This window comes from Crassostrea angulata, chromosome 7 (genome assembly GCF_025612915.1).
Source record: "Crassostrea angulata isolate pt1a10 chromosome 7, ASM2561291v2, whole genome shotgun sequence".
NCBI lineage: Eukaryota > Metazoa > Mollusca > Bivalvia > Ostreida > Ostreidae > Magallana > Magallana angulata.
The window spans coordinates 33,532,039-33,676,217 of NC_069117.1; the positions used below are offsets into that span (position 1 = coordinate 33,532,039).

A 144,179-nucleotide genomic window follows, 5' to 3' on the forward strand; every position below is an offset into this window, starting at 1 on the left:
TTAGGTGATGTTAGCTGTTTAACAAAGAATAGGTAATCCTAGCATTGTAACAAAAAAGGTAATACTAGCTGTGTAACATCTAATAGGTAACGCTGGCAGTGTATCGAATAATAGGTAACGCCTAGCAGTATTTTAATAATAGGTAATGCTATCAGTGTAACAATAATAGGTAATACTTGCAGTGTAACAAATAATAGGTAGTGCTAGCAGTATAATAAAAAAATAGATAATACTAGCAGTGTAACACATAATTGGTACAGCTAGCAGTGTTATAAATAATAGTTTAAATTAGCAGTGTAACAATAATAGGTAATACTAGCAATGTAACAATAATAGGTAATACTTGCATTTTAACAAATAATAGGTAGTGCTAGCAGTATTATAAATAATAGATATACTAGCAGTGTAACAAATAATTGGTACCTGCTAGCAGTGTTATAAACAAAAGTTTAAATTAGCAGTGTAACAATAATAGGTAATACTAGCAATGTAGCAAATAATAGGTAAATAATGCGGTGTAACAAATTATTCGGACAACTGTAGCGTTTGTGTTGTAAGATATCCTTTAGAAGACAACAGATAATAATGCTCTTCAATAGTGACTTCATTTCTGATAATACTGGATTGTGTACCAGTTGGAGACTAGTATGAAACAATACTTAGAGATATCACCCTTTTAAGACAATCGTACAACAGAGTGACTACCTTTGATGATTAGTGGGCGTTATTTGTGATAAAAGTACAGCAACTCTGTATCCTGACCTCACAAAGAAATATCTAATAACTAAAAAAAAAAATGGGTTTTTTATTGCAGTTGCTGAAAAATACCTCTACTCTTATGAACCGACATGACAGAAAATAACGACATGCACACATCACTGTAATCAAAAGTCCCTGGATAAAAAACACAGGTACACAAGTGTCAGTATTAGTGTCAGACAAAAAATCATTTGTGTTAAGACAATTCCCCGATGTCTCATTTATAATAATATGCATGTGTGGTTTTCAAAAAAAAAAAAGCAGGTGCATTGTCGGAAACCCACGGCAAGTCTCGTATGTATACCCTAACAGACCGTTTGCCAACTTACTAAATTTATCTCGTTTTCATGAATATTTCCTATTCTCTATTCACCAATGAAATAGCGAAGCTCTTCGATTCTGAATTTGAAAACGAAGATCATGTTATAAACATGCCATTCTTAAAAGACGCATGGGTAAGCATTAAAATTTACGGAACTGATGAGATGTTCTTCACAATAGACAATGACGAGAAGGAGCCATGCAATCTGAATAGAGCATAAATTATTCAGGAGAACAAGAAAATATCAGCGAATTGACCCACGATCATTTTAAAAGTTTATACTAGTATATGCAAGACCGTCTGCGGGATTTCGATGATGTTGAAAAAGATATCGACGCAAACTGCACGAGAAATAACATCGCTCTTTACAGACTATGGTAAACTCAAGGAACGCAATATAGACAAGTATGTAGTTCTCTCTGTGAGTGAAAGCTAGATTGATCTTTTTGTGATCTACCTGCCTATATTCAAATTAACAAATTTACGCCAACCTTAATTTGATTGCAATTGCAATTAATAAAGTTGTACGTACGATATAAAATGTATAGTTTGTACTAATCGCAAAAGTTTGTACATCTGTTTTAATAAAATCGTTTGTACGCTTAAAATACAGTCAATAAAGTTTCAGTCACAACTGATCGTACGTGCTAATGAAAATCTTGCGAGACACGCTTGCAAGTGCATCTTACGATTTTGGTTACGAAACACTGGATGAATACTCTAATAAGCCTAAAGAAAAAAGTGGTATTATGTATGAGAATACTAATGTGAAACAAGTTGAAAACAATAGCAAAAAAAAAAAAAAAAAAAAAAAAAATAGAAAAACATATCAACAGATACAGAAAAAATGAAAACTGTCCTGTCCTTATTTCTCATTCTTGTCTTGATTTTTGTGGTGAAGTGGAGATGGACACGGCGAGCGCTTCGGAGACAACACTGCAACTGTATTATGTGGAGAAAACCAATCGCCAGAGTTCGTTAGTTTCCAACATCACACTGGAACTTGAACAAGATAAGAGGATGTCCTCGTACTGCGAAGTGAGTCTCCCTCCCCACAGGCTGACGTGCTCTTGACCCCGACAGCCCCGCCTTTAATGCCAGGTCAGAAACAGCAGACGGCATACCGTTACTCGGCAGATGACAATCGACATGACTATCTGGAACTGTTTTAGAGTTTGTTTTAATGTCATCATGCAATTTCTTGTTTATTTTATAATTTACCAATGAAAAAATTATTGTATACAAAACATTTAAAAAAGTTGTGAAAATCCTGATCCCCGGGGGAAGAGTGGGGCCACAATGGAGGTTGAATTTTTACATAGGAATATACATGTGTAGAGTAAATCTTGAAAAATCTTCTTAGAAACTCATCAGCCAGGAAAGTTGAAACTTGAAAGCTATTATTTATACCTGAAGGTACACCAACACACGTTTATACAACCCACACAGTCTTACCAAACTCTTAGATTCAGTGGGTTTCACGTGGTGAACGTTTGTTTTAGATTGAGTCATCCGTTGGCACTACTGTTGGTGTTAGGGACCCTATAGGTACTGTACTAATGGTACCAGTACTACCGGTACATTTACTTCCTCCTTATACGAGAACACTATTCTCAGTCTGTTTCCCTGGTCTACCCATAATGCTCCGCAAAAGTAGCATTATGGGGAGGCGAGGTAAACATGCTATATTCACGCATCAGGGGAAGCAATCGGGTCTTCTTCCAAATCCTGGATTTGGCCAATGGTAACTGGTATCGTACAAGCACTGACCTCGGGACTATCGGGATAAACCTGTCATCAAATAAGTAGCTTATGGAAGTACATGTATTACACCATTATTATGACTCACTATATTCTTATCATTTTATATATTATACAACTTTTTATATCAACAACCAAGAAAATTTTGTTACTAAGTGAGTAATAGCATTATAGAAGTTACATATATATCTTCTGCCCCCAACCAAATTATCAATGCCTTAATTTGTTCAACGTTTTATCAATGAATAATTATTTTTACAGGTGTTGTGTACTACCTTAAATCAAGTTGTAGATTGAAAAATATATTTTTATTATTAAGAAACATATTGTTAACAATTAATTAGTGTTACTGATTATAACAAAATCTGTACTCGGATAAAGATTGAATAAGTTTTTTATTATCAAATAATCTACGCCAGGTATCAAAATATTTATACAATATATAGTCACTAACATGCTCAGATGTTTTTATCAATTGATTATAATGTACATTTCATTTTCTATCATGTTAATAATAACATCAGTACTTGACAATGCACTTGACAGCAGCTAATTTAGCACACAGCAATACACATAAAATAATAAAGCATCAGCAGCAATTAGCAATACACTAACCAGCAGCAACTTTGGCACCCAGCGATTAATACACATAAATAATACAGCATCAGCAGCAACTTTGGCACCCAGCGATATGCACAGAGTAAAATAACAACAGTAGTATCAGCAAAACACTTAATTAACAGCCGCAACTTTAGCATTCAGAGTTAGCAGAAAGGTTGCAGACAATAATACAAAATTAGAGAAGTGTAGGAGTGTCCAATGTCCTCTTCCTCTGCTCTGTACATGGTTGTAGGAGGTGAGAGCTTTTGTCCCCAGTCACACAGGAAATCATTTTATGGATCATTGGCACTATTATTGGTGTTGGAGAGAGGTCTTCTTCCTCCAAATCCTCGATAAGGTCAGCAATGACAGAACTGATGGGCTGTCAGGATAAGCCTGTCAATAAAGAGGTAGCTTTGTATGGAAGTACATGTACATATTATGAAACATTATTTTCACAAAGTTAAATATTTATACAACCTTTTTTCACAATTTTGCATATCTCGCGTGAGCAGGAATATCAGAAATTTCAGTACCAATATTTCTTGCGGCAAACCAGATTATCAATGCCTTTAAATTTGTTCAGTGTTCTTAGTATACAATGATTTGGTAGATGTTGCAAATGTCAGTCTGTTATCTTAGTTCATGGATGCACTGTCACTATTTTTAACAATCTTACAGACCTCTATCCCACTTTAGAGAGCAATGTCTTGAAGGACGGTAACTGGACAAATTGACACACACTCCACCACAGACGGCCCTATATGCCGCTAGAGAGAGCACATCTGACAGACACCACATCCACCACAATCACCACCACCAATGCTGCCACAAGAGGACTGCAGTTCACCCATTTACTCGAGGGTGATTTAAGCTGTTAATTGTACAAGTCATATTGCTAAAAACAAGTCAAAACATAACATAGTTACATTATGAAAATAACATTTTATATCTGTCTATTTCAATCTACATGTATAAAGAGGGAAAAAATTACATGTTAGATTGGTTAAGCTTTTATGTAATCTTACCTTTCCAAGGTGGTACAAGTATGACCATACACAGCCCTCTCATTGTTCAGTGGTGATGTCTTTGGGAATGTCTGCCTTTCATTCTGTAGAGTGGAGTACTGCATCTGACGTCTTGCTGACATGAAGGTACCTGTACTTGTATTGATCTCATACTGGCATAATATAGCAATGGTCTCCGTTTCTTCTCCATTTCCACTGTGAATGTGAAACAGTTTCCTACAGAGAGATCAACAGTCAAAGAAGCCTCCTTAAAACACAGGTATTATACAAATACAATTGTACATATACTACCTTTGTTGGTTCGTGCAGTGGAAATAACTTAAATGATGCATACCTGTACAGGTAACCTTCTTTTCCTATAATGTCACCATGTACAGATGATGCCAGTTACCGTCCTTCAAGAGGGACATTCTGGTAATCCCTCTTTCTTTTTTCTCCATATTCTCCTCATACTGATTCCAATGAAAGGTAGAGAACACATCCTCTTGAGGCAGGAAAGGAGACATATTCCCCATTTGGAAGGGTAGAGGGCATATCCTCTTGTTGGAGGGTAGAGGGCATACCATCCCAATTGAAGGTAGATGGTATATCCTCTTAAGGGTGGATAGAGGGTATATCCTGCTGAGGGAGGACAGAGGGCATATCCTTTTCAGGGAGGGTAGAGTACACATTTTCTTGAGGGAGGGAAGGGGCATATCCTCTCATAGGAGAATAAACCACATATCCACTTGTTGGAGGACTAATGAGGTTGTGAGGTCATTTCCTCCTGAGAAACCTTGTGTTGTCAGCCGGCAATGGGACCCATCAAATATCAAAAGATACTTGCACCTATAAAAAATTGAGAAACTAATTGACACACTACATGTTTACACATTTGACATGTACCCTTTACTTTTTATCTTTACAAAAGCAGATCTGACTTGTAATAATAGAGCCATTTTAACAAGACCTTTGACTTTTGTTAGGATGTAACTATCTACCAGTATTCCTTGACAGACTTACATCACATTGCTGTTGGACACAACAACTCAAAGTCCAAACTCTTCTTAAAATTGCTGTAAATGCTATACTTTCTTACCATATTCCCATTTGTCTTTGACACATGTCCCATTAAAACAAAAGTCAGGGACCCTTTACAGGGTCTTGCAGAATCTCTAATGATTTACAACAACCTGCAGCCACAATCTTGGTGTCTATCCCCCGACTTTCTTTTGGTGTTGACAACACTTGGTTCCCTCTCATCCACATGGAGGACATTGGAGCAACCCCCACTATCACATATCAATGATTGGGATTCAGCAGTGTTGATCCTGACAATACATTGCCCTCGGCCAGCTATTGCAGCAAAGTACAAAAGAAGTTGATAAAAATAACTTGACAATGTTTCGATCTGCACTTCAATCATTGAAAATAGTATAAAAGTTTCTCAGTTTCACTACTTTGTTATTTGCTTGACATCTTGAATACAAGTGAATCAATATTTTGAATACTGTACATTCCTTATTTTATGTGAGTAATTAATTAAGCAATTTCACTGTTTTGTACCAAATCGCGAGAATACATGTAAAAAGTTGTGATCACCAACTTTTTGTTATAATTTCCTATAGATCAAAACTGTCTGAAAAATAAAAGCAAGATTTTAAAATATGTGCGGGTTGTTTCTTGTGATTTTATACGGAAATTAATTTCTCACGTTTCATTAGGAATCTACCGTATGATGATGATTACCTCAGTATCTCTGTTCAGTGCCATCCAGTTTGCTGGCTACCAAGGGGATATGTGAGCTGTAAGCCTAATATAAATGTATCGGTAAAAGGGGGGGGGGGTGTCATCTCTCTAAAATTATCCCCATAGGACTTATGCACCTCTACCCTCAACCTCTCAGCTAGGAGTCTGCATGGAATTTGTCATCCATGACTTTTGGGTAATTGGAGGTCTCTACAATTCTTTTGCTATTATTCCTGTAAAAACATTAGGGCCAAATTTGTAATAGAATATAAAAAACCTAACTACTGAATCATTTTAGAGTTTTCTATTAAGACTGATTATAGAAAATCAATTGAATTTCATTCTTCATCAATAATCGATCCCACTTTCTATTGAGCTTCATCAGAAATTTTGTTCAGAGAATCATTGTGACTCTAATAGTGGCAGGGTCATTTTTCGCAGTAAACACTGAAATGACTTGAACAGTTCCACTTAAAATTGAAAAAATTAATACAAATGGTACTTCTCTCTTTATGGTGAAGGTGCCATTAATTTTACCTACACTGTCAATGGTAAAGAGCCAATGATAAGCATTTAACATATATGCAAATTCGTACAGAAAATTTCAAGAAATTTGCTACAACTCTTTTTGGATGTGTTATCTTACTTGATAAATGGATCCTCCCATTTGGATTGCAGTCATTGTGTAGGCTATTCATCAGTGGCAGCTTCTAAAACAGTCAAGATATACAAGATAGACATACAGTTCATGTTGCATGCTTGGAGTGAGTGCTAGCTGCCAAGTTTGGCTTCCTGCAGTAACCTCTGTTCATCATTTTGTAAAACAACATATGTGTCTCTCATCATCTCTTCTTGGACTCATAAACTGGCATCATTTCTGTTTTAGAGTCTCTCATAAATAAGGGTTGGGCCATTTTCCAATTGGACATTTCCCCTTTTATCCCCTTGAAAGGCCTCAGTACAGCCATATACAGAGACTATATAACAAAGTTCAGGTCTTGGCGGTGGTGGTTTGACAGCAATACTATAAATAACTCCTCCTTGGTTGTTTGGAGGCAATGCTAGGTACAACCGCTCCTGGATTGTTTGGAGGCAATATTAAAAACAACTCTTCCTTGGTTGTTTGGTGGAAATACTATAAAAACAACTCTTTTTGGGTTGTTTGGAGGCAACACTAAAAACAACTCTTCCTGGGTTGTTTGGAGGCAATACTATAAACAACTCTTCCTGGGTTGTTTGGAAGCAATACTAGATACAACTCTTCTTAGGTTGTTCAGAGGCTACACTAAAAACAACTCTTTTTGGGGTTTTTGGAGGCAATACTATAAAGAACTCCTTCATGGTTGTTTTGAGGCAATACTAAAACAACTCTTTCTGGGTTGTTTGGAGGCAATACTAAATGCAACCATTTCTGGGTTGTTTTGAAGACAACCTCAAAGACAACAAATCTTTGGTTGTTTAGAAGCAATATTTAAAACAAAATTTCCTGAGTCATTTAGAGGCAATACTAAAAACAACTCTCCCTGAGTTGTTTTGAGGCAATACTGTAAACAACTCTTCCTGGGTCATTTCGAGGCAATACTAAAAACAACTCTTTCTTGGCTGTTTGAAGGCAATACTAAAAACAACTCTTTCTGGGTTGTTTGGAGGCAATACTATAAGCAACTCTTCCTGGGTAGTTTAGGGGCAATACTAAAAACAACTCTTCCTGGGTTGTTTGGAGGCAATACTATAAACAACTCTTCCTGGGTTGTTTGGAGGCAATACTAGATACAACTGTTCCTGGAATGTTTGGAGGCAATACTAAAAACAACTCTTCCTTGGTTGTTTGGAGGCAATACTGAATACAATCGTTCGTTGGTTGTTTAGGGGCAGTACTTTAAACAACTGTCCTTTGTTGTTTGACTCTCAAGAACTACATAAGGTTGTTTTAGTCATAATAATCTTGAGTATGCTAGGGAGGACATAACTCACATGAATTAAAACAAACGCTGAACAATGATATCCAAGGGTGTCTGTTGGAAAAATATAAATTCATGGAATTCTGGATGTATTTCCATTTAGAGAACTCAAGTCCAAAATTGTAATAGATGTAAATTCTTGAGTATCATCAAAGACATCCAAACTGTGAATTTTCTTTATCCTTAAATGCTTCAGAAATTTAAAAAATAATTTTACCAGGTGCATGTGTGATATCTCAGTGAACAACAGTGTTGCAATCCTTGAATTATTGAATTAATCTTCTTTAGACTCAGAGTGAAATGTCTTTCATCATTTGAAGTTGTTCTTGTTGGTTGCAAACTTTCCATCCTTGTAAGTTATGTGACAGTGAGTTGGCTAGCTTGTCATTTGGGCTGAATTCGATCTACATTGCTGGTTGAAGTTTTGTTGTCAATAATAATAGGAATCACTGTTGATATTCATTGGTTTCTTCGACACAACAAAAAATAAAAAAATTATTGTCAGATAATTCTATATCACACATGCACCCGGTCTGTTCCATCCCATTGTTTTTATGATTTTTCTTTTTAATCCTCCCTACACCTGAAATGAAAAAATTGCAAAAACATGTAAACAACTGTACGTTATTCAAATAATCTTACATATGCCATTTTACCATAGATGGCCTACTTTAATTATTTAAACAAAATCAAATCATTAACAATATCATCAAGAAAACCATATACATGTGTTAATGTCATCCTCTATACCACTGAATCTAGAAACCATTATTACCCACACAAAAATTCATATTTTGGAATCCAATTCTGTTCATAATACATGCACTCACAAATCACTTCAACAAATCCATTTTATTCGAGGTACTAGTATCAGTGTTGAAGATATCGAAGTTCAACTACATATAAATATCTACTTACCCAGTGCAGCAAAACAGGCGTTTGAAAAAGCGTCTGATTCGCTTCATCCTCTGAAACAAAAAATTTAGTGTTTATAGGTGTGAATTTCAAAATCATTTCACCTAACTGTTCACCGTGTATTAATTATCATCATTATAAAATGATTCTAAACTGATCGATATACAGAAATTGGAATTATCATGTTTTTCTTAGAATTGATGAAAAGCATCGTAATGATTTACCCCAAAACGTTTTGGTTTTGTCTTTTCCTTAGGGGCATTGTCATTTAATGCAATATTCTCAATTGTTTGCTCTGCTGCAGATTCAATTCCTCCATTTTCTCTCACATCTTCATGCTGAGTTGCCTCCCTTATTTCAGCCTCAACCTGCTGAAAAAGAACAAAGAAAATGCAATCTAGTCCCTAACAGTTGATGTTTAATAAAGTGTGTACCAGGTCTTAAATAACATATTTGTTGCATTCAAATATATAAATAAAATAAAAATATATATATACCTCTCTGCGACAGGTAGAAGGTGTGCAGCAACAGCAGAAGCAATCCATCATGTTTGTCTTAAATATGGTCCAGCAGCTCTAAATACAAAAAGCAAAAATAATGACTGTATAAGTGGGAAACATCAGCAAGAGGCTGGTGGTCCTCGTCTGATATACTGTAGATTCCTTATTTTACGCAAGTACCTAATTCCGCAATTCAACAATATTCCATCAAATCGTGAGATTATAAAATCGTGAATGTTGAATTTTTATCATAGTTTCATGTAGTTTACATCTGTCCAAAAAATAAAAGCGAGATTTTAAACTTCGCGAGATGTGCTTTTCACGATTTTGCAGATATTAATTCCTCGCATTTAATTAGGAATCTACAGTACCAAAGTTTAAATTCTGACTACTCTTTTAATTCAATTAAAAACACAGCATGTTCAAAAGTTTACAGAGATATGAGATTAGTATTGATTAGTAAGTGACCTGCAAATCTTCTGAGAAACCTGAAAAAGTTTATAATCACATACAAACCAAGTCTATTTCCTTGCATTGTAAACTTTATAGCATTACTGTTTAATTATCACTTACATCGGGGATGTTTACTCAAACTTAGTGTATACGTCCCTGCTTACATTTACATTTGAGAGCAGCAAATCCTTCGGAATTACATGTACATGTATTAATACTTTTAAGTTTACAATAATGCAACCATCAAACAGTATAAGCTATTCTTTTCTATGGGTTCATCTAAGGAAACATTATAATTTGCATTTATCAGCATTCTTCAATGAGTTTTTTAAATATAATTATAATACTTTGTAAAAAGAATAACATGTGTCATTCAATGTCTTGAGAACCTTTTATTGGACAATCATAAATCTAAGTATTAACACTTTTCAAAATTGCCTCATTTGGAGGGGGGGGAGGTGGTGTTGTGGGGGGGGGGGGGTGTTAAAGAATAAAAACATTTCTGAGTAGGACAAACTCATACCTCCTGTGGGAGTGGATCAGAATAGGTCCTGTGGACACCATATCTAAGATCATCTGTACTCAAATTCCACTCTATGGTTTCCTGTTAAAAGAATTTTTGATAAATGCAATATGTTTAGGGTTCTTTTTTCTAGATATTTGCAAATTTTGTTTCATTCAGCAGATATCTAAAAAGATTATAAATTGTGGTTTTAATTAAGATGGCTCACTTCACCCTGAAATACTTAGTTTCTCAAACCTACAGAAAATTACTTAATTATGATATAACATGGTGCATAAGAAGTATATAAGTCAAATAGACAAAAATATGCAAATTTGGATAAAAATTATGATGTTCAAAAATGCAACTCAGTAAATGTGAACAAAAGCCACTAGCTTCATATCTGTATATAGCTCTCTGGTTGAAAAAAAATTGGATAGACAACTCTGCATGGTTTGTCTATCCGAATTTTTTCAACCAGTGAGCTACAGAACTGCAGCTAAAAACCCACATGCAGTTTTGAATCACGGTCTGTAGTTCACAAGCCTGATACTTTAAACACTTTAAACAAAATTGAAAGATTAAAACAATTCAATCAAATATTTAAATTGCCCTGTTTTGAGTGTTTTAAAAAGTAAAATTCTCGATGTAGTGAGGTACCGTACCTTAACAATATTTGTAAGCATCAATTTATGAATTTAAAAATTAAAATGTTGACATCAAAATTTCAAAGATACCGGTACTCATGAATTCATGGAAACAACAGTTAATACGCCAACACAAAATTTTGTCAGTGATCAAAATTCAATGAACATTGGATTTTAGTTTAACATTAGAAGCATTGATAAAAATATATAAGAACTGGAGCTTAGGAAACTAAGATGAAACCAGACAGTATAGATGAAAATAAAAAAAAAATGTTCCGGTACCGAAATCCTTCCAACATTTTGTTGGTGTCTAAAGGAAGATCTATACTGGTCCCCTCTTTGAGGAGTGAACGTCTGTAAAAAAAAATATCTTCAGTTATAAAACTCGTCTATTCAGCAGCCTAATCAAAATATTACATATGTAATACAATAATGTATTACATATGTTTATTCATTTAGAATATGGGAAATTTAGATAACTATAGTACATTGTATATTAAAATGCTAGAATACCTTTAAATTTCCTTATTATTCACCATAATTAATCAAAATCATTAATTCATTCTCCTTTTAAAAGGCAAACTTTTTTCAAATCTATATGTGTCTTTTAAATATGTCATTATTATAATCCCTTGTAACCCCCTTTTAGAACTTAGCAAGTTAATCATAAAAGTAATATAATTGATTTAAATATCAACCTTTTTAAGACAGTTGAAATAAAATGATTATTGACTGTTGTAACAGAGTACTTACGATGTCCTCCTGAAGCCTGCACTCGATGTCCTCTATAAACTCCCTCCCAGGGGAGATAACTTCTGGCTCCTCATTCTCACTCTCTTCGTCTCTTGAGTCATAGCAGAATCGTACCGTCATTACAGGATCGAAGTCAATGCGGAACTTTTTGGGGACTTCGTCAGTTTGATAGTCTTCCTCTGAGTCCTATTTATAGTTCAACAAATGTATACAAGGAAAGTAAAGACAAGTACTAAAGAAAGTAATAAAGAAAGTCTTCTTAATATATACTGTGTCTGTGTAGTATTTGATAATTTTGGAAGAGAAATGGTCTTCCTGACCTGCCCTGGCTTTTAAGCATGCATGTTTGATAAAAAGAATCAGTTTAAAAATTTAAGATGCTTTATATTCACAATAATTAAGAATTTGATGTCACTAAACTGTTACTACATTTTCAACACAATGGCTGATTTTATAGGATTCTTACCTCCTCACTGAAATCGAAGATAATGTTTTTCTTCTTTGGCGGCACCCCTGGGTGGATTTCCGGGATGGCACTTTGTATGTTCTTTTTTTTGGTCTTAAGCTTTACTGCCAAAATACCCTTTAACTCCTTGGGTCTAGCCCCGCCAAAATTTGCTGCCATTTCATTAGCTGTTCCACATTTTCCACTGCTTGGAGGGATTTCATTGCCTGTTGCTAAATATACATGATAATTATTTTATTTAAAAGATATTGTTTTTAGAAGATTTTTTTTTATAAAGAAAATAAACCTATTGATTAGCAACCTTTTTATAAAAGCATACCTCTTGGGCTTTCATCACCGCTATGCACTCCTCCTTCATCGCATGTGATGAAACTTTCATCACCTGATGTGAGTTCATCGCCTGTTGCATGATATAAAATGAAGAATTGACAGAACCAGCATACATGTATTTATTTATTATGAATTTCTTTATAAGGAAATTGATATTTGAAAAGGTGATATCACCCATTTGAATAGGTGATACTACTTTGAGTGGCTAGATGAGAACTACTTTATATCACCTTAATTTTCATTTTTGATTTAAGTGATAAATGTAATAAATGACGATTAACACAAGAAAAGGCTCCATAAATTACTTACCATCACTCAATGGAGAGCCTAAGTTTGAATCAACATCCTCTGTGTCACTGTTTTTTAATACCTCCTCAATCTTCTCACTGCCTTCCTTATATTCCTCCCCTATATCCTTGGTTGTGGCTGCCCTGTTGTTGTCCTCATTCTCCTCATTGCCTTCCTTATATCTCTCCCCTATATCCTTGGTTGGTGCTGGCTTGTTGCTGTCCTCATCCACTTCGTTGCCTTTGTCATTGCCTTCCTGATATTCCTCCACTGTATCCTTGGTTGCTGCTGCCTTGCTTTTGTCCTTATTCTCCTCATTGCCTTCATTGTATGCTGCCTCGTTGCTGTCTTGACTCTCTTCATTGCTGCCTTTGACATTGCCTTTCTTCTCATCTTCAATTAGCTCCTTGCTAATTGCCGCTCTATTAATATCCTCCACAATGACTTTGTCATCCTAACAATTAGAATCATATCATGAACTATGTTCATAATTGATGCATCATTTAGCATTGTACAATTAAGTTTACATAATCAAGCACTCAACTGTTTTCTTTATGATTGTAGATGTCAAGATCCATTATAAGCTAATAAGGAAAAATAGGTTAGTGCCATTATTATATCAATTTTTATGTAATGTTATATTCATACATGTAACTATTTCCTTTGATTACACTAAGGCCTTATATTCTACAAAGAAAACCAAACTTCTAATTTGCCAAAAATTGATCATATATAGAAACTGCTACCCCCCCCCCCCGGTGGCCTCTACCTTCGATTATGGTTTGACTTAATTTTAAAAATTCTTTATACTACATATACTTTCAGGGTTTGTATCTCTATGAGAATTAATTACACAAATTATATCCTTATTACCAAAAGACCGTTTCTTTAAATATTCTAAGGTAATATTGGAATACAATCAACATCCCCCTCCCTTCTTCACACCAGGGACTTGGATATGATGGAATTTGTTCTGTGTACGATTCATGTAGTTTGCTTCAATATTGTTATTCACAAATCATACCATATACATGCATATTCTCTGTAAGGATTTACCCCTTTAGTTTTTACATAAAATTGGATCCCCACTGTACAAAATTGGAATTTAGATATTTTTTCGGTAAGACAAGTCAATAAGTAGAGAATTACACCCCTAAAATGTCTTCAAAAATATCTAAACAATACATATGAAAAAGGTTCTTACCATTCTTGCTTCTTTTGAATATACTTTGATCGAATATTGATAAAAACTGTCGTTGCTGCTTGCAAATACAAAAGCTACGCATCTATAAACAAAGCTATTGTGACGTCAAACAATGAATTACGTCACACAAAGAATAACGTCATTATGTCAAAGTTCAACTTTCATGTTGCTCGTTCTTATAAGATAATGCAATCTATGCATATTTCACTTAAAAACTGCGCCATTTTTAACTTAATTGTTTTGATGCATGAAATAAATAGTTACGTCTTACTGAAAGTCTAACGTCTTGTTAAAATGGTTCTAAAAGTATTGCTTCATCACCGTTTCATACTTTTTTAATGACTTTTTTTTTGGCATTTTTTAAAAAAGGGGCATGATCACGATTTTGTTCAAATTCAATTTTACTTTTTTTTTTATTATTTACAATAGAACAGGAATGTATTTCTAATGATCAAGTGAAATGTGAGTGTCAGTCTTAGAGTTATAAGCAAGATACAGGGCTCACAATTCTTTGTCATGTAAACAAGGCTCATGCCCTGTTTTTGTTTACATATATAGGTTCAATATACCAGTAAAAATCTTTTTTCAAGCTGATTTGTCCATCTTCTTATTCATTTTAAGCATAAAGAAAGAGAGAGAATTCCTAACGTTTAACACATTCATTATACGTCTACAACTGGAATTTTAACTTCAATATTAAAATGTAAACAAAAGCTTTGCTTACTAAGCAAAGAATTGTAAGCTATGTAACTCGCTTATAACTCAACAAATGATTTTCAAACTTTGGTTGCCTATTAAAAATGCTTTACTGAAGCATTGTAAATATTAAAAATCGGAAAAAATAATTTTTGAACATAATCGCGACCATGCTCCTTAACAAATTGTACACATATTGTTGAAATCAGCATACCCGGTTATTTCATGAAAAGGAAAAAAAATCAACTTTCTACATTTGTACATACATGTGTTTGTTATGTTTAAAACTCAAGTTTATAACGGGGAATTCACATAGTAAGTAATGTTAACAGAAATTAAGCACGCATGCAAAATATTATATTAAAGAGCGTTTAGATAACTTTATTCTGGCATTCTTAAATTATCTTATAAACATTACCTTTTCATGCGATTAAAAGAAATATGTAAAAAAAAATTCCAACTGTTTTGGGATTCGAATTAAAAAAGTCAGAGATATTTACAATCTATTCTAACTGCGTTACCATTCGACTAATCTATACATAACACATTTCATATTTTTCCGGTAGAACCATGCAAAATTTTATGTCAACATCGCTATCATACAACCACGTTGTGTCACGTTTGAAACAACGTTGCCTTCATCCTGCTAAATTTTATAGGTACATAGACATCAGTATAGTATGGTTTACATGTACAATGTATTGGCTGAAATTAACGTATACAGACGCTCCTCATAGCAATTCATAAAACAGCAGCTCTTCACAAGTTAGAAGCATTCACATGTAAACAAAGCAAAGACTTTATTAATTTAAGATTAATTAATCAGATTTACACCAAACAATTCAAACATCGTTGATCTACAATATAACGGCCATCAGCCATATGGCTTGCATTCATAGTGCTAGTATTTTAATATGATATCACTATGCACATGTATGATGCATTTAGTTGTCAAAATTGTCCATGTGTGTCTGACAAAATACAATGTACGCGCCGTAGTGACGGAGCATGTCCTCTGTCTTCTTGTCCGGTGGGACAAATCGATCAAGGGCGGTCTGAGCATCTGTGGAATTTCCCCCCCCCCTCTCTCTCTCTCATTGATTTTAAGAAAAATAAAAGATGCGGTAATGCAAAAAATAAAAACAAAACTGATCGCACAGATTCTTGTTTATGTTCATTTTATTTTCATTTTTTATAGGCCGGGGCTGTATACTTCCTTAAGAAAGCTGGATAATCAACAAATTATTTATCAAATCTGCCTTAAATTTTAAATACATTTTTGGTATAAACTGTCTTTTAGTAAAAAAATAATCCAAATATCTTATTTTAAAACTTGAACATTTTCCTTCATCTTCGCTAGCCAAGGGTTTTCGGTCCACTTTGCTCCCCATAAACCCTTGGCGGATTTCATTGCCAAAACTCGGTGACGAGCTCCGTTTTATGATTGGCTGCAGCTGCGAGTAGCTGATCCAATCGCAGTGCTTGTAAATATAAACTTTAAAAGAAAACACATGTGTGATCTTTGGTAAATCATTCGGTGCTTTTAACAAATTGAGACACAAGTTGCTGTCCTTTAAAAAAGGACTGCAATACGTGGACCATTTGCATGTGTTTCCAACGTAAACGTGAAAGCCTTAAAATTATCACAGATTCCACCGACTCTAGCCCCCTGCTTTCACTAAATTTGTATGTTGTATTAGAACCATTTTAAGAAAGCCTTGGACTTTCAGTAGGACGTAACAATCTATTTCTTGCGTCAAAACAAGTTAAAAATGACACTGGATTAAGGAGAAATATACACCGAATGCGTAGCCTAAGCTCAAAAGCCAAGACAGATCTTGTTGATTTCAAAGAGCCATAGCTGAGTGGCCAACAATGAAATAGACAGGCCTACGTCACATTGCTGTTTGACACAACTAACCAAAGTCCAAGCTCTTGTTAAAATAGTTCTACGTATATATATATACATGTATGTATATTTGACTTTTAATCTCAGAATTTAAATGGTTCATACTTCTAAAATAATTATGATCTATATTAATGAAGATTGCATATAAAGTATCAGGCATTCAGTGAATTCTACTTTTTGCGCACACATTGAGCTTCGCACTACTTTGTGACATGTAACTACGTTATGCAGTGACAACTATACTATAAATGTGTAAATCAATTTCATATTTTGATGCATCTTTCTTGAGATTTAAACTTTTATACAGTGACATAATTATTCAATCATCTATTATATACAGTCACATAATTATTTAAGCAAACTTAAATGCGTAAATAATTTTAATCGGGGAGTACTCATTTCTTTAAAAGGAATACTTTGTTTCTGTAATGTTTACCGACAACTTTACAATTACAGCGCCTTTGAACTTGTATGTGCATATGGCAAGGAATCCCGATCCCGATTCAGATAAAACCTGTGCTTGCCTGGTTCCCTGAGCAACCCATTACGTATAGGAACCAGGCTAGCTCATGCGCAGGCTGAATTTTCCCCATAGCATCCGGTTTAACCTCGCTTATATATTTTCTGCGTGGACCCCAGGGTCCACGCAACAAGTTCTCGAGTACAGTGCCTCACCAACGATGGTCTAACCAGATCGCTTAAAAAAACTATATATTTTACTGGGATTGAACATAGTTCTACAAACTCCTCAAGGCTCGCGTGATAGCATGGGAAGTAAACATGCCGAGTGTAGAAGCTGCCCATCCCGTTAGTATATACGTTCCTGCTTATGGTTATTGCTTTTAAATGTTCAATGAGATTTATTTTATTTAATTTCTTTGGTTCACAATATTTACGACAACGATACCTGGTTTTATGACATGAAAGCTTTCATATAAATCGGCGACTTTTTCACTCCTGGTACAGGTCCTTACAAAACACTATGAATAAAACATTCCATGCTTTCCCTAGTTTATAACTTATGTCGTATTTAATAGCATCGTTAATTATGTTCCGATATTCGGTAGTCAACATGTTTTCAAGTTGTATTAATGCCGTAGTGTGTATATAACCCGTTGTTTAATTCGATTAAAATGTAAATATGCAAGGGGCGCAACTCAAGTTGCTCGCTAGATAGCGCCACCACATCACCGAGTTTTGGCAATGAAATCCGCCAAGGGTTTATGGGGAGCAAAGTGGACCGAAAACCCTTGGCTAGCGAAGATGATTTTCCTTATTCTTTATACAAAGCTGTAAAATTCGTCTATAGAAGGTAAAAATGGTCACGACCATTTAGTTAAAACTGAGTTATCTCTCTTTCCATAGTTTTAACTAGCGAAGTACAATGTAGGTTGATGCGGTTACTGTCCAAAGTCATCATTTAACAGCATTGTGCTCTTATCGGACGGTGGTCCATGCAGAATACACCGGTAGTGGCCATTGTAGACAAAATATGTTAGCACATTATATATTTGCCATCTTCATTAACTATGTACATGTAAATGCGATAAAGTAGTCAACAAAGATCAGATAAACACAGTTACACAGACGGAACAGTCAGAAGGTTTGTCGTCAGTCCGTGCAGTCCGTTATTTCCGTTGTTTTCGATGTTGCTAAAAATGCATCGATTAATATATTGTTTTCAAAATACATGTAGTCTACGTAAAATAGTAAAACGTATTTAGAGAAAAAACGTTACTAAATAATACGAACATTTTTTTCTATACCAATTGCTGAGGGTTTTTTTTAATAAGTAGAGGAGAAAATTCTACGTCAATTTTATCTTTCCTTTTAATAGAAAGAAAAAGAAAAGAAAAAAAGCACATCTTTAGATTCAGATACAAAAAGTTCCAGAATGGAAGCTTTACAAACTGTGTTTAAGGACTTTGGCGCGCATTTTAGTAATTAAGGGTGTTATTTACTCAGGGTTTGAGTTCTCAAATTCCGATTGTTAAAAAGTTCAATGTAATGAATAAAATTTGTTCTAAACACAAAAAGTGTTTATGAAATGAATTATTATTGACAAAACATTCAATAGTTTTACTTCATTTTGGAATTATGCTCAAACAAAAATTGAGTTTTAGCCAAACAGAGGAAATTCGGACTAAATTTTGCAGATTTTGTTTTCTGCTAAAAGTTTTTTGGCAGTAGTCTAATATTAAAAGTTATGATTTTATATTTAAGTCTACGTAATTTTGCATATTTTCCGTTGGTTTTACCTCACTTATTCATTAAAATAATCTTATGGCACGAATAATAATAATATTGAAAAATGCTTAAAAACGATAAAATACATCATATCTCAAGATTTTGATCATTGACCTCATATAAATTTTATGCCAACAGAATAAGGTCAATATAAGTAGTTCAATATCATAAATGTTTTTGTATTATCATCATTCAATTTTTTGTAAAATTGAATAAAAAATGGGTAGGGCTTTCAAAACTGATAGAGGAAATTCGGATTGAATTATTTTTAAAAATTGATGCTGAAATCTTAATGTTGTGTACTTATTTAGTGCCACTACCATTCGTAAACTGTATCTTTTTTTTAAAGTGTTTAATTATTTGTAATACTTTTATAGTTAAGAAAATTTCAATCGTAGTATAAAATTTTATGGGATTTTTCTTGAATTTTCAATAAATATTCAAAGGCCATTAACTCAAAAAGTAGGTCATTGACCTACTTTTCTGAAAGTGAAAAATAACAATACAAGCAAAGGTCTATAACACACAATAGATGGTTTTTCATTATCATCAGTGGATTTTTTTTTCATTCTGAGTAAACGTCGTCCTTAATGTTTAACTTTATAACATATTCGGTGCAAGCTTTATATCAACGTAACAGACAAACAAACTGACATGCATGCATACATGTATAAGGGATTGGGAAGCAGGTAAAGCCTTTCTAAGCCCGCTCAAGCTCAGCGGACAAATAGAATTGTACAACGATTTCCTGTTTAGAAAGCATGCAAACAATACAAAATCAAATAAACAGAAAAGTAAACCCATATATCGTCATATGAAGGGGAAGTAGCTTTTGTCACTTTTCAATAAGGAAAATGTTCATTTATTGAAAGTGATTCTATAGATTCAATAGTATACAATCATCCTGTTCCATCCAGAGAATACGATTTTATTCAATCGGTTTGTCTTGTACGGAAGCCCGTCCTTTTGGTGTTAAAAATCTGGCGGCTCCCAGATACATGTTTGGCAGCCGGCAGAACAAAATTGGCATATATATACATGTACAATGTATCTGATGGCTGCAGGATACTTATCTTGCAATTTTCAGATAATTGTATGGTGGCCTTCAGATACAAATGGATTAATAGATTAGTACATGTACATGTATGCGCTTGATGTTGGAATTGGTTTGGAGAACTTCTACAAAGACAGAAATCTGGTATTTATTGTCTAAACACAAATGTTTTGTGTAGGGTCTTTTGGTTTAACTTTTAAATTCCTGATATTATTCGATCCTGTAAAAAATAATATTTTTTGCTCAAAACTAAAATGATTTACAAGACGACCAAAATGAAGAAAGTTGAAAATAAAATTTCGGGAATATTTGATTCTGTTAAAATTATGACCGACGACGCTCTATCCTGTGTATTTTTTTTTTCGGAATGGACCATGGAAAAAAAATAATCGTATCATAAATAATTAGGGACCTGAAAAGTAAAAAATAATATTGCAGCGACGAAATGGTAAAAGGGAAGGGTAGGTAATGCGCATTGTACTTGTATGAAGTTTTTGTTGGTCTGCGTTGTTTGTATTACAACAACGCATCAAGTGAACTGTAATGTTTCATATGTACATGTAGTATACAACTGGTCCTATATACTAGTACTCACATTAAACAGAAAAGCCAAAGCCTTCTTCTGGTGGCCGATAGATAAAATATTAGTCTCACCGAGCACCAACGGGTTTCCGTAGTTTATAATCTAATTAGTTTCAATCTTTTGGTAAACTGAGTATTTGTGCTTGGAAATTCATGCACACTCATGATTGAGTTGTTAACATTTATTTAATCTCGCAAATTCTTCACCTATATATGATATCTTCAATTGATTTATCATTTTTAAATATATTATGTATGATAACATGATTCATTTCATTCATTCATTTCTTTCTTCCCTCTTTTTTATTCGTCCATTCAAGCTTTCATTTGTTCGTTTATTCATTCATTATCTACAATTACAGTGTAAACATGATGTATATCTCCTCTCCATACTCGTCTCCCCCGTTTGACAAAAAAATCCAACAAACAAAAAAACCCACCAAAAACCAGGGCAGTGACACAGTCCTGTTCACGTGGAACCCCGTCCCGTGTACCGTACCTGTCAGGTGATGGATTCCCCCCACCGGTCAGGGTAACACCGTCATCACCCAGGGGTCAGTCACCGTACCACTGGGCGGGAAACGCGCTAGATCTGTCATGTACCTCACAGTGATCATATAGCGAGGGAGAGACAGTGCAATACATCACTGCAAACAAAGCTAAGTACTAGTATGTCAACACAATACTTATATATACTTTGTGTGTGTGTGTGTGTATATATATATATATATATATATATATATATATATATATATATATATATATATATATATATATATATATATATATATATATATATATATATATATATATATATATATATATATATATATATATATATATATATATATATATATATATATATATATATATTACTTGGTGGGTGTACTCTTCACTTCACTACACATACTTACTGCATGAAACAGACAACACAACAGGTATTGCATGAAACAGAAGCATTCACTAAATGGAGAAATTTATAAAATAATTAAGCTATATGATGCATGCTTTTAAAAAAAATCATCATCCCAATCCCACTCCTTATAAAGATACCAAGATAACACTTCTACACGCCTAATCAATGTGTATCAAATTCATCATCATGGGCAGTAATAGTAGCAGATGCAAATTAATTGTTGTCACGTGATATGGGTTCTCACAACTCATAAGTCGAGTGCTGAACTTTTAATATTCTCTATGTACTTCTATTTAAAAAGAAAAAGTTGGTGTGCAATATGGCATGAATGAACTTGGGCGCATTTAAAGTAAGAAAATTCCACGGTTTTCTGTGTTGATATTCTGTGGATGCCAGATCTATTAAAAGACAAGAAAGTGAAATATCAAAACATTGCATTTTGTTTGAAATGCAATGCAGAATATCTCTTAGAAAAATAGAGAAAGGGCCCGGTAACTAAACACCTGTAAAAGAAGAATAAAAATAGATTTTCTGAAATGATATAACGTTCATTGTAAAAAATAAAATCAATTTCTTGGTTTAAAAATGTATCTTTGAAATATAATTCGAATTTCTTGAATTAATATAACGTGCCTCCGAAAAATAATTCGGTTTCTTGGATTAACATAACGTGCCTCTGAAAAATAATTCGGTTTCTTGGATTACTATAACGTGCCTCTGAAAAATAATTCGGTTTCTTGGATTACTATAACGTGCCTCTGAAAATAATTCGATTTCTTGGATTGATATATAGTATACCTCTGGAAAAAAAAGATTTCTAGGATTAATATAAAGTACTTCTGCAGAATAATTTGATTTCGTTTTTGAAAAAAAAAAATCGATTGTTGGACTTTTATAATGTACCTCTAAAAATGATTCGATTTCTTCGATTAACATAACGTGCCTCTGAAAAATAATTCGATTTCTTGGATTAATTTAAACACTGATAAAGTGTCTCTGAAAAAATAATTTGATTTTTGGACTAATATAATGTACCTCTGAAAAATCATTTGATTTCTTGGAATAATGTAACGTACCTAAAATAGTTCGATTTCTTGGATCGATATAAAGTATACCTCTGGAAAAAAAGATTTCTAGGATTAATATAATATACCTCCGCAAAATAGTTTGATTTTATGCATTGTCTTTAAAAAATAGTTCGATTTTTGAACAAATATCTGTACCTCTGAAAAATCATTTGATTTCTTGGATTTATATAATGTACCTCTGAAAAATGAATCGATTTCTAGGATTAATTTGAAGTGTCTCTCAAAAATAATTCGATTTTTGGACTAATATAACGTACCTCTGAAAAAAATAATTCGATTTCTTGGATCAACATAACGTAATCCTGAGTCCTGGTAGCTCACCCAAAATTAAATTGTCTTTCATGGTTCCAGAAATTCAACTTGCCATGATAAAAATTTTCATTTACTGATGAATTGGTGAAATACAAATTTTCCAATATGATCATCCTCATCTGAATTGTTTAAGTGTGTTAATATTTTCAAGCTATCGCCTACAGTTAAACTATTTGTTGATGAAATTTTATTCAATTATTGGGCCATTTAGGGGTTTGTTTTTTTTTTTTATCAAAATTTAGAAATAAAATGGTTTTCGTAATATAAGACATAATATCTGTGCATTTTGCATTTATAGGCCTATCGGGTGTTAATGTTAACTAGCCATGCGTCACTAATCATGTTATAGGTAAGTTGTAATAGTACACGTTTCGTCCCTTCATCCCTATTATATCTTACATCTTTTAATGTGGATAAATTGTAAAACCACCATGGTTGCAGAGGATTAAAAACCCGTCGTTTTACACTATATATTCATAAGTAAATCTTTTGATCGTAATAAAAGAATACTGAGTATATGGGATGAAGAAGATGACTAACTGTATGTATATGCCATGTTTTCAAACAACAATTTGAAGATTATATCATCTACAAGATGATGTTGAACAGTGAATGTCAAAAACTTAATGTACAGTTAAGTTTACAGAACGGAATAAAAGCTAAAAAAACAAAATGCCATCTGAAAATATGTTTTAACCATTATATGAATTTTTAAAGTACCTTTCTCCTTTTTAAAAAAAAAAAATCTTAATGCATGTGTAATGGCACGAACGTGTTGTTTCAAAAGAGATCTCTACATTCTTTTATAAACCCCTTGTGGTCAATCGTCATTTCAAGTGATTTTTTATTAAAAAGAAAATAAATATACGTTTGACGACCAGACCTGTGGAAACTACAACCTAGAACTTTTAAAATGGCTGTAATCCTCTCTTGTAGATGTCAGGACACGGGCTTGTTTACACACTCCATTGTGAACAATATTTCCTGAACGGACAGAGCTGTTTTCTTGGCTCATTAGACAGCCCCGTCGATAACCTATGAACACTCGATATTCCTCAAACATTGGTGGGGCTAATCTCTGTAAAATCACCTATTGTACACATGGAATCATTGAAATTTCGATTGGTAAACACAAAAGTTAAACATTATGCGGACAAGTGGACGGTTTAGGATGCGGTTCGGCTAGTACTCAAACAGAATGAGAGCAAACCCTGACCGTTTATTAATATAGAGTTACCAGTTCATTTCAAGGGATAATGCTTGTAAAAAAAAAATTAATGGTTCGCTTTTTGCAATCATTGAATGTCATATTTACATTTCATTTTTTGATGATTTGAAAAAAATGGAGTCTATAAAAAATCATTGAACGCAACCATCAGAATAAGTATGACGTATTTTCGCGTTTGTTAATTTTCGAGACCATGCATGCGGATTGAATGATAGCTAAATTATTACATTGTAGGCGTTTTCTGCTCCAAAATCTTTAATGTAATTTAAATTAAACTTTTAAGTTAGCGTTGATCGTTTCATGTAATCTTAATTTTTGGCACTGGCATAAAATTTTCTTTCCTTCTCTTTATTTCAGAAGAATCTTTTTGAAGAGACATTTTTTTTCTTTAAAAAGGTGTATATCTCCATCTATAATGGAACTATAGCGAGACAACTCGTTTAATTTGAATCGGAGTATATAGCTCTATGAACACAATTGGATTTGAATTAGAGGAGAATACCGGTGTATTCGGTACACACACATTACTATAAACTGATATGTGTCAGAGTTAGCACCGTAAAATTTGCCGACATTTGTTCGAATGATGTATAAGAACAAGCAAAGGAATTTTCTTCTTCATTAAAAACTTGAGTTGGCAGGGATAACGTTTTTAAACGACTAGAAATTTCTCGATGGGACATTAACCACAAGAAAACAAAACAATGAAACATTTGTCAATTTTTTTCCTTCAGGTTTCGACACATGTAGTTAGAAAATGGCTGTAAAAGTTGATGACATGCGTTTCAATGTTGGATTTTGGGAGATAAGTTATATGAAAATAATAAATTCCAGCGTTTATAAAGTAAAAAAAGATAGACGATTCTGATATAATGCATGAGTGCTGACAATATGTTCGTGGACCGTTGTAATGAAAAATATTTAGCTCAAAAGTTAGAACGGTCGCTCCATCAGTGTCATGGTGGATTCGTGACATGCGCAGGGTGGAAATGTTTATCCAGTTGCCAAACCTAAAAAAAAAAAATCAGATGCAGTGACGAAATACAAAGATATGAAATGCACTTTTTTATTCTCATTTTAAGTGGCTTATTTATAATTTTTTCTTGTTTCGTGAGGCAGTTGTAAAGATTAAAATGAAATAAAAATGTTGATCAGATAGTAAGAAATTGGCATGCTTGATTAAGTAAATATAGAATGTTATTCAATTTTAAATCAAGATTTCCACTGCACATTTCTTTTAACAGGAAAAAAAACAACCCCAAAAGAAAAATAACCATAATTCAAACGTAAATATTTAATGAAATTAGCTGATAAGTCAAGGTAAACTTTGCATAAAGTTTGTATAGAACTCGGACTATGACTGAAAGACCCCAAAGCCAGGGGCAAGGTTTAATGGTGGACCGTGCAAAAAGTCAGTAATGGTCTCAGTATTCGCAATACAAACCAGAGCTCAGATTTTCAACGCAGGACCCAAAAAGTGCGATTAATGTCCTCTGGATATTTTTCCAGAATTTAGACTACTTAAGTTTTCTACATAATGGATATCAATGTATATTAGTCCAATACTTGCGCTTAAACCGCTTAACGATTCGAATGCTTAAGTATAATAAAGACCCCCCTCTTGTTCCTGGCCCCTATTGTGTTGCGGGAAGGACTTGGCGTAATTGGACGGCTTTAAGTAGGGGTGGCAGAACTTGTCAAGATGTCATACAAAGTTGTTTATATTCAGAATATACATTGTTCCTAATTCAGTTTTACTTAGCCTTGGCAATATTTAAATCAATTGAACAGAGAAACATTTAACACAGGTGATCACTGGGCACTTAGCGAGAATTTTGTTTAAAACATACATTCAGAGTTAACTTTCTCTTTCAGAAAAGTTTTATGAAACGTGGATCTGTATTCAATCTTTATTATTTTAGGAAGAGGGTTTAATAATTTGAAAAAAGTAAAAAAAAAAATAACGAAATTTGCAAATTTTGAACAAAGTTAAAAATACATGAAATTGCATTTTTTTTTTCGGGGTAAACCTGCGTTGTTAATGAAGGAATTCAACAAAAACTCTTGAAACAAATCTAGATATAAACACGCAGTTGAAATAGGAATTTAATGACAAATAGCATCAGATTAAATTGCAATTAGGATTTCTCAGGAATGAAGAACTATGAACTCGTCAAAGAACAGTTTTTGGTTGTTGTTTTGTAAAATACGTGAATTCTAAAATAGCTAACTGGCAAATGAACTATCTAATTGCGCACATGTACTAACTGATAATTCGGTTGTAAACGGAATAATATCTACTACATTTAATCGGCAGCGGTAATTTCAGTATATAGCAATAGAATATAGACAAACGAATGTAAAATAAGTCTCATGCAAGTTTTCACCATCCAGTTGCCTACGTATCTGAGATTCTCTCTACAATTATGACCCTACCAAACTGCATATTTTCCTTTTTTTCGTGGGCACAGAATGGCTATGATAAACTCAAACGCAAGCCATTTTGATAAAATTATTCCCACTTCATGATATTGTGTCGTTCAAAATTAAGAAACAAAAATGATTACAAATATCATTTTGTACTTCCCATTTGGTTGTAAATAATATAATGATTGGAGACTAAACTTTACAAAGAATTTGCATCTGCAATGTTGCATAAATAGATCTTGACACTAATATATGTATATTTCATATTGGAAGAAAAAAAATCAACATTTTTGAAGATAGACCATCCGCAAAGACGAGATGTGTGCATGGCAGACTCGGTTTGGATGGTAATTACGTTCGACTGTAGCGCGTTAAGACAACACGGTCGTAATTTGTTCCATGGCTCCTGCTTGGCAGATTCGTAACACATCGTTAATAAGCAAAGACACAGCAGACGACATATCTTTGCCCCTGCGCAGTCCTGATAAATGCTTATGCCATCATTTCTTGGCGATCCTTATGTTTCATAGGATGTGTTAATAAATGACATTACAATGTATAACTGTGCAAAAATATCTGGTCCCTGTCGATTGCACATGCGCACTCGCTCAAAACGATTCTAAATTACGCTATGAATTACTGCGCATGGCCGTTCCATTACATGTGGTTAATAGTTGTAGCTTGTTTAACAATGAGGCATGGCCTTTTAACATTATTTAGTGTTGTTATGTCTCGTTAATAATAGAAAACATGCAAGGAATTATATATATGGTTGTTTGGACATTTCTAAACTACGGTGTACTTAATAGAACGTGTAATGTATATAATGTGCAAGTCCAAGTGGCTCTTTGCTAAACCCTCAAGCAGCAGCCAAAATAAAAACACGGCTTATTATTAATATTCCAACAAAAATGCTGCTCATGTTAAATTTGTTTTTTTGAACAAAATATTCAGTTTATAAATATAAAGGGGGCTTTTTCTCTACCCAACTTTTTCATAAACTCGTATGAAATAAACTAGTGGTGCAGTATTAAAATGTTTTCAAAGTGATTAAATAAAATCACATACAAAAAGGTAAAAGACAACTACAGTAAATAGATATTACAATCATGACTGTGACATTACGCGATATGATGAACGATGTTGCAAAATGGCAATACATTTGATATCGTCCGATCGAATAGTGTCGCTCAGTTTTGATTTACATTTATGTGATGGTACGTGCATTTAGTATATTTCAATTCACATCATTCATACACAGAAATTTTATTTTAAACAAGGTTTAAGTGCTATTTTTTTCCGAACAAGTATCGCTCAAGTTTACTTTTTAAAACGACAAATTTAAGGGTTTTATTAGGTTCCAAAGGATCTAATATGAAATTGAAATTTGCTGCGAAAATTTCATAAGCTTCATCAACCAAGGTTAGATCATTCATGTACGTGTATATGGGATAATACTTCGCTCCAATTTCCGAGATGCATTACTTAAAGATATGAAAAGAATTATTATTTCATGAATGCTGTCCACATAATACCTGAGCAAATTCAATGTTAAATATAATTTGCCGTGTTGTCTAAAACACCGGATCAAAATAAAACAGAACTATATCAACCGAGCCCAGCGTGTCAAATGTCTTTAATCATTACCACCCAGGTATCCAAAAAAGGTATGATGATGTTAATTGACATGCATCTGCGAATTACGCTGCAATTTGTTCAAGAAAATTTTAATTAGTTAATCCGAGTACTACACCTATTGGTGATTGCGTCTGGAGATTGACATAAGCCATTATTTCACTCATATTACACCTCAGCACCCCTAAAAACGTCCGCTAATACAGCTGCATGTGTGGCACGTCCTCAGGGGAGCGTTCATTATTTTAGTTTCGGGTTGCTTTTGTGAATTAGAGATATAAAGTTACGTTATCTTGTGCACCAGTTCAGGAAACCTCAGCAGTGCTCCGCACTCTTCCGCATAGATTGTACACGGTGTGTATTCCGGGATTGTGTGTCATTTTTTTTTTCTTTCAAACTTTGTGGGATTTTTCTTTTCATGGTTCGAATAGCAATTACGGCACAAACGAACACCCTGCAAAAAAAAAAAAAATCAAAAAAAAATCGTAGAGTACAAACTTACCAGAGTGTGTACATGCTCAAGTTCGACTTATTGAAATATGGCTCTATATTCTTTTTTTCTCAAGATGTCGCGGTATTCGCTATATGGATTTGCCTCTGCTGGTATTCTTCCCTTGACATATGGCATTTCTTCTTTTCTTCACTGTGTGTATTTAGGATATATCGATGGTTTAATTCATGCTTGCATTACAATTTTAAAGCCGAGATTTATTATCTTACATCATGTTTTGTGCAACTCGTTTGTTTTCTTTCTGCATTGTGTTCAGTGTTGATACTCATCGTAATATTTGCTTAATGATAAATTTTGATATTTGAGATATTTTAACGTATCACCCCTGTATTTGTTCTCACACAAAGCTAGCAGTTTAGAAACTTTAAAAATGGGTTGGAAAGGCATAACTCGGAGTAAAGGGAAATATTCATTATATTTAAAGTTAACATTTTCTTTCTTTTTTTTAATTCTATATCGAAGAAAATCAAATATCACGTTTCTCATTTATAGTAAATGTCCCATTTTATAACAATAAGGTTCTACTCTTCAATTTTTTCGCTTTCTAACACATTGTAAACCTTTTATAACATGTGTGTTGTCGTAAGCCAGATTTCTACCTACCCACAAAAATATCACTATATCATTTCAGTTGTTATGGATATTCATGGAATTTTTTTTTCATTATGTAACTTTCACCATATATGATTACATAAAAACACTATTAATATTAACAATTTTGGCATAACCCGATATTATGACATAAGCGGATTTTAACCCAAAAAAACCCAAACACCTTAATAATAAATTCAATCTCGATTGCACAAAGCTATTTTCAAACAAGAAAATACCGACGAGAAAGTCTTTATCAGTTGCGTAGCTTTTTAATTTCATTTTTCATACAGATGATCCTGCAGTCGAGAAAAAATTTCATATCGAGTCGCTTCACAATTCAATACATTGAAAACTTCCTCACCGCACTGCTCAACATGTTGACATACATTTCATATTGAAATCAAACATGGATTTGGAAGGATAAGCCCTTCTGCCAATATTAAACACAGGCTGTTTGTCCGCGGATTTTCTTTGTGCACCATTTGATTTTCACGTCCAAATTAAACTCCCCGGACCTTCATATTAGCATAGACAACAGGACTATGTTAACTCGGAATCTTTTAACTTATTGACAGTTTCATAATAAAATATCAAGTATTTAATAAATCATTATACAGCGCTTAGACAAAAAGGCTATATGCGTTTAAAACACAAGTTTGTGGTGCTTCATCCACATAGTGACAATCCTGCATATTACTTTCTCTAAAAATCAATGTATCGTAAAATTTCAATAATGTGTTAATATTTCATATTTTCCCATGCAAATCTATACCCCTGTCAATGTCACTGTTTATTGCGAATATTTCTGCTTTTAATGAACAGCTAGGGCCATATCATACTTTTTTTCGGCCTCATTCATGGATAAAATTACTATTGAACATGAACATTTTGCAGGGTTTTTATCTTTCTATCATTAAAAAAAAGCATAAACATATAAATCAGTGTTTCAAATCTTTATTTCTTGCACAAAGTTGAAATATATAGCACCTTTGTGAAAATTATGGCAAAACTTTGATTCTCGATTCATTTGGTTACATACTTTTTTTAACAAGTCTGATTGTCTCTTAATTTACATCTGTACATGTAAACTTTTATCTTTTTGCCTATACATGTAACATGAAACATTCGTCTTGTATAAAAATCGAGAACAACAATGATGTATGAGTATTTTACAACATATTTACAAAATATAAATAATATTACGTAAAAAGCACTGGGAAGTGAAGAAATTAAATGCGAGCGGGGCATTCATGAAACATACATAATTCACATCTGCAAGCAACTTACATGTTTTTGACAAGCAATAGAGAAAGACATCTGAAGAGTTTAACTTTTATAATTGTAATAATAGTTTCACTTAACAAGGTGGAAAAATGACCTTAGGGTGAACATTTATCATCGTTTGACAGTCAATCATTTGTAAACATATTAATGAAAATTAGAGATCAATTAGACGATATTGGCCAACATGCCATAAAATGAGAGTTAAGATTATACCAAATATTTAGCTAGAGGATTTACTTATTTCAAAGATAATCATCAGAATTATAACTTCCAGCCGAAAATGATATGATAAATCTGACACATACATGTATGGACGCCCGCAGAATGTCGCATCTAAGTTCCCTATAAACACATTTACACAATTAAAAAAAAAAAAGAAAGAAAATATCACATCACATTTCACGAGTTACATAATAAAAGGAATACCATTTTCTTCATTTTCTTTCTTGTTAAAAAGTTTTGATAATGTCTCACATTTTTTTACCCTATGTTTTTAATCGGAGTATAGTCACCACCTTAAATAGTTCACACTTGACTTAGCGGAAGCGGTTTGACACCTGGGTATGTGGAATTGGTTGTCTTTGAAAAACGTGAATGAAAGCTAGAATCGTCGCGTCGACAACACGGTCCATTAAAGAGTTTTTTCCAGGAGTCTACAGTTTTTCCCGTCCAGATCCAAAATCCGGACGTTATTCCGACCACTAAACACATAAAGTATTTCAGCATAAACACTGAGTAGTCCGGTTTTGATTCGTCCCCTTCGCAGGGACAATTTCTACTTCTCTCCCATTTCGGTTTGAGAGTCAATTCGTAGATATAACATCCGATCACAATTGTGGCCGGCACAGTATAAAGAACGGAGAAAACTCCAATCCGTATCATGAGTTTCTCCAGCTTGTCTGTGGTGGTTCTGCCTTGTTGTTTGATCACATTTCGGATTCGGAATAACGACACAAATCCGGCTACTAAGAAGGAAGTTCCGATTATCAAATACACGAATAAGGGTGCTACAACGAACCACCTCAAGTTTTCGGAATTCTGATTCCCAACGGAACATATTCCGGAAATGGCATCTCCGTCCACGGAGGATTTGGCGAGTACTATAATACTTTTGACAGAGGGAATGAGCCAGGCGGCAAGATGAAAATATTGGGAGTAGCTAGCAATGGCCTCCTGGCCCCATTTGAGTCCGGCTGATAGGAACCAAGTGAAGGAAAGGATGACCCACCAAATAGAGGAGGCCATTCCGAAAAAGTAAACCAAAAGGAAAACAACTGTGCAGAGAGCTGGCCCGGTCGTTTCGTACCGAATCACATTCTTATGACAAGCCACAGCATCATGCCCTGCGATCAGACGGATAATATAACCAACGCTGACCATGAAATAGCACACACTCAGGAAAACGATAGGTCTCTCCGGGTACTTAAACCTCTCCGTGTCCACTAGGAAAGTCAGGATTGTCATCGAAGTTGATATGCAACACAAAATCGACCACAATCCCACCCAGAATGTAGCGAAAGTCATTTCGTCCGGAGTGAAATAAGGACTGGTGCAATTGACGGCACAGTTCTCAAATCCCCCAGTCGATATTTTATTGTAGAACACGTTGGTTTCGTCTAGGTTTATCATTCTGCACTTGCAGTCACAGTGCCTATTCTGGACTGGGTGAATGACATGGATTTGGTCCGTGGGGTCGTAGGGCCGGGGCAGGGGTATGGGCTCTTTTTGGTTTTGGTTGGTCTTCGGTTTGTGGATATTTGGATTGTTGGGTTCCTTTGGTTTGACGTGGTGGTCCTTTTTCGTTGGACTGGCCGTAGTCTCCGTCTGGTTATGGTCCATACACAATTGTCCACTGCCAAACACCGGCAGATTCTCGCACTTCATCCTCTCCGGCCACTCAAAGCCGTACAGTGCCATCAGAGGGGCACAGCCGGACTTGGCCCTCTCGCAAACGGACCGACAGGCGGGTAGAGGGTACTTATAATCCGGAATACAAATTGGGGTATACATACTGCACAGGAATAGTTTGAGATCCGGTGAGCAATGGATTTCCACGAGAGGCCAGAATTGGTGGACCTCTAATCCAGCTTCCTCCTGGGTCTCGTGATGAAACTGATTGGGCATGTGGGTTAGGTTATATCCAATGCCCTTACACATCGGGATCGTGATTTCCTGACATCTCCGTTCTTCTTCTGCTCCCACCGAACAGATGTTTACATACAGAAAAACGGTGAATGTTAATACCAAAAACAAACAGTCAACACACGTCTTGTGCACCGCCATCGTATCCTCTCTACTTTATGAAAAAAGGGTTTACGACATACACTAATAGCTAGCGGCGATACACGGCATTATACCTTAAATCCCAACTTCTTGCTTTCTCATCAACTTGTGCGTAATTAATGAATATCGCGTGTCATTGATTAGTTTCTGAAGTATTTCCACCACGCTGACAAAATAATCGACGATTATTGCACACAGTTCAGAGGTGTATTCATTTGTCGATGGTTTTTAAAACAGAAAGCACACGGTATTCGTCCCTCCCCTCTCTTGTCACTAGAAGAATGCTTAACTCAATATTAAATGTCTTGTTTTCACATGCGACGTGCTAAAAATCTTCTTATGACACACTAACGGATTAGTCCTGTATTTCAATAAGGTACCCGCAATGGTTTCTAAGTCTCGTTTGACACACAGAATTTGGCTTTATCCTCTTAATCACTGCAGTGTTCCGCAAAAAACACAGGATAATGAAATTTAAATCTTTTTTCTCTCTCCAGCAGAACCACTGTTTCTTAACCTCACTTGGTCGAGTCACTGGCGAATTTCCGTGATAACAAAAAACTTATTGCATGTACACATATCAGATATGATCAAATTTTTCAGTTTACTTTGGATAAACGTGTTTTATTCATTGCCGTATGACATGACGCACGTCCATCAAATTTCTGCCGACCAATCACAAGCCGAGTTAGCGAGATGTCATAATTATCGTAGCTCCGCCCTCTTCATTAAGTTGAAATTTTACGCTTTCTGGCTCTTCAAGATTAGAGGTAAATGGACCTGAAAATACAAAATATTAAATATCAATTTTGCAAGCAAAGAGAACCAGGCAATAAAACGCCGTCTGTATATGAATTATGAAGAAAAAAATATACAAGTATCTCAAGTCAATTTCACGAAATAAAAATAGCCTTATTATTGTTTAAAGTTCATACGGAGCAAATATATTCGATCATGTCACTTGAAATATTTACCAAAAGACTCAGCTGGCTATGGGAACTCTATTCATCAAATTTGTTTACATTAGACAAAATTTGTATGTTTGGAAAAAGTTTTGAAGAGGAAAATTTGCTGTCATATTTCAAGCGTCATATGCCGAACGAAACAAAGGAATTGTGTGGCTTTAAATTTGTTTAACCCCTTCGTCTTAGCTAGTATTGTGCAAGTGCTGTATACATCTCATAGAATTGCACACAGCATTCGGATCACCATTTTAATGAGTTAATGAGATTTTTTCCACTTGAAGTTCAAATGGGTGCGCAGTACCCCCCTCCTACTTAAAATCAAAAATCCAAGTTTTCTGTGTCTTACTAGTTTCTACTGACATTTACACTTAAAAATAATATCGTCTTGTTTTTAAGCCTTGGCAAACATGAAATACTGAGGTATAATCGCCTAGCTCTGAGAAGAGGTCTCATCCGAACTTCAAGTGGAATGACCACATAATTTAAAACCCTCATGTCCCTAGCCGGACAGCCATTTATATATTACAATTCAGTTTCACTTGAAAAATTTGTCATGATTTTCCGTTAAAAACCAAAGTTCTCATTCTCAACTGTTAACATTATCGACAAAACTTTAAGCAGATTTTGTTCTATGTTACTTTCTCCATCATTTGAGTACCTACAGACATGAATGGCTCTTGCAATTTATAGTTTCTAAAAAGGTCGTCTTTATACCAGAGATATCTTATGAATGGAAAAGGTGTTTACAAAACCCCAATGGATTTATCGGTAACCTTTGACGCAAACCAAGGCTAAAGACCCAGCTTTTCTTGCCAAACGAGATGTACTATACTTCAGCCAGACCTGTCTACCTTAGACGAAGTTTCTGGACAACAACTCGATGGGGATCCTGCCGGTAATTAGTCTAATTGGGACGCACCCTTTGTCAAGGCACACTAACTAGTGCATTGTTGGATTGTGTACAAAACATCGTTCCATCCTTACAGAACATCAGGCACAGGGTCAGGAAAGGGTTTTCTACCCACAGAAAAATTCTCTCTCATTCTCTCTCTCTCTCTTAAAAGGTTTTACATATGATATGTTGAGATATGAAAACCCGACTCCTCCAAACGATTTTAATTGCAAGAGAAGGGGTTGATTTACTTTCTATAGTTATATCATTGATTTAATGTTTTATGACATATTTTACTACTCATAGTCAAAATACATATTGGTAACAATAAAATCTTAATAGGCAATAAACGTTTTAAAGTCTTCAAGTCAACTTGATTTGCTGTAAGCCTCGACAAAAGGACCCTTCATACTTGAGCAGAAATCGAAACTAAACCCCTTAATCTCTATTTATATTCAACATTTTTTCCCATTTTTTTTTAAAAGAATTACTTTGCTCTAGACATTTTAGAATTTTTTTACCAGTTGACATTTATTGCTCAGTGAGACCAGTGTTTGCCCGCGTATGAACATGGCCTTCGTTGAAACATACATTGCTCACTGTAATAAACAACGTTCATTACCGAAAAAGTACATGCTTATGACACTCAAACAAAATATCTTTCAGAGAAAAATTATGGGTGAAAGGGTACAAGAATTTAATCGAAGCTTTAGAAAAATTAAGTTTTTCACAATTTTTAGGTGACTGTTATCACAAATGAAGCCAATTTTTGACACCCCGCGCCGAATGTTCACGTTCGTAACACGTAGAATTCGCTACCCCGTGGAGCTGAACAGAATTCACAGTTCGTGTCATTAAGAACAATCTAATTAACCTTTATTCTACTAACAAGATAGGTAATTAACAAGACGTGTTGGTTTTAAGCTGATAAACAGACCCTTTTCTTTTAAATGACATAAAAAAATGTGTATATTTTTTAGAACATCGGTTTATAAGATGAATTTTATTTTTAAAAATCAATTATTGTGTAGCATTACGTCATCAATCTGTTTGCCAACAGGGCTTTATGACCCGATTTAGTGGATTCCTCTCTACCAGATTAAGATAAATCTTTATTTACTTTATGCCGATTATCAAAGTGCCACAACTCTACCCGTTAGGGAACCTTGTCTTAATTTAGTCCAAACCAGTCCATCAATATTACATAAGGAAGCACACAACAGTTGATGATAACAATTCTAGATCACCGCCTTGTTCTTTCTTCAAGTTAATTTCAAAGGTCAACAAAATTATACAAATAAAAGAGAAAGAAATGGCAATATTCAATATTATGATGGATATGTCATTAAAGCATAAGAGTTCTAAATTGGATAAGAAAAAAAATCTGGAAAATTCATGTGGCATATCATATTCAATGTACACACAGAAACATGTTTGTTTCTAATTCTTTACTTTGGTCAGTAATTGAAATCAAATGAAATTTTCAAGATTATCAAAATTGGAAACTTTTATCAAATATATTAATTACCATGTAACTCGGCCTTCTTATACGAGGAGAGGATATATATATGTTGTGTCTGTTTTGAAATACTCATTGATATTATAAAATAAAAATATTTAAATTAAAATTAAAAGCTCGATATGTTTTAAACATAACATTACAGACAGAGGATATTTTTCAATTAACTTAAAAAAGAACAAAATCCAAAAATTCTCAAGACTTCCAAAAACTTTGACGCAAGACAATATAAATGTTCTGTCTGCCTATATAGAAATCATTTCAAGCCATTTATCATCTCCACATAAACAAAAGGATGGACAAACAAGCTTTAAAATGTTTCATAATGGGGCTTACGGAATGTTCAGATAAAGTGGTAAGAAGGTCGAGGGATGAGCCACGTTATCAGGGTTTGATAAATCTACCGAAGATAAGACAGCAGGCCAAAATGAGTTTGTTTAGAATTTAACACCAAACTCGATCTCGTTCCAAATATCGTTTATAAAGCGTCGAACTTAATGGTTCCATGATGTCCGATGTTGCGGTGGAAATCTGGCAACCAACCCCTCCCTCCCTTCCAAACCAAAATCATGATCAAAAATTGTCCCTCAATGAAAATTTAATACCGAATCTTTTTTTTTTTTTTAAATAAAGATAAACTTACTTTCCTGATTTGTTAAATTTGATAATTTTTCAAAATCATTTAAAATTTTAGTTTAGAAGAATTAAAGAAAATAGTTAAACCATGTTTAGGTTTTAGCAACTTACTAGGAAAATATAATCCTTAATAAATGATCTATACTATTAACAAGTTCATGCTAACAATGTCTCAAATGCTTCTTTTTGGATTTGCGAGATGACACATTTTTGATCTTGAGTAAGTTAACTCACAAGTGCAAGTGTATCATTAAAAATACTAACAGTACTAGTTTCTTTGTCTTTTTTTTTTTTTTACGGAGGAATCAAACAGAGATTTGATGCCTTATCTTTTGTTCCGTAAAATCATGCTTTGATAGAAATAAACGACACTGTTAATACGATAGGGGCAAAATAATCAGGAAATAGCATTTTCTTAAACACACATTAATAAGTATGTATTAAGATTAAAAATTCTAAAGAAAAACATGTTTTCATTAAAATTAACAGCTTTGAGATCGCCCTGTTTTTATTGTAATAAGGATAATTTTAACCATTCTGAGAAGCCCAAGTTTTCTCTTTAAAAAACGAATGCTAGACTGAATAATTTTCATTGACCCAATCGCCTAATGAATTGAACACACAACTCGCAGACTGACACGTCGTTTTTTTTCTTTCTTGTAATTATTTCAAAAATTTGATTTTCATGTCAATTTATTGACATCTGTAAAAATTGATGACTACTTCAACATGTTTTGGTCTAAAGTCATCATGACTCACGTTTTTTCATTAAAAGAAAAATGAATAAAAAAAACCCCTGTGGCAAGTGAAAATGAAGTGACCAAAATGAAGTCACATTGCCAGAAAATTTGGTATGACACACCATCATCTGTAGAAGTGGCAGAGACTCTGATTGTAATTACGAACATTGCCTCAAAGAGTCACGGCTACTGACTGCCATGCGGAAAGAAGCAAACCAGTTTCTTTAGGGGGAGACATGTTTTACCCTCAAACCAAAATTATTTCTCGTCTTTTTTTTTTCGTTTTTGAGCGAATCCGCATTGGACGGATTGCGGCCATCTATATACATGACATGCTTTCAGACAAACAACTTTTTGTCTTGGAGCTAGACGAGTGCAGTTTTAATTAGATTCGCAATTTTACGCACACACAAAAATATACCAGAATACCATGTTATGTAATTAACTAATTAGCAACTTCATTAACTCATAACTCTTACAGACGCGACTAGCAGAATTTTTTTTTCTTGTTAAAAAAAAATCATGTGCAACACCAAATGATTTCATATTTTTTTTTCTTTAAATAAAAAATATAAAAATTAAAATGAATACTACTGAGGTAATTCATCATGTCGTGAAAATCATCACATTGGTCTATTTCCATTCAGGGGCCCGGCTCCTGCAACAAGATTACTTTGTACTCGGGAAATGCAGGCGCAGGATGAAGATGATATCTATCTTTGCGTGTCAGTTTCTCGTTCTTAGAATTCCATCCAAAGAAAGCTGACTAGAGTGGACTTGACATCTATCATTTACTTTCCCAACATTTGTATACAAGCTTTGCAATACGGTGCAAAACTGGAGGATAATGATGAAGAAAAATCCCCACGATTCTTTCAGCAAGAGGGGGAAAAAAATCTGCCACATGCATGCAATGAGTCGTGATTTGTATTAATACGTGTGTATAGGAAATTGTAACAAAAAATATTGATATTTACTCCAATAATGCATTCCTGCCATATTTCAATTAAAGTGTTAAAAAAAGCGTCTAACCAATATCCAATCAAGCCATGCATGCATAGTCTGATAATCACACAAAAAACTCCGAAAAATATCAACAGTGCATTAACATCGATATCCGCTGGAAGGCGACATACAGAAAGAGAAAAAACGAGAAATAAAGAGAGAGACAGAAAATCGTCTGACCCTAAAATAATTCATAACCATTTAAAACATACAGAAATGGAGAACAAATTCACCACTTTGTCGCAGGAGGACTATTTAATAAGCCTATCAATTAAAATGTCATTAATTTTTACCTTTTTCTACTGTATAAGCTAGCTAGTCCCTGCTGCCACAGAGTTTGAGTAGCCGTTCCTTAGGACAGCGCCGGTTAATAGAAAAAAATCACTCCGGATGCTCAGCGTTAATAGACAGATAAAGGTTGATCAGGTGTTTCAATGGGAAACACTCGTCTGCTGTCAGAGCGAGCAGGCAGGCCCGCCTTCCCCATTAGCTGACATTGTTACTTACAATTAACAGCATTCATAAGCAACGAGTAATTAATCTACTACTTGTAATACTATATATAAACGACTAATGAGAGATGGAGAGAGAGAGATGGAGAGAGATGAGAGAAAGAGAGAAAAGGAGAGTCCAGAGAACAGCGAACTTCCATTTCGCCCGTGCAATGATAAATTGAGATTCGATAAAGAAACGATTACAAGAAATCGCCCTGATATCAATACAAGCGCTAAATCGCTCCCAATCCGATTGTTTCTGGCATTGTTGACCGAATGTTGAACTTGATAACCAAGAATTCTTTCCATGCCTTTTTTTCCTCTTTTCCCGTGTCTATGCTTTATCTATGGAATTAAAAGACAGTGCCATTCAAATATCCATAAGTATACACACTAACCCCCAAGTGCTTCCCAAAGTTCCCAACATCTGTCAAAAAATCGTATTAAAACAAACTCGTGCCAAAGAACATTTCGTGCGATTTGTTTTTATTTACTGGGGAATACTTTTCGTATCAACTATCATAACAATTTATAAAGTTGTACGAAATATCGCAAAAACCGGAAACGTGGGGCTCTGATTGATAATTTCAACGGCCTGACACGTCATCCGGGTTCTTCCGATCGTTGATGCCATCGCAGGATAAGGTCTCGGGGATCTGTCTCACTGCGAGTGCTAGCAATGTGTGGGCAGATTATGCTCAAATAACCTTATTTTTCACCAATATAGACGCTTTTAATAAAAACATTAATTCTACATACGCATACGGCGTTAAGAATATTTTCTCTTTTAAATTATAAACTTTAAAAAAAAAGTTATAAGAACGTGAATATATAGGTCCGGAAGTTAGAAACCGGAAACTGTTGAAATTCAGATGTTTAAGTCGTCATTGGCGATTGAAGTTTTTTTCTAAAGAGAAATGAAGCGTTAGATGCAGAAGAAAGTCTTAAGTACAATGTAGACGGGAATTTTGAAGTGCACAAGAAAGATTTGCTGAGAAATTAGTTTGGTACCGTTCAGTAATTTGAATTTCCCACACTTCATTACCTGCACTCCGAATTTTCATTTAAGAATTAAGTTTCCGGCAATTTAAGCACGATTCAAAAAATCAATAGCATTGGAATCTGCAAGCAAATACAGTTTTTCAATCGAATCTCATTTTGCACTTAGTGTCATGTTGAATTTGTATGGAACACTCATTACATCATTACAATTTGTACCAACAAAAGATGTCGGTAACCAATTCCTACTGAGAAGTTAGAAAAGGGCATCCAGATATTCTTTAGAAATATCTCGGGGATATTCAGTGTCAGAAACAATATGGATATTTGTAGAAAGTGTATTTAACTTGCACCCAACAGCAAAGGGCGCTTAAATTTCAATTAAAATATGTTTAAGTTGCTATTGACTTCTCATATAGTTCACAGCAAGGGTCTCTCCGCAGATAAAAAATATGCCATTACGAATGCACCCACTTTTTTTAACGTGTCAAATTTCGAATCTACTAATAACAGGTTTAAGAAAACATTAATCCATTCTGTATTACATACAAAGTTTACACATGCCATACGCATAATTTTCAATGAGGAAACGGTTTTACTAGAGATAAATAGAAATATAATGTGTACAAAATGAAACAATATGGCGAAACACGCAAATGTCACGTGTCAATCAATAGACATTGAATGATTTCGCTCAGCAGGTGCAGTTTAGGGATTTTCATTAAGAGTTTAATAATAAGTACAAAAAAGTATATTAAACTGAATAAATAATCAATGTAGCTATGGGCTGTTCGCGTGTTTGGTTTGATGTAATTCCCCAGTACCTACAAATGAAATAACCTCGCATTTGATTCCTCTTCAAAACAGCATAAAAGAGAGTTAAATTTCGTCAATTAGCCTTTCCAGTTTCCAGCCAATCCAATTTCAGTCGATTATATCTTATTCAGTTAGTCAGAATTGCATTCTAACTCTGGAGTGCAAGCGTCTTGCTCTATGATGCGTCGGTGAAGGAAAAATCTGGATCAAAACCTTGAAAGGTTTTTTTTTCATTTTTGGTAGCTTCTTTTCGGAGAAAAATGACCAGAATTGTAAATTTGCTATTGTCCACTCAAATAAGCCTTAATCGGCGTGACCCGTCCGGTTGTGGTGGTAACAAAGCACCCAGAGGAAACCACCCGCCGACTCCCTCACATGGAGTAAGTCGCAATCCCTTTAATGATGCTTGAAATATGAACGAAGGGCAAAAGAGTGTTGAGAATTATTCAAATTTTCTTCAATTGGCCAAGTCATGCAATGGCGAGAAATATTGACAGCCAAATCGCTCTGACAACTTAAGTACCCCCTTGTTTTGGGAAACGCGACTGGGTACTGAATTTTTGCGGGACATTGGGAATTCTTCTAATTTGGCCCCCTGTCCGTCTACCAGCTAGAAGAGGCTTTCCTTTTAGTGATCTACCATTATAATTTTCTTTTTGTTATCACAATGTGTGTGCAAATCCATGATTCCGTCGGCCCATCTTTCCCTAAAATGTTTAAACTCTACTGCTGTGCGACTAAGACTTAAAAAAACAACACGTGTTTCGCTCAAGAAGGTTTGTTCTGGAATGAATAAACAGCTGCCATTTCGATGTACCTTATCACTTAAAACAAACAGACTCACTAAAAAAATCCCCAAAGAGTGACACCGCTCTGTTTCTATCTGACTCCAAGACACGTTAATCCCAATTATAAAAAAGGCGAGGAAGCGACGTTGCCATATTTGAGGAAGTTAAGTTAGAATGTGGTTAAAATGCATAGCTTCACTTTGAATGACCGTTAAATCATCATAAAATATATATAATATTTTATCATTTGAAAGCTTTTATAAGAGCAGTTTTTTCCTAGATCCAAAATTGCTTGTATAGTTAACGTTAAGGCTGATTCCACAATTTATGTCTTGTTGTGTTGAAATGTACTCATCAATTTTGTGAAGAAAAAGAAAAAAAAATGAAATAAAAAATGGAAAAAATGTTTGGCAAGACGAAATTGATTCATTCAGAATTCCTACAACTTGAAAATAAGCAGGTGGGGATGTGCCAGGTAGATAAACCATCAAGTGCTTAACAGGCAATATATTCACCCAAAGTTTTGGGTTGATTTTTAACCACAGATTTTTCTTCGTTTTTTTTCTGCCTTTTGCGTTAAATAATCCTAAATTTTAAAGTACAGTTTATTAAACGATTCACAAATATTAAATTTTTGATAAAGTTTGGTTTTTATTATAAGAATGAGCATACAGACGGTCGATTTAGTAAGACCATATGAACGAGACTTCTTTGCAATACAAGACCAATTTTTGGCATGCCTTTTCCTAACAAAAGGTCTCCAGTGGGCTTTATTTGAAATTTTACGCCTACGTCTTAATAAATGCATTAAATTCACAGATGTCAACGACGCTGTGTTTGATGAAAACTAAGAGAAAATTGATTCTGACATCGCTCTTCATCTCATTAAGGCCAGTCTCTTATAAATGACAGAGTCGTTGACGGGTGCGGAGTTTTTTCTTCCGAACAGCATGAGATGGAGGAATTTTTCTGAACTATATGCTGTCCAAACCTTCAAACGCCCATCACATAGAAAAAAAATCTTAATTACAGATGTGATTACAGCTCATTAGTGCTCTCAATTATACGTCCAAGTCGTCAAAGGAAGATGGCGGTGAAAAGGCCAATGATTTATCTCCACTCTTGGCCATCCCTACCACGACTTTTAATGAAAGTACAATTGTCGATGTATTGACATGAGAAAAATATTTTGTACTCATTAAAACATGACATTAAAAGCTATGTTTTTTACTTTTCTACAAGCGTCCCGAAAATATCTTTTTTGGGAGACAAGAACATGCACAGTATAAAAGTAAAAAGTTCATATCATGGGAAGAATAGAAAATGTTCTGCTGTAATGATGTTCAAAAAGTATCAAGTTTTCTCTTTACTATTATTCCATATTTGAAATGTTAAGAAAACAAATAACAATTTCATGGATCTTTCCTCCAAAAAGAGCATCACCTTAATTAGAAATCGGTCATTACGGTTTCTGTCTCGAGCTCCAAAAAACACATCCTGTAAAAGTGACATTTATGAAGCAAGGTTCTAGCCTTTATGGCATGTTAAAAGAAGTCTTAAATCTTAAAAAGTAATTTGCCGTCAAATAATGCCATGTAGCATATCCATAACCCGTTCTTCCTCTTCAAAGTTAATTTGACATTCTACGCACTCCATTCTGAAAATTAAGACCGTTTTCATGGTTTTCTTAACTATTGACTCAAGAAGAGAACACGTTATTTGGACTTTCAAACAAACCTAATATTTAGTTTTTATGATAGTTTCTTCGACCTTTTGTTCCAAGAAAGAAGGGGCGATAAGATCGTCATTTAACTTAAATCTTCAGACTGTATAATATTAGGTCTAGGAATGTAATGGTTAAACCAGCTCTCCTCAACACCTGTATTAGAGTATACTGTGAAAAGTCTTGAAGGTGAAATAAAAAGACTATTTCTATAAGACCAACCCATTAAACAGCACGCACCACTTTGTCAGAATTATTCATATTTAGTCATATGAAGCCCAGCAGTTGCCCTTTAGATGTCGGCTAGTGCTCGCCTGCCACTATTATGCAGTAGGTACACAAAACCTGTTCAACAAACCTGAGATGCTAAAAACAAAAATACCACAATCTGTAAGGCGACGCCATGCAATTGCTAATTTTTCTTTCGTATTAAGAAAAAAATTCGAACTGAAGTCCCAAGCCCTCATCCACTATCTTTTGAAAGAGAAAAAAAGGCTTCTTTTGCTAATTGAGAAGAATGGTTTTATATGTAGGTTAAGCTTTAGGTGTATCAGTTTAAAAAAATTAACTTTAACTTGAAAACATGTATAAATGTAGCAGTATATGAAACGACACCAACATGCATTAATCATGACCGGATACAATTCTATGACACGTCGAATCCGAGTTTATTTATCCCGCTCATTTGGTGTGATTTATCACATATTTCTTCATTTTAAATTACACATTTCTCACAATTTATTGCAACAATTAGGCTACATCGCCTGAGAGTCTACAAACTGCATGTCTTAAACAATGTGCATATGTTGTGTGCTTGGGGGTTTATTGTTGTAGAATTAAAGGCTATGTGTGTGTCCTGCATTGTATCGGGATCGCGATTCCGAGTATTTCCTACATTTTTTTTTGTAGCACTTATAAAATTCTTCCTGTACACTATGATTAAGACACTGGCAAATAATTTCGACGTTCCTATATTTTTCGTTGTATACACATTTAGTCTAGGTAAAAAAAAGAAAAGAAATCTCATCTGAGAATCCCTGTTTGAAATACAATATGGCAGATGTCTGGGTATAGAGCTATTGATTGCGACTCGTTGATTTCCTTAATTAGTTATAAAGAGCAAAGGATGACAAAAATGAGTAGCCGGCGGAGGTGCTTAGACCCAATCCCAGAATCCCATGTGGTCATATAACAAAGATCCATTTGGTCTTAAATAAAATTCTAATATTCAATTAGGTTTTCATCATAGTAGGCAAACGAAAAAAGCCAGTAAATGGATATCATATCAGATTTACAGGGGGCAGAAAAAGGCTAAGAGTAGAAGACTGTTTTAAAGATCAAATGTAATTTTTTTTACAAAAGATTTGAGGCCTAAACCATAATTCATTATAATTTTTTTTAATGTGAATTTTTCACCAAAGAGCTTCGGCTTATCTTCCGCTAAGTAAGGCTAAGGTGGGTTAGTGACCGAGGATCAAATATAGCGGCACAATTTATCAAGAGTCGGCGAATGTATTGAATCAATAATTAATTGTCTTCAACAGAAGCTTCAAACACCATCGTTGGAGTGATCGTAGATTTAAATAAAAATACTTTACCTCAATGGTTTTAAAACATGTGTTCGATGCATTATATTCATGCGGTTTCAACTGACCGAAAGACGTTGGATTATTTGTACATTTGTATTGCATAAAAAAAATTAGAAACTTGCAAATAACTGTAAGAAAAAAAGGACTCTCTCTCTCTCTCTCTCTCTCTCTCTCTCTCTCTGTCTGTCTATCTGAAGACAGCGGTCAAGAGCCTAAAAGAACGGGGTACAAAAGTTCAAGGAGTTCTTAATCATCGCGACCAACCACAACCACCAGCCACCCGTCGGATACCAGATAAAAAAAAATTGAAGAAAAAAAATCGCGTCACTAAACCAATTACGAAGAGAACAAGTAGCGCAATGGAGACAGAGAAAACTCACGAGTAAACAGTTCTTGGTGGAGTAAAGAAGGACCAAATCTTTGAAGAATTTCTCTACTTTCCAGGAACTCAATTTTTTATTCAATTTTTGTGCATTAAACAAATGCTGTAATTGCACCTTTGTTTAAATTTCTCTTTAATTTTCTTCTTCTTTTATGCATAATGCTTTTTGAATATTTAATGCGACAAATTAGCTAATAAAGGCTAATTATAAAGTTTCATTTATAACACAATTCACAAAGAAACAAAGAAGTAAACACCAATAGCAAAATTGAGTAAAAAAAAAAACCCCAAAGAATTTCCAATCGAACACTTGAGAATAATTTTGCTTGCATCAAGTTCTTCCATCCTCCCCTCCGCTCCCTTAAACCGTATTACGATCGCCAGGAACCCATATGTACAAGTCGACTCTGTTTGATCAGACCCAGATGTACAAATTGTGCGCAACGATATATCACATGTATCATGCAATTCCATGATTTTCTTTGACCGATGCCAAAGATAAAACAATACAGCAAATACAGCTTGTTCTTATATACCCGCCGATTGCTGGTAGTATTACAACCGAAAGACCACCCCCTCTCTCTCTCTCTCTCTCTCTCTCTCTCTCTCTCTCTCTCTCTCTCTCTCTAACTAACTAAAAGATATACAGATGGAATGAGAAATGGAGAAAAAGGAAGAATTGATGAGTATACACGATACTTACGTCGTTTAAACTCCTTTAATTAATTAAATTTCTTTTAATGAAGCTATTTTTTCACAATCTCCCACATTGTTTTTGTTTATTGAAGGAAATATAAATAATAACAAAAACAAACATTAATGAATAACAGTATCTGACTCATTAGAGGAGTACTGCTTTCGAATGACAAAATCACAATTATACACTTTTTGCTGAAAAAATGAAACTGAACCAATTGTTCAAATGTAATTTTTGGCTATTTTGTTAACCAAAACAAATGCGCCTTTGTTCAGTGTAACCGTATTTATGCTTACTCATTGTATCAACATTTTAATTTGTTAAAAAAAAATTAAATTGTACAGTGTAATGTATGTTTTGAACCAGGATTAATCGGAAATGAGTAAGGGGTTCAACAATTTTTCGTACTGTCACTGACATTCTGTTGCCTCTATTATTTTTTTTTTAAGAAAAAAAATTAAATTGTTGCATTACAGAGGGGGAAAAAAGGAAATCCACCCCATACAGACCTTGGGTCGTGAAATTCAATTGATTAGATGGACCGATTAGTTTACCTGAATGAGTGTCAAAACGGCATCGACATAGTGTCATCTGGGGTATTGATAAACGGAACAAACCTTAAATTAGACCTGCCAAAATCGTACCTTTAAATCCTAGGATATGACTTAAGCTTTTTTTGCGGCCCAAGAAACAATGGACCCACCTTACATGTTGGGGGTTTAACAATCACTGCACATTACGGCAAGAACAAAACATTCTAGTCAAGAGGTATTGCAGCGTGTGAAATGTTTAAAAGATATGTACACGGAGGATCCGCAATTGACATGCAACGGATATATGGAAACTGTTGCATGAAAATTACACGGTATAATATAGGGATAATTTGACATTTATATTTAACGAAAAGAATCGATGAATTACTCAAACTGTGACGTTTGTATATTTTGTATCTGAATTGACTCAAGGCCATGAGATAAATACAGTATCACCTGCCTTGATATGCGTTCGATTCCCAGTTGACAAAGTTTCAATTTTTGTTCAAAGTTATGTCTTGACGTACACCCACAATAACATTATATAACCACCCTGCTATTTGTCAATTTTCTTACTTTGGTGTTCAAAGTGATACAAAAATGATCTCGGTAAATACATGTAGTGGGAAAATCGGTATGTATGAATCGATACATATAGCGATATTTTTTTTTTTCCTTTTTTCGATCCATATCGAATCATACAGACAAAAAGGTTTTGATATTGAATAAAATATTTATATTCGGTAATCATTGTGTAAAATTTGGTCACAAAAAAAAGAAGCTGCACCTTAAATAGCAACTGCTGTTAGTTGAACAAACAAATTATTACACGGGTTGCCTCAATATCTATATATTTCCCCCTCTTTCAATAATATTCTTTGTAAGTTTTCGATGCAATCTCTTTTGCAAGACTTTCCATTCTAAACTTAACTTCGGAAAACACGACATATTGAAGTTTCTCTGAATGCATTTTTTATGGTATTTTTCGTTTTTGTTTGCTTAAGCAGAACTCTGATTTTGACTTCAATTCGCGTGTAGCAATTAGAAAAGCCCGGCTTTCCTTTCACTCAAGTTTCTAAGCCTTATTTTTGTCCTAAAAGACTTTGCCCACGACATGAATAGGAGGAAAAAAATTTCAAGAGCGGAGCGACCCCGATACATACATCGGAAAACCACGGGTTAATTTTCTTCTCCAAATATTTGCTAATTGATTTTTTTCTCCCCAAAATTGTATTTTATTATATCATTTTTTTTTTTAATTTTAAAAAGCAAGGTGATTGACACGTGCTGCAGTGTGCAGGTACCGAGTTAAATTTGTCAGAAAAATCGAACAAGGTCAATCAAAAAGGAATGGAAACAATTCGGAGCGCATTTCGACCATTACATTATTATCAATTTTCTCCTTATTCCGATACAGGTTGAAAACACCCATAAGATGCAGAAATCGGATGATTGGTTATCGATCTTTTCAGATAACGCTGCAGGAAGATAGCTATCTATAATTACATGGTAGTAACCGGGGTGTGTTTACCCCAGAACAATGTCCTATTTTGTAGAATTGTATAACGAAATCGGAATTTGCTTGTCTTCGCTGCGCTGTGAAATTAATGATTACACAGAATTGCTCTTCCGATAAAATTTTAAATTCCTTTGTTTACCGCCGAGTCAGACAGTAAAAATAGGGAAACTGAAATACAAATCTTGAGAGGTGCTATCTCGCCATTCGTCTTGGCGATATAGAAGTCGCGATATCACAGGAGCATAAGTGATATTCAGGCGTGAAATCTCTAATTTACACGCTATTTATGGACAGCCTGTTACGTATGCCTTATATCATTTTTTTTTTAAATTTACTCTCCATATCCAAATAAGACCGTATTTAGTAATGCAAGCGTTTTCTTCTTGTTCTAAAATAAAATAGTTTATATATAATAACTTTTTAAAATATCCGGATTCAGCATTTTATTCTGAGCCCAAGAACGGATTAGAAGCCATGCTCGTCAAAATGGTCCTTTATATGTATCTCGCAGGATGTAAGCATTTTGGGAGGGAAGTGGCTGTGTTGGGAAGGTTTGGTGCCAAAGTGTGGCAAGAAACGGTACCAAACGATCTACATACCGGTATTACAATCACAATGAAATGTGGACCTCCTTAAAGAGCATGGATTAAAAACTCACCTTTCTAATAGGTATAATATCTCGGTTTCTAAATAAAGCCACAATCCATTGAAAATGATGTTTACACGCAAAATAGCCCATGAATACATGTACGTCCCAAAAAAGAAGTAAAAAAGAATCAACCTGCTGTCGTACAATTAAATGGGGAAAAAAATTTATTGTTAAAAACCTTTGCGTGTTACGCAGTTTGGCGCCAAAGCTTTAGATGACACTGAGACAACCCCCACCTAGAATCCATAAGGTAAGAGGAATGAAATGTTTTTATTTTTTGTAAAGACCTATTTTGGCTAAGTTCATATATCACTTTGTAAGCAAGAAAACACGCTCCCCGTTTCAAATTCTCATTGTTTAGACATGTCGGTATCACTTTCTTTGCTCTTATTGTCACAAAGAAGTTTCGCATTTCGTTGATGTATCAAACTACGTTGAAATATGTTCATTTAATATGCATATGATAAAGCTGTGGATCATTTGAATTTTTGTACACAATTACATATATTAAATATATCTTTTAAAAATGTATAAAATTCAGGGTTGGTTTCGGTGCTTCAATTCTATAATATTGATACATTTCTTCAGAGTTTGATGAAATCGTGACAATATTCATACACCACTCGGACACGAAATCTATTATAATTACTCGAATCAAGGCAAGAGAAGGTATTCAATACCATCATTTGGCCTGGACTTACAATGATCTTTGGGATCACGACAGAATTCAATTAAGATTTAGTCCCAGCGCACATTGTCTCCAGGTTAAAGGCTATAACTTTTCTACGTACATCAGTTACGTTACGTAATGATTACGCTTTTACAAAAAAGCTCTTCATGTTTGAAAGTGGGTTTTTATTTTCAAAACTAATATCATATGTACTGAGTAAATGAAATCGTCCACAACATAATGAAGGGGGGAAGAATAGTTTCAACCACTGAAGAAATTGACTCGTTAATTTCGACACAATGTTTTCATTTATGAAGGTTCATTATGGGGTCTAGATGGCCATTACTAGGGAATTACGATGAAAGAGAGTATCATTGACAAACAGGCAGGAGGAATTTAGGAACGGTCGACAAAGAGTAGAAAATAAGAAGGGAATAATGGAATAAATATCTTACCGTGCAGATCGATGGTCTCTCAATTATCTGTGAGCATGTATTTCGGAGTCCGAGTCATCAATCTTCGGGTTCTTTACACCTGTAAAAAAAAAAGAAGAAAATCCATTACAATCAGGTGAACGCCATGTTGACGAGAAACAAACGCTCAAATAGAGTCCACTGCAGTGACAATACGAGCCTCTTGTTTACGTCTAACTGCTTGTCCAACGTCGATATATATAATTATATATTTATAGATTGTCAAATCCTTTTGCACGAAAATATCAGTAAAATCTCCAAGTTTATGTGCATGTGCTGTGCATCTGGGCATCCTTCTCGAGTCTCAAAAGCATTTATTACCTAATCAAAGGGATTTTGTTGTTTTATTACAAATTAAATATTTGCGTCTATTTTGAACTGCCGGTCAATAGACTGCGATCTATTAGACCGCCGGTCAATAGACTGCGATCTATTGGACCGCCGGTCAATAGACTGCGATCTATTGGACCGGCAACGTATTTCAGAACGCGGTTATGTTAATGTTACATTCTTTCGATAGTTCTCAGGGAATGAATATTCCTTTACATAGACGCTGTTTTTAGTACTTGGTGAAACCAAATTCAATATTATCAAAATAGAGTATCAAATAATCAACAGTTTTAAAGCCTCATATAAGGTAAAAGACTATTTAAAATCTAATGGGTTGAAGACTCCCCCTTCTTTGTGTAAACTAATATTAAATTGAGATGTTGTAATGCATGCAACAGGTTTTGTGCATGTAAAAGATGAAAAAAAATCTTAGTACATGTATATTACATAATGGCATGAAAACCATCTGCAATATGCAAATTGTAAACCCCGAAAACTAAAAAAGGAATTAGGTAATAAAACAATTATTTAATGCTTGAACAGTCAATAGACCAGAATTTTTCCCCTTGGTACAGGGAACAGCTCAGTATGATCTATTGCCCTCGGCCGTTGGCCTCGGGCAATAGATCATACTGAGCTGTTCCCTGCACCTCGGGAAAAATATTCTGGTCTATTGACTGCTCAAGCATTAAATAATTGTATAATATAAACCAATTGTAAGCTTATGTACTACCATTGTTTAGTTTTTGGGTTTTTTTTATCATTATTAAAATGTTGATTGTGGAAATTGATAAATAAATCTTCATCCCAGACTTAACTACACTAACGTGTATCCACTTAGTTGTACTTGCATGGTACATACATGACGCTATAAAGTTTATTCTTATAGCACTGATATACCAAAAAAAAAAGAAGTTGTTTGAACAATATAAAATAACTTTTAATGCCATGGATTTTAGAAACATTACAGCACAAACTGTTTTTCATTCGTCTTTGTTCGAACGAAACGTTCTGTCGTTCTCTCGAAGACATACAACAATTAAACTCGATCAATCAATCAATGAATGCCCAGATCATTTCAGCACAGTTGTAAAGTGAATTAAAGTGCATGTGCATTCATGTATACATCTACATATACTGACATATCTACCTTAACATTAACATCGTAATAAGATAAGATTAACGTGTAAGGCAAAGGAATTTCGTCAAGTTTTCACTAAAAGCAAATGTGAGTAGATTTCAAAACTCAATTTGGACACCCCTAACCCTTGCATCAACTTTTATTCAAGTTTTACTTCGAAGCAAGCCATGGCACTGGTGTTGAGTATCTGGAATTACGGGACCTCGTGTCAAGGAATGAAGTAAAGACTTCATGACAAATATTGCGGGAGATGAGTGGAGGAAAGTATTCTGGAATGCAACTCTCCATACTCAGAGCGTATTGCAAGTTACATTCATCGGGCTAAGCGGGGCAAAAAACTGACGGCGGAAAACTTCTGGAGCAGTCATCGAAATCTTGGCGTTCAGATTAGTGCTAATGGTGATTACGTTGCACTCCTTTACATGACATATGCAACTGTTTCGAATTACATACATGTCATTGATGCATATTCTTGCAGAGTTTTTTTTCCCTTAATATATTACGATCGACGAAAAACTGAATGGCAAATATTTGAATTTAGATAATTAAAATTGATTTAAACTCCGTGAGTTGACACTTTTACAAGACATGTTCCCGTTGCGTATTGATATTTTTATGACAACTTTATTGTCTCTACAAGTGTCGTACTGACGTGTTCGATTTGTTTTTCCGAGACCTCCGTGATTGTAACAAGAGAATCCGGGCTTTTTGGAGAGTCGGCGTTTTAAAGTGTGTTCACCGTGCACTTTTGTATACTACACAATGCATGCATATTTACTTTCTTTCCTGTTCTTGTTTAACGATAGTGAATGTGATTTGCAACAGAACTCATAATGTAATGCCGACAATTAAACCATATAAAAAGATAGGGAAAAAATGAAATTACACCTAACGACACCAATCACATATTAAACTCGGGAAATAAAAATAAAATACGAAGTCAAATCGTGAAGTGTGTCCCGGATTTGGTTTTTACAAGCCATCAAGAATGTTCCCAAGAGTTGACTTTAGGTCAAATTTGACAAGAGCAACATTGTACCGAGTCTGACCTTAAATATTTGTCCAACAAGGTCACAAACGGACAACCTAAGGAATAATCAACCGTCTATATAGACTTAATTTGGGGAAAAAAACTTTTATTTTTTAAAAATGAAAAATGCCAAAATTGTTGAGGGTTTTTTTTAAACAGATTATAAAAAATCTGTTAAATTTTCGTTAAAAATTTTTCTGCCCACTTTTCTCACCTAATCGATTCATAAATCTGCCAGAGTTTACGCAGAGTTCCTTTATAGCAAGTAAACAGTTTGACATGGTTTATAAGCTGGTTCTTAAAGCAGCACTTGTTCTGAAGTGCAGCCTTCTAAACATGCCATTTCAGCGTTAGATATATTACCCTCTGTAATATGCACGACATGCTAAATTTACAATTTGTTTGCCTAATCATAAACATTTCATGTTAATAATTTCCAATGAGGAATATAGACCAAAATGAACCGTCTTTTTGACTGGCTGGTGAGATTTAAACAGGAATTTTCACCTTTTGATGCACACAGAAGGAAACACACGGGAATCGAAATGTCTTTTCTATTTACATATAGGTAATTTATTGGTTGAGGACAAATTGCAATGTCAACACAATTTTTTTCAAGTATTATTATTATTCATTTTATGTTTTGCTTTTTAAATTTTAAAATAAATGGAATTTATTTTTTAACTATAGCTATCGCAGAAGAAAATCACGTGATGCCAGCTGTGTTCGTTGCACTATGCCATCATTTCTTTTCAACATCGTATAACTTTAAATTTGACAACATTGCTAGGGGAAAAGACACAAGAGGACCGGATGTAAAAAAAAAAAATGATTGCTCTCAAGGTCGATTAAATAATGCGTCTTAAATAATGAGTATTTTCTTGATTAACTATAAACATATATACCCGAAATTAGTCAGGATATTAGTTTCAGCTTCGTTTGATCCAATATTTAGGTGATTTGATAAGAATTGTACACAAAATTACTCGCACATGAAAAAAAAAATCTTAAATCAGAGAAGAAGGAAGGTATTTTGGGGAACTTTTGTGTATCTTGGTTTCATCGTTTTTCCATTTCCGTGTCAATACTGAAGGGTCCTAAATGAGGGTAATTTTACAAATTCTGTGGAAAAATATGATTTTGTCCGCTGTAAAAAAAAAACCCATAAGTTCTTAGTGGGAAAATGCTAAGTTTCGATTTGTCGAAGGAAAATTCAATCTATTTTTGCTGAACATAATTAAAAGTTTCTTAAATTCTAATTTCTTAATTATTTTAGTTGACGTTTTATTAATGAACAAGAAAAATGATAAAGCAAATTTTATTTGACGCAAGAAAACAGTTTATAATTAAAGGTAATGGCAATAACAATGAAAATCTAACTTATTTAAGCCTCTTATTTTTCTAATTAATGATGTTTTCTGTCATTTCTCTTTTTATCAAAGACGAAAAAATCAGATTTAGAAAGTTGAAAAAATAGAAGGGAAAAAAATATATAAAATAAATAAATAAAAAGGCTTTCTAAAAAAAACACCAGTAAACTTATTTACATAATAAATTATTATAAAAGAAGCATTCTTACCGAGAAAATATAATAACCTAGGTTATTAATTAATTCTTAAGCATATGTAATTTTACTTGAAATATCGAATGGACGTTAATTATTATAAGGGAAATTAGTGACATAAGAATGTTCATCTTTGACGCCTTAGTCATAATGAGGAAAACGAGACTTATTAGGAAAAATGTGTACGATTTATAGTAAACTAATTCAAGATGCGTCATAATTAAGGTCATTCTGGGAGAAAAAAGGAGCAGGTTAGAAATGGAAGTCTCCTTTCATCCTTATTTTCATTATGTCAACATTAAAGGACAGGTGACACAAAATCATTTTCTTCTAAAAACATTTTCTTTGATACATATAAATCAATTTATAACAATTTTTCCATTTGACAAGCATCAGATAAGAACACACAGCTCAATTAAGTGTGCTGAAAATCCCAGCTGCAGCAGATCTCCGAGTTTTGCCGATCTTTAATGAGATAAGAAACCCCTGTGCGTTATTCGTCAAAGATGACATAGTCAGCTATCGGCTACATAGAAAACAGAGCAATGGACGAGGATTTATTTACACATACAGGATAGTGTATTTGTGTTGCAAATGATAATTTTGAAATAAAGTACTATCAGATTAAGGTGAATTTATTAAAAGCATATTTTATTGAAAAGTTTAGTGTATGAACCCTCTCCTGAAAACAAAGTAATAAGATTATAGAATGTACAAGATTACATGTTGTATTATTGGTTAATGAAGTTTTTGAGAAATTTTGTGTACATAAGATAGTGGTAATAGGAATTGAAAAAAGTAATTAAATTAGAATGAATCTGAAGATTCTGTGATTGATAATCATTTATTGCAGATTATCATCCTGTCAGCCAGACAGGCAACCACTTGTTCAGATTGTCAGTATTTAGTAAAGTTTGAAATATATTGTTTGAATATGCATATTGGTCCAATCTTGCAGATCCAAAACATTGATTTGAATAAGTTGATATTAATCTAAATATTTTTTTTCTTTAAAAAAAACTCAACTGGGAGCATGATGAGTTAGATTTTTATTATATCACATATAAATCCTTTTTTGTGTACTATTTGTAACAATTGGTGTTGCTGTAAAAAAAATAATTCATTGTCAATCTGAATCTAATGTCAGTATATTAGAAGTAATCAGTGTGCATAACAGCTCGTTTTGGGGCTTTTTTTTTTTAGGTTTGATCAATAGAGAATAAATTATACACAACTCAGAAGTACTACCAAAAAATGATCTTCATAAACTATTAAAACGTTTTTAAAACCTGAATACTATGTTAAAAAACTACTGTTTCAGTAATTACTGATTATGAAAATTGGTATATATATAGTTCTTTTAATTAAATTTCAATTAACAAACATATTCAAATACCATACTAAAAATGAAATTAAAAGATGTTTCGGTTATTAGAATTGAGATTAAGGTAGACCCCTGATTTTGTGGAACTAAAGAATTTTACGAACATGTTTGCTTACAGGTACCAGGATTTCTGGTAATACTTCTTAAATCAAAAAATCCTTTATCAAGTCCAATTAACTTAATTAGGGTTTATTTAGGGTTTAAGATCCAGTGAAATTCCTGGTTACAAAAAGTCTCTATACATTATCACTTACTATGTGTTGACAAAACAAAATCCTTTCTTCAGAAACAATGATTCCATGGTTTTGATGATTTTTATCTTTTACAAATCCAACATCTGACATATTTTTTCCAGCTTGAAGTATATAGATCAATGAAAAGTTAACAGTACAGGTCACAATTTTACTCCTATTCATAATTGCTGAGGAAACAGAAATTGGGTTTCTAAGCTTAGAATAACTCTGTTTATGTAACGGGTTCTCAAACTTTTAAAGGCAATGAGCAAAAGTTAATGACTTCAGATTTTAGATAAGAACAATTCAGAAATCCCTATGGTTGAAAGATACAGCAAATGGGCAGTGTGTCGGCTATTACGTCGCACCGAAGGTTTCCGATCTCAGAGGCTTCAGATATGCATATTGAGGTCACGCGTCTTATCAGCTCAGTAATCCAGCAAAAGATGTAAAACAGATGGGAGTAGTAAGGAAAATTTTGCAGAAATTGTATCCCACTTACAATTCAACTTGTTGGTCAGTGTTTTTGTGATTGTGTCACCTGTCCTTTAAAGTAAAGCAAAATAGTCTGGCGAGTCTGAATAAGCCAAGCCACAATGAAACTGAAAGTTCTTGCCGCCGATATATTTCTGGCCATTCAATGCCAGCATTACATGTTTTACATAAATAGGGGGTTCAAAGCATGCTCTATAACGTAATGGCTAGAATAGAAGTACATTTTGTATTAACGACTAAAAATAAATGGCTGACAAATTTAGTAGAAGAAAAAAAAATCCACATAAATCATACCTATACAAACCTCCTTAGATATAAATTAACCAGCAATCATGGAGAGGCGCTTAATTGAGATTTAATCCCTGACGCGAGGCAGTAATACTTACAATGTTATGTGTGAATCGTGCTGCATCATAAATCAATTCCACGGGTAATACGATCAACTATTAAGCTATAACCTCCACGGCGCTCAGAGCCGCTCATTCCGGAAGATGTTCTCAACAGGCTTGTTCAATGCTAAAATACGGCATAATAAAAACCAAATGTTCATAGATATAAACAAAATGAAAATTATTTAGCCTTTGGTTCTGCCGGCCCGGCGTTGTATGTATTATTATACACCGTTTTGGTCGCTTTGTATGGGAGCTATAGCTTTCTATAAATACATTATGTGTTTTTTAAAAAGACGGTATTTGTTAAATGTTCAACATTACGTATTAAAGTATTGAGTGGGTTATAAAGTTGTCATTCCATTGATGGCACAAGAGATCTGATACGACCTTAGCACCTTAAAAGACCTGTCAAAATCTGTAGATATTTTATAATGATATGACATTGGACAAAATTAAAAAAAAAGCACTGGAAGTTTTATCTCAGTCAAATCGGCCTGTAAAGGTTTGTATACAAAATCGCAATTGGTGATTGGCATATGCATTCATGCACAGACACGAAGAAAAAACCTCCTCAAAACACGAGTGCATAAAAAATGACAGCAAGACCAAGAGGCCGTTTTTGGCATATCATCTGATCTTTCATAAACACATACGACTGTTAATAGCGCAGTGTGCGAGTTTCTCCGATTGAAAAAAATAATAAGAATGTAAGAACGCGAAAATATGATCGTCTCAATAGATGACATGCCCAATTAGAACTTTAATTTGCCATTGAAATATGGCTTTTCCCCCCTCGATGACTTACACGAAACTCCCATCGTTTACTGGGGTCCTAATCTGATTTTTGGTCAAAAGGCGTCCTGATAAGAATCGGAACCTTCTAATGGTTGATAAAGCGATCTGAAGGGAGATAATTCTATCAGAAATTTCAATTGCTGACAGAGGATGTATTCTGTGTGAGAAATCATGCGTCTTTGTATTTCAACGAAGTTTTGACATTCGATAAAACGATTTAATTTCGGAAGTTTTTTTCTGTATTCAAGATCTGTCCAAGATATTCTTATCTACAGTCTGATATCGTTATTCGAAAGAAAATAAATAATTCAGAACCAATCCTGATTATAATATATTTTATCTGCACAACGATTGTTGAACTTTGACAATGTGTTTGTGAAATTCAGCTTGTCCAAAGAAATCTAAATTTCTTTCGTATAAAGACCAAGCACGGCTTGGGTTTCGAAATCCATTGTAAGATGACATTCATACGGGTGAAAAATGAAATCGATTTGTGTGTTCCAGATATCGATCGCTAAAAATCATTGATCATTCCTAAAGGATAAAAATCTCATCAAGTGGTTATCTTAAAATTGAACGCATTGTAAGTGTACTAAACGATATAAACCCTACGAAAATGCAGAGAGAGAGAGAGAGAGAGAGAGAGAGAGAGAGAGAGAGATTCTTTTTAAATGAACATCTTCTGCATTACATTCACACGGATACCCGACTTTCGGATCTTGATACCAAATGCCATCCCTTTGAACTTTTAAACCCTTATCCCATTTCATCTAAGTTCACTTTTTTTAGGCTATACTGTTGATTTCAGTAGCCAGAGATAACCTTTAGCACGACCATCGTGGCTAAACACTACGTCATGTTGACAAACTCAGTGGCATGATTACAATGCCGGGATCGATCAATTCGCCATCATTATGGTGCACGACAGTATCGGATTTCCGAACCCGAACAAAAGCGGCATTTTTTTTATCGGTGATAACATATTTGGCTGGACATAGTGAGGTATTGACCCAATGAACAATTCGAGTGCATGCATTTAATAAAATGTTAGTTTTCATTGCAAATTGCTACGATAAATTAAAAAATAAATCATAAGAAAGAAAGAAATGTTCGAAATCGAGATAATTCATGCATCAGGAGAAAATGAACCGTAACAAATGTCAAATACTGGACAGCAAATCAAGATTGCTCTAATTTTCAAACTTCAGGAAATGCTGGGCAAAGAGGGAGGAAATGATTGGATTTACACTATGGGTATACCCCCATATTGATGTTTCACAACAAACCAGATGAACGATATATTTACATGTATAATCCAGAATTGATCAACAAAACTACATTATCCGGATATTACCCAGCGAGGATTGGAATTCGAATACAAATGCAAAGTTTACTCACAATGCGCTCTATTTCCACAAAAACTGTCCAGTCAAGATAAACATTTGTACGAATATAGCCGAAATCATAAATATGATAAAACAATGCTTTATGATAAGATAACACACCGCTCAGAGACCAATGGTCATCTCGACCCATGTCAAGCTATCCCCACACCTGTCATTTCAAAGATAACACATCCCCTCTTAAGTATGGACCATTTTTTCCCCGGCTGTGCGTTATTGAGTGCATAAACATTAAGACCTCTAGTTTCCGCTCCAAAGCTTATTTAATGGATACTACTACCCCCAAAATCCAACTAGATTAAAGTCCATATTGGTAAAACTCTGAGAAAATGCAAACAAGCATACATCTGGTCAGGTTCTCAATATGTTCTATTATTACTTATACTAGTGCCCCCAAATCCAACTAAATTAATGTTCATATTGGCAAAACTCTACAAAAATACAAACAAACAATCATACATTTAGTCAGGTTCTTAATACATGTACATGAATGTTCTATCACTATTATCATCAATACACCCCAATCGGCGTGGTCAGAGGTTTGGACTAATCATGACCCTTTGGAGCAGATAGATAGATAACAGTTGAAGAGTTCTGCAATCAGTGCTCTAAGAGGGCCAGTATCTTTCAAGTTACTCCTCATCCCAGGTTTTTTTTTTTTTTTTTGGAAAACCTTTCAAAGAGGACAGGAGCAAGGTGGTCATATATTTACACGGTTATAATCCTCGCTCTCCAAACGTCACTTCACGTGACAGAGATGATGGAGGTTACGGAAACCATTCATCAAAGTCAAAAAGAACAAACAGAAAGAGTACGGCCTGTCCCACAGTCCGTATTTAAACTGACCGCTTACTACTCTGAAAGCTGAGACCACTTAGTGGCCTGTCTCTTCAAAATACGGGGACAAAGAGAGCCCTCTATGCAAAGTCATGTTATAATATTTATCCTAAAGTTTATTCACTCTTCGAGTTATTCATTACATTATTTTTAACGTAATACCTAGTCCTACACGCTGTATAATTTAAAATTGCGGTTTCGCAAGTGTTATAAATAAATTTATGCACAAAAGAACATTTTTTTTTCCGAGTCATATACAAGAATTTAATTACAATTCGAGTCTTTTATGCTGTATTTAAGCTAAACAAGTATGTCAAATACAAATTCCTCAGTTTCGTTCATTAAAAGTACGATGACTAAAGAGGAAAAAAAAAAGGAAATCCATCCTACAGCAAATTCTATTAATTACAGGTCGATGTCTCGTGAAGTACAAGACCTACAATGCCAAACACAGAACAATGATTATGTATTAAGCAATTTAAACGTCTTGACAACTCTGACATATGACAAGTGTCAGATTTGGTATTGAAAGACTTAAATATTCCGGTTCCGATGTTGTGTGTATTGCATCATTGAGATTGCGATGGGGATAGGCAACGCTTCGTTACATCCTAACAACCATAGACGGTCTCTTAGTTGCTACATAGACAAAACTTCTTGTGTTTTCCCCCTGGAGATTGTTTCGATAAAATGAAGCAATTAAAAGGCAATCTCTCGATTAGTTGAATTGAAATAATTGTGTATTTTTTTTATATGAGAAAATTGACCGAATTTTATTTGACTGTTATTTTTAGGGACGAGTGAAGATAACGGATGCAAATGCAGCCTTTAATCCGTGTCAGCATTCATTTGTATGGTTAATCATCCGTTCTGCCTATTAGTTGAACTAATTTCCTAGTACATGTAATTGCTACATCAACTGGAATAGATGAAAATAAAATAATAAACCACAAAAAATTTGAATAGTATGGGGTCCTTACGTTGCAAAACTCCAGCGTGTGTATATGTGATTTTCGAAGTTATAAAAATGCATGTTCAGTATCTTATCAACAGGAATCAAAAGAGCCAGAGGCGAGTCGTGATAAATGAATCGTTCGGTTAGCCATGTTTTGGATTCTGGAACAGTTTCCCGATAAATACCTCCTGAATGGCACTAATAAGCTAATGAAGTTAGCCTGGACCAGCGCATCAGCAAGAAACGTTTTCTAAAACGGATCCCTTTATCAACAAAATCCCAGCATTCGCTTCACAAGCGAGACGGGCACCAGCCAAAAAAAACTGCACTTCTTGGCTTTGTGGTTTCTGTGTGATTATGCCCGAGCATCCCTCAATATTATACACCAGAACACGCATCGCTCTGTATCCTCAAAGTACCACTGCACCCTGTCTTCGCGTTGATTGACAGTTCACCCCTCTCGTAAATATTTGTGGCTGTAAATTTTTTTTCTTCACAAAATAAACCATTCATAGGTTTATTCCAATAAATGTCTTCTAGCATTTATCGTCGCAAGGCAGGGCTCCCTTACAAGTATCTCCCGTGTCTCTAGCACCTTGTTAATCAAACACAAAGCTTGAAGCCTGTTTATAGTTTGTCTACAATTACTTTTAATGCGCGTTATGGCTCCCATGCCGAGCTTATAACGAGCGCCCAGAAACACAATCTATGTTTTTATAAACTACCGGGAAACTGCAAGCAATACGCTGCTAAATGTCCGATAATAGAGAAATAACCAGAAACATATTCGATAACTTGTGACGAGTTCCTCTGTTGATTTATTGCCTACTAAATTATTTTTCTTTCTTTTCTTGGATTGGTAAAGCAGTTGGAATATACATGTATGAGGTAATGGGCCAAACGATGATGTCATCATGGAGACGTCGCGATATTTGATTACGATGGTGTGTCGCAGAGAGAGAGAGAGAGAGAGAGAGAGAGAGAGAGAGAGAGAGAGAGAGAGAGAGAAACGGCAATTATAAATTACAATTTGTAGGACGCCGGTTTAGAAGTTTAAAACGTACACATATTTTTTTGATTTACATCAATTATATTCAAGTTTAACATAAAACTTTTTAATATAAAAAATATAAAGCGGTTTAAAAGCTTTAAGAATCAATTAGCATTTTACATGCAAATTATGGACTCATTGATATGAGCAAATTCATTAACTAAATTCCTGAGAAACCTCAAGTCAAACCATAGGAGAAATAGCATCTAAATGAAGCTAGTTTTCTGCAAATGCGTTCAGAACAACATCTTGTCGTTTTAAAAATCCATTTATCTTTTGAAACCCACATACAATTTTTGTGCGAAACCACGATACCTTTCGGAATATGTCTATGAATAATAAGTGCACTTTGCGGTAATATTTTTAAGTAACCCTTTACAACGTTAAATCAATTATTTTCTAGTTTTCCCGGAACGGGAACGCAAAACGAATACAAAAAAAATCAGTAAGCAGACCGGAACTGCATGATAAATTCACCAAAATAAAAAAAATCACTGATTATCATCACAACTGCTTTCAGCATCTTAGACAATGGCACACCATCATAGAAACAGATTTACGATAATCCTTTCTGTATGTAAAGGTATACCTACCTAAAAAAAAAGTCTACACGACTCCAAGAGGAAGCACCAACACCAGGGATTTATCATACAGCCTGGCATTTGGAATACACAGAGCCTTCGGTGTCTGTTGATAGATTCTGCAGAAGCCATATACGTCACGCATTTGGGGATCGTAAATCAGGCATTTAACAAGGAATGCAAACATAAACAAATTGAACAGAACATAATCCCTCTAATTGTAAAACAACACTTCGCAGAGTTCCCTTTTTTCCAATGGACGTTTAAGTTTTTACGTTAAAGCTGTCCGTTTCTATATCGAAATGTTCCACATGCATGTAGTGAACTCAACTATATGCTCAATAAGGGATAACTTGTACAAATACATTGTTAAATATTATTATGAAAATCAACACTAAGTAAAAACCAGTGCGTTTAAGAATCTTATTTACAGAAAACTATCGTTATAAACTTACTGTATCGTCTTCGTCTGCTTAACCTCAACAATAAAGAGAAATAACGGGTTTCGCTTAATTTAACATTTTCTTCATTCATTTAATGAGTATTTCCCCCAAAATTTCGTGGATTCTATATGAAAGTGTAATAGCTAGTATGCTAAAACTTAAGTTAGTGTCGTTTACTTATTTCAATCATATCAACAGGTGTTTACTTCAAAAACTTATCATATTGTGGTGTTTTGTGCATTTATGTACATGCATGTATATTGGCGTTTCATCAATATTCGTTGGGTACTCATTTTCGCGGACTTCATTTTCTAGTCGATCCATGGAGTCAGTTGTTTCACGAATAAAAATATGTAACAACAAATCACAATCGCGATTCAACGCATACCATAAATCTGTGAATTTAACAAAATCCACGAAATTTGATACCCACGAATACCAATTCAACCACAGTAATGGTAATAATGTGTGATATTCATTATTCATACGGTCTTTTTGAAAATACTATTCAGAATTCTTGCGACCAAATGATAATTTTACACAGACACCTTGCATGGTCCCTACACCTAGGATGAAATATCAAGGCCTGCTACTGACATTCTAACGACTAATGTCACAACGTGGGAAATCTGTACATAAAGTGTCCCAATTTCAAAACGAGGTTAATTTGAACGTTGTTTTTTTTTTTGTAGTCGATTTAAAATGTCATCTTCCGTATTAAAGTCAAAGAAAATAGAACACCTTGAAAACATCATGCGCGTCACGCTTTAGATGTTCGGTTTTCTTAAATTTCATCTAAACATATATCCGAGATTGTTAAAAAATAAATCAGAAGGAATGGATTGGGTATAAAATGGATATTTTCTTTACTCAACTTGTAATTGGCTACAACGTTGGTATATAAAATCCTAAATGTGTTAAGTGCAGTCCGATGCAGAGCCGATTTGTTGGGTTAGCTGTTTTGTATTTCATTTTGCAAAATCATTCAAATAAAATATTGGTATGTACAATTCATAGTAACATCAGATGCTAATTACAATTCATGATATATAGCTGACAGCAAGTATTGTCCAGCAGCATAATGTATTCCAATATTACGTGCAATGTTTAAAACTAGTGATTCTTATATAAGACCAAAAGTGATGGAAATGTAGAAATAGATTGAATAATCTGGCCCTATACTTCCAACAAATTGAGCTAATAACGGCAGTTTAATTGGCTGATAACCCGAAGCTTACACCTGGTGTTTTAATTTAACTTCCTCCTAAAGTGAAATTCAGAAAACTTGAAAATTGCATCTCTGACACTAAAGATAATGCAAAATGCACAGCAAATACCAAGAAAAGGTTAGAAGGGGCCATTGCATTATTCGTTACATCTATAAGCCCTATAGAGGACGGCTTCGTGTTATGAAAGATATTAATTTCTCTTGACAGAATTTGCAAACCAAATATATTTAAAATGGTTACTCCTGACGAAGTCCTGTCATTATACGCGACGAAACGCGCATTTAATTACAATTTGTATTTAAATACACGCTTTCTGTATGCAACTGACTAATTATAAAGTTTGTTTCTCGTATAAAAAAAAACCTCCCTTTTCTCTGAACAAAGATTTTATATCATACACAAAATACTATAGCACATACCACAAACCCAGGAATATAAACACCCGTTCATATAGTTTTATCATAATAATATAATGTAAACAACCAAAAAAGTGTCAACTACCACAAGGTATATTTAACCAAGTTCACTTCCGTTCAATTGAACAGGTGAAAAATCAGATCGCAAAGAAAGAGAAAGAGAGAAATGTTCGACTCACCTATCAATCAGAATTGGAACCGGCAAAAGGTATAATCACTGACAACACAACCCATCTGAGTAGTAGTCACCAGTGAGGGGGGCACGTAATCATTTACCGTATCTCTACGGTCTTTTTTTGATCGTTGAAGAACGCGGTCACCTTCCAGCGCGCGCCCTGCCTAATTGCGAAGAGGTTCGTCACTCAGTTGTCAGCTTGCTATTGAAATCGCCACTCTCTCCCTTTGTTTTTATGTTTCGGTTGACCTCATGCGCGTCAAGTTTAAGTCTTACGATTAATTGCTGGAGAGAGGCGGCACGAATTTTTCCATTTTTCTTTGCGAATGAATTATGCATTTACGGGGCTTGTTATTAACTGGTCCATATGCTGAGTAGGTTTTGATTTTTGGCCCCTTTTTTTCGTGAGTACCTTTTGTGCATTGGTTTGGTTTGCTCTCAAATGCAAATAAAATATGACATTAACAAATTCTTGATTGTTATAGAGGAGTTAGACGTTGCCTTCAACTTCATTTAAATACTGTCGTTTTGTAGTGCAGTTGCCCTAACAGGTAAGAAATTCCTTAAATTTTTGTTGCAAACCATTACGAACTATTCACAAAAGCTAGCTGCTAACGTTATCAAATCAGATGAAATATCACCAAATCATTTATTCCAAGAACAGGTTGGAAAACCGTTTCAAATTGTACTATACTCACAGGTTAATGCTGAGTTTTGATTCACTGAATGTGAAAAAAGCCGTAATAATGAATCTACATGGGACAGTGGTTGACAAGTTCGAAGGTGATGTTCTCGCTGAGATGTTAAACAACAAATGGCTAGACCTGGATGGCAACACACGTTACATGTACATGTTGGTACGTTAAAAAGATTCCAAAACGAGGAAACCCGGGTGCTAATTGATGATTTAGTTGTTAGAAGAAAAACGTCAACCTGCAATTCTTGTACTACAACAAACTTTTTAAAATTTCGTGATCAGTTTGTTAGAATTATTGATATACGACCAGAATTTACTCGGTCAAAAAAGCATTGAAGCAAACGCAGAAAATAACATCTTGTAGCAGAGGTATACATTTTCAGATATGACTACACTATATAAGTTAAGCCTAGGTATATTATTAACAAATTCCCAGAAATCATCTACATAAGTAATAGTTCCTATAACTGTCTCCTGCCTTTTATTTGCGTAATAATACCATTCCCAGTAATACTGGTTTGTTCCTATGTTTTATATCAAAATAGACACATTTTAACATTACAAAAAACGTGGGATTTTGGCACAAATCATAAATCATAACGAATATGAACGATGATATCGTTATCATAGGAGATATTATTATTTTTTTAAAGAGCATTTACCCTCTCTTATCTATTCTTCTGACCTGTTCATCATGGGTTATTTCTTAAACCTTCAGAGATCTGTAGCTTCCAACAAACTAATTGTCCATCTTTGCAAACACGCCGTAATATAGACAAGACGGTCGATAACTCTGTACACGGCTTCATTTAGACTTCGTGTTTGTAAACTTGGTGTCATTGAACTCACACCTTGATTGCAAAATTAAAAAAAACAAAAAACTTGGCGCTGGAGAGAATGTGGCTTGGAAAAGGGTTTGGAGTCGTCAAAGGTAAGCAAGCCACGTCTGCTGTACATTATACAATACATCTGTTACCCCTCCCCCCCCCCCTCCAACCCATGAAACCAGCCCGTTTTTTTTCTTGCATAAGAAACATATACGATTGTGTCAGTAATATTTTTAGTTTTGTGAGGTCGTACAAAATTTAGGATAAACTGTGAAATGGGCAAATCATCAAGAAATCTAAAGTTCGCGCGAGTTAAAGTCTTCAGTGACACTTACAAATGATAAAAATTCCGCCCGCACTACAATGATCATTTTTCATGTTTTACAAGCAAAAAATAACACATCACTGAGTCACGATATTTAGATATTATTTTTTCCTGACACAATGCGATAAGGGGGATACTATACGTGCATTAAAACGCATTATGGATCATTAATAACAAGCAAAATATAGACATTTAACAAAAAGGGGCTTACACGAACCAGCACGGGCGCCATTCTCTCAGCATCCGTCATAGTGACCTCAATAAACCGAATGACCGGCTAATTCGAGGATTTTATTATCTCTTCTTTTTTTCATGAAAACATACTTTAGTAAGGTACGTGTATTATCAACAGATTAAAAATAGCCCAAACATTTTAAACATGTTTTTTGAACATCCATTACTTTAAAAAAAACAAACCTTGTTTTTTATAGTCCCATAAACTGCCTTTCCATTGTTCTTCCAAACTTATGATTCATAGAGTATTCCATTAAAAAAATAGAAAGAACCAAATGTTCAGCCAAAAAAAAAAAAGAAAGGTTTCCATTTTCCAAAGCAGCCTAAGTTACGCTGTCGGTTTTCAACAAACAGATAAACCATTCTTATTGAAGCGTAACACACCAAGGGAAGCTACATGTCGAAACAGCGTCTTAATTAGAGGATTCTGGGGATTGTTTCTGATTCTAAATAGATTAACCTGCAACTCTGCACCATTGACCCAACAAAAGAAAACGTGTAAATTTATCCTCCGCTAATGAGCCAGGTAAGCCATGCCCCGTTTCCTTTCGCAGGGCAAAACGTGTATAGGTTTCACCCGCCATCAGGGTTTCCCTTTCCACCAGAGCAACCAAATGTTTGACCTTGTTATTAAATATCATATCACAATTATGTAATGGGTTATTTTATGATATCTTTCTTTCTTATTGGAAATTTTACAGACAAAAAAAAAAAAATGAGCGAAACTTTTGGTTGTTTTTTGTTTATAAATTTGCGAAAATTCATTCTAAATAGGGTATGCAATAAAAAAAAAAAGCACCAATTCTTCCCTCTTTATAGGCTATAAAAACATAAACTCTTCCTGCTACACTCAATCTCTAACATACAGCTGTCTCTGTCACAGGAATTTTAAATAAAAAATTCTATGTATATATCAAAAACTCATTCATTATTTTAAACGTCTTATTTAGTCCAAATCATGACAGCTCTTTTCAGCAGAACGACTGCAGCGGGCCAAAAGTCAGCCCAAGATGGCGCAACCCTTGCTCGGTTCTTGCATTGTAATTTGCCGACTGAATTCATTTTTTTCCTTGAGCCGAGGACAACAAGGTCTCATTGTTTCCAAGCACAATAAAACGGCATGTAAAACTGTATTGATATAGGTATCAGATTAGCCGACCTCTTGATCGCATGGCATGCAGAGCCACGGAATATCCTCTCCGATTCCCATGCCAAAAAATATAGTTCTTGTTCATTATCCATTATTTAGTCGTATTTTCTCAGGTGTGATCATGACGTTACAGAGACAGAGTGTCACGTGATCTGCATGTCTTCCTGTGTGTCTTTTATCTTTGTATATATTTATTCATTCCACAAAAGAAACAAAAAAAATAGGATTTTTTAATAAACAAAAACTATTTGATCTTTGCAGAATGTCTTTATATCTACAATATATCATTTTTCTGCTAGGAAAGGGACTTGCTGGTTTTTTGGGGGGTTTCTTTTTAGGGGGGGGGTTAAATTATTTTTATTATTTCCCTACGCAGTTTAATAATTATTTTTTGTATGATTAATTTTCATCATTTTCGAGTATATATAAGCTGATTTTTTTTAATCAATTCATTTCTTGCGTTAAATTCTAAATTTACTTTTTCACTATAAGCAAACACTTTTACAATTTTCATAATAAGAGTACAAGGACTGGCAATTGGAAAAGTGTGACTTGTCCGTTGATACGGGAGCCGGTCTTTGATATCACAATTAGAAATGCCGGTCCATGATGGCGGGCCAGGGAACCTGAGCCCCCCGACACCTGTTGAGCATGAAATTATTAATAAGGGGCATTCAATTTGTGTCACTGGTTCATCGGTAATGTTTCATTGCGTCTATCAAATTATCAAGACAGGTCTCAAACCATTTAAAAATATCTTATATCATTTTCATTATAACCATAGCAATTTTATACAATCACTGTATAGAAAGAAATAGTAGGGATATTGTTGCCTATAAGTTACAAATAACAAAATTAAGTTAATAATAAAAAAAACTGATAACCAAAATGCTTGAAAAAGGGATAACCCTCTTAACAAATAAGACTTTCCTCTATTTTTAAATTCATTTTCAAAGAAAAACAACACCTCTTTGAACATTCTGTACATTTTTGTGCCCTCTCATTTTCCAAGGTATATACTAAGTATTATTGTGTTTTAAAATAAATTCGGGATTAACGTGCAGAAATGTCAGTTTTGAAGTAATTTGGTTGAGATAATGACCGGCTTGATGCTCAGTCAGAGCTGTGGGCTAATCTAAATGCTAGTCCTTGATTAAATATCTCGAGATAAAAGGCGCAAAAGGTCAGCTATAAATTAACAATAGCTCGATTATGAGAGCCAAATAGGTCGCCTTGAAGAAATCCCAGAGTAACTTTTATCTCGCAACATGGCTTGAAAAAAAGTAAGAAATTTGGTAGAAAGAAGCTGAAAACGACTCAGAAAAACAGATAACGTGTAAGATTTGGTATACCTTGTATCTGTCTCCGTGAACAGCGCAGTGTATGGGTTTCCTCTAACGTTGAGTGGCTGACCAACTGGGTTTACAAACTCACTCTGTTTAGTATCACACGCCTAATTTCTCTTACGCCAGAATCTTAAATCTAAAATATCCAGTGCGACCGCTGACGCCGGGAACAATGACATGTGCAGTAATACACAGTTTGGGAGTCTCGGGTTCCACCGCTAAAAGACGAGAGTTCCGATAGCAGGACCAATTGCACGCATTACCAGTCCCGTCTATATTCTCTCCTCCGAGAGGTGAAAGCGAGATGTCACAACTGGTTTCTGTTACTTTGTTACACCAAGGGTCGACCGCCCCTGTGAAAAATTGGAGGGTTGCTATTAAATTTCCCCTTTCTCCTTGTATCACTTTTTTTTCAGCAGTAAGCTACAAAAGAAACGAAAATATCACAAAGAAAATGAATTTAGAGAGAAAAAAGTCAAACCTTTGTGCTGTAGTTTCGTAATTTTTTTTTGGAAGACTTTTTCTACGTAAATGCTCAAATCAACAGTGATAAACTAGGGGTCTATGTTTCTTCAGCATCTCTTAATCTCGAGATATCTCGCGATACGTCGACGGAACGCATCAATTTCTTTTCAAAATTTAAAAATGTACTCACCGCTTTTTTATTTACCGTAGAAACCCCGCAAGGTAATATCTTTTGTGAGTAATGGTCCTACTTGGTGAATTGGAGGAACTGAAGAAGCGTGGATGTTGGTCTCTTGGCAGTCTTTATTAATTGGAGCAGGGACGATTCCAAAAAACGTCAATTAAAATCACAAATGTAGAGCGATCTCCGCCAGATGTCGCTTTTCATTATATGTGCTATCTTATCACTGGAGTCATTACCATAGTCCACTTGAGGAACGATCCCTCAACCCTCACCCCAAAGCCTTCAACAACAGATACAGCAGCCTCCAGGTTTCTTGTAGATTCCCCGCCATACATGACTCGCGATAAATTACAACAAAAACCGATTGGCATGTGCAGGGCTTCATTTCTGTTCGATCTCACGAAGAAAGGTACGCCATGACTTGGTTGCATAGAGTCATAATATTCGGATTTTTTAGGATATTAAAGTTTTTACCGTTGATAGACAGTTCATCGGCAGATAGCTGAAAAACAATTTTCATTACCGTAATGCATATACTCCTATGTCGGTTAATTTTCGTTTTGTGAACTTGAGAACGATTCACAACGGAAACAGACGGCCGACGGTTTTCCTCCCGTTGTTTTGCATTCTGAACAAAATGTTTCTTGAGTTTTTGTGCGATAAAATTTACCCCATTCTATCGATTTATGAAAAACACCTATTATGACAGTTCACATATTGATGCAATAAACTTTTTTTTTGCATACATCTGAGTTTAGTTTTTGTGTTTTCTTCGTTTTCGAACATTCCGAAGCTAAATCTAGCATATGGATTGACCCCTGCATTACTTTTTGCCCCGACAAAACACACGTACGTATACGTAAATTATACAAACTGGCTATAGTCGCCAATTCAGATATTATGACGACTTTGGCCTTTCACTTGATGTTTTCCCGACCCTCTAACGCCTCCTAAGTAGTGTATGATTATCCTTAGTTATAAATAAAAAACCATAAACATATTTCAAACTGGATTATACTTTTAAATTTACTTGATAACAGAAAAATAAAACGTTAGGTAACTGAAATTATCTTCGAAGAAGATGTATATACATGGAATATTTTTGTAAGGTCAGAAAGCATTTCAGCATTTTAAGTAAATTAAAAACAAAGTAATATGTCTGGGACTTTAAGTCACCTGTTCAATGATTTATTGTCGTTGTTGTGTGAATAAAACTGCAATTAACTCAAGTCCGAGGATTGTTGATGTTATGAGATACTTAATTAACGTGTGTTTAAAATGTACGACGCAATTCAAAACACATTTTTGTAATTTAAGAGATGTAATTTCTTTTCACTTTGTGTGAAAATTGTAATTGTGTGCCTTGCTGTCTCTCTTTTGTAAAGGAGGAGAACGAGGCGTTGATGAATTTATTGTAGTAAACCTGCTGAATTTTGACTCATGTAAGGATTATTCGCAATATAATTTGATGTTTAGTTTCATTGATCATTTATGGTTTAGGTAAATAAATACATGCAGAGTAAATTTCTGTTTTGTTTTCATGATGAAAGAGGAAGGCATAAAATTAAGATATGCATTGTCTGTTGTATCAAACTCAAGTCTGGTAGGAATAGGATTGATACGTATTTAAGGGGGTAGAAAAAATGTTTTATTGGAAATATTTATGTAGACAGAAGGTATACTAGAATCGTATCTATTTCGAACCTTTTATGAGCAGTAATTAAAGCAACATTAATAGTATCTCGTGATTAAATAATTTTGAAAATAAACTTTACATATCTATATACCTCCTCAAAAGAGTCGTGAAATAATAAATGGCAAGAAAAATGATAACTGAGATCGGAATTTGTTCGATTTATTGATACACTGTGTTGGAATTACAACTGAAGAATTTGAACCTGAGAAAAACAAACTAATGGAATGGTGACCAGATGTCCCCTTCTTTATTTTGAAAAGCATTAAAGACATTAAGCAAGTGCGTCTTTCCTATCCAAAGCATCAGATATCTGGAAAAAAAATACATTTTGATAACGTTTTAAAGTTTTATCAAAAATGTTTTGCCAACAAACGGCTTTATTTATACGTAACGTGCACGATAAACAATACCTGGGTAGAGCGTTGTTTAAGCAGTGAAGCTATCTTACTACGAAGCGTGTTTGCGGCACCAACACGGCTCCCAGTTTATCATGATAACAATGGCAGAAGATTGATTTCTTTATATCGCATAACTGATCCAAAGCTGTGTCTATATGGTGCACAAAAATGCATGTCTGGCTTTATATCTATCAACAACATTTTTTTCTCGTCATGCAATGGGTTGATATGTACGCATACAATACAAATACAAGAGGGATAGGGCGAGTTCGATGAAAAACAATATATTGTTATTATAAATAATAACTCTTAACATAGAATGCGAATAATTTAGATTGTTGTTATAATAATAGCAGTTTGGTTCAAAGCAATGGAATTTTTACTTCCTAGATCAAGCGCCACACACAACTCAGCACTGCGCAGACGCGCATGCTCTGTGAGCAGAAAACAACTGATCAAATATGGTCGTTGTTTAACTCCAATATTTGCCGTACCAAACTTTAAAAAAAATATTTGAGATGGGTGCAAGTTCTTAAATGATTTAATGTAGTGATTTCATATCAATGTGGAGTCGTATTGATATTCATTTAGTATAGTGTCCTTTACAAAAATTTAGATTTGATAATCAAAATTTGTACAAATTTTGATTATCAATAATCTAAATTTTTGTAAAGGACAATAGCATAGCTGCTTGGTCCGATTTTACATCAAATTTTATACACGCTTTTAAACGATGGCTATGCTTAGTATATGTATTATAATAGACATTGCAGTAGTTTTACCCGTCAATTATGCCAAATTTCAAAGAAGAAAAATACGTACAAAATTTGCTAACAAAACAAACGACATTAAAAGGTACCGCGTTATTTCGCCTCATGTTAAATTTCACCCCTGACGTCGAGACGGGAACGGTTGTATTACGAATTTGACATCGCTTTAAATAAAGGTCGAAATGATCAAACAAATTACAAATAAACATGTGTACGTTCTGTTAGCCAATATTTCTAGAGTCTGCTTTCTTTACAATCGATGCATAGCATGCGGGTTGAATAACCCCAATCATTCGGGGGACGAACCCCTGCAGTTTCCTTTTCTAAACTTTCCCGTGATGCATTTTGGTTTGTTTTTTCGTTTGCCCAAAGAGAAATTATTTTTATTTACTTTGAATATTTCTAACTTTGACAGGATACTGATTCTGCTAGTGTAAATAGGAGAAAGTCCATAACTTTCTCAGATAAATGATTTGTATGAAAAAAAAAATTGATACTGTAATTACAAAAAAATCGGACCAAGCAGCTTTAAATTCGAGAAGATGATATTGAAGTTCCTACTAAGACGTGTAATATACTCGTAATACCGATTTGATTAAGTGATCATATGTCTTTAAAGCTGCTTGGTCCGATTTTATATCAAATCTTATGCACGCTTTTAAACGATGGCTATGCTTAGTATATGTATTATAATAGACATTGCAGTAGTTTTACCCGTCAATTATGCCAAATTTCAATGAAGAAAAAAACGTACAAAATTTGCTAACAAAACAAACGACATTAAAAGGTACCGCGTTATTTCGCCTCATGTTAAATTTCACCCCTGACGACGAGACGGGAACGGTTGTATTACGAATTTGACATCGCTTTAAATAAAGGTCGAAATGATCAAACAAATTACAAATAAACATGTGTACGTTCTGTTAGCCAATATTTCTAGAATCTGCTTTCTTTACAATCGATGCATAGCATGCGGGTTGAATAACCCCAATCATTCGGGGGACGAAACCATGCAGTTTCCTTTTCTAAACATTCCTGTGATGCATTTTGGTTTGTTTTTTCGTTTGCCCAAAGAGAAATTATTTTTATTTACTTTGAATATTTCCAACTTTGAAAGGAGACTGATTCTGCTGGTGTAAATAGGAGAAAGTTCCATAATTTTCTAAGATAAATGATTTGTATGAAAAAAATTTTGATACTGTAATTACAAAAAAATCCGACCAAGCAGCTTTAAATGTGTGACATCACTTTTTTATTTTTCTTGATACATTAGATAATTAGTACCTCCTTTAAGACATAGTGGTCGTCTAGTCTGAGGAAAGGAGTGATACAAACATGAAATAAACAATTCTAACTTTCTAAATCATTATCCATTGTGTTTATTGCGTTCATATTTGACGATTTCTTTAAATATACATATATGCGTTGAAAAAAGAAAAAAACGGAGTCTTTATACCATAACGACGCTTGTATATTAAAAAAAACAACAAATACATGTAGTCAGGTCTGAGCCATAACATAATCTACACTGTATGAACGACTTACTTTTAAATTGTATATATACAATTTCATATTCTTGTTTTTATAGACATTTTGGAGGAATTAAGAAGGTTAATATTTTTTAAAGTATATCAATGGATATCAAAGATGAAATAAGTTTGGATATTTATTGATACTTTTTTGTAATGTAAAGTACATGTATACTATAATTAAACATAAATATTTTTTATTTAAATGTAGGATATTTTTTATATTTCAAACACTGGACATCGGATCTGTATATAAAAATCTAAATATTTGGACAAAAATAATTGTTGATACACGTATATCTTTTAAAGTTTTAAAAATCCCGTGGTCTTTCTTACTACATGTAATTGGAATCTAGTGGAATCCGAATCGGAAACTCGGCTGTTTTTGAATTGAAATTTTCGGTGAGGAAAAAAAATGAAAATTATTAGATGCAACATTTTTTCCTTCCATATTGTGTCTATTTTTTATATATTTATTTTTTTTGAAAGATAGCATTTTGACCTCAATCATATCTAAAAATTGACTACGCATTATATTAACAATAAGAAAGGTTGGATTTTCATCTATTGCTATCATTAGTATGTGCATTTTGCATATGCATATACACGTAAAATAATGTAATTTTTATGCTTAGTTATCAGAGTAAAAACAAATGCTAAACCACCAATAAATTTCAAATCAAAAGTTGTTTTTAATATCATGAACGAATAATAATTATATTGTATTTACACATTTAAATACAAAATGATATGTTGGAGGTCTTATGTCCTTATAATGACGGACAGCGTTAATGGACGTCCAACGGAACAACCCCCCCCCCCCCAAAAAAAAGGAAAAAAAACGCGAGCACACAGTTGTACGTTTATGTCTGTTGTCTTCTCACGATCAGCTGTTGGTCTTCTAGCTCCAAAGATCAGTGTATTTGTGAAACAAAACGGATAATAACTGTTTGATTGCCGAAATGTTCCGTACAAGTCCTGTTCAAGTTACGGACTTCATCGTTTAAGTTAGGAACAAGTATCAGCTAAGACAAATGCGCAAAACTTTATGCATATGAAACCGACGAAAGCTAGAAAAACGGTATTATTACCTAATCAAAAGAATTTTGTTGTTTTATTAAAGTTTTAATATTATTATACCTCATTATGAATATTTCTTTATAACGCGTTATTTTATTGGTTCTAGAAAATCACGTGTCATGGCAATAAAGCTTCATATTCCCTTGTCATTGTAATCTTTTTTCATCATACAGTATCCTACCACTTCGGAAGCATCGTGAATTTTTCATTCCATTTGTATGAAAAATCCTGAAGAGCATACGATGTCATCAAAGGATTAATTTTATATCAACATTGTTTTCGCTTTTATATCAGAAAACTAATATATTCGACTTATCGAAAATGAGATAACAATACAGGGAAAAAACCCGGTTATCATTCACTACATTATTGATTTACAAGAGTTGAAAAACGAATAGAACCCTTTGTATTTTATATAATCCCCTGTTGTTCGATATAATAAACAATTTATTGGATGAACGGTCAAGAGATTTATTCCCCCAGAAAAATAATAGTTCCCTCGGGTGTTGTCCTCAGGAACAACGGAGAGACGACTGCCACCAATGGACAACCAAAGGTGTGCGTTCTATCACCGATTCTTAATTGCAACTGATTAAGTCAGCTAGCGTTTAAAAGCTGTCCAAAGTTCATGCTAACGTTTAATTTTGACGTCTAAAGTTCAGCGTAACCCGTCACGTGGGTTCATGAGAGCATTATTCTTTCCGGGTTTGCTTTTTGCAACTACAATTTCTAGAAGACTAAATCTTGAGAGCTCGTAATAGATTATAAATATATCTGTCAGGGCAAATATTATTAACATAAACAGTCCACATGTATCTTGAATACTTACAACATTTTAAATAATGAAAACGAATGAAAATCACCTGTTTGAACTTCTTTTTAAACATGTTTATCGCCTTTGAATTTTTTAAAGTAACGATAAACATAGAAAAAACTTTGGATTGTCCATACTGTGACCATAGCATTAAACAAAGACATAATTTATTGGGTTTTTTTTTCAAATATGTAAATAATTTATTTATTCATAGGTGATATGGAAAGTGTTAAATAACTAGTTAAATGTATTAACCATATAGTAAGATTAGTAAAGTACAAGTTGTAACACAGTACAACAGCGAATTTGCAAATTGTATTCATGAACGACTTGAACATCAAAGTTTTAAAGATACTACCTCACATGCATTATTAAATAAAACGTTCAACGTCAAACAGTTAATGAAGGACATTTGAGAAAATCTTGCAAAATTTTGCCTTTTTGTTTAATGAAGATTGCGAAAATGGCGCGAATATAATTGGTACTTTTGTTCTCTTAGCAATTAAAGAACGGTAACTCCAAAAAAGGAAAAAGACAAGTGTTTAGAATATTATATGAATATTGAGTCACCAACTTGTTTTTTCTATAGTGAATATTTTGATTTTATCAATGATAGTATTGACTACTTTAACTGAATTTTTGAAATGATATGAAATATTTTCATGTCAATTTTTATAATGTTTGATATTAATTTATCATCAAACAAAATTAAAATGATTTTGATAACTTTGCTGATTCATAAGATATTTAGTGTTGGTCATTGCTGAACAAATTGAAATATTTTGATCCGTCCCTGGTCTTCCATTTTTTTTTTTTTTACCAAAAGCTACATGCCAGTAAATAGCGATGAAATTGATTAAATTGAAAAGCATGAGGACCTACTCGGTGATAGAAATATAAATAATTAAAAAGAAATAAATAAAACTGTGTTTGAAAGAATTACCGTGATCTCTTTGTGTTAAGGTATTTAAAGTATAACGACCAAAATTATTTTGTACATAATAAATAAATGCTCCTACATTTTTAAAGCAATACGAGCTGCAATTTTCATGCTGATTTTTTTTTTTTACGAAAAATGTTATTTTCTATTAAAATGACAAAAATGTCATGGTTTTCAAAGTTCTGTTAGCCATATTTTTATTGGAAAAGCCATAAAGAAACCGTAAGGACACACGAGGTCAGACGTTCCTCAATTTTATAGAATTTCCCCTGATATTTTTCCTTATTTTTTAGCATTTAAATCTGTTGATTCCCAAAATTAATGGTACATACCAGGCTCCTTTAGGAGCTAGAATAAATAGAATTTTCCTTAAATGCTTGCAAATAAAGTCATACTATGTATTTTCAATTTAACACTTTATACCCAAATTAAAGAAGTATCATGTAGCATAAAGATATAATTATGGAATTACTTAGTGAAAATCTTTACATTGTGGAGATAAGAAAAAAAATGGAAGATAGGTCGCGTCTGACCTTAAATGAAGCAAAATTGAATTATTGTCGTCCTGTACAAAAATTGATCTGCTATTATATGTATTCCTTAGAAGAGAAACCTTTCTTCTGACGAAAATTAGTGATTCTTTCAAACCTTTTTTATCATAAGAGTTTAATTAAAATGCAGACTTATCACACTAGCAGGTTTTTGCAGCAAAATAAAATTCTAAAAAATACAGCTCATATTGCTTTAACTAACCATGGTAGTGTATAACGACGAGAAAGATAACTCTTGTACATAGAAATAAATTTATAGTGACAGTTGTCTCCCTTATACTGGTCAATTAAGGTACATGTAAGTGTAAGAAAATGTGTGCTCTTTAATAGAGCCGTTAATTTATCTTATGTGGTAAGCATATACTATTATGTGGTAAGCATATACTAGAAGTATGAATCAGCGAAGATGCATTTTCGAAACGAGCGAAAATTCCAAAGCAAGAAAACCATCAATTACAATGTTATATATTAATGCATACATACACAAATAATCCAGCGACTATATAAGTGATCTTTCGACAAATTCTTTTTAAAAATCAGAGAACTTATCACAGTTTTGTCAATAGATGTACTTTTATAAATTTGACTATGTGTACAAATGTACGTTTGAAACACACAGTCGGTGTCTCATTCTCTTAAAGCATAATAGCAGCAAGATACCAACGAAGAGAAAAAAACTGTTTTCTTTTAACAGAAAATAAACAGTTGTCCTCTACATGTTTGATGTATGTCAAAATAGAATAACTACAACCAGAGAATGTTTTATTTTTATTTTAACTTAATCGGACAACATTTATGCAAATATATCATTATAATTTTGTATTTCACAAAACGCGAAATTTGAAAAAAAAAATCTCATAAATCTGGGTATCTTTAGTCAAGGAACCAAGTCTGGTGTTTTCCTACGTTCGCATATTCCGGATATAGGTGTATTGAAGGGTAGCAGCGGCTCCCACGTGTAAATCATGGACTGTAGATCAACATCTCCCACCACGAAAATCTCCACATAGAACCGCGGATCTAACGCGCGACTAGATTTGATGGTCCTCCACGAGGAGTCCTGATATTTGAGGATAGGGTTGTTAAACAAATCTATTTTCTTCAAATGTTCTTCACACCAGTAATATTCCTGCGTTCCTTTACGCACCAGCACCAACCTCACGTGCGTCACCGAATCATGGTGCACGTGCTCCAGAAAAAGACCCGGAAGTTCCATCTCAACGGCATACTGATTCACCTTTTTCCCGGCGTTTTCCTCTTTCATTGGAACTCCCAAAGTATGCAGGGGCTGAAATTGTAGCACGTTGGACAAGTACCACATCAGTCTTGGAATCGGGATTTTTAACCGTGCGTTGCTGTTCCTGAGTTTTTCCGGAAGTTTGCCATCAAAAAGAGACGCCATGAACCAAGTTCCGGTCGGGGCATCATGGCGTCCTAGAGGTGTGTACAGCCCTTCCCCGGCCGTCACCATGGTTACATCGTTCGTGCCACGAATTCGCTTCTCTTTTTCAACGGAAGTGGATTCGACGGAGATAAACGCCGGTGGGATTGCGTTGACCGGCACACACAGGCAGTGGAAGAAGTACCCGATGCTCTCGTACGCGGTGTTTTCCAAGTCTCTCGACTGAATTATCTCTTCCAGTTTCACATAAAACTCCTCCAGTTTGTGTTTCGGAGTAAACTGTCTCGAGTACTTGATTTCTTCCACTATGTATTCCATTTTTTTACTTTGCTTTCAGGACAAACAGGAATATTTCACCGTCTCAAAAACCACTGTTGATACGTTTATACATTGAAGTTCACAAATAAGAAATAATTTAAAGTTTTTTCGAACATATTCTTGTTTACACAGATACATTAACAATATGATGGTTATGGCGATAAGAATTTCTTAATGAAGCGAAATATCTGCTTTAAACTTCTATTCAATCTTTCTTCCATTTGTCTATTTGTCTTTGTTCTATTCAAAGTGTTAAAATTTAAAACACTATATTTGTGTGTGTCCTGAATTGTTCAATATCTTTTTAAACTCAAGGGGCACGCAGCTTTGATTTTACTATAGACATATTAAGTTATAAATAGAGCCATTTTAACAAAAGCTTGGACTTTGGGTAGTTGTGTCAAACAGCAATGAGACGTAGGCCTGTCTATTTCCTTGTAAGCCACTCAGCCATGGCTCTTTGAAATTAAACAAGATTTGTCTGGCTTTTGAGTTAAGACTACGCAATCGATGCATATTTCGCTCGAAACCGCGTCATTTTTAACTTGTTTTGACACAAGGAATAGATAGCTACGCCCAACTGAAAGTCCAAGGTCATGTTAAAATGGTTCTAATGGTTTATTAGAAGCATTTATTGTAAAAGGGATGTTTTTTTACAAAAGGTCTTCATTAAAAATATGACACTCTTTAAAAAATTGAAATTGCTTTATACAATACCTTCTATACATTTGCGATACTTTTATGAAGAATGCGACCTGTTGTATGTAGAACCTTTATATAACTATTGTCTTCATTCAAATGTTGGAGATATGATCGAAATGAGCCATTTTATTATCCCCATTGCAAAAATGTACAATTTTCAGCCGCAACCCCGCCCCTCCCCTTTCTTTCGATATCAAACTTTTTTTCTGTATTAATCCTATATTTTGTATGAATTTTGAAGTCAAATGCACAGGTGCTTGAGGACAGGACCGACCACCCCTCCCCCTTTCCATCCTCCACCCCTAAGTATCTAGACCCCAGGGATTTTCAATTTTGCATTTAAATTATCCTTTTATGATAATTATATTTATAATCTAATGTATACATTCATTGCACAAAATTACTTAAATCAAACATATTGACAAAAACCTTATCCTGTCTATATACGTTGTATTATAGAGGGTATGATTTTTTTTAAATGTTTGTTTTAAGTAATTAAGTGTACTAAATGTATGCATTTGTTTGGAAATGTCATAAAAGAATAATTTAATGAAGAAATGAGTAAGTCCCGGGGGGGGGGTCTAGAATCCTTGGGGTTTGGGTGGGGATGCACCTGTGGTCAAATGCGCCCACCATTAAAAATGAGATTGAAAAAATGGTCATTGAAAAATGACACTTACTGTATAACATGCTTTATACATCCAACTAATTTTTTTAGAAGATATTTTTCCTTTCATCTTTTGAGCAATGAAAAGAATTATAGCATCAAAGGTGAAAACTTTATTCTATTCGACTGAGCATGCATAAGGACAAATAAGAACATTTTTTTAATTAATAAAACCTTTAATATTCTCTTAAAACGTATTACGACTTGTTGTTTGGTTATTCGTTTATATGTTACATGAGTCACACATTCCTTCGTCTGGTAACGAAAATCGACTTTCAAAGGATGGCAATTTTTTCTATCTGTAATCATCATATAATTTCAGAATCTGGTTCTTTTCTTCTTCGGCAATTAAGTCAGAGGTCTTGCTTTAGTTCGCTGACATAAACTTTTGAGTATGTTTTTAAAAATGGCACCATTGGACAAAGGTATTTTCATGCGTTTTTTAGGAACTGATTCTTGTCTTGTGAGTTGTAATTGACCGATCTGCTTCCGTCAATTCCTTTTGATGGCCTTTATTTGTTTTCATTTATTGCACGTTGGTTTCAGAGATTCAATTACGACCGGGGCTTCTTTCCATTAATGGACAACCGACGGATAACTTCCAATCATCGATTTCTGAACGTCTGCTAACCTTCTATGGTAATGTGTAACTGGGGTATAATAATCCAAGTTCCAATATAGTGTGAACTTTTCGTTCACTTTGCGCATTTCAAATCATTTAATGAGACTAAAACGGGTTAAGACTTAAAGGGACCTGGACACGATTTGAGCTCAAAATATAAAATTTCATTTTTCCAATTTTAATGTTTAAAATGGTTAATTTGGGTACTTTTAATGCTTTGTCAAAATTTGAAAGTCAAATATTAAGGTATAATCAAGATACATAGTTTGAAAATCTTTGTTTTGTCAACAAAGCTCGAGCTTTGTTATGGTTTACATATATGTTTAATTGGTGTAAGTCTTAAGCAAATAATGATTTTTTCTGTTTATCATATTATTTGTAAACACATTGAATCAGTTTACCTTGTTTGCCCCAAGTCATTTGGTCAAAGAAATGGTAATTTCATACTTATTTACATTATTTGTAAACAAATATAAGACTCGAGCTTTGTTTACATAATAATATTTTCTCACCTCTGTATCTCTCTTATTACTTAACTTCCAACATTCAAATTTTGGTCAATCATACAAAATGAACAATTAAACCATGTTATGCATAAAAAAAGAAAAAAGAAAATTTTGTTCTAAAATCGTGTCAAAGTCCCTTTAACCGTAAGAAAAGTTCTTATATGTAACACGCAAACGAATCTCCTTGTAAAGGAATGCATCGGCAACATTAAACAATTCAACAAAATCGCAGAAAAAAATATCGTAATGTGTCAAGACTATCAATAGGAGCTGTGTTTGGAAATGCCTGGGATCTCATGGACTGTCATTAAGCATCGTACACCAGTTTATTTAACTTATCCATTAAATTAACCATAGATTGTAACACAAAATAAGTGCTTGCTGAACATCGTTAATAGTTTCCCGTTTTTATTTTTTTAAACTCAGATTCAACGAAGATTAATGGAGGCCAAAATTAAAAAATATCCATGTTTCCCCTACCGCGACCGACCCAATTAAATCCCGCCGACTGAATTGGGTTTTTTTACCACATTGAAAAGACATTTTTTTAAAGAACCCCAATTTTACCCCAAATCGTTTTTAGAAGACCCACATCTGTTTCGTTTTTCAATCAATTTGAAAGCCTCAATCATCAATATGGGCGAAATACTCGCTTTATAATCGGTAACTTTGCTGGAATTTCCTTCGAAAGAGAATGTATTCTGAGTTCACAATCGTGTAAATTAACCCGATAGACATTAAAATGATAATCATTCAATTCAAAAGACGTTTCCACAGCCTCAGTTCACCAGAGTTGTGATTAATCGATTGTTTTATCTTTAATGGGTATAAATACGAGGGATGCAACATGTAGCCTAACGTTACTCTGCCTTGAAAATTACAACCGATGTTTATTACTTTAAGTGTTGATATTAAAATCAGTTTGTAACTTGTAATTAATTATAACTCTGCCAAATTAATGAGAAAATAATCATAAAACCATCTGCGTCAGTTATATTGATCCTCTAACGTTACACAATGGTTGTAATAAGGTCAAAAGGTTAGACTAATCCTCAAAAATACACAGAGGTACAGAGACTGAGTTTATTTGTCATTTAGCTAACACAATTACAAAACCTTTCATCTAAAAGCGAATGTATACATCAAATAACTTAAATCTAATAGATTGGATAAGTTTTTTTAACTTTTAGAAGTGTTTTATTTTTTTTATGAAATTGCTTAAATTTTAATCCAATTTTAATTAAGGTTGGATCTGTGTATATCATCATTCCTGTAGGTTATGCTGTATCAAATATTGACAGTCTTCCTTATGTCAAACTCCTCCCTACTTTTCTGTTAGGGAGAAATAAATCTCCCAAATTTGGTTGGTACATGTGAAATGTAAGTTTACGTTTTAAAAAATTTAAACACTTCTCTTAACTTCGTCAAATTTCAAATAAACAGAATTAAAAAAGTTGGTTTTTGGTTATGACTATAATTAAAATGATATTACATGTAGGTATATTTACAAAAATCTTTAGTATCTAAATATTTTTTCCACTAGCATTATGTTTCAAATTTGGGTAAAAATTTCCTTGACAAAGAAGGACCTTCTCTGCAAGTTTAGTGATTTTGTGTAACCTTACTTTTATAGAATCATTAGATATGACTTCACAAATATTTACATTTAATACATTACCGTAAGTTTATCAAATATTGTTGTTTTGATATACTTTTATACATTTTGTATACCAAATTTTGAAAAATTAATTGATACTTCGAAGAAGGTACATTATGATCATTAAAATGATATTAAATATAGATTTACATGTACATCAACATACAAATGATAATGAATGTTTTTATGCACATCTAGTCATTGAATCAAACATGTTTAAATTTAAGATGAACAATATCAAATTGTGAATTCGATATTAAATTTGTTTTACATTCCATCAGCACAGGTATAAAAATTTGTTTTACAGCAGGTCATATTTTTTTTTAGTTTTGTAATTAATTAAAGAAATGATTTATGGGTTTTTTTTTTCATTTTTTATTTATAATGTATTTTATATTATGCCCTGACAGAAAAAAAAATATTTACCTACCTACCTACCCAACTTCAAAATTTAGGGTCGGGTTAGGGGAAACATAGATATTTTTAATGATGGCCTGACGTGATTGGAAACAGACCAATCCATTCCAGAACCGCAAGAGTTCCATATCAAACGCATGCTAACATGCTAACTCTAGGGAAACTTGTTATCCTTCTTTAATTAAAAAAAAAAACTTTGGTCACAGTGGTGTCCGTTCCAAGATTTGAATAGGTTCCAAACTTCCTACCAAATAGAACCTCACATTAGGGGGGGGGGGAGGTCTGATTTTTTAATTAGAGTTATCCTTCTTTGCATTCTATAAAATTAATGTGATGTTGGAGGTATCTCACACACATTTAAATTTTCAAACTGTACAATATTTAACAACAAAAATAAAGTACATATTAAAAATTCTTATCATAGAAAACATAGCCAATCAAAGATTGCGGAGCGCACCGAGACCGTAAGACCACAATTATCATACTGCATCAAAAGACTATACATATGATTTGAGCCTAAAGTGGCCCCTTTATACGAACATTGTCATTTATTGTAATTCTTTGTACATATATATTTGAATTTTTTTTTTATAATGTTCATTTTGATTCAAGTGCCCAAAATTTAGAAATATGACATGATAAAGTTTACCTTTTCCCGCCATTTTCGTATTTTTAAGATAAAACGACTCGTTTTCAAGCAGTTTTTCATTAAAAAAAAAATTGAGCGATTGCTTGAACAAACAAAATATTTTCACCAAAGCTGTATCTATCCAGTACAGAAAAGCGTCAAAAAGTTCGTTCGTGTTCAAAACAGTAAGAAATGTGTAAATGAATGACTGATTTTGATTGAATTATAAAAAATAGCTTCCATTTTGATATCATATACTGCCAGCGAGTGTACATGTAAATAATTCAATTAAATAGGTTGAAAATTGAAAATGCATGTATATTCTTTATAGCAACTCTGTTGTTTATTTTATTTGATAAAATGAAATATATCGGAAAGGACAACTCTTCTAAGAAATAACACAACAATTTAGTGTACACTGTCTGTACACTGAAAACCTTTAATAAATAACGAATTATGGGGGACAAAGACTAATATCATATATAGTTCTTTATAGTATACGGTCTATAGTCGATAGAATACAAAATATATTTTCTATTTTTCTACAATTTGAATTGAATTTTTTCTTTTATATATGTAATTTTAAAAATATCACATCATAATATTGATACAATATAACTAAAATTTATGTTTTATTGAATTGAATATTCAATAATGGTAATATGATGTCCAACAATGAAAGAAATAGGGGTTATGATAACATTCTTATGTTGGCTCTTTTGAAAGCTGTACCGAAGCCCAGAGCCTTGGCTGAGGGAGGCAACGTCTGCCCAGAAGAGAGATATGGGAAAATGAGGAATGGACAGCCCTCCAGTTTATAACAGGATGATGAAGGCAAAGTCCTCTGATGTAGAATCCAACAAGTAAGTATGATTGTTATTACGTTCATGTCTGCCACGTCAATGAATTTAGATGTGTGGTATTAGTTCCGTGTAGCTCTCCCTCCTTTCTGATTTTCTGATCAAAATTTTTCCGCTGTCTTTCGGCGTTGCCGTTTGCGTTGTCGTTGGAGTTGTCGTAGTTGTAAACTTTTCACATTTTCATCTTCTTCTCAAGAACCACCAGGCAGATTTCAACAAAACTTGGCACAAAGCATCACTATGTGAAGGGGATTCAAGTTTGTTCAAATGAAGGGCCACACCCTCTTTCAAGGGGAGATAATTACTAATAGGAATTCTTGAAAATTTGTAGGTATTTTTCAAAATTATTCTTCTCGAAAACTATAAGGCCAGAAAAGCTGTAACTTGTATGGAAGCATCCTTAGGTAATGTAGATTCAAGTTTGTTCAAATCATGGGTCCCTGGGAGTTAGGTGGAGCCACAATGAGGGGATGAATTTTTGCATAGGTATATATATAGAAAATCTTCTCTCAAAAACTGTTATGCCAGGAAAGCTCAAACTTTTGTGGAAGCATCCCCAGATAGTGTAGATTTTAGTTTCTTCAAGTCATGGTCCCTGGAGGTAGGGTGGGGCCACAAATGGGGATGAATTTTTACATAGAAATATAGAGAGAAATCCTTTAAAAAATCTTTATAAATCTTCTTCTCAAAAACTATTAGACCAGAAAAGCTCAAATTGGAGTGGAAGCATCCTCAGATTATGTAGATTCACATTTGTTAAAATCATGGTCCCCAGGGGTAGGATGGGGCCACGATAGGAGGGGGTTGTGAATTTTACATAGGAATATATATAGAAAATCTTTATAAAAATCTCTCAAAAACTATTATGCCAGAAAAGTTCAAACTTTTGTGGAGGCATCTTCAAATAGTGTAGATTCAAATTTGTTTAACTCATGGTCCCCAAGGGTAGGGCGGGGCCACAATGCGGGGGGGGGGGGGTGAATTTTTACATAGGAATATATAGAGAAAATCTTTAAAAATATTCTGAGAAATGTTTTAGTTCAAAAAGCAGTAACTTGTGTGAAAGAATGGGTTGTGTAGATTTAACTTTGATCAAACCATGATTCCCTAGAGAAACAAGAGGCCCAGGGGCCACATCGCTCACCTGAGCAACAATTGCCTTACTTCTGATCAAATTAGCATTACACTTTCAAAATATCTTGACAACTAAGTACAGTAGATCTTGCTAAAAAAAATTGAAACTCTGCCAATTTTTATCCACCTCTTTCTTTTGGAAATTACCAAGCCCCTTTTGTTGTTGTACCTGTAAGAAGATTTTTCTCTATTCCTATACCCCCCCCCCCCCCATTTTGTGGCCCCACTTTTCTCTAGAGTATCATGTTTTCATCAAACTTATATCTGCATAACCTGTGCTTTCACACTAAGTACTGAGTTTTGGACCGAAAAACTTTCCCAGAATATTTTTAAAGATTTTTCTCTATATATTCCTATGTAAAAATTCAAACCGCCATCACGGACCCGCCCTACCACTAGGGACTGTGATTTTAAATTTACAATAACCGAGGATGCCTCTACACAAGTTAAAGCTTTTCTGGCCAAATGGCCTTTAAAAAGAAGATTTTTAAAGATTTTCTCTATATATTCCTATGTAAAAATTCATCCCCCACTGTGGCCTCACCATACCATTGGACTATTATTTTAAAAAACTTGAATCTATACAATTTGGAAATGCTTCCACTCAGATTTGGGCTTTCCTGGCCTAATAGTTTTGAGAAGAAGATTTTTTAGAGATTTTCTCTATGTATAAAAATATATCCCCCATGTGGCCCCGCCCTACCCCCGGGGACCATGATTTGAACAAACTTGAATCTACATTATCTGAGGATGGTTACCTGCCAATTTGAGCTTCCTTGGTCAAATAGTTTTTGAGAAGAATATTTTTAAAGATTTTCTCTATATTTTCCTATGTAAAACTTGATCCCCCAATTGTGGCCCCACCCTACCCACGGGGACCATGATTTGAACAAAATTGAATCTTCACTATCTGAGGGTGCTTCCTGGCCTAATTGAGCTTTTCTGGATTAATAGTTTTTGAGAAGAAGATTTTTAAAGATTTTCTCTCTATATAAAAATGTATCCACCATTGTGGCCCTGCCCTACCCACAGGGACCATGATTTGAACAAACTTGAATCTACATTATCTGAGGATGGTTACCTGCCAATTTGAGGTTTCTTGGTCAAATAGTTTTTGAAAAGAAGATTTTTAAAGATTTTCTCTATATATTCCTATGTTAAACTTGATCCCCCAATTGTGGCCCCGCCCTACCCCCAGGGACCATGATTTGAACAAACTTAAATCTACACTACCTGAGGATGCTTCCATTCAAATTTGAGCTTTCCTGGCCTAATAGTTTTTGAGAAGAAGATTTTCTTTATATATTCCTATGTAAAACTTGATCCCCCCATTTTGGCCCCACCCTACCCCCGGGGACCATGATTTGAACGAGCTTGAATCAACACTACCTGAAGATGATTCCATTATAATTTGAGCTTTTCTGGCCTAATAGTTTTTGAGAAGAAGATTTTTTAAGATTTTCTTTATATATTCCTATGTAAAAATTCATCCCCCTATTGTGGCCCCACCCTACCCCCGGGGACCATGATTTGAACAAACTTGAATCTACACTATCTAAGGATGCTTCCACTCAAATTTGAGCTTTCCTGGCCAACAAGTTTTTGAGAAGAAGATTTTTATAGATTTTCTCTATATATTCCTAGGTAAAACTTGATCCCCCAATTGTGGCCCCACCCTAGCCCCGGGGACCATGATTTGAACAAACTTAAATCTACACTACCTGAGGATGCCTCCACACAAGTTTTAGCTTTTCAGGCCGAATAGTTTTTGAGAAGAAGATTTGTGAAAAATACCAACAAATTTTCAATAATTCTCAATTATCTCCCCTTTAAAGAGGGCGTGGCCCTTCATTTGAACAAACTTGAATCCCCTTCACCTAGTGGTGCTTTGTGCCAAATTTGGTTGAAATCTGCCCAGTGGTTCTCGAGAAGAAGATGAAAATGTGAAAAGTTAACAACGACAACAACGACAACGACGACAACGACAGACAACGGACAAATTGTGATCAGAAAAGCTCACTTAAGCCTTTGGCTCAGGTGAGCTAAAAAAAGGGGGGGTATATAGGAATAGAAAAAAATCTTCTTATAGGTATATCAGCAAAAAGGGCTTGGTATTTACCATAAAAATATGTGGATAAAAATCGGCAGATTTTTAAAAAGAAAATTGGGCAAGATCTACTGTACTTAGTTGTCAAGAGATTTTGATACTGTAATGCTAATTTGATCAGAGTTCAGGCTATTGTTACTCAGGTGAGCGATGTGGCCCATGGGCCTCTTGTTTAGTTCTGTGTTGCCTTTTTTATAACAGCTCTCTCTCCCTTTTTGTATTCAAAGCAGTTTTCATAATACATGAAGTAGTGCTTGCATTTCATTTTCTAGGTAAATAAAAAAATCCTAAAGCTCTCCATTTAATTTTACTACATACTGTTTAAAGATCAGTTTGAAACTGGATTTCATAAAATTCGTACTGTATTTTGTATGTTTTTATTGGATATTTCTCAATCAATATGTATGTAAACGGGGGCAAAAGTTTAAATGAATGCGTTTTTCTCGTAGAATCTGGGTTGATTTTTTTTGTGTTAGACATGAACCAAAGACTCTTAACAAGACATATACATGTATGAATACACAGTATTGAGCGGGAGATAATTGCTAAAGACATAATTGATTAATTATTCTGCATTTCAATTTATATTAAAGAATATAGGTGTAGGAAAAAGTACTGCCAGATCAGGCTAATTTTGTTTATCATCAGTGCTATAATCAATAAAACAATTTTTTTTAGATATGGATAGAAATGATAGTACACATTTCAATGAGTTTTAGCAGTTGAAACTATTTCAACGTACATACAGTTAAATCTATTATTAGTCATGTGAATTATAAAGTGCAAAGAACATGTATGCTAAATCACGTAATTGCACATGTTTTTCAACATTTAAGAAGTTTTGCATACTTTTTTTAGCCCATGACCTACATTTAGAAATTATTTCCTGGGGCTTTTTGCGATTTTGATCTGTGATTTCAGAATAGTGTATAATGTTTACAATAATGAATAAAATAACCACAGTTCGATTATTTTGCGCAAGAATTGATCTAGTTTGTTTGGCTTTAAGTTTGACCCTTAGTTTAAGATTTTTATCGGTAAAAAAAAAAAAACAAGTGAAAGTTATGTATAGAGAGTTGGCTTCCCTATTCAATGTAGAAATAAATCAAACTTTGTTTGTCCTTGAAAATAATGATTATACATCCATTTCAGTCGGGAAGATAAACTACTACTTTGATACAGAAATGTTTACAGAGACGCACAATGCGCTGATAACACATGAATATCAGTGTTGGTTATATCAATTCAAAAAATGTCGTATTTTCGTAATTGATTAGCACTGAATTCTGAGAAAAAGCTATAATGAAAAATGAAAGATGGTTCGTTAAACGGAAAATAAACCAAATGAACAATTACTGTTACCTCGATCTCGAATTATTCGGTGATGATGTTACAGATCATGCATGAAGTACCGTATAACCACAGGTTCCATATTTACAACGCCAAGTCACCCCTCTCCCGAAAAAAAACCCACCAACAAAACGCTCAAACAGACCCCCCCCCCCCAACCCCCCAAATAGAGAGTTTTATAGTTATCCTTCTTTACACTTCTTAACAAATCGCGCGTTTGCGTCGTAGAATTTTCCAATACACCATGCTGCTTGTACACAAAGATATCACAATTTTTTTCTTTCTATTTCAGCCCGTATAGATAAAAGAATAATTGCTGAAATGAAAGGTTTTCTGACAGATGTTAAACGAAAAAAAATGGTGCGATGAATATCATTAGTAAATCGTTATAGTTGTAAACTATAGGAATCATTTTGTACCAAACTGCCATGATTTTATCATTATTTGGATATGCTTTTTCCTCATAAATAAAATAGTAAGCTTATTATAACTCTGAATCATCGATAGCGTTGACTGTAATGAAAACTAGCTATATATCAATGCTAATGAGCTTATTTTGAAGAAAATCGTACCAATTTGTTCTGCATATAAAGGTCTTAATCTGCTTATATAGCCTACTGGTATTTATTAAAGAAATAAAGTCTGAAATACAGACACTTGGCTGGGTTTGGTGTCAAGCTAAACCACCCAACCACCGTCTTTCTCCTTCTTCCATCTTTTTGATCCCTCGATCTTAAAAATCACTGATACATTGTATAGCAGATTGTGTTGATTTTAAAGAAATCAAATCCACCCCTCATAACCCCCTCCCCCCCCAAAAAAAAAATACCAACAGAAAGCCTGACCACAGGAACTTTATAAGGGGCGTCAACTGGGTGAAAGGGAAAAAGGTACATGTAGCTGCAGGCCTAAAAAGCTCCCGATGGTCGTCCATGCGATTTTTTTCAGACCGGGGGCTATAGGGCAGCTACAGTCACATAAGTTTGAAATTCGAAAGCAATAACTATTTATTTGTATGATTAATATGATTTTTATTCCATCAAATAATGTAAGAAGATCATAACTGGACTGGGTGAATGACATGGTTTTGGTCCGTGGGGTCGTAGGGCCGGGGCAGGGGTATGGGCTCTTTTTGGTTTTGGTTGGTTTTCGGTTTGTGGATATTTGGATGGTTTGGTTCCTTTGGTTTGACTTGGTGTACCTTTTTCGTTGGACTGGCCGTAGTCTCCGTCTGGTTATGGTCCATACACAGTTGTCCACTGCCAAACACCGGCAGATTCTCGCACTTCATCCTCTCCGGCCACTCAAAGCCGTACAGTGCCATCAGAGGGGCACAGCCGTACTTGGCCCTCTCGCAAACGGACCGACAGGCGGGTAGAGGGTACTTATAATCCGGAATACAATTTGGGGCATACATACTGCACAGGAATAGTTGGAGATCCGGTGAGCAATAAATTTCCACGAGAGGCCAGAATTGGTGAACCTCTAATCCAGATTCCTCCTGGGTCTTGTGATGAAACTGATTGGGCATGTGGGTGAGGTTATATTCAATGCCCTTACACATCGGGATCGTGATTTCCTGACATCTCCGTTCTTCTTCTGTCCCCACCGAACAGATGTTTACATACAAACAAACGGTAAATGTTAATACCAAAAACAAACAGTCAACACACGTCTTGTGCACCGCCATCGTATCCTCTCTACTTTATGAAAAAAGGGTTTACGACATACACTAATATCTAGCGGCGATACACGGCATTATACCTTAAATCCCAACTTCTTGCTTTCTCATCAACTTGTGCGTAATAAATGAATATCGCGTGTCATTGATTAGTTTCTGAAGTTGTTTCTAAGTCTCGTTTGACACACAGAATTTGGCTTTATCCTCTTAATCACTGCAGTGTTCCGCAAAAAACACAGGATAATGAAATTTAATTTTTTTTTTTCTCTCCAGCAGAAGCATTGTTTCTTAACCTCACTTGGTCGAGTCACTGGCGAATTTCCGTGATAACAAAAAACTTATTGCATGTACGCATATAATATAAGATATGATCAAATTTTTCACTTTACTTTGGATAAACGTGTTTTATTCATTGCCGAATGACATGATGACGTCCATCAAAATTCTGCCGACCAATCACAAGCCGAGTTAGGGAGATGTCATAATTATCGTAGCTCCGTCCTCTTCATTAAGTTAAAATTTTACGCTTTCTGGCTCTTCAAGATTAGAGGTAAATGGACCTGAAAATACAAAATATTAAATATCAAACGTGCAAGCAAAGAGAACCAGGCAATAAAACGCCGTCTGTATATGAATTATGAAGAAAAAAATATACACAAGTATCTCAAGTCAATTTCACGAAATAAAAATAGCCTTATTATTGTTTAAAGTTCACACGGAGCAAATATATTCAAATTCAATATCATGAAACTTATGTCATTAGAGCATAAGAGTTCTAACTGGTATGAGAAAAAAATCTGGAAAATTAATGTGGCATAATATATTCAATTTGCACACAGAAATCTGTTTGTTTCCAATTTTTTGCTTTGGTGGGTAATTGAAAACAAATGAAATTTTCAAAATTATCAAAATTAGAAACTATAAAATATATACATGTACCTGTAACGCAGTTTGCAGTTCAAAATCTCTATCTCATATTTGGGGCCTGAAATTTTCAGGGTCATCTACTAGTGGTATACCACTACCACTTTGAAAATATGGTAATGTGGCTATCATTACTAGGTTTATAGACTCGGGCCCCAATCATTAAGACTATGCGCAATTGAAAAGTGAAGTGTTCTTGAACGCAGTTCAAAATTTAGAATTCATATTTGGGGCTTGAAATTTTCAGGGTCATTTATTGGTGGTATAATATAACCACCCTGTAAATATGGTGAAGTAATCTTCTCAACTTTTTGAGATTTGGGCTTATTTGCAATTATACCATTGCCACCCTGTAAATATGGTGAAAAAGTTCATCTCTACTTGCTGCAATAGTGTCTGTATAGCCCCTAGGAATACAGGGGGCGGGGCCAGTTTTACGTCATCAAGATGAAAGGAAGGAGCCCCTAGGAATACAGGGGGCGGGGCCAGTTTTACGTCATCAAGATGAAAGGAAGGGGAGGGTTATCAGATATAGCCCCAGACGATGATTGGTAAAGGGGGAGGGTTATCAGATATAGCCCCAGACGATGATTGGTGTCAATATGACCCACAATGTGCATAGAGATGAGATATGAATTAAAGATGAGCTGTCTTATAATGGAATAATATGAAATAGATGTTACTGTTTATGACTGGTTTTGAAATATCATTAACATTTACGATGACAGCTTCAATATGTAATTAAAATGTATGAGACTGTATAGCCCCTAGGAATACAGGGGGCGGGGCCAGTTTTACGTCATCAAGATGAAAGGAAGGGGAGGGTTATCAGATATAGCCCCAGACGATGATTGGTAAAGGGGGAGGGTTATCAGATATAGCCCCAGACGATGATTGGTGTCAATATGACCCACAATGTGCATAGAGATGAGATATGAATTAAAGATGAGCTGTCTTATAATGGAATAATATGAAATAGATGTTACTGTTTATGACTGGTTTTGAAATATCATTAACATTTACGATGACAGCTTCAATATGTAATTAAAATGTATGAGACTAAATGCATCCACACGACAAAGCAATTATTGTACTAACTGTATTACCTGTGCTGTGGTTTTTTATGACTTCGAAATAATTAAAAACATTTCTAAGATTAAGTGCATTCGAGTGGGAGGGAACATATTCGACTTGTGGTAATATATATAAGTCCCAGGAAATTCGTCTTAAAGTATGTTTGATTGTTCCTAAATAAAAACAACATATGGAGATTTTATACGCAGACCCTGAACCTAACGATACATTTTCATGGAAAAATTTTCCAAAGTCAATTTTTTATAGAAGAATGTTGACAATATTATTTCTAAAATGTTCTGCAGAGGAAGTTATAAGCAATGGAAAATTGTTGAAAAAAAGGAGATGCATGGCATGTGACTATGACCATCCGTCCGAGAGAAGACCACACATAGAAGGGATAGGGGAATGTGATCTGTCGACTATCGTGTCTGTGTATTATCATGATCTACTTGTTAAAACATATAAAAATGCAGAGGAAAAATTGTTTAAAAACTTTATCAAAATTTGCCATGAGAGAAATATATCACAAAGTGTTATGTCAGATTTTGTAGATTGGTTAAACTATAATTATAGGACCAATGCAGATGGAGTGAACGGAGCTATAAACGACTATGTTTGTCTTTTATTATCATTAGAGTGAAAAAGAAGAGTATTTGGGGGGGAGGGAGGGGGATGGGGGGGGGGGGGGGGTTATGACTTGCAACAGGATGGATATTTAGAATGAATTTTTTTACTGTCAGAACTTCATCACTACAATATATATATAAATATATGAAGTGGTGATGGGGGAAAAAAAGAATAAAATTTAAAATGACCAATCAAAGATAGGAAATTACCTTTGTTAAGTATAAAAAAAAGGTGAAGGTGTGTTTTTTCTACATTATTCGGAAGTATGGACATGGAATCGAATTCAAAAGTTAACGATTTGATGGTGTTGGAGTGTGAAGAAGAATTAAAACTATCGGACAGAGTGATGCGGAGAAGGCCCGTCGGACAGGTGATCGTTTATTGCACAATAGTTGCTATGATGACATTATTATCTGTTAACACGATTATTCTTGAAGGGAAAAAAGAAAAAGAAATTAAAGTAGAGGCTCTATATGCCCGTGACTGTACTCGGTGGAAAAGCGAGAATTCCACAGGACTAAAACTAATGTGTCAATACGTGAATAAATTTCCGCTCAGCGAAGACATCTTCGTGCGAATCTGCGTCAAAGAAAACAATGTAGCAATAGATATTCGACGCTATAGAGGACACGAAGCAACAGAAGAAGGAATTCAGTTGAATCTCAATCAATGGCTGTATTTAAAATCATCAGTAAGACATATAGATTCCTCAATTACAAAGAGTGATTCGTAAGAGAATGTGAGAAAAACATGAATTTTTCCGATGTATATAATAAAATTAATTTTGAAAAAGAAGGTTGTCTGGGGTTTTTTTATTAGAGTATAAGAAGAAGAACACGAAAAAAGTGGAACTTTTTACAGTAATGAATTGCACGTAGACAAAACCTTTAAAAAAAAAGTGGGAGGAGGAGTCAGAGGTTTAATTAACGATGAAACGATTTTGAAATTAGGCTCTAGATAGTGTTAAAGAAAAGTGGGAGGAGTCAAAACTAATATTTAAGAACACATCCACTGTTAAAAAAAAAAATACTACATGTACATTGATTGAAAGTAAACAGCAAATATGGAAGTTATCTATTTAGCAAATCTTGGGAATGAAAGAGAAGTCAGGGTTTGCATAGTGAACAATACAAAAGAAATTGTAATAGGAGAATTGGAAGGTGATGACCGACAGGGTATTACGTTGGACAGATGCCAGTGGACACAGTTAATGGGGTTTGCTCAAAACGCAACAAAAGCAATGCAAAGTATGCAAGATGAAGAAAACAGCGAAATCAATTATATGCAAGATTTGGGAGGCGATATTTATCTTCAAGTACATTCACCATTTCGATGTGTTACTGTAAGAAAATTTGTATCTGCGCCATACAGTGATCCTCTTTTACCTTATCCGCATTGTCCAGCATACAAAGGGAAAGAATTGTGCCCCACTAAAGACGGTATAAGTCTACGTGTTTTAGAATGGAACCGTTTGACTGAACGCTTGCAGCTTATATCAAATTTTTTAAATTGAACATTTAATTTAATTTAAAGGTGTTCTATGGTTATAATATTAAGATGTACAAAAAAATAATAAATAAGTAAAATGTTGAGTTTCATAGTTTTATTCAGTAAATTGTAATCTTTGTACAGAAAATCAAATTACAAGGAAAAATGCATAAAAAAGTCACACATAAGAAATGCACCAAAAAAAAAAAATCCCCCCAGAAAAAAAAGAATGACTATACAGGAAATAGACAGAACATAAATCTCGTTCAAAACATTTAAATGAAATGTCGAAAAAGATTTATAATTGATAAATTTGAAGCAAGAACTCACGAAATACATACAGAAAAAGAAAAAGAGGTTATATACAAAGAATGTATTATAAAAAAAAATAATGACTTTACAGAAATAGATATAACATCAATCTTTTTAAAAACATTTAAATGAAATGTCATAGAAGATTTATAAGTAATAAAACGTATGAAAAAAACTCACGATTTCAAATACATATCAAATGATAGATATAGGAATATGTCGTTAACCTAAGAATCTCGTTAAATTTACAAAAAAGGTTGAAAAAAAGTCACGGAAATGAATGTATTTGTCAGTAATTAGTTACATAAATTATCCCTCACTGTATAAAAGAGAAGAAAAAAAGAGACCAGATCAAGCAGGCAAGATTCATTGGATAAACGATTGAAAAGTAAGTCACATTTTATTTTGTTTTTTAACAAGTTTGAACATTTAGTTCTAAACATTTTACATAGATGTCTCCTTCCAAGACTTCTAAATTGTTCGCCAAAAGTTCTATCTCCCTATTCAGAGCATCCATTTGTTTGTTAAGGTCCCCTATTTGTTTTCCTAAGGTTTCTTTGGCACCTTGTTTTGATGCAAGCTCTGTGGTCAGTCGCTTTTTCTCGTTTTGCATATGATAAATCGTGATGTTGGTAGGTCCGAGATCTATAGTACTAAATTCATCATCGTCCGTTTGCGAAAAATAAGGACTGAAAAAAAGGTCATAAATAAAATAAAAATTTATGGTAAAAAAAACCCCGATTGTTTAAATAAAAGCGGGAAAAATTATAAATTTAAAATACCTCTTAAGAGGAGATGTTATTTCCGGCGAAGTAGATCGCGATGAGACACTGGAAGGAGATCTGAAAAAAAATAAGACGATTTCATGCCGAAACACAGAAAGTTTGTTCGTATCATCATGTATTAAAAAAAAAAACCCAAAAGATTGTAGTTTATACTTAATTCAAAACTTAGGAAGCTTGAAGAATACCTTGTTATTGTCGAAAATGAAGTCGACAGGTGACTTGAAGATGATGATGAAAAAGACTCAGACGATGGTGATCTTAAATAGAAAGTAATAATTAGAAGGAAAAGAAGATTAGAAATAAAAAGAAGAGAAGTTTTGTTGTAAAATGAGTATGACAGGAAAAAAGAAATATACCCTATAGAAGGTGTAGCATTAGACCCGGAGTCTATATAAATTGTTTCTTCGCCGATGCTGTAAGACAGAGAACACATAAACATTTAGCATTTAAAAAAAAAAAAATCGAACAACACACTCCCCTTTCCACCCCCCTTTCCAACAAACATACTCCTTTAAATCATTTGAAGGAGTCCGGAGGTCGCTATTCTTTTTTAACCTGATAAAGACAAATAAAACATAATAAATAAAAGAAAGAAAGCAAATATAACCAGATATCTAGGAAATCCTTAAGAGAGAGAGAAAGAGAGAGAGACTTACATTTCTGTGATCAGTCGTTGGGCCATATTGCAAAGGAGGATAAATGAAAAAGATAGAAATCGGACCTTTTTTTATAGTAATGCTCGTATTAAAATATTCTGACGATGATAAATGACAAGTCTTTTATAAATGCTAAAATTACTTATATATGTCACGATTATTAAAACATCTTGAGCTCCAATTTAATGATTAAGTAATAAAAGGGAAAATATGACTATATATGTAAAAATTTCTGAGAACTGTTGAGAATTTCTCATAGTGATTTGATATTATAACTCTATATCAAGATCTCCAACATGGCCATTATTTCGATCACTACGCCTCCTCTCAAAGATATCCACATACCCTCAACCGAAGACTGGGATGCGGAAATTGAGGTAGATCCAAACCCCCCCCCCCCCCCCCCCCAGGAAGGCTGCGATCAATAAACGAGCAGTATGTGTTCATGAAAGATCATGAATACGAGGCCATGTTGGAAGCAAAAGAAAAGGATCATTAAAAATAATCAGCATCTAGACCTACAAAAAAAGAAATAAAACGAATCGATCCTGTGTGTACATGTTTCTCTCTCTCTTTATACAAGAAAAGATGTAAATACTTGGCATTTAGTACATGCCGAGATAATGGTACATAGAGTTTAGTACACGAGTAAATGAATAAATGAATGATATTATAATTATACTGCTACCCAAAAAAAAGGTTGACTTCATTTTCTTATAGTATGAAATAAACTATTGCTTTCATTATTCACGGAGAGTGACCATAAAAATAAAATCTACTTAAAAAAAAACAATATGAAGATCCATTCAAAATAATGAAACAACATTTATTCAACATATATAAAATGTAAACTATTTTCACATTCAACATAAAAGTAAATAATAAATGATACATAAAATAGTTACAACACAGATCGATGAGAGAAAAAAAAATATATATATATACACATACAAAAAGAACATTAATGACGTCTGAGCACCCGTGTGCTTGCACAGGTGGGCAGCCTTGGGTTTCGGTAGGGACGCCTCCCTACCTCCACCACCTCCTCCTCCTCCTCCTCCTCCTCCTCCTCAGACGCGGGACAACATAAACAAAACATGGACAAAAACAGGACAACAACTATAAAGGAAAAAAAAAATGTACAAAAAAAATTAAGACATTTAATCATTCTTTGCACGATGAAACACCACATCAGACATATCAGACACGACAGAGTCGCCGTCCCCCTCTCCAGACAAGGGCAGGTGATGATAATTCATTTCGATATCACGAGGGGGAGGAGGGGAACCGCGACAACGACGACAAAAACACAAACAGAGACACAGACCAAACACAACGACGAATGACAAAACACCTACAAAAAAAGTCGTATATACGAATGAATGAATGAAGTTAAACTGTAGTTGATTTACATATAGTCTCTAATTGTATTGATGCAGAGCGTGTAGGACGATGCGTGCGCTTATAATATTTAAAAAGCAGGACAAGCACTACAGCAATAGGAATGGATAATAAGGATAAAAAACTTAGATATACTAATCTGTGGGAGTCTCGGATGTTATCTGTTTGTTAAAAAAATTAATGAATTTTAAAAAAAATGTAATTATAAAAAAATAAGACAGAATAAATAATAAATAGATGTGTGTTAAATTACTTACTAGAAATAATCAAAACTGCCGTAGGAGTCAACGTGATCTCTCCTGAAAAAAAAAACCCCACGTCATTTTAATAATTAAATAAAAAAAAAAACAATAACAACAACAACAACCCCCCCCCCCCCCGTTTTTTTCCAAAAAAAAATGTGCAATGTATTGTCATATATATTTACCTGTGCTTGACTCATGAACGGAGGTACCGTCTACTACTACAAAAAACCAAAAAAAAACCAAAAAAAACCCGAGATTAGAGCATGAAGGAAGATTGGAGAAAGAGAAGGTAATTCAATACATCGCTACCCCCCCCCCCCCCAATATATATATATAGCATTACCGGAGGTTGATGATGATGTCCAGGACACCCGGGAAGTCTCAGCGTGATCTATAAGAAAACACAATTCTTCTAATTAATATGAAATGGGAGGGAGGGGGGTGTTTTATAAAAAAAAACATTCTTTTCTTTTAGAAAAAAATATATATTTACCATGCGTAGTGCGACGGGGACTGGAGGACGGGGGTGTAGTCTTATCTCCCTGCTCTACAGAGGGGAGAAAAATAGAAAAACTTACGACTATAATTAATATGTAATGGGGGGGGGGGTATTAAATCAATCTCTCTCTCTCTCTCTCTCTCTTAGAAATATTTATATATATATACTTACCATGCGTAGTGCGACGGGGACTGGAGGACGGGGGTGTAGTCTCATCTCCCTGGTCTACAGAGGGAAAAAAAAAAGAAAAACATATGACTAGACTATAATTAATTTGTTATTGGGGTGAGGGGGGGGGGGGGGCCACGGCTATAACTTATATGCATTGATGGATGTTAAATGATCAATTTATCGAAATAGAGAAAGAAATATTTACCAGGTGTGGTACTTTGAGCTGGCTCGGACAAATCGACTAAAAAAAAAAATCAGAATAATATTAATTATGCATTGTAAAAAAAAAATAGTAGTATGAATAAATGGGGGTGGGGGTGGACACACTTACCTCTAGCAGGGTGGACATCGCCGATGTCCGTCAGAGTTATTTTCTTGAAACTGAATTCAACCCGGCGCACCCCTTCGCCAAATCGGATGTGGAGTGTATCGACACCCCCGGTCATCCCCACCGTAAAGAAAATACACTCACATGCCCCCATGTATGGAGGGTAATCGTGTTCAAAAATCCAGACATGTAAACTTGTAAATCCGAATATGCAATCGTGTTGATGTGTGAGCCTGAGCATGAATATGTGTAATTCTGATCGTGTAACCTATAAAACTCGGGCATAAACACGTGTAAGATTTGACTCAGCTCCTTCGCATGATGCACATTTTGCAACTTTATTGTTTACATTAGTTAATTAAACCTTCAACTTTGCACACTTTCAATCCGTAGTTTCTGCGTTTGTAACTTCAGGCTCGGCAATAGCACATCTGACATGATACAAATTGACAAATGTAAAGTCTACAAGTTTGTCGAATTTTGACATGACCTTATATGGAAACAGTGACGTCACTGATAGAAAAAGGCTAGCTGCAGGTAAAGGCATGCCGTAATCGCCGGAATAGGGACGGAATTAAAAAAAATATTAGGTAAGCCTATAATCATATTATCCGTGGATAACAAAATTTCATAGAGTATTATTTTTCGGAAAATTAAATAATGAGATTGGTGTACATTTTATCAAGAGAATGTATAAAAGATGCGAGTAAAGAATTCGATCGGCTTCAGATATCCTCTTAGAACTTAAAAAAATACATTTAATGACTTTGTTTGAATACACGTGTATAAAGATATAATACGCATTTTTATTCATAGGCGTCTGAACCGGGAGGGGGGGGGGGGGGGCTAGGGGGGGGGGACTTAGCCCCCCCCCCCCCACTTTTTTGCCAAGTTAAACCTAAGCATTAGGAACATAGCAACAGGGAGGATTCAACCCCCCCCCCCTACTTTTTCCTCGCAACAAACAAAATTGTTCCCTAAAAGACCTTTTAAAAAGAGAATGAAATATTAATAGTGATATTGAAAATTAGAGTCATAGTGGGTATACTAGCACCCCCCCCCCCCCCCCACCACCACCACGGATTAGGAATTTCATGATTTGGGGGGGGGGGGATTGGGCAGGTAAGATTGGAGTTATTGGTATACCCTCCCCCACGGATTAGAATTTTCATGATTATGGGAATTCTTGTCAATATTTTTCATGATTAGTTTAGCCCCCCCCCCCTTTCAATTTGCTTCCGACGCCACTGTTATTAGAGTACATGCAACAAATTGTTAAAGTATAGGCCTCGGCTGAATTAAGAAAATATCTCCAAATGCATCCTAATAGCTACAACAAAGTTGTGACAAGACCCCCCCGCCCCACACGCGAAAAATTACACGGGGTCCGTCAGCTGAGTTGCAAAGTTATCGATAAGAAAAACAAACTATTTAAAGACATTTGTTTTGAGATTGTGATAACCCGGTAATATGAGACATAAGAAGCGACACCCTCTTTAAAAAAAATGAATAAAAATTCCAAAGATAAGGTTAACTGTCGTGAAATTAAAATTTGTATAAATTATTTTAAGAAATGTTTCTTTGCATTGTCTTGTCGGCAATATATAGGAAAAAAGCCTATCATGCAGGTAAAAATTGACATTTTTTAAAATTTATTTTAAGCAATTATTACGGGATTAAGTATGACGTCCTGAATGTCGGTTCAATACAGACTCACTTTGTGAAGTTGTCTGATAAAAATTTTGGAGAGCTAGTATAATACAGCTTTACAGTCACTTGTAAACTAGCTGCAGGTCTGTAGCTCCCTGTCTAAAAATACAGATGGACGATCTTTGAGCTACAGTGCCCCCCCCCCCCCCCCCAGTAAAACTTCAATTTACGGCGCACACAAAATATGCGCTAGTTTTTATTATTATTATTGAAGATTGTGTTATTATTTATCTTTCACTTACACAACAACAAAAAGTATAAATACATGTAAAGTAACATAAATTTTTCCGCGAAAAATTACCAAATCCTTGCAGGTCGTTTATTCTAACTAATTCAGAAAAATAACAGGAGTAAAAATGGGGTACTCTATATGCAATGTTTTTGCCCAAAAATGACTAAGTTCAACAGCTGATATTTTTATAAATCATCAGAAATCAAAATCCTAGCAATTTGCATACTTCTGATATATATGTATAAATGATCTGCAAAAGAACAACTTCCTATCTTGAAAACTGTTCGCGGAGTTATCGGTACAATAAGGGTACCTTTTTGACAGCCACTCGCCCGTCTGCAATTTTTACTATTTCAATAATCGGAAACCCGGTTAAAAATTCACTCTCAAAATTCTTAGAATTCAGAAGCAATGGAGTTACATGGGACCTCACGGCGGTCTTCGAACCCCATGCTGCTCAAAATATATTTACCCCCTTAGGAAATTTCTTGATCCGTCTCATTTCTAGAAAAGAGTGCGCATTTCAAAAATTATAGCGCATTCGTCACATCATCGTCGGATACCCACGGGTGATCGCGTCTTTTACTTATAAGTAAAAGACGCGATCACCCGTGGGTATCCGACGATGTCGTCACATCGGCAACGATTTTTTTTTCTACATGAACCTCTTCCTGTTTGGTCCAGTTTCAATCATACCTCAATTTTTTTTTCTAAAAATAATACCGGTGTTTTCGATAGAATGGGTGTCGTTCATTAAAAGCTTATTGCAACAGTTAAGCTGAATATTATGTTTATTTTTCGTTCATTCCGGTCCGGCGGTTACGGCATGCCTTTTCCCGCAGCAAGGCAGTTGCCATATAAGGTCATGTCAAAATTCGACAAACTTGTAGACTTTACATTTGTCAATTTGTATCATGTCAGATGTGCTATTGCCGAGCCTGAAGTTACAAACGCAGAAACTACGGATTGAAAGTGTGCAAAGTTGAAGGTTTAATTAACTAATGTAAACAATAAAGTTGCAAAATGTGCATCATGCGAAGGAGCTGAGTCAAATCTTACACGTGTTTATGCCCGAGTTTTATAGGTTACACGATCAGAATTACACATATTCATGCTCAGGCTCACACATCAACACGATTGCATATTCGGATTTACAAGTTTACATATCTGGATTTTTGAACACGATTACCCTCCATACCCATACACGAAACGAAGTCTTCCTCGCAACAAATTGTTGCGGGAGAACATTGTAAATATACGCCATGCACAACAAAGATGAGCAGCCATGCTGATCGAAACAACGCCATATTTGTACTGATCCTGTTTTTTTTTGGGGGGCGGCAACATCTAAAAGATGCAGGCTCGCGCGCGAAAAGAGAGAGGAGTGACACAGAGAGAGAGAGAGAGAGAGAGAGAGAGAGAGAGAGAGAGAGAGAGAGAGAGAGAGAGAAAGAGAGAGAGAGAGAGAGTAAAAAAAAAAACCCACCACCACACAATCCTCTTCCCCCGCCCATTCAGCCAATATGCCCACTACAATAGGATTCCCATTCCAACAGGGGGGGGGGGGGAGGGGGGGGGGGGGGGCGGCGCCGCTTTTTTAATTAAAAAAAATAATACAACAGAGAGAGAATATGCTACCTCCCATTTATCCCCCCTTTATTTGTTTTTAAAAAAAAATACAACACAGTAATATAAACACCCCCTCCCCCCCCCCCCCTTGTATATAAAACAGATTTAATTATTATTTTTCTGGGTTTTTTTTCCCTCAACAGGATATGGTATATCAATGCCCTTATTGTACAAGCAGTTTTGAGAATGAGGATTTTTTTCGATTTCATAAATATACTCATGAAAGAACAGAAGAATTGAATATCCTTATTCCATCTAAATTGCGTAGACTCCTGGACCAAGAAGAAGAAGAAGAAAAATCCACAGATGAGGATAACTCAGTACATCAAATTCAAACCTGTAATGAATGTGGTCATAGATTTTACGACAATGACGAACTTTTCCGATTTCACCAAGAAATGCATCAAAGTGGTGGGGGTAACACATCAAAAATTTCTTATACCTTTCAAAAAGTAAATGAAAGAACTTACCAAAAAAACAAGGCAATAGATCGTCATTATGTCGTGAAATTGAATTCGGACCTTGTCCGAGAAAAAAAAAGAGTTCTAGATGTACAGGGAGAACTTTCTCAAATGTTTGGTGCAGCATTACAAGATGCCACGGATAATCTGAGTGACAGTGATTTTATTCGTGTAGTCATACATTCGGATTCTTTAATTACCAATATTGTTGTACCTCTGCGGAAAATCGAGCATATGACACCGCAGGTCATACTGGACCACGTTAACCACGTCCTGACCAGTCATGAAGACATGCCCTTAGATGAAAGTTTTTTTCTTGACATCGGTACGGTTCAGGTGCCCTCAGGTAATATGATTTCCATTTCTCTCTCTTTTTTACTAAACAAAGACAGATAACTCTAAGTACATTTCTTTTTTTATTTAATATTATAGGCGGTCGGGGAAACCAAGTGCAATCAGTGACTGGGGATGATTCATCAATTAAGAGTAAAAGGTCCATAATTACCATTGTCAATCAGGACTATACCTGCATGGCTCGCGCTGTAACTATGGCATTTGCCAAAGTCAATTCTGTCACCATCGCTAAATGGCGCGAGCTCACTGACGACGACGACGGGAATACAGAACAATTAATCTGGAGGTACAAAAAGGTTCCAGACTGGTATTATAACAAACTGCGAGACCCCAGAGACCCTTGCGACCGCCAGACAAAACTAACTACAGAACTTTGTAAGTTAGTAGATGTACCTACTCATCACCCATTAGCCGTTTCAGATTTACATGCTTTCGAACAGTTTCTTGATGTCGATATTTTAGTGATTAAGGCTTCCGGGGGAAATAAGTTTATTAAAACCCCTCCCACAGGCAGCGAAAAACAGCGTCTTTATTTATATCTTCATGATGTCGAGGATAAAGACACAGGATTTAAAGTACCGCATTTCGATGTTATTGCAAATATCTGCGGGTTTTTTGGCAACTCAAAGTTTTGCGAACATTGTTTGATTCCTTACAGAAATTTACACCAATGCGAGCGTGCGTGTTATGTATGTAAAAGAAAAAAGTGCAATTTCTCGGAGGTGAAATTAAGTTGCAAATTATGTCACATGACCTGTAGATCGCTCTCCTGTTACAAAAATCATTTGATTCCGCAAGGCAGACGAAAAGAATCGTCGTGTGCTAGGTGGTGGAAATGTGTTATATGTACGAAAGTGGTGGATCGAAAGGTGCGTGATCCCGAACAGCATGAGTGTGGCGAATGGTTGTGTAGAACCTGTGATAAATACGTCAAGTCTGATCATTTATGTTATATCCGTCCAAATGAAAACAAGAAATCGGTCCCGAAATTTATTTTCTTTGATTTTGAATGTACGCAAAGCGATAGCAGGTTAGAGTGTCCCGAAGGATATACTCACGACCCTGCGCGATGTAAATCCTGCTCCGGACCGACTTGCGCATTGTGTTCAAATTGTCGCAAGTCACACTGCGGAAAGTTTGAACACGTGCCTAATTTGGTCATTGCACATAAGGTTTGTGAGATGTGTGTAGACGAGGCAATTACGACCAACTCTACATGTCAATACTGCGGAACGCGTTGTCCCGAATGTAGTCATTTTGATAAAGAAAACAAATGTTTTACCAAAGAACCATGCGAAGAGACTTGCGGTTTTCGCGAAGTCATGTTTCGCGGAGAAAACGTCAAACAAGAATTTGGTCGGTGGCTTTTTTCTAAACATAATAAAAACTATACAGCGCTCGCTCACAACATGAAAGGGTACGATGGATATTTTTTGTTAGAATATCTTGTAGATAATAGTATCATACCGCAAGTTATTTATTCGGGATCAAAACTCATGTATATACATGTCGCAAAACAGTTAAACATCCGAATTCTCGACTCTTATAATTTTTTGCCGACCAAATTATCTAAGCTACCCAGTGCGTTTGATTTAAGCGAATTAAAGAAAGGCTACTTCCCCCATTTTTTTAACACGTTTCAACAGCAGAATTATGTTGGTCCTTATCCTGACTCTTCTCAATACGGGTGTGACACGATGAGTGATAAAGATCGCAGCGAATTCTTAACCTGGCATCAATCAAAAATTAACAACAACGAACAATTTGATTTTGCGAAAGAAATTGTTGAATATTGTCGAAGTGATGTTAATATACTGCGTCAAGCATGTCTAAAATTTAGAGAAATTTTAATGGAAATTACGGGTAAGGGTGATTTTGACCTCAATGATGAGGGAAACATAGAATACTATCTAAATGGTAGTGTAGATCCTTTCAAGTACATTACAATAGCAAGCGTTTGCATGGCTGTCTTTAAGTCCAAATTTTTGAAAGAGGACTTAAGAGTTAAGTTTCGTCACCACGACGAATGGATAGAGGGTAGGCGGTCAGATGGGGAAGTTTGCGTAAATTTCCCGGGAATGGGGTGGGTAAACACTCGGACTTTACAAGACCATGATTTTTTTGTCGAGAAAGAGGAGTATGTGGGTAGTCCCATTGCCCAGGTTCCGTCAGCCGGATACCATCGTGATCAGTATAGCAAAGTTTCGATCAGATGGTTAGAGTGGCTTATGGAAAAAGAAAACAGGGAAGGAATTGTTCCCATATATATTCGGCATGCTTTAAATGAGGGAGAATATAAAGTTCCAAATTCAAATTTTAAATTAGATGGTTATTGTTCAGAAACGAATACAGCTTATGAGTTTAACGGATGCCTGTGGCACGGATGCCCTACATGCTACATAGACAAACGTCGACTCCTCGTCCCGCGCACACAGCACACAATACAAGAACTTTATGCACTAACTGTGGAAAAACATAGGTACCTCAAATCCATTGGTATGAATGTGGTGACAATGTGGGAGCACGAGTTTACAAAGTTAGTGCAAGAAAATAAGGAAGTTTCAGATTTCGTGACCTCTTTAGACATTCATGAGAGACTAAATCCCAGAGATGCTTTTTTTGGGGGGAGAACTAATGCTGTTAAATTGTACAAAAAAGTCGAAGATGACGAAAAAATTCATTATTTAGATTTTTGTTCTCTGTACCCGTCAGTCAATAAGTACTGTAAATATCCTTTAAAACATCCCCGCATCATAATCAAGGAATTTGAAAACATTGAAAATTATTTTGGCATAGCCAAAGTTAAAGTGTTACCCCCTAGAAATCTTTATTTTCCCGTTTTACCCCAAAAAATAAATGGCAAATTAGTTTTTGCCTTGTGTAGAAACTGCGCAGAGGAAGGGAGGCAACTGCGTTGTACTTGCTCGAACGAGGACCGGTGCATCACGGGAACGTGGTGTACACCAGAGATCGTTCGGGCAGTTCAAGTCGGTTACGAGATTGTCAAAATGTACGAAGTGTATCATTTTGATAGCGTCTCTTCACCCGGTGACCCTGATAATGACCTTTTTGGAGGATATATTGATTTATTTCTAAAAATTAAACAAGAATCAAGCGGTTGGCCTGCATATATTCAAACCGAAGAGGAGGCATTTCAGTACATTAGCAATTATGCGGCTAGAGAAAATGTTAAACTTAATTCTGAGGCTATCACCAAAAACCCTGCAATGAGATCCATTGCCAAATTGCTTTTAAATTCATTTTGGGGAAAATTTGGACAACGCTTAAATATGCCACAAACCTCTTTTTTTCACGAAACTGAAGCTGACAAATTTTTTAAAAGTCTCTTTGATCCGTCTAAAGAGGTTACAGATTTTCATATTATTAACGACGAAATGATCCATACTACTTGGAAAAACAAAAGTAACCTGGTTAAAGAAAATTATCAGACAAACATATTTATTGCGGCATTTACTACCTGTTGGGCTAGGCTAAAACTTTATGACGTTTTACACATGCTCGACACACGTGTCTTATACTTCGATACAGATTCCGTCATTTTTGTCAGTAGACCCGGTGATGTCGAACTGGAAATTGGCCCATATCTTGGAGAGCTCACAAATGAGTTATCTTCTCCTGATGATTATATTATAGAGTTCGTGTCTGGTGGACCTAAAAACTATGCTTTTAGAACCATACAAGGAGAGCAGATCTGTCGCATTCGAGGATTTTCACTGAATTATCAAAATGCACAAATTTTAAATTTTCATTCCATGTTAGATATTGTAACAACTGATCAGAGCAAAACTTTGACTGTCACAAATCCTAGCAAAATCACAAGGTCTAAATTCCCGATAAAAATTTATAACAGTGTAGAAAATAAACAGTACCAACTTGTGTATTCCAAAAGAGCAATACAATTAAATTCTTATGACACTCTACCTTTCGGATATTGAGGGAGATTTAAAAAAAAAAAAATACACCCACACACATATATATGTGTCAGTATTCTATTTATTATTGTATATGGACAACATATATTGCCATGCGAATTAAAGTTTAAACCAATGCACACTCTTCTTCTTTTGTATTGTCTTATGTACACTGTGTTTTGAAAATCCAGGTGGAGGTCCATTTGTTTGTTTCTTTACAATGAATCCATACCCTCGTTGACTTCTTTTAGGCGTGGTCGTTTTCCGGACATTAATTGTCTTTGACGGTTCCTTCATTTGGATTTCACTTGGTACATCCTCTTTTTGTGAAGTAGAAGTCATTCGAGGGTCTTTTTCTTCTTTTGATTTTAAAATCATTTCATACTTTTCTTTTGGTATTAGAAGTAATTCCCTAGACATTATTAAGTACACTTAAAGCTGGTTTAATTAAAATCGGTATTATTGTATTTTGTTGTAGCAATAGTTTCCGTTTGACACTCTTCTTTACCGTCTTGCTGCTCAGTTTATGAATGACCTGTCGATGCGGAGACAATCGCTTAATATAGTACTTGGTAAGTGGAAAGGTCCCTTTGTACACATTTAAAATTACCTCACACAATGCCTGCTGTTGATTTTCGGTCATGGTTTTTATTAAAGCTTTTCTTTGTTTGGTATCCGTCGAATACAATATCTTGAGAAAGGCTGCATTCGATGTTACCAGATGGCTCATGGTTCCTGAAAATAACCACCCCTGTTTATTCCTTTGGTAAATATATGAGTGTTTCTTCTTGCGGAAATATATGCGTGCGCAATCTATATTTATCATGACTGGCGGGGTTCATATCAACGAGTAGGTATCCGTACGATTTAGATGTTGCTTTTTGATATGCATCCTTAAAAAACGACGACTGGCCTGGGTACACTTGAGCTCCAAATGACAATATTTGCCTCGAGTCTCTCAATGACCGAAATAATACGACATAATGACAATTTAATGACAAACTGCGAAAATTTTTGGACTGAAAAAATAAATTTTGTGTTAAGAAAAACACAGTGCAGTTCTTGTGATGTGCCGTGATGCTAAATACTGCAACAGTTTCTTCGCTTTTCGCTACTTGAGTCATTAAATCGTCTAAAATTACCAGGGTATGTTTTATGCCTTCTGTCCATTCTTCTATTTGCTCTTTAGACGGCAGTCCTTGATATAGAACAAGATTCGTAATGTTACGTTCCATCTCCTCGTACAAAGGTTGATACTGACTATAACAGTATATTATTTTTTGAGGAGGAATCTCAAACATCCCGTTTGCATTCAATAAAATACGATATATGAAATGAGTTTTTCCTGACATGGTTGCACCCGATACCATACAGGTTGTAGGTGATCGAAATGGTAAAATTGATTCGTTCTCCCACCAATCCATACTTCCTCCTTTGAAAACCAGGACTCAAATGATAATAAGCCTATTTTACAAAACCTTTTTTTTTTTATTAATTTTACAAAATACCATCATCTTGATTGACACATTGGTAGAATATATAATCTTTCACCTCAATATATAAAACATCACATAATATGCAATGTTGAATTTTTCTTTTACAAATATTTATGTACAAATTCTTTAACATAAACATCGGGATTAATGCAATGGCTTAGTAGTCTTATTACTTGTGACATCAAATTATTATAACATTTCATCCATATATAAAACAATACATGATATCCGCATGAATCACTATCCCTGTGTTGAATTTGAACGTTATTGTATACACAATATTTACAGTTATTTTGTAAAAATACATCAAACGCAACGCCGTAATATCCAGGCAAATTTCCGAAACTGTCGTAAAACTCGGCTCGTACTGGACTGTGGATCCAAAACACTACCCAATGACTTCCTGGCAAAAAGGTAGGGTCGGTGTTGCAAATGTATGCAGATGGGTATTTGGATACCTTTTGTGGCAGATTATTTGATGAAAAAACTCCCCTCATGACATCAGCAATATGTCTATTATTTCTTGTTAGACCTAGTAACTCATGTCCATTCATACTCGGGTGTACTTGATATCTCTTGACTGATCAATTTCGAGCAAAGCGGGAAATTCAGCATACGCCAAACAATTCAGTGTCTCTGTAGTATGCGTTGCAAATTTTACCTCTAATCTGATGCTTCCCTGGCGAACCAAATTTATATATTCTTCACCAAGATCGCTGGGAGCGATACTAAATGCGTAAACTGTGTACCCCTCACTAAACATTTTACGCGTTATGTTAAGTCCGGAGTCCTTGTTCCATTTCTCAGCCACCTCAAATAAATTAATAAATGGTGTGACGCAATTCTTGTTATCCCCGACATCAATTTTCATGGGTCTCGCTGGAATGCTTTCGCCATTTACGTATAGTGCAATTTCCTCCGCCAAATTTTGGAAATTAAATATGTTTTTGGTGTAATCTCCATTTACAGCAGCTTGTGAAATGAATGCAAAATATGCTTTTGATGGTAGATTGGTAGACCATACGTTCTGCCAAATGAAACTCCCAGAGCCTGTGGGACAAGTGTTCATCTTCACTTCGGTTCTGACCAGTGGGTATTTTGCGGTGGTTTCTTTCAATATTTCCGCGTGATTTATTAATACACCACTGTCCACTTTGATCATGCAGGCTTTAAAGGATACATCTAACAGCTGCACTTTGTACGAAGGAGATCCTTCTGCACTCATTATCAATAGAGGGGCTCTGTTTCGAAATAATTTCAGGTTAAGGTCTACACCATTCACAATGTATTTATCCAACCGGAAAATGTCCTCGTACAAAGGTCCTTCCAAATCAAAAACTTTGCTTAACTGCGTAAATGTATACCTCTTCGCCAAACCGCCGTTCGTCCCACCGTATGCATTTGCATCGTCCATATCAGCATCGTCCGTGAAAAAAAGTTGAGATTGCAATTGCGATTCTGAGCCATCGGTGCCACTGGACAAGATGATTTTTAAATAGGCTTTCCATGGGTAATAGTTAGTGTTCAGAGACACTAACTTCCCGTTCATATAAGTGTCTATCTGCGACCAAAGTGACTGTAAAGGGAGGTTTATGATGCCAGTTTTTTCTTGAGATTCTAAAGCTGTTCCATCTGTTTTGACTATTTTACATTTTGCATATAAACGACTCCTTCGCAAATCAATGTATTCGTTTCCTTGACCGGGTATGGAAATTTCTATCGGGGCATCTTCCGTATTATATGCTGAGACTGGTCTGTGTTCCGCAAAATATATTTTTTCTACTGCAACCTGATTAGGCGGCACAGTAAACAGAGACAATTCAGCAGGAAGTCCAATTTCGGTTATTTTCTCACTAAGGAAGGACATAATTTTCAGGGTTTTTTTTACAAATACTTTGTCTTTGTTTTCTTTGAACGAAATATATTAGAATCCAAGTCTGTGACCTCTGACTTGCGTTTTCTTGAAGTAATGTGTGATGGTACAACTTTTTTAATTGGCTTCTTCTTCTTCTTCCTGATCGTAGGAGAACTGTGAGATTTCTGTGCGCTTTCTGCTTTTATACTGGCCACAGGAACGTGCGGAACATTGTCACGCATTTCTTCTTTCAAGTCTTCTTTGGCTCGTTCTTCTACTGCCGCCATGGGAGTCACCTGTTTACCAAATATTTCTTTAGGTTCTTCTACAGTAATATGTGGATTAACAGGAATCATGTAAGGTTTTTTAGAATACATCCCAGCTATTCCACTTCCTGACTGTCTACCTTTATAACTTCTAGGGTTAAAATTTCCATCTACCATGTTTTTGTAAAAAGTTTTCCATATTCTAGGATCAGACACGTATGTAGGTCCAGACATCCTTCTTATAGACTTTTCCACTTCAATAAGAGTGTTACAGATGTATCTTTTTGTAGAAATGACGCTTCCTGACCATCTGTATCCTTTATATATATGTGAACATCATGAACCTGTCCAAGTCTCGTAGATACTTCGTACGGATATTTAAATATCTGATTTTCTGATGACTTTTTTAAATACACACGCCTTAATAGTGGCAGTTCTTTGTCCCCGACTATCGTATCTTCGCAGAGATTTGAGAAAATATAGACATCCGTTTCAGATTCGGACGAAGGTAAACAGGTCTCTAACAGTGATACTGACCACTGTCCATTTAAAGTTAACGGTCTTGGAAGATGAACGTGAAAATCATAAGGTTTATTGTTTCTGTAAAAAGCAGAACTGTCTGTAGACTTTAAGATCATCCGAATGTCCATAACGAAAGATTTATATGTCAATCAATTCTGATTTTTTAATCCAAGAATTATACTTCGAAGGCCACTGGTACCAAGAGACTAAAACCTCCTTTTCACCTTTTCTTGTCCGCTCTTTTAAAATTTTATCCACTTTCCATACAGTGTCTTCCTTTTTGTTGACTTTTTGTAGTTCCTGTGCGTAAAATGTACCGGAAATAGATTCATCTGCATAGTCTTTTAGACGATACACTTCAATGCCTTGACGTCGAAATCTATGGGTTATAACGAATATTTCACCTGTCCATTTCTGATCATACTCACGTTGAAAGGTGTGCTTTAGATGTGAAATTCTAACTCGATCATTTACTTTAAATTTAAAATATCGTTTTCTCTGTTTCTTCCCCTTAAGGGAAACCCTCTTTTCGTTTGTTTGTTTATCATTTTTTGTTCTTTCTAAAAACGCACTAAACCTGGCCTCTCCTTCTGTATCTTTTGTCACATCCACTGGAGCCATGTCTCCTAATGGTCTAGTAGGTGTGGCGTTTATGCTTTGTGTAATGTTTGCTAATTCATCCACAAACTTGTATGAATCTTTCTGTACAAACATTCGATGTAATCTGTTTTCCAATTTTTGAATGCTGCGCTCGGCAAAGTTACTTTTTGTCTCGTTTTCTGTGTATATCGAGTGAACTTCCTCTTTCTTTAAAAATGATTTGACCCATTTGTTTTTAAATTCGCTTCCTTTGTCCGTTCTTAGTACTTTAGGTTTTCGTCCTTTTGCAAATATTGACCGACGCCCTTTAATTACTTCCGCCGCAGTTTTCTGTTTAAGTGGAGCGGTAAAGAGAAATCGGGAAAAAATGTCTTGCAATACCAATATGTACTGAATTCCGTCATTGTACTTCGAGATATTCCTTACATCTTGTAAGTCTCCGTCCCAGATAGTATCAATTGAATCTGTTATAATATGACGTCGTTTAAATTTTCGTTGTACTCTTTTCTGCAAGGAGTATGCATCAGTGTCGGACAAAAATTGCTTAATTCTTTGCAAACCAATTTTATGTTTGCCTTCACGTTTTACAATTTGATATAACTTATATGGACCACTAAATGCGGCAGGCTGTGTAGTATCTGTCCATATTTTTTTTAAATAACGTTCCTCTTCGTTGGACAACATTATCAATACTAATTCAATTTTAAATGCGTTTCGGGTTTTTTTTTATTTTCTTCGTACCTTTTATACTACATAAGTATAAAAAAAAAAGAAATATTCTTTGTGGAATTTTTTTTTATTGATATATGTGTCATTCATAACCTTATAAAATAACTCACGTCCTGATTTCGGGTTTTTTTATTTAATCAATAATTCATAAATCCGTCTGGATTACAGCTTCGACATTCCAGCATTGACATTTGATTGTTATGATCTAAATAGCAATATCTAATACTGTCCAACTCTTCCTGGAACCTTTTCCTTATTACAGGAATAGTCTTCTTGAGTTCTTTCCACATTGCAACAGTGAGAGAAATGCCCTTCCTGGTCGCAACAATCATTTCTGCTTTTTCAGGCAGCCACCATTTTCTTATGTCTACGAAACCATACTCCTGGTCCACGGTCACGTGAACATTATGACCAAGGTGTTCCTTGTAAGACACATTGGCATCTTCTTGCTTTAGGTCATCTAACGCTTTGTCAATGTCACCAATACAGTCCTCTGTTAGTTTTTTCCATTTCTCTAACGTTAATGCTATGCCTTTTTTTGACGGGTATGGCTTTCCTCTGGGAGTGGTATCAAAATACCGTATGTGTATGTACATATTTCCTTCGTAGTTCTGTGCTGACACATGACAGTCCTTCCCAATGTCAAACTCTACCATTGTATTTTTGTTGTAGGGTTTTATTCTCTTGACATCTTCTTCGTCATCCTCCTCCTCCCTCTCCTCCTCAAGGGTCCTTTCTGGTGACAATACTAAAAGATCATCGTCCATGCTTTTCATTCTCTTGAGGTCTTTTTTCCTTTCTTCATGAGGTCTTTTTGGTGTCAATATAACAAGGTCGTCCATTTTGTTTTTCTTCTGTTTTCAAATTATGTTTACTTATGTTACTTCAGTCAACTATTTATATACAAATGATACCAAATAAACCATCCCATATTTTTATTACCCTGCATAAAATCTAACTATGTACGTGGTATGGATATAATTACACAATAATATGCTCCTCCCACTTATTTCTATTGCATGAATGCAATCTGTTGTGAAACCTTCTTAATTCTAATTACACGCCGCACCAATCATCGTCTGGGGCTATATCTGATAACCCTCCCCCTTTACCAATCATCGTCTGGGGCTATATCTGATAACCCTCCCCTTTACCAATCATCGTCTGGGGCTATATCTGATAACCCTCCCCTTCCTTTCATCTTGATGACGTAAAACTGGCCCCGCCCCCTGTATTCCTAGGGGCTATACAGACACTATTGCAGCATCTACTTTTTGAGATTCTAATGGTATACTATTACCACGATGAAAATATAGTGAAGTGGTCATTTGTAGTTATTGAGAGTCGGGTCTCCATTTATAGAACACTATTCATTATAAGTGGGGATTAAAACATTGGGCTTGGAATCATCGATGTTTTTTAACAATTTTTTTCGGAGGGTTCACGTCAAATCATGACTGAGGGAATAGAATTCCCAATTTTTTTTCTTTTGTGTTTTTGCGGGTATTGGCTCGCTTTAGGGGCTAATATATAAAATGAGATGAAAAACATTATGTTGGGTGTAAGACCAATTTGTAAAACTGACGAGATTATTTGATTTTTTTAAGTCAGTTGTTTGGGGGTGGGGGAGGGAGGGATTGTTTTGTGTTATCCTCATATGGTATGATTAACAATCCTGGTTTATCGTATTGTATCTATTTTATATTTAAATTGTTTTTAGAGTTGCGGATTTGAAAGGGGTGCTACATGTACATCTCCCACCCCTCCCCCGTTCATTTAAAAAAAACCCTCCCTCAAAAAATAAACAAAAGAGAGGGAGGGAAAGGGAAACGAAAATCAACCAGACATGTAAGAAATTTCTTAATAACATTTATATACATTTTACATCAACAGGGGTTTGCTGTAAATATGTTTGTGCATCTTTTGGTTGTAATGTCGGTTTTAAACAAGAAGTACAGGAACACCAATGCAGATGCTTATCTCACGGTCTTGTTTAGACTTATTCAAATCTAAGAAAAAAAATTAGGAGCCTCTGAATGCTTCGCTGCTTGGACCTCCTAAACAAGCTGGAGTTTCTATGCAGCCCCAAATCTCCCTCCCTCTGAAAAACCCTGCAAGCGAACATGTACTTCATACATCCAAATTTCCCATCACCCCTCACTACTCTTTTAAAATATTTCTTGATCCGCGTATTTACGCTCAATTCTTCCTTTTCTCCTATGTTTGCTGGAAATGCTTTATTCGCATATCTATTTTATAAATTAGCATAATTCGTAGAATTTCTGTATCAATTACATTACAGTCGATTTATAGGCTAAATTGATCAATGTAAGTTAAAAACGTTAAACACATGTATGTAAAATTTCAATTTAATCTGTTAAATTTATTTTTTAAAAATTTAAGATGTGATAAGTTTTTAATAATTGCGTAAGAGTAAAATTATTTTCATTGATGAGGTAAAAAAAAGGATACACTCTTTTGAATAAATTCTAGTCGACGCCGCTTAAAACCGATTGGCCACGTCGGTCCATTAAAGTTCTCTCCGAGCCATGAAGGCGCCAAAGATAGGCACTTGTACCCAGTATCCGTGGTGCAAGTGGATGACATTCATTGCCCCTCACCTCTGGATGAGACACCAGTCTATCGCAGATTAACTCTCACCGTAAACCGTTCCCTGAAATTTTCAGGCCCCAAATATGAATTATAGATTTTGAATTGCGAACTGCGTTCTAGAACGCAGTTCAGCCTTTCAATTGCGAATATTGCTTAATGAGTGGGGCCCAAGTCTATAAACCTAATATATGACCATTACCATATTTTCACAGTAGTAGTGGTATACCATTAGTAGATGACCCTGACAATTTCATATGAATTCTAAATTTTGAATTGCGAACTGCGTTATAGAACGCAGTTCGCTTTTCAATTGCAAATACGCCAGAATCTCAGAAAGTAGAGATGACCAGTTCAACATATTTTCAGAGTGGTAATAGTATACCACCAGTAGATGACCCTGAAAATTTCAGGCCCGAAATATGAATTCTAAATTTTGAATTGCGAACTGCTTGCTAGATCGCAGTTCACTTTTCATTTGCGAAAAAGCCAGAATCTCAAAAATTAGAGATGACCACTTCACCATATTTTCAAGGTGGTAATTGTATACCACCAGTAGATGACCTTGAAAATTTCAGGCCCGAAATATGAATTCTAAATTTTGAATTGCGAACTGCTTGCTAGATCGCAGGTTACTTTTCAATTGCAAATAAGCCAGAATCTCAAAAAGTAGAGATGACCACTTCACCATATTTTCAGGGTGGTAATGGTATACCACCAATAGATGACCCTGAAAATTTCAGGCCCCAAAGATGACTTCTAAATTTTAAATTGCGAACTGCGTTCTAGAACGCAGTATACTTTTCAATTGCAAATGAGCCCGAATCTCAAAGTACTGAAGAACTGACGGGAGTTTATTTTATCGATTATTATACATTTATTTTTGAATCAACGATATATTATTTTGCATGGCAAGTAGTTTCCTATATGTATTTGAATTATGCACATTTTTTTTAAAAATGAATTATTCTCCGACAAGAATTTCGCGAAAACCCCATATGAATCATGTTGTGTAATATTCAAAGAATAAATTCCATCAAACTACGTATCAGTAATCGATGTTTCAAAGAAAAAGTATAGATCCAAGCAATATTGAACTCTAGTCTCGTTCAACCAGACGCTCGGCTGTCTCCGTTTATCTACGATAAGCAAGAGATATATAATCGAGACTCTCTGTTTGTCGGAGATTTACGGATATATTGAACTCTGGCGTATGAATACATACAATGTACGACTACAAAAAATATCTAAATTGTTCGTACCATTTAAAATTTGACTATTAACAAGGCATCTATAAATAATTTTTCTTAAAAACAATGTTTTTGAATAAATTACATCGAATTTATCGATTATTTTCAAGGACTAAATGTTATCAGCGGTGTTAGCTTGTGCTTAGGTCCAAACACTGTTTCACTTTCGGTTTGTCTGAGTAACTGCATAGGAGAGTTGATTTAAAATCAACTCCCAAAAAGTAGAGATGACCAGTACACCATATTTTCAGGGTGGTAATGATATACCTCCAGTAGATGATCCTGAAAATTTCAGGCCCCAAATATGAATTCTAAATTTTGAATTGCAAACTGCGTTCTAGAACGCAGTTCACTTTTCAATTGCGACAGCTTAACCTCGACAATAAAGAGAATAACGATTTTCGCTTAACCTAACATTTTCATCATTCGTTTAATGAGAATTTCCCCCAAAATTTCATGGATTCTATATGAAAGTGTAATTACTAGTATGCTAAAACTTTAGTTAGTGTTGTTTACTTATTTCAAGCATATCTACAGGTGTTTACTAGAAAAACTTATCATTGTGGTGTTTTGTGCATTTACTGGAGTTTCATCAGTATTCGTTGGGTACTCATTTTCGCGGATTTCTAGTCGATCCATGGAGTCAGTTGTTTAACGAATAAAAATATGTATCTGCAAATCACAATTGCGATTCAACAAAATCTACGAAATTTGATACCCACGAATACCAACTGAACCATAGTGATTGTAATAATATGCGATACTCATTATTCATACGATCTTTTTGAAAAAACTAATCAGAATCCTTGCGATCAAATGATAATTTTACACCGACACCTTGCATGGTCCCTACACCTAGGATAAAATATCAAGGCCTGCTACTTACATTCTAACGACTAATGTCACAACGAGGAGAATCTGTACATAAAGTGACCCGATTTCAAAACGAGGTTATTTTGAACGTTGTTTTTTTGTTGTACTCGATTTAAAATGTCATCTTCCGCATTAAAGTCAAACAAAACAGAACACTTTGAAAACATCATGCGCGTCACGCTTTAAATGTTCAGTTTTCTAAATTTTCATCTAAACATATCTGAATTGTTTAAAAATAAATCAGAAGAAATTGCTAGGGTGTAAGATGGATATTTTCTTTACTCAGCTTGCAATTGGCTGCAACATTGGTATATGAAATCCTAAATGTGTCAAGTGTAGTCCGATTCAGAGCCGATTTGTTGGCTTAACTGTTATGTATTTCATTTTGCAAGATCATTCAAATATAATATTGGTATGTACAATTCATAGTAACAGCAGATGCTTATTACAATTCATGATAGCTAACAGCAAGTATTGTCCAGTAGCATCATGTACTAGTATTCAAATATTACGTGCAAATGTTTCTTATAAAAGACCAAAAAGTTATGGAAATGTAGAAATAGATTGAATAATCCGGCCCTATACTTCCAACAAATTGAGCTAATAACAGCAGTTTAATCGGCTGATAACCCGAAGCTTACACCTGGTGTTTTAAATTAACTTCCTCCTAATGTGAAATTCAGAAACTTGAAAATTGCACCTCTGACACTAAAGATAATGCAAAATGCACAGCAAATACCAAGAAAGGTAAGAAGGGGCCATTGCATTATTCGTTACATCTATAAGCCATATAGAGGACGGCTTCGTGTTATGAAAGATATTAATTTCTCTTGAATTTGCAAACCAAATATATTTAAAATGGTTACTCCTGACGAATTCCTGTCATTATACACGACGAAACATGCATTTAATTACAATTTGTATTTAAATGCACGCTTTCTGTATGCAACTGACCAATTATAAAGTTTGTTTCTCGTATAAAAAAAACCCCTCCCTTTTCTCTGAACAAAGATTTTATATCATACACAAAATACTTAGTATAGCACATACCACAAACCCAGGAATACAATCATCCGTATATATAGTTTTATCATAATAATATAATGTAAACAAACAAAAAAGTGTCAACTACCATAAGTTATATTTAACCAAGTTCACTTCCGTTCAATTTGAATAGGTGAAAAACCAGATCGCAGAAAAAAAAAAGAGAGAAAAAAAAATCTTCGACTCACCTATCAATCAGAATTAGAACCGGCAAAAGATATAATCACTGACAACACAACCCATCTGAGTAGTAGTCACCAGTGAGGGGGGGGGGGGGGGACACGTAATCATTTACCGTATCTCTACGGTCTTTTTTGATCGTTGAAGAACGCGGTCACCTTCCAGCGCGCGCCCTGCCTAATTGCGAAGAGGTTCGTCACTCAGTTGTCAGCTTCCTATTGTAATTGCCACCTTTCTCCCTTTTTTTTTTTAATGTTTCGGTTGATCTCATGCGCGTCAAGTTTAAGTCTTACGATTAATTGCGATACTGCAATATATGTACTGCTGAAAAGCAAGCACATGTACATGGAGAAAGCTGGAGAGAGGCGGTACAAATTTTTCCATTTTTCTTTGCGAATGAATTATGCATTTACGGGCCTTGTTATTAATTGGTCCATGTGCTGAGTAGGTTTTGATTTCTGGCCCCTTTTTTTCGTGAGTACGTTTTATGCATTGGTTTGGTTTGCTCTCCAATGCAAATAAAATATGACACTTACACATGCTTGATTGCTATAGAGGAGTTTGACGTTGCCTTCAACTTCATTTAAATACTGTTGTGTTGTAGTGCAGTTGCCCTTACATGTGGCAAATTCCTTAGACATTCACAAAAGCTAGCTGCTAACGTTATCAAGTCAGATAAAATACCACCAAATCATTTATTCCAAGAACAGGTTGGAAAACCGTTTCAAATTGTACTCTACACACAGCGTAAAAAGCCGTAATGATGAATCTACATGGGACTGTGGATGACAAGTTCGAAGGTGTTCACGCTGAGATGCTAAACAACAAATGGCTTGACCTGGGTGGCAACACACGTTACATGTACATGTTTGTCCGTTGGAAAGATTCCTATACAAGGAAACTCGGGTGCTAAGTGATGATTTAGTTGTTAGCAGAAAAACGTCAACCTGCAATTCTAGTGGTGTTTTGTTTTTATCGATCATTTATAATTTGGGTAAATAATTTTATTCAGGTGGATAAATTTCTGTTTTGTATTCATGGTGAAAGGGTAAGGCATAAAATTATGAAATGCATTGTATGCTGTGTCTAACTCAAGTCTTGCAGGAATAGAATTTACACGTATTTAATGGGGTAATAAAAAAAATAGAATGTTTTATTGGAAATATTTATGTGGACAAAAGGTAATATCATGCTAGAATCATATATATTTCAAACCTTTAAATGCAGTAATTAAAGCAACATTAATAGTATCTCGTAATGTAAATGAACTTAACATAATTATATACCTCCTCAAAGGAATCATAAAATAATAAATGACAAGAAAATTGATAAGTAAATTCTATAATTTGTTCCATTTATTGATACACTATATTGGAACTGCACATGAAGAATTTTAACCCGAGTAAAACCAACAAATTGAATGGTGTCTAGATGTCCCCTTCAGCATTAAAGACATTAAGCAAGTGCGTCTTTCCTATCCAAAGCATCAGATATCTGCAAAATAAACTCAACATTTCGATAACATTTTTAAAAATTTTATCAAAAATGTTTTGCCAACAAACGGATTTATTTATAAGTAACGTGCACGATAAACAATACCTGGGTAGAGCGTTGTTTAAGCACTGAAGCTATCTTACTACGAAGCGTGTTTGCGGCACCAACACGGCTCCCAGTTTATCATGATAACAATGGCAGAAGATTGATTTCTTTATATCGCATAACTGATCCAAAGCTGTGTCTATATGGTGCACAAAAATGCATGTCTGGCTTTATATCTATCAACAACATTTTTTTTTCTCGTCATGCAATGGGTTGATATGTACGCATACAAAACAAATACAAGAGGGATAGGGCGAGTTCGATGAAAAACAATATATTGTTATCATAAATAATAACTCTTAACATAGAATACGAATAATTAAATCGTTGTTATAATGATAGCATTTTGGTTCAAAGCAATGGAATTTTTACTTCCTAGATCAAGCGCCACACACAACACAACACTGCGCAGACGCGCATGCTCTGTGAGCAGAAAAACAACTGATCAAATATGGCCGTTGTTTTACTCCAATTTTTTTTTTATTTTTAATTACTCAAATATTTGCCGTAGCAATCTTTACAAAATATTTAAGATGGGTGCAAGTTCTAATATTATTTAATGTAGTGATGTCATATGAATGCAGAGTCATATTCGTTTTAGTAGCATTACTATTTCGAGTGGATGATATTGAAGCTCCTATCAAGACGGTTGACATACTCGTAATACCGTTTTGAATTTAGTAACCATATTTCTTTAAATGTGTGACATGAACTATACAAAAAGGATCGCACGAGTTTCGATCATTTTACTGTACTCTAGCAGACACTGTAAGTCCAGTCGTGGAAGCGAACACCTCGAACAACGGAGAGACAACTACCACCAATGGACAACCAGAGGTGTGCGTTGTATCACGGATTCTTGGTTGCAACTGATTAAGTCAGCTAGCGTTTTAAAGTTGTCCAAAGTTCATGCTAACGTTTAATTTTGACGTCTTAAGTTCAGCGTAACCCGTCACGTGGGTTTATGAGAGCATTATTTTTTCCAGTTTCGCTTTTCGCAACTACAATCTGTAGAAGACTTAATCTTAAGAGCACGTAACAGATTATATATCTGTCAGGACAGATATTATTTAAATAAACAGTCCACATGTATCTTGAATAATTCCAACATTTCTAGAAATGTAAAACGAATGAAAATAACCTTTTTGAATTTCTTTTTAAACATTTAATCGCCTTTGAATTTTTTTTAAAGTGGCGATAAACATAGAATAAACTTTGGATTGTCAAAACTGTGACCATAGCATAAAACATTTGACATAATTTGTTCGGTTTTTTTTTTTATCAAATATGTAAATAATTTATTTATTCATAGGTTATATGTCAAATAACTAATTAAGGTAGTTACCATATGGTAAGATTAGTTAAGTACAAGTTGTAACACAGAACAACAGCGAATTTGCGAATTGTATTCATAAAAGACTTGAAAATTAAAGTTATAAAGATACTCCCTCACAAGCATTATTAAATAACGTTCAATGTCAAACAGCTAATGAAGGACATTTGAGAAATCTTCCAAAAATTTGCCTTTTTGTTAAATGAAGATTGCGAATATGGCGCGAATATAATATAGTACTTTTGTTCTCTTAGCAATTAAAGAACGGTAACTCCAAAAAAAAAAGGAAAAAGAAACGTGTTTAGAATAGTATGAATATTAATTCATTTTCAACTGTTCTCTGTCAAAAGATAAAGATAAGAGTTTAAATAGTTTTAAAAATTTACAAAAACATTTCGATTTTGTCGATCTTTGGGCAAAAATTAAACCAGAAAAAAAATGGTTTCACTTGGTGTGATGGTAGCGACACCGCAAAAAACAGAATAGACTATGTCTTTTTAACGCACCTTTTTTGCTATAAACCGGAAAATATATACTGACGTAGGCCGCCGTCCGTCTCAAATGTAAGAATGAGCGACCACGTTGCTTTAATTTTTAAATGCGAAATTTCCTCCAATAGCAGGGGGAAGGGACATTGGAAGCTAAATACTTCTGTCCTTTTTGATATACAGTATTGTAAAATTATCAACGATTTCTTATTGAATTTACCAGATGATATTAAGCTAGAGATGAATCCAAAAACTGAATGGGAATTGATCAAACTTAAAGTTAAAAATTTAAGTATTAGTTATTGTAAAGAAAAAAGCAAAAATATGAAACGGAAAATACAATTTATCGAGAGTGAATTAGAGCAAATAGAACATCAACATCATTTAAATATTAATATGATACGGAAAAAAGAATAAGAGAATGAATTAGACGCATTATATGAAATTAAATCAAAAGGAGCACAAATAAGGTCAAGGGCCAAATGGATTGACGAGGGAGAAAAAATTCTCCTACTTCTTAAGACTTGAAAATAAGCATCAATCAAAAAATGTTATAAATAAAGTTAGCAATGATGCAGGATCGACCTTTGTAATAACAAATGATATTTTAAATGAACTATGTAAGTTCTATGAAAATCTTTATTCCTCAAAAGATATACCGCTAAATGAAATTGAATCATATCTTGCCCAAATTAATACATCCGCTGTGTTGTCAGAAAAAGATAAAAAATACTGTGAAAATTTCCCAACATTACAAGAATGCGCAGAAGCTGTAAATGGAATGAAAAATAATAAGTCACCTGGAATAGACGGTTTACCTGTTGAATTTTATAAGATGTTTTTGAAAAATACCCGGAATTTTCTATATGAAGCTATATCCCAAATTTATATCGAAGAAGAATTAACTTCTACACAAAAATGTTCAGTTCTTTCACTTATACATAAAAAAGGGGAATTAGATAAGTTAGAAAATTACAGACCAATAAGTCTCACTAATTGTGACTATAAAATAATTGCTTTTATATTTGCCAGAAGATTACAAAAATTAATCGATAGGTTAATAAGTAAAAATCAATCGGGTTATATAAAAGGAAGATATATTGGCAATAATGCTAGGCTTATTCTGGATATTTTCGAGTATTGCGAAAATACAAATAAAGAAGGAATTTTCTTATTTGCTGACTTTCAAAAAGCGTTCGATTCAGTTGAATGGAACTTTTTAATAAAATCACTAGAAAAAATCAATTTTGGGAATAACTTTATTAAATGGATAAACATTTTGTATACCAATCCAAATTTCTGTATCAAAAATAATGGTTGGATTTCTAAAAAATGTAAAATGCACAGAGGAATACGACAAGGATGTCCCGTATCAGCAATACTATTTTTATTTGTAATGGAAATTCTAAATGAAAAAATAAATAGCTCAAATCAATTCGAGGCTTTAGGTTAGAAAATATGGAAGAAGAAATAAAATGTATTCAACATGCCGATGATAGCACCTTTCCTTTAAGAGACATAACCTCTCTAGAAAAAGCAATCCAAATCATAGAAAATTTTGGAAATGTTTCAGGAACAAAATTAAATCTATCAAAAACTGAATGTATAGTATTGGGAGAACTTAGAAACATTCTTAAGGAGGATACAACCATAAAAAATATCAAAATAAACATAAATACAGTAAAATGTCTAGGTATTTACATAGGACATAATAAAATAGAGTGTAATGAAAAAAAACTGGCTATGTAAGCTGAGAGAGTTCGAAAAAATATTGGACTCATGGCGAACAAGAAAGCTAACTCTCTTCGGAAAATGTCAGATAATTAATTCTTTAATTATTTCTAAGCTTCTTTATGTCGCAACAATACTTGAAAACCCTGATCAAACTATATTTAAACAAGTAAACAAAATTATTTTCTCGTTTCTATGGAGGAAAAGAGAAAAAATCAAGCGTAAAACTCTAATAAGACATATATCGGATGGAGGGATTGGTATCACCGATTTTGAAACTAAGGTCAAAGCTTTAAAAGCATCATGGTTTTCAAAACTTATTTATTCTAACAATGATTTAAATCAACTCTTGAACGCTTGTATAGAAAGATATAATTTAGATATCTCTTATCTATTAAACACTAATATTACAAACGCACAAGACCTAAATATCAAATACCTCCCACACTTTTATAAGGAAGTAATATGCGCTTTTAATGAATGTAAAAACACTGATCGAGAGAATATCCAGTTTCGGAATATATGGTTCAATAGAAATATAACGTATAAAGGAAAAACAGTCTTTTTTCCAAATTGGATTAAAAGCGGTTTTAAGTACGTGAATGATTTATTCAATTCAAATGGATTCAAACCAATAAACGAAATCAAAGAGAGTCTGATATCTACAAACAATTACCTATGTGAATATATAACTCTTAAAAGTGCCCTTAAGAAATATGCCGCTAAAATTAACTTACAGAATATAACACATAATAGAAGTACAAAGTTGTTTTTCAATTTTCATGGATATTTCGAACATGTCGAAGGAAAAAAATCTAAATTTTTTTTACCACATCTTATTACAAAAAAACTCAAAAGAGCCTAGAATGGAAAGTTTTTGGTCCAAACTTTTTTGTATTGATGACCGTCAAATGTGGGGTAATATCTACCAAGAAAAAGTGAAAAAGATATTTGATAACAATGTATCAGAATTTAATTACAAATTAATACACAATATTTTATCTTGTAATAAATGTGTAAGTAAATGGAAAGAAAATTTTGACAAAAACTGTCTGAACTGTAATGTAGAAGAAGACATTAAACATCTAATTTTTTATTGTTGTATATCTAACCCCATTTGGAAGAAAGTATCTGATATCTTAAATATAAATGTTACATGGAAAGTTATTGTTATTGGTTTTCCAGCATATTGCAACAAAAACACGTTTATCTTTAATAATGTTGTATCTTTTGTAGCTTATAAAATGTACAAATATAAAATGAAATGTAGAGTTTTGAACGACATTGTAACATATAATGGTTTATTATGTTTTTTGAAAAGTGCACTGACACAGTTTTATATGACAGTTAAATCAGCAAAAAGCATTATGTTTAATTTTGATATTCTTAATAGATTGAATGAAAAATTGTAATTATATTTCAAATTATGTTTGTCTAAAGGTGACCTGGCCTTTAGATTATTAAACTGGTAGGGGGAGTCTCTGGACACTTACACTGATTTCCCCTACACATATCTACCAGAAAAATACTTTGCTGTTACATGTATTAGCTATATCTATGTACAAATCGAAATATTATGCTTATAGTTGAAAATTCACTTGTAAATGAATGCCATTGTGAAAAATTTATCTCTAAAGGTGACCAGACCTTTAGATTATAAAATTGGTAGGGGGATTTTCTGGACACTAATACTATTATCCTCCCTACGCATCTAACAGAGAAATATACTGTTACATAAACCTGCTAATTTCTTATGTACAAATCTAAATATATGTTTGATATCTATATATTTTTCATGTAACAACCTGGTTATTTTTTTCCCTTCTATCTTTGCTGTATTAATGACATACTTAGCATGAAACATTTCATGTGCGGAAATTTACTTGTAAATGAATATTTTCCTCCTTTTTTTCGTGCAAAATTGTAATACAAAAAAATTTCAAAATGTATGTTGTACTAAGCCTCTGCGCAGGCCCACTTCCTTCTGATTTGTTACATATATATGATTTTAAAAAAAGTATAAAAAAAAAAAAACAAAAAACAAAAAACAGTCGATAAACCTAGTTTATCGACTGTGAAACTATGTTTAGCTCATTTTTGTGAATTTGGCGTGCCATATTGATCAGCAAAATCTATTGTTAACGTTATTTGCAGAGGGATAAACTTAGATTATCATTCGTACATTATAATTTACAATCGTTAAATATAGTTTTACAGATGAAAACGTTAGTTAACGAATCGTTAACTATAGTTTGAGGTTCGTAAACTATAGTTAATTTATCAAATGTGAAACTATGCTCATTTTTGTGAGTTTTGCGTGTCTTATCTATGCCCCTACCCCTCCCTCACCATTTTTGTAAACCATTTTATAGCAAACTGGTCCTTTTTGGAGCATTAAAAGCTCTCATGTCATATAAATTTGTATACAGTTTGCAGTATAGTTTGTTGTATACTAGTGCTATATTCGCAATTGATGTCAAAACTATATTCATCATTTTTCTACAGTACTTCTAAGAAATTGGCAGAGGCGTGCAACAAACAAAATCCATGTAAAATTTACTTATGTATAACATGTTTATATATTTACAATATAAAAAAGCATTTTTTTCCTTTTAAAAAAAAAATTAATTCAATTGGGTTTTTTTAAATTCTAATTATTCTACAGTAAATATTTTGATATTATCAATGATAGTATTGACTACTTTAACCGAGTTTTTAAAATGATATGAAATATTTTCATGTCAATTTGTTCAATTTTTAAAATGTTTGATAATATTCTGACTTGAATAATTCATCATCAATCAAAATTGAAATGATTTTGATAACTTTGCTTATTCATAAGATATTTAGTTTTGGTCATTGCAGAACAAATTGAAATAGTCTGCCCCGTCCCTGGTCATCCATCTATATTTTTTTAACCGAAAGCTACAAGCCTGTAGCGATGAAATTGATTTAATTGAAAAACATAAGGACCGACCCGGTGATAGAAATATAAATAAATAAAACTGTGTTTGAAAGAATTACCGTGACCTCACTGTGTTAAGGTATTCAAAGTATGACGACCAAAATTATTTTGCACATAATAAATGAATGCTCCTATATTTTTAATTAACCATGGTAGTGTATAACGACAATAAAGTAACTCTTGTACATAGAAATAAATTATAATGACAGTTGTCTTCCTTATACTGGTCAATTTAAGGTTGATGGAAGTATCAGAAAATGTGTGCTCTTTAATAAAGCCGTTAATTTATCGTATGTGGTATGCATATACTAGTAGTATGAATCAGCAAAGATGCATTTTCGAAACGAGCGAAAATTCCATACCAAGAAAACCATCAATTACAATGTTATATATTTATGCATACACACATAAATAGTCCAGCGACTGTATAAGTGATCTTTCGACAAAATTTATTTAAAAATCAGAGAATTATTACAGTTTTGTCAATAGATGTACTTTAATAAATTTGTCTACGTGTACAAATGTACGTTTGAAACACATTGTCGGTGTATCATGCTCCTAAAACATAATAGAAGCAAGATACCAACAAATAGAAAAAAAACAAAACCTGTTTTCTTTTAACAGAAAAAAACAGTTGTCCTCTACAAATAACATGTTTGGTGTATGTCAAAATAGAATAACTACAACCAGACAATGTTTTATTTTTATTTTAACTTACTCGGACAACATATATGCAAATATATTAATGGATGTATTTCACAATACGCGACATTTTAAAACAAATCTCATTAAACTGGATATTTTTTGTCAAGGAACCAAGTCTGGTGTTTTCCTACGTTCGTGTATTCCGGATATAGGTGTATTGTAGGGTAGCAGCGGCTCCCACGTGTAAATCATGGACTGTAGATCAACATCTCCCACCACGAAAATCTCCACGTAGAACCGCGGATCTAACGCGCGACTAGATTTGATGGTCCTCCACGAGGAGTCCTGATATTTGAGGATAGGGTTGTTAAACAAATCTATTTTCTTCAAATGTTCTTCACACCAGTAATATTCCTGCGTTCCTTTACGCACCAGCACCAACCTCACGTGCGTCACCGAATCATGGTGCACGTGCTCCAGAAAAAGACCCGGAAGTTCCATCTCAACGGCATACTGATTCACCTTTTTCCCGGCGTTTTCCTCTTTCATGGGAACTCCCAAAGTATGCAGGGGCTGAAATTGTAGCACGTTGGACAAGTACCACATCAGTCTTGGAATCGGGATTTTTAAACGTGCGTTGCTGTTCCTGAGTTTTTCCGGAAGTTTGCCATCAAAGAGAGACGCCATGAACCAAGTTCCGGTCGGGGCGTCATGCCGTCCTAGAGGTGTGTACAGCCCCTCCCCTGCCGTCACCATGGTTACATCGTTCGTGCCCCGAATTCGCTTCTCTTTTTCAACGGAAGTGGATTCGACAGAGATAAACGCCGGTGGGATGGCGTTGACCGGCACACACAGGCAGTGGAAAAAGTACCCGATGCTCTCGTACGCGGTGTTTTCCAAGTCTCTCGACTGAATTATCTCTTCCAGTTTCACATAAAACTCCTCCAGTTTGTGTTTAGGAGTAAATTGTCTCGAGTACTTGATTTCTTCCACAATATACTCCATTTTTTCACTTTGCTTTAAGTGCAATCAGGAATGTTTCACCGTCTCAAAAACCACTGTTGACACTTTTTACATTTACGTTCACAAATAAGAAATATTTTAAAGTTGTTTCGAAAACATTCTTGTTAACACAGATACATTAACAATATGATGGTTTGGCGATAAGAATGTCTTAATGAAGCGAAATATCTGCTTTAAACTTCTATTCAATCTTTCTTCCATTTGTCTTTTGTTCTATTTAAAGTGTTAAAATTTAAAACACTATATTTGTGTGTGTCCTAAATTTTTAAATATCTTTTTAAACTCAGGGGTCACGCAGCTTTGATTTTATTATAGACATGTTGAGTTGTAATGGTTCATTAGAAGCATTGATTGTAACTGATTTTTTTTTTTTAAAAAGGTCTTCATTAAAGATATGACACTCTTTAAAAAATTGCTTAATACAATACCTGTAATACAATATTGCATAACGTTAATACAAGTAGTGAAGTGTGCTTTTGCTTAGAAAGAGTGTATAGATATGTTTATAATTATGTACCTATGTTACGATTCTTATGAATAACCGTATCAACAGTACAATAATACAACTGCGATACTTTTATGAAGAATGCAAACTGTTGTATGTAGAACCTTTCTATAATTATTGCCTTCATTCAAATGTTGGAGACATGACCGAAATGGGCCATTCAAGTGATATTTTCCCAATTAAATCATATGATTTTTTATCCCTATGGCTAAACTTTACATAAAACCCCCGCAACCCCCTCCTTTTGGTATCGAACGATTTTTTTTCTATATTCATAAAGGGATGTAGGCACAATTTTAGATCAAAATTTTATCTTTTAATTTTTATGTATGAAATGGTTTACTTGTGCATTTTGAATGATTGACCAAAATTTTAATGTTATAAGTCAAGTTATGAGAGAGATACCGGTGTAAAATTCATTGTTATGTAAACAAAGCTGGAGTCTTATATTTGTTTACAAACAATGTAAAGTAATATGGAATTATGGAATCATTTCTTTGACAAAATGACTCGTGGAAAACAAGGTAAACTTATTCAATGTGTTCATAAATATGATATTATCAACAGAAGAAAGCAACATTTATTTTAGGCTTATACCAATAAAATATGTATCTATACAATAACAAGGCTAGAGCTTTGTTTATAAAGCAAAGAATGTCAAACTAAGTATCTAGCTTATAATTCAAAACTTGACTTTGAAATTTTGACAAAGCTTTTAAAATACCCATATTAACTATTCCAAAAATTAAAAATTCAGAGATAAAGTTTAAAATTTTGAACTCAAATCGTGTCTTATTCTCTCATGTATAAAATTTTGTATGAATTGTGTTGCCAAATGCGCCCACTATTTAAAAATGATGGAAAATGATCGTTGAAAATGACACATATTGTATTTCATACTTTATATATCCAACTAATTTTTTATTAGAAATTTGAGCAATGAAAAGAATCATAGCATCACGGGCGAAAACTTTACCCCATTCGACTGTTCATAAGAAAAATGAAGAACAATTTTTTAATTAATAAAAGCCTTACTCTCTTAATACGGTCTTGATTTCTCTTAAAAGTGACTTGTTGTTTGGTTATTCGTAAATAGGCTACATGAGTCACACATTACTTCGTCTGGTAACGCGAATTGACTTTCAAAGGATGACATTTTTTTTCAATCCACATGCATCTCATATACATGTACGTTTAATTTCAGAATCTGGTTCTTTTCTCCTTCGGCAATTAAGTCAGAGGTCTTGCTAAAGTTCTGTCATGTTGTAAATTTTGAACTTACTGGGTGGGTGTAAATACAAAATTTACAACATGAAATTTTGAATTTACTGGGTGGGTGTAAATACAAAATTTGCAACATGACATGTTGTTAATTTTGTATTTACACCCACCCAGTAAATTCAAAATTTACAACATGACAGTTCGCTGACATAAACTTTTGAGAATGCTTTTAAAAATGGCACCATTGGACTATGGTATTTTCATGCGTTTTTGAGGTACTGATTCTTGTCTTGTGAGTTGTAATTGACCGATCTGCTTCCGTTGATTCCGTTGGTTGGCCTTTACTTGTTTTCATTTATTGTACCTTGGTTTCAGAGATCGCAAGAGAGTTTCCAATTACGACCGGGACTTCTTTCAATTAATGGGCAACTGACGGATTACTTCCAATCGTCTGCTAACCCTCTATGGTGATGCGTAACTGGGGTATAATAAACCAAGTTCCAATATAGTAAACTTTTCGTTTACTTTGCGCATTTCGAATCATTTAATGAGACTAAAAAGGTTTAAGACTTAGCCGTAAGAAACAGTCTTAGATGTAACACGCAAAGGAGTACTCATGTGAAGGAATGCATCGGCAACACTAAACACTTCAACAAAATAGCAAAAAAAAATATCGTAGTGTGTCAAGACTATCAATAGGAGCTGTGTTTGGAACTGCCTGGGAGCTCCTAGACTGTCATTAAGTATCGTACACCAGTTTATTTAACTTATTCCTTAAATTGACCATAGATTGTAACACAAAATAAGTGCTTACTGAACATCGTTAATAGTTTTCCGGGGTTTTTTTTTTTGTTTTACTCAGATTCAACTGACGAACATTAACTGACGTAATAGGGGGGGGGGGGTCTGTTTTCAGAATTATATTTATCCTTCTTTGCATTCTATTAAAAAAAATGTATCGCCATTGTAAAATTTTCAAACTGTTCAATATTTAACAGCAAAAATAAAATACATATTACAAATTCGTATTATAGAAAGCATAGGCAATCAAAGTTTGCGAAGCTCACCGGGACCGTAAGACCACAATATCATGTTGCATCAAAAGATTGAAATTTTTTCATAATGTTCATTTTGATTCAAGTGCCCACAACTTGGAAATATGACAATATAAAGTTTACATTTTCCCGCCATGTTCGCAATTTTAAGATAAAACGACTTATTTTCAAGCAGTTTTTCATTAAGAAAACATTGAACAAACAAAATATTTTCACCAAAGATGTATCTATCCAGTACAGAAAAAGCGTCAAAAACTTCGTTCTTGTTCAAAACGTCGCTCTATATTTCCCATTCGAAAAAAAAAGAGAAATGTGTCAATAAATGACTGATTTTGACTGAATTATAAAAATAGCGTCACTTCTGATGTCATATTATGCCAGCGAGTGTAAATAATTCAAATAAATAGGTGGTAAATACAGGTATATTTTATATAGCAACTCTTCAAAAAAAAAAAATAACACAACAGTTCAATGTACCTGTAATCCTTTTAAAAAATGACGAATTATGGGGGACAAAGACTGATATCATATAGAGTTCTTTATAAATATGGTCTAAAGTCGATATGATACAAAATATATTTATTTTTCTACATTTTGATACAATTCTACAATTTGATACAAATCTGCAATTTTCTTTTAAATGTGTAATTTTAAAAATATCAAATTATATAATGTGACTAAAATTTATGTATTATTGAATTGAATAATCAATAATGGTAATTTGATGTCCAACAATGAAAGAAATATATAGGGGAAATGATAACATTATTATGATGGCTTTTGTGAAAGCTCTACCGAAGCCCAGGGCCTTGGCTTGGGGAGGTAACGTCCGCCTAGAAGGGCGATAAGGGGAAATGGAGAATGGGTAGTCATCCAGTTTCTACTAAGATGATGAAGGCAAAGACTTAAGATGTAGAATCCACCAAGTAAGAATGATTGTTACAATGTTGATGTCTGCCGCGTCAATGAATTTACATATATGATATATTAGTTCTTTTTGGCTCTCCCACCTTTTTTTGTGTTCTTAACATTTTTCATAATACATGATGAAATAATGTTTGCATTTCTTTTTTTAGGCGAATAAGAAAATCCTAAAGCCCGCCATTTAATTTAAATACATACTGTTTAAAGATCAGTTTGAAACTGGATTTCATGAAATTTAATTCTTTACTGTATTTTTAATTTTTTTTTTTATTGGATATTTCTCAATCAATATGTAAGTAAGCGCGGGGGCAAATGAATGCGTTTTTCTCGTAAAATCTGGGTTGATTTTTTGTGTTAGGCACTCTTAACAAAACGTATATAAATATAAAAACGACAAAATTGAGTAGGAGATAATTGCTAAAAATATAATTGATTAATTATTCTGCATTTCAATTTATATTAAAGAATATAGGTGTAGGAAAAAGTACTGCCAGGTCAGGCTAATTTTGTTTATCATCAGTGCTATAATCAATAAAAGTATTTTTTGAATATAGATAGGAATGATAGTACACTATTCTACGAATTGTAGCAGTTGAAACTATTTCAACGTATACAGTTAAATCTGTTATTAGTCATGTGAATTATGAAGTGCTAAGTACATGTACAATGTATGCTAATTCACGTAATTGCACAGGTTTTTCAACAGTTTTGCATACACACCCCCTCTTTTTAGCCCATGGCCTACATTTAGAAATTATTTCCTGGCGCCTTTTGCGATTTTGATCTGTAATTTTAGAATATTGTATAATGTTTACAATAATGAATAAAATAACCACAGTTCGATTATTTTGCGCAAGAATTGATCTAGTTTGTTTGACTTTAAGTTTGACCCTTAGTTTATGATTTTTATCAGTAAAAAAACAAGTGAAAGTTATGTTATAGATTGGCTTCTCTATTCAATGTAGAAATAAATCAAACTCTGTTTTGCCTTGAAAATAATGATTATACATGTGTTTCAGTCGGGAAGATAAACTACTACTTTGATAAACAAATGTTCACAGAGACGCACAATGCACTGATAACGCATGAATATGTTGGTTTTATCAATTCAAAAATGTCGTTTTTTCATAATTGATTAGCGCTGAATTCTGAGAAAAAGCTATAATGAAAGATGGTTCGTTAACGAAAAATAAACCAAATGAACAATTACTGTAACCTCGATTGTCGAATTATTCCGTGATGATGTTACAGAAGGATCATACATGAAGTACCGTTTAACCACAGGTTCCATATATTTACAATCACAACGCGAAGTCACCCCCACTCCCAAAAAAAACAACAACAACAAAACGCTCACCCCCCCCCCCCCCCCAAACAAATAGAGAGTTTTAGAGTTATCTTTCTTTACACTTCTTAATTGAATCTATTAATACATAACGCGCATTTAAATCTGCATCGTAGATCTATATGTAATTTTCCGATACACCATGCTGCTTGTACACAAAGATATCACAATTTTTTTTCTTTGTATTTCAGCTCGTATAGATAAAAGAATTATTGCTGATTATCAGAAATGAAGGGTTTTCTGACAGATGTTAAACGAAAAAAAAAGTGCGATGAATATTATTAGTAAGTCGTTATAGTTGTAAACTATCGGAATTATTTTGTACTAAAGTGACATTCTTGATTTTATCATTATTTGGATATGATATTTCCTCATAAATAAAACAGTAAGCATATAATAGCTCTGTATCACTGATAGCATTGACTGTAATGAAACCTATACATCAATGATAATGAGCTTATTTTGAAGAAAATCGTACCAATTTGTTCTGCATATAAAGGCCTTAATCTATTTATATAGCCTACTGGTATTTATTAAAGAAATAAAGTCTGAAGTACAGATACTTGGCTGGGTGTGGTGACAAGCTAACCACCCAACCCCTTCCTTTCTCCCTCTTCCATCTTTTTGATCCCTCTATCTTAAAAATTACTGATACAATGTATAGCAGATTGTGTTGATTTTAAAGAAACCAAATCCACCCCCACCCCCATTACCCCCCCCCCCCAAAAAAAAAAAAAATACCAACAGAAATCCCGACCACAGGAGCTTTATAAGGGGCGTCACCAGCTGGGTGAAATTGAAAAAGGTAGTTGTAGCTGCAGGCCTAAATAGCTCCCGATGGTCGTCCATGTTATATTTTTTTCCGACCGGGGGCTAAAGACCTGCAGCTAGGTACACAAGTTCGAAATTCGAAAGCAATAATTATATCTATATGTATGATTTATATGATATTTTCCCCATCAAATAATGTAAGAAGATATATAACGTTCGAGAATTTTACCGCTGCTTATTGCGCTGTATGTCATATATTATATACACCAAACCTGTAATGACTGGTTTCCTCCATCAGAATAGCATACACTAGCTCTCTATATTTGTACTTTCTTAGTCGCAAAATGTATTTGATCTGAAATACGATTTCAATTTTCAAAATTGGTTCACGGCCTTAGTGCACTCTTGGTACAAAAAGGACTGCCGACTAGTGTTTTACATAATAGGAAACTAACAGAATGCTTAACAGAGAGTAATTTTTTCAGAATTTTAACTAGTTTTGAGCGGAAATTGTACATAAAATCATACGTATGGATAAAATTTACCCCCCCCCCCCAACACCCAGCAAAAAAAAATGAAAGGAAATTATTAACAAAACAAAGAAGGATTGAAATATTTAACAAAATTAAAAATTATCGGTCTTTGTCAGAAACAGATAACAAGTTCTGTGATTACGAAATATTGATTTATTTTCAAAGTTTGAAAATGACGACACAATTTACAGTGTTGAATAACACGTGCGTTCAATAAAATACGTGCAATTTGATCCATAGGTATAACTTCTTTTAGATTATTGATTTGTTTTTGTTTTCTTTTGCGTTGTTTGTTTGTTTTTTTGCGGGGTTTATTTTGTGTGGTTAATTTGTTTTTTTGTTTTTTTTACATTCTTAAATGTTTAGTCTGGATATTGTCATAATAATTAACTTTATTCAGTAAACAAGTGAGAGTTTACTTCATAACTCAAATCGACTCCTATTTGATTAGCTACTCCGAATTTACATGAGATGTACAATGTGAGATTCACTACAAAACTCTGTAGTCGAAATAGGTGATTGTTATTATATTTCACAGAAAGGAAGTATCTTGATACAAGATATTTTCATCGACATTTTTATTTTCTTCTATATATATATTTTTTTTAAATATACATTTTTTTCATAGAGAACTTAATTTTGAAAAAAAATGTTCTCAATGAAAAAATCTGGCCTGATTTTGAAAAGAGGTAGATTGATTTAGATTTTATAATCAACCATTCTTGGATTTAAGCACATTCTGTTTAAAAATACACTCTTTTTATACATGTAGTTGCAGTTCATAATAATCAAGAATATAGAATACCATTTTCTTATTTTCTAAATTGTGCGTAATATGAATGCATCGATACATTGTAGGTGGTTATAGTATTCGTTTAAATTTAATTCATTGCTTCATAACATTCTTCCAATTAGCTGTTTCTAAACTAAGAAGGGGTATTTGAAGTTGATAAGCATGATTGTGTATTTATTTTTATAAACTGTTCGTGATATATCATGAATGTCAAAATAAATAAAAAGCATGTGATTTTCTGAGTCACCCACTACTTTTTTGCGGGTAGAAAAACCACTAGGAATATGTCGTAATACCCATTTATTTATTTCTTGGTTGTTGATATTACACCTCCTGCTACCTTCTGACTCAACGCTCAATACACAAACTGACTCCATAGCAGACGATCGAGGCCTTCTTATAGCTTCCAAATATAGCCAAGATTTGCATACAAATATTTTCCTTAAATGGAATATCTCTAACCAATTGAATTTTAGTTTACTCCGCTCAACTAGGATTTCATTGGACAATATTTCAGTTGGACATTCCTTTTCCATGTAAACTGAAATACGATTGGATAATGAAAAATTCCTTCTTTACAACAAACACATTCAAGCGTGTACGAGATCTTGTCTGAGGTGAACGAGATTTAAAGGGGCCAAAACATGATTCACACATGTTTAACTAGTCACATCTACTTAAACTGATGTTTTGACTTGAGTGCATGTTTTGACCAGGTGTGAGAAGATTCCTTGATTGCAGACGCCGACCAAAAGAAATTCCCATTCAGTCCGCGATGGACGTGCTACCGAGCGGGAATATTTTCCGTGAATTACAAGTTGTTCACGATACAGGCTATTTTTCTGCTCAACCATCTCTTGAGGACAGATGGCAACAGGTATGTGTACAAACTAATGCATTCTAATCAGTGATGGTTTTTTCTTACGAAGCTATATTCAACCTCAATCGTTATAATTCACTCGCATTGTACACGAGAGACGCCAACCCCCTCGTGAGCCTCTGCACCATAGTTTGACATTTGTAATCGGACGTGAAACCGATTGAACAGAGGAAATTCAATCGTCACTGGCACTCAAACACTATGATTATTGCATTAAGGCAATTATAAATTGTCGTATACAAGATCTAAAAAGTGTTATCATTAAAATTGGAATTTTTTATCGACACAATGCGGAAATTAAATGTTGCATTACAAAGCTGATTTGAATGCTACACTTACTCCATCAGTATATGAATCACCACAAGAGGCAGACTCATACATGTATAAGCCGTTTCTTTAATCAAGATGTGTAACTGGCTATTTCCTCTATAATGTGATAAAGTTTTATCAATAATATATCAAGCAGTGCATTATCACTGATTGAGTTGCTGACCTACATATACAAAACTATGACCTGTTTTAAAAACCATTCCCAACATTCACTAAAGTATAGCTATTCCATGAACAGATTGTATAAATGCCAACAGGATACACATGGTAAAAAAAAGGGGGCATGTGTGGAAGAAATAGAAGTGTGTGTGATGTATCTGACCCAAGGTTTCTATGCCATGTGCATAAATTCATAAATAGCGCATTGATCACAGTCTGGCATTATCAGACTGCTTTTCAGGAAACTGTTAGGTCATTTTTGATAGTCTGCCTGCAGCTGTGAATATTAAATATGATGATATTGGTGCAGACATGAGACATTCACTCTTTATGAGTCATTTTTGCTGTGCTTGATAGTATACTACTCTCGCAAAATTTTTCCCATTCACATGGAGGACGTCAATTATCAGCTGTCAAAATCGAATGTCGGGCACAGCAAGTTTCTTGAAATGTGTCAGGTCTCCGGGGGCTAGCTGAATAAGTGTAGAAGAGTCAGGCAAAAAAAAAATAATAAAATACAAATGCAATTTATACTTTTCTTCCTTGTATAGCTTATATTTCATTGAAATGTTAAAGGAAAGTAAATATCGAGGTACATGTAGGTAATGGGAAAAAATGAAATTTAAAAGTGACCCTAGTCGAGGCAAAAACCAATATTTGTACAAAACCAAATTGAATGCAAACATTTCAGATATTCTAGTGATTGTCATGTCTTTGTGTTTAAAGATTGGGATATTTAAAAGGAGACAACATAAGAAACGAATTTGCACAGAATAATGCGCAAGTAATTATACATGATGTTTTCAGTGGTATCCAATTTCTGTTTAAATAGTGCAATGGTTTATTCATGAAATATACCACTGCCTATCAAATATCCAAATATTCCGGTCATGTTTTAATATATATGGGAACCGTCGACAGCATGTTTTAACAACTTTATTGTAAGATCTGGGATTGTGTGTGAGAGAGATAGAGAAAGGTGTGCGATTTGGTATTAATTTTGTGACGTTTGCCCTATGGCCACAGCATTGGATGTGCTCTGTCAATGAACAATGCGTTATTATTGATACATCATGATTTTTCCAGCCCCCATGATCAATTTTTCCTGTAACACATGGGAAAAATACATTTATGTATGTGTGTATGAAAAGGTCCCACAAATCAAGTATTACCGTAATTGTATCATCTCCTTGGTTTCTTCTGTTAGCTTTGCCTGGTGCAGACATGTGAGAAAAATATCACAGTTATCTTTAATAAAAAGAGGAAATTCTTTGCCCCGTTATGTAATGTCCAGGTGCTCATCAAATTCAGAAGAAGTACAGGATGACAAGGAAATTAATATTCCAGTCATCAGATGCATATGCATACATCTGCATATTTTAACTCTTTACCCCCGTAATGCAACCTTTTGACGATGGAATGGAATTTTTAGTTTTCACCTGAAAAAGCTAGTAAAGACTATAAAAAAAAACCACTATTGATAATGTACATTGTGTTTGCATCAGTACTTCTCAATACTTATCATGTATACAGGAAATTTACTGTACATAAATAGTCCATGAATAAGTTTAGTTTTCAATTCTTTCAAGGGAAGGTATATATTAAATTATGTATATAAAAGTGAGTATAATTGTATATGCCCATTCTGATATTGATGTACAGTTGATGAACAGCCACATGGTGTAATACAATCTCTGGTTGATGACACATAACGGATGATTTTATTGCTTGATTTAATTCTATGAAGATGTATATCACAAAAGATTTAAAAATCTGCTGTATAGACTGATTCATGCATGCACTGTATTACATATACATGTACATGTATGCGTTGTTAAAAGCAAGAGGAAGAAACAAACAATTTTTTTGAGGACTGCGGATGAAATGTTCACACAGAGCAAATATAAAATAAAAAACTACAATGGGATTTAGACAACAAACAGATGGGCAAAATGCCTGCATTTTAACTCATCTATTGCACTAAACCATTGAATGCTTCAACCAGATCGGATTACACTTTGTTTTTGAGTCAACATTTCGGAAAACTGTTATGTAATTTTTAGAAAAGTGTACACCTACATGGCTTGAACTGAAATTTGTTATATCTGCTGATTATTTTTGCCATCTTATATTGTTTGTTTTTTTTCAAATTTCTTCCTTTTATCTCTTTCTCTGTCTCTCTTTGATTGTGTCTCTCCGTCTCGCATGTTTTTTCACTTATGCAAATAACACATTTTTCCATTCGATTCCGAGTTACTATGGTAATAGTCTACTAGTATTCATGGAGAGACTAACTGAAATTCCCCAACTCAGCAGCTATAGAACAAGACCATGATCAATAAAGTTCATATATCCAATAAGGCAATTATAAGCCTTTTCATATTTCATTGAACAATCCTCATCTAGCAGTTTCTATTTCACCAAAGACGAATTGTCAAATAATTGAAGTACCAGTACATGTATATGTACACCACTGATCTAACAGTACTGGGCATTTATGGGGAAAATTGAAGTTTTTATTGTAGTGATTTTGTCTGTTCCTCAAATATCATGTGGACCCCAGAACACATCTTTACAAGTTTTTTTCAAGTCTGAATAAAAACCGGATCCATTCCCAGGGAAGAGATGCAATAAGGGAGCCTTAAAGATGCCGAGTTAAGTTACATAGATAATGCATGAGACATGGATGTTATTATTCTCCCAGACGACATTTTTCTATTGATGTAGTGCCTGGGAATTTTTGAGCATGAATGAAAGAGGTCAACATATTTTTAAATGCTGATAGTCAAACACTAGCAAGCCTTTCATATATTCATATTAAGCTATTGAAATCTTTCAGTTCTGGCATTAAAAGTTGGCAATGTCTCGAAGAAAAGGCATTCTTCGCACAGGAGGGAACTCGATATAATGTTAGCAGTCTTAACACGATATGATATGTACGCAATAGTAAGCGGCCCAGATACTTGAAATTGTTGCGTGAATAGGCAGACTGCACTCTTTTTTTCTTTTACGATGCTACTTTAAAACACTGATTCTATTCATAAATTTAGGGGTGACATTCTTGTTTTGCTAAAGAAATACAGGAGAGTCTCTACGTATACCTGTGCTATACTCAGACATGGGTACCCCATTCCAGTGAATTTCTTCCGACATTAGGGCAATGTTTATCTGATGCATTGGTAAAAGCCCTTCATCTGTGTTTGTCACACTCTAACAAGGAAGAGATACGTACATTTATCAAGTTTTTATCATGTATATCAGTTTCCGTTTTGATAAGAGGAATGATATTTCTCTCTGGTATTTTTTTCAATTTCTAAACATAAGTACTTTGTAACTCGGTACTAAGGGTTAAAGACTGTACCCTTAGCCCTGTCTGTGGGGGATTTTTTACTATTGATTTATAGCTTCATCTCAGCAAATACTGCAGTAAATTCACCTGAGAGTTTTGGCTTCTTGCTGGTTGTTATGAATTTCTTGATTGTTCCGAATCTCAGATTCTTTATTTTCTGATTTTACGTCACAATACCTAATGTACTTTTCTTCATATTGAAAGTTTCACTAGAAGAACCCTCCAATTGTTCCATTAAAGTCTGCTTGTTGGCTATGACCATTGAGATGGAGAAAGTTGTATTGATCTGTTAAAACCATTTAATATGCTAAGCCTTCTGTTATCTTTTGCATTGCAAAGCCAGGAATGGTAGAACACACCAAAAAAAAAATCATACAAACCTGGCTGGGGTAGGGTATTTTTTATTATGTCTACAATTTTACCTGCATAGGTACCATTTTCTGTCAAGGATTTCTCATTAAACAGACAAAAGTAATCTATTAAGGGTGATATATAGCTAGCTAAGTGAGTAAGAGGACTATATGGCCAGTACATGTATATGAAAATATAGTTATGGTGTTCATGCACACAACCAAGTCAATTAGGTTCAAAAGATCAAATATCGTAAGTATATGCACTTTATTTTTTCATCAAGGAAGATATATTCATTGAGTGTAATTACTTCTGGCATGTTTTTATCAAATAAGTCGGCAAGAGAAGGAAGTTCTTAAAAAACCAAAACAAGAAAGAAGTAGATCCCTGTTGAAGCTTTAAGCGTTTTTTCCCCTCTAATGAAAATGGACACGCCAAATAAGAAGATTGTAATAACATGAACAATTTCAAATTTTTATTGGTGAAACATAAGTGGAACGTACATATGTCTCAATATAGTGAGCTTTGAAGGATTGGTAGGGAAGACCTGAGCATATAAAGCATAAAACAGGAGAAAACTCAGATTAATTGATCAAAACTAAGGGTGCAGGGGGGTAGAATGCTAAACTATTGCTCTCATGCATTTTGCAGCTCGAATACAGGCTTTGCTATTGGGTATAGTTGCTCAGATTTTGGCTACATGCATGCAGTCTTACTGTCCATATCTGCATGGGTGGATTTCACATGATTAAGAGGAGCATGGTTGGATTTCTTCTTTGGAGGTCAAAATTTTGTTTTTTATTCCAAAAGGGCAAACATTCCTTTGACAGCAAGAACTCTTTATTTTGATATCTGTAGTGACACACATGTACATTGTACCTTTTTTTTTTACATTCATAGTATTGATACCCTATCATTTCTAAAACCTTAAGAAGGATTACTGTAAGAAGTTGCAAGGAGTTCCGTAGAGTTTAAATGGCAAATGAAGGCATTTTGGAGGATTTCCGCATAGATCTATAGTCTAATTCCTTCTTTTTTTTTTGGTTTGAATATGGACTTAACTGGTAATAAAGGTTGTATTTTTCACTTGTGCCGTAAGGAAGGGTCCACTTAATACCCTAAATGACCCTTTTAGAGTGGTCAATCATTTGTTCAAAATCTGGGGTGGAGTCGAATATTTGACAGATAATCTCTTATTTATCAGCGGGGGCCAATAGTTATATAACTTTTTCTAAAGTTCTAGATCATAAGTATGTTTATCAAGTGGGTGAATGGCTAAATCTGAAGTGTCCAAAAAAGGCGCTGAAAGTTTATTGCCAAGAAAGGTTATCGCAAGTTGCCAGAAATATAGACACCTGCTTGCAGCAAGGTGAAAAAGCTCTGCAAGTTCTCTATGACATTGGCCTATAGGAGCATAGGCGGGAAAATATGTCCTGATTAACTCAGCCTAATTAATAGCATACCTTCATTTAATTAATTAAAAAGTACAGCTATGATTCACTGAAATGGTATTTTTTCTATAAAAAAAAAAAAAAAGAAGAAGAAAAAGAATCACACATAGTTATGCCACATTATGATTGATTCAATGTTCTAAGAATTAGCAATGCAAATTGGTGCACATTTGCATATTAAATGAAAATGATTTTGTTTTTTCTCTTCTTCAGTGAGGAATGTCTAAGTACCTTGGCCTTGTGGGTTGGTTTTTTTTCCTTTATTTAAATTTTGTTTTGCAGTTTCATTAGTAGAATTTAAAGCTTAGAAGAACCACAAAATTGCTTGACTTGGCAGAGTCTCTCACCTTAAGATGTTTTATTTATCGGCTCGTTTTATTTGACGGCTTTCCCACAGGTGAAGCGAGACTCTTACTTTGAAATGTCTCATTCACCTTCTATAGAGGTCTGTATACCTGAGTGCCCTCTGTAGACAGGGCTCCATGTAGATACAATCTGGACCCTTCTGAAAGATCTATAAAAGACGGAGATAAATTTCTCTTTTTTTCTTTCTGAGATAATATTTTGCTTCGTTTAAATAAGCATAAAACTTATCGATTGAAGTTTTTGTATAGGAAGACTTTATGACTTCTTTAATAGTAAAGCGAGAGTCTAAATCGGCTAAAAGAAATATCAGGTTTAGGGTGAATTTATGTAACACATGTAATGCTTTTTAGAAAAGAAATAAATAGCAGAAAGTCCTGGTTGTAGATGCATTTAGATTGAATGGTCTATTTATTCTCTATCTAATATTGCACAATTATTTTTTTATCTTCCTGTTGTGTTGTTAATACATTAAAACATTATTGCACCTTTTGTCATCTGAACAAATTTCCTGGATGGTTTTCCT

At 34.4% G+C, this 144,179-nt stretch overlaps 5 protein-coding genes and 2 long non-coding RNA genes across 14 annotated transcripts in view; 2 read left to right on the forward strand and 5 right to left on the reverse strand.

The window, feature by feature from the left end:
- Positions 1-3,529: 3,529 nt before the first annotated feature.
- LOC128192904 (uncharacterized) lies at positions 3,530-5,955 on the reverse strand. Its single transcript, XR_008244573.1, has 4 exons — positions 5,549-5,955; positions 4,805-5,298; positions 4,126-4,686; positions 3,530-3,838 (listed from the first exon to the last, which is right to left on the reverse strand). It is a non-coding gene; the product is annotated as an uncharacterized LOC128192904 (long non-coding RNA).
- A 755-nt stretch (positions 5,956-6,710) lies between these two features.
- LOC128191315 (uncharacterized) lies at positions 6,711-17,367 on the reverse strand. The gene is made up of 11 exons (XM_052863391.1): positions 17,347-17,367; positions 13,035-13,467; positions 12,715-12,795; positions 12,396-12,607; positions 11,930-12,115; positions 11,459-11,530; positions 10,551-10,631; positions 9,572-9,649; positions 9,299-9,445; positions 9,078-9,127; positions 6,711-8,742 (listed from the first exon to the last, which is right to left on the reverse strand). The coding sequence occupies exons 1-11, from the start codon at positions 17,365-17,367 to the stop codon at positions 8,727-8,729; spliced, it is 1,377 nt and encodes a 458-aa protein (XP_052719351.1). The 3' UTR covers positions 6,711-8,726.
- A 12,987-nt stretch (positions 17,368-30,354) lies between these two features.
- LOC128192905 (frizzled-5-like) lies at positions 30,355-70,047 on the reverse strand. Of its 5 annotated transcripts, XM_052865953.1 has the most exons (4): positions 69,761-70,047; positions 69,112-69,528; positions 50,055-50,133; positions 30,355-33,763 (listed from the first exon to the last, which is right to left on the reverse strand). In XM_052865953.1, exon 4 carries the CDS (start codon positions 32,981-32,983, stop codon positions 31,226-31,228), a length of 1,758 nt encoding a protein of 585 aa, XP_052721913.1. In that variant the 5' UTR covers positions 32,984-33,763; positions 50,055-50,133; positions 69,112-69,528; positions 69,761-70,047; the 3' UTR covers positions 30,355-31,225. The 5 variants fall into 5 exon arrangements, with proteins under 5 accessions (XP_052721913.1, XP_052721916.1, XP_052721915.1 ...); XM_052865956.1 differs by lacking the exons at positions 69,112-69,528; positions 69,761-70,047 and adding an exon at positions 66,793-66,841; XM_052865955.1 differs by lacking the exons at positions 69,112-69,528; positions 69,761-70,047 and adding an exon at positions 64,531-64,667.
- On the forward strand, positions 64,770-90,330 carry LOC128192906 (uncharacterized). Its single transcript, XR_008244574.1, has 3 exons — positions 64,770-65,077; positions 85,178-85,314; positions 90,195-90,330. It is a non-coding gene; the product is annotated as an uncharacterized LOC128192906 (long non-coding RNA).
- Positions 90,331-90,935: 605 nt separating this feature from the next.
- LOC128155885 (frizzled-5-like) lies at positions 90,936-119,936 on the reverse strand. The gene is made up of 2 exons (XM_052817769.1): positions 119,848-119,936; positions 90,936-92,143 (listed from the first exon to the last, which is right to left on the reverse strand). Exon 2 carries the CDS (start codon positions 91,590-91,592, stop codon positions 90,960-90,962), a length of 633 nt encoding a protein of 210 aa, XP_052673729.1. The 5' UTR covers positions 91,593-92,143; positions 119,848-119,936; the 3' UTR covers positions 90,936-90,959.
- LOC128155886 (uncharacterized) lies at positions 95,889-100,230 on the reverse strand. 4 transcript variants are annotated; one of them, XR_008239655.1, is made up of 11 exons: positions 100,100-100,230; positions 99,974-100,009; positions 99,769-99,822; positions 99,592-99,645; positions 99,442-99,489; positions 99,281-99,316; positions 99,111-99,152; positions 97,153-97,209; positions 96,982-97,053; positions 96,794-96,853; positions 95,889-96,700 (listed from the first exon to the last, which is right to left on the reverse strand). XR_008239655.1 is itself a non-coding variant. In XM_052817770.1 (8 exons), the coding sequence occupies exons 1-8, from the start codon at positions 100,212-100,214 to the stop codon at positions 98,613-98,615; spliced, it is 579 nt and encodes a 192-aa protein (XP_052673730.1). In that variant the 5' UTR covers positions 100,215-100,230; the 3' UTR covers positions 97,862-98,612. The 4 variants fall into 4 exon arrangements, 2 of the variants coding, with proteins under 2 accessions (XP_052673730.1, XP_052673731.1); XM_052817770.1 differs by lacking the exons at positions 95,889-96,700; positions 96,794-96,853; positions 96,982-97,053; positions 97,153-97,209 and adding an exon at positions 97,862-98,806; XM_052817771.1 differs by lacking the exons at positions 95,889-96,700; positions 96,794-96,853; positions 96,982-97,053; positions 97,153-97,209 and adding an exon at positions 98,678-99,014.
- A 17,420-nt stretch (positions 119,937-137,356) lies between the features above and the next one.
- The window catches only part of LOC128192788 (Krueppel-like factor 6), a 20,313-nt gene continuing 13,490 nt past the window's right edge, over positions 137,357-144,179 (forward strand). The window contains exon 1 of the mRNA XM_052865755.1: positions 137,357-137,647. Within this exon, the coding sequence (XP_052721715.1) occupies positions 137,546-137,647 (102 nt within the window). The 5' untranslated portion in view covers positions 137,357-137,545. The remainder of the gene's footprint in view (positions 137,648-144,179) is intronic.

What these genes read in the sequence shown, in the direction of transcription:
- LOC128191315 (XM_052863391.1), bottom strand. Translation starts at nt 17,367, where the DNA reads ATGGGTTGCTCAGGGAACCAG. An exon ending in TCTTCGATTTCAGTGAGGAG is followed by an intron (nt 12,116 to 12,395) that starts GTAAGAATCCTA and finishes AACTATAAATAG; the next exon opens with GACTCAGAGGAAGACTATCA. An exon ending in GCAGGCTTCAGGAGGACATC is followed by an intron (nt 11,531 to 11,929) that starts GTAAGTACTCTG and finishes TTTTTTTTACAG; the next exon opens with ACGTTCACTCCTCAAAGAGG.
- LOC128155885 (XM_052817769.1), bottom strand. Translation starts at nt 91,592, where the DNA reads ATGGCGGTGCACAAGACGTGTGTTGACTGTTTGTTTTTGGTATTAACA.
- LOC128155886 (XM_052817770.1), bottom strand. Translation starts at nt 100,214, where the DNA reads ATGACCGGGGGTGTCGATACACTCCACATCCGATTTGGCGAAGGGGTG. An exon ending in CGATGTCCACCCTGCTAGAG is followed by an intron (nt 100,010 to 100,099) that starts GTAAGTGTGTCC and finishes TTTTTTTTTTAG; the next exon opens with TCGATTTGTCCGAGCCAGCT. An exon ending in CGTTCATGAGTCAAGCACAG is followed by an intron (nt 99,153 to 99,280) that starts GTAAATATATAT and finishes TTTTTTTTTCAG; the next exon opens with GAGAGATCACGTTGACTCCT.
- LOC128192905 (XM_052865953.1), bottom strand. Translation starts at nt 32,983, where the DNA reads ATGGCGGTGCACAAGACGTGTGTTGACTGTTTGTTTTTGGTATTAACA.